Source organism: Anomalospiza imberbis, chromosome 5, assembly GCF_031753505.1.
Source record: "Anomalospiza imberbis isolate Cuckoo-Finch-1a 21T00152 chromosome 5, ASM3175350v1, whole genome shotgun sequence".
In the NCBI taxonomy this organism is placed as follows: domain Eukaryota; kingdom Metazoa; phylum Chordata; class Aves; order Passeriformes; family Viduidae; genus Anomalospiza; species Anomalospiza imberbis.
The window spans coordinates 60,697,694-60,809,639 of record NC_089685.1 but is presented as its reverse complement, the minus strand read 5'-3'; the positions used below and the strand labels follow the sequence as shown (position 1 = coordinate 60,809,639).

The window sequence follows — 111,946 nt, the reverse complement described above, 5'->3', positions numbered from 1 at the left end:
GGCACTCGGTGCCGGGGTCTGGCTGACATGGTGGTGTTCGCTCACAGGCTGGACCACCATCTCAGAGGTCTTCTCTAACCTGATTGATTCGGTGATTCTGTGAAATTGCTTGGCACAATCACGATCAGCAGTGACCCGAGGAAGGAGGCCAGCAGATGTGGAAGCCAGTCAGCAGGCTCTGTGCAAACCCCCTGCACCGCCATGCATGCAGAACCGCCAGGCTTCATGCGTTCTTCTCCTCTGCGATAGGTGTGGGGGCAGTGGTTGGCTGTTCAAATGGCTTTCCTGCCTCCGTCATGACAGCACCAACACTGGGAGAATGCTTTGATTTCCCAAAGAAATGTGGTTGCCTTGTTGCATTATGTATCATCTTTTCCAGTTGCTCCTGGCTTCTGAGAAATTACCAGGCTTCCAAACCCGACTTATTGACGCAGATCGAAAAAAACCCCCAACCCCAACATTGTACTCTTTGAACTGAAAACTCCTCCGTGACTAGGAACAAGGGCTGTCCATGGCGATGACCTCTCCTGCTGGCTGAGAGGGTGGTTAGTGTTTGCAGTATGCAGCCCCCTGAGCCTCTTGTCTGCATACATCAAAACACTGACTGAAGCCACCCACAGTGCTGGACTACAAGGGGCAAGAGTGTGTTGTTAATAATCATTTTATAGTCCTGGGCCTAAGATGTGATTTATTTATGAGGGGAAGCTGAATGAGAAATGCAGTCCTTCAGGTGGGAGCTCTCTGAAGAAAAGAGACTGACATCCTGACCCTGGCCACTGACAGGAGCTTTACATCAGTGAAGCTCCAGAATTGATGAGCCAGACCCTGATCTCTGCACGAAGAGCTTGCTGGGGCTCAGCAGTGCAACAGCACTTGACTGTGGCTGCAGGTGATACAGAGAAGATGGACCCAGACTCTTCTAAGGGTTTTTGCACAGCTAAAGACAACAGGAAGGGGTTGCAAGTTGCAGGATGGAATTACAGTGTAAGAAAAGGAATAAAAATCACTATGAGGGTGGGTAAGCACCGCTACATCAGCCCAGAGAGGTGGTGGAACATTCATCCTTAGAGTCAGTGACAATTAGCAGGACAGATTCTGAGATGCCGCGGTCCTGAGAGAGACCCTGCAACACAAGCAAAGAGGTCACCCCGCAGAACCCTCCCCAAAGCTGACATCTAAAACCGAGAGCTGGTTCAGCAAATGCCACACAGGCAGCACTCGAGCCCGCTATCCGTCCCACGCCCCGGCGGGACTGCTCCGTGCGGCGGGGGCCGTGTGTCCCGCGCTGTGGGGCGCTGGGGCCGTGTGTCCCCCGGCCGGGGGGCTTGCCCGCCCGGCCGGGCTCCATTTCTAGGGCTGGAGCGCCACCGAGTGGTCAGTGCCTGGAACTGCTGCTGCAGGAGGGGGCCTGGATTCGGGGTGTGCGACGGTGGGGTATTTCTCCTATTTTACTGCAAATGGGGAAAAAGAGGTTTTCCACACACATAGGAGAACACCTGCATAACGTGAATCATTTCCTTGCGCCCAAGGGGATTGCTCAGAGCCTTGTGCATTGGCTGGGCATCAGACTGGTTAAAAGAAGCTGCAGGACCTCTTTTCTCCTGCTGTCCACTTCTGCTACTAGAGCTGCAAGGGAGATAAACAAGCAGCGAATGTTTCCTTTGCTGGCATCTCCTGCCATTCAAAAGAAAGACAATAAGCAGAACTCGCCCGAGGTGAAAAACTAGACCTGCTGACACTGACAAGGCCAAAACCTGTAGGTCTGATGAGCCTTGTTTTGTGCTGCTCCAGTGAAGTGTGCGCGTTGTGCATGTCCTTCAGTACATCCCCGAAGCCTCAGCCTTTGTACACGTGTGCTGGCTGACCCTGCCTTTTGTGCACAGCTGCCCCAAAGTGTCCAAGATCAATTGGATTCTCTCTGTGTGAGATGGAGAATGAATCTGCATACGCCCTAAAGCCATGTCTGTCTCAATAGTAGAAATCCATCGCCTGATCGCCTCCTCCCAAGGGGAGAAGTAATGAATTGCTGATGAAAATGGTTACCTAAAATCCAAAAAAGTAAGGTTAGCTAGCATTTTAAAAAATCCCAGGAAGCTGTTCATTTTCAAGAATAGGTCTAATTAATCGTATCAAAAATTTGAACTGCAGCTTTCTCTTGAAAACTGGGCACACTGCCTGCAGTCTACCAATATGGCTTTAATCAAGAGGGCTTAGTTTGCATATTAGATTTTTCTATCACCAAGTACACAATCCATTAAAAGTTTGACTCCGAGAGTCAAAGCTCCCTTCTGCTTGTCTTTCATCACATGTAATAAAAGAGTCTGCTAGCAGATCACACGTTGCATGACTGGTTAGCTTCTTGGCACTCAGATGTATTTCTGTGTACTGAAGCTGTGCTGAATCTCATGTTTCTGGCTGCTTTTCTGCTACTGTTTTCAGTGTCAACATGACTAACTCTGGACTAACATCCTCCTTGATTGCTGTCCCTTGAGCCATGTTGTCTGTTTTTGGGGGAACTTTCTGTAAGTGTGGGGATTGTATTCCCTGCCCATCACTGCACAGCCTGCCTGCCCTATCCCTACCCCACTCCTGCTGGGTGCTGCCAACACTTGCAGCAGCCGCTATAGGGGGCAGGTGGGACATGGCCTTGTTGGGGTGGAATAGGGGACTGCTTTCACTGGGTGTTTTCATTGTCCTTCCTCTGAAATTTCCTGCATTTAGGATTCCCCAAGGTTTATCCAGAGGGAAGTTGGGGGAAATGGACAATGCTCTGTGGCAGATGCATTGTATTTCCACATGCACCAAACATGTTTCAGTGCCCCTGGACTTCTTCTTCACAGATTTCTTCTCCCAGACAAGGAGATAGGTCTCAAGGGCATCTGGTGCAGCTGTTACTTCTATGAAAGCATTACTCCCAAAATCAGTACTTGCAACCTGAAAAACCTTAAAGCCTAATGGGTTTTCTGAGACCCTGCAGGTGGAAAGCGTGAGCTCTGGCTTGGCTGATAATTTTTTTTTTTTTTTTGGTAAGGCAACTTTAAGCCTTTCCAATCCAGAGGCATGACTACACTCTATTGCACAGTCCAGGGGTACTACCAGTCTGGCAAGATGCTATCAAAGCTTGTGGTCCTTGGGATGAGCCCTTGGGATGTTGAGCTCCACAGCGGAATAGCGACCACATCTCGTGAGCAGTAACAAAGTGAGGGGTGGGAAACAGGCAGAGACTTGCCCTCATTATGCATGGGTCTAACATGCCCAATTACCCCATCCTCTCCTCACCTCTGAAATGTAAAAGACTGTTGTTGAGAGTGGTCATAACTCATGGTGAACACCCTGCCTCCCCCTTACTCCTTTCACACCCACTGCTCTCCATTTTCCTTACAGAAAAAAAAATGTGTCTTTGATGAAATGAAATGGGTCAGTCAAAGAACCCCTCAAATGCTTGGGGACCCCTGCAGTTGGCCACCCTTGCCCACTTCCCAGCTCTATTTCTGGCCGAGTTTGGAGTTTAAGTGGGATGACCTTGTGCCCTGACTGCCCTGGGGGTCAGTGATGAAAGCGGATGGAGGCTTCACAGTCAGGTCTCTTGTGTGTGACTCTTTTGTTCCCAGGACAAGGGTGTGCAGTGCCTGGGACAGTGCTTAATTGTTTGGGGGCACTGCTTTACCCGTCATGCCCTTCCCCGGGTGGCCCCAGCCCTTCTTGCTCATGCGTGGGAGGGAGGCAGCTTCCCCACTCAGGGTAAGGAGGAGGAAGCAGAGTCTGGATTGCTCGGGATCATTTCTGGCTATTTATCAATCTGTGTCATAAATTTTGCAGAGTGCCAGAAAACAGAAAGAGAAATAAAGTAAAAAAAAGGACTTCCTGGCATTTTGTGACTCCTGTCTGTCACTGGGTGTATCTTCCATTGTCCTTCTGTGCACACAAGAGCGACATCATCTTGTCCCAGCCAGCTCCTGTGTCCATCCACTGTGCTCCATAGGATTCACCCCATCACTAAGACCTCCCTCTGCCCTTCTACAGGTGTTTAATGAGGAAAGTCCTGTGTCAGGCCTGAGGCATTTGGCTTAGTCCAAGTGGAGGCAATGGGTTCACACCAGGGAGGGCAGAAACTTTGTGTTGATCTTGTGGATGTGCAAGCCCAGGGCTGAATATATTGAGCCCTATGGAAAGTTTGGTTGGTTGGTTGGTTGGGGTTTGTTTTTTTTTTTTTTTTTTTTGTTTTTTTTTTTTTGCTAGATCTGAGCTGGGCACCACAGCTGGCACTGCCCTGAAGACATGCAGAGGAGTGGTAGGTTTTCTGTAGGTGTGCTTGTCAGGGGAAGGATGCTGGACAACCTGTGGGTGTGATGATAAAGAATTGAAGGTTTACAAAGCCTTGACAGGTGGAGGTGGGTCAGCAGAGCTCAGCACAATCATGAAGGAAGCCTTGTACCACTCAATACCTCTTTGGCTGCCTCCTCAGCATCTTTCTTTTGACAACGGGTCCTTCCTCTGTGCTTCACATCTTCATTAGAGCTGGAGACTGGGGCAGGAGCCTCCACAGCAGGCCCTCCCCTCTGCCATTTTGGGGAGTGACTGTGCAGAGGAAATGGATAAAAGGAGCCCAGGGTCAGGGTTTAATTACCCCATTGCGTGCAGAGACGAGTGATGGACAGAGACTGTCAGTGGGTCACTGATTAGCTGCCACAGAGCAGACAGAGGAGGGGGGAAACGTGACAAGCCCTTGGGACAGGCCAGTGCTGGGGAGAGCTGTGAGACATGGAGATGGCAGCTTGTTGTGAAAGACACTTTTTCTTTTAGTTGTTTCCCCAGTCTTTCATCCCACTATTTGTATCAGCTCCATCCGAAGTCCTGTGGGCTAAAAAGTCTCCTGCTGTGCCATGGCTGCTTCACTGGTTAGGGGCAAGTTGCTGGGGTGGCAGGTCCCCTGGGGGGATGGAGAAGAAGGGATGTCTCCTGCGAACTGTGGAGATCTCCCGTCTCCCTGTGGCAAGGTGGTGAGGAAGGATGGAGGGAGGGGAGAGGGGAAAGAGTAATGAAAGCACATGAGGGAAGGAAATGAAGAAGGCTGGATGAAATGGCTGCTGGCAGGTGAGGTGTAATACACAGATAGTGCTCCTCTGTGCAGGAGTGAAGTTCTCCTTCAGCGAGATCAGCCCAGCGAGAGTGCAAACCAGGCTGCCTGTTTTCAGCCCCACTGCTTAGCCACTGCCTCCTTTGGACATGGCTGAATGCCTCAGGTAATAAATCTGTCTGGCATCTGTTGGGTCTGGACTCAGAGAGACCAGTTTTATTCTCTTGGCAGATTTGGTGACCTGGTTCTTTGTAGCAATATGCAGAAGAAGCAAGTTTCAGCAAGTCTTAATTCTTCTGTTCCCAATTCCATAGATAATTCTGCCTCCTTTCCTTCTCATCCTCATATCAAGCCCTTGTTCCTCATCCCGCCATGCTGTCTCTGAGGCCAGCCTCCCTCTTCCCACATTTAGACAACTCAAGTCAACTCATATCCTTGACCCTGCCCTCAAGTCCTGCCATACAGTGCCACACCTCACACACAATCTTCTTCCATCAGTCCTGTTAACCTTGGTCTCAAGACTCCTCTTTCTTTTCCTTTTCTCTACAATCCCTATTACACATCCTCTTTTGGAGTCTGACCTTCAGTTTCTACCTCCACGCACAGTTGTTCCCCAAGGTCCTGCTTCCCATGTTCACTCTCCCTACCACTCCTACCCTTTCCTCTCCCATTCCTGCTTTTCTTCACTCATCCTTTATCCCTCTTTCCTGTCCCCTTCACCCCTGATCTCCCAGTGCTGTTTGTGTGAATCGTTTCTGGAATCATGAGATCACTGTTTTTTTCTGTCGCTGTCAGTGGGAACATCACATTAAGGAGCATGGATAAGTGACCGGGGGCCATTGGGGTGACTCTGGCACCCCCTCTCCCCACCATCCCTACCCACCCTCTTCTTCTGTATCAAAGGAAGCTTTGTTGTCCAAAAGCAGAAAGAGAAAAGCAGATAAAAAGGCGGAACATGTGATCTCATTTGCCTTATTTAGACATCCAGCTATCCCTCCTCTCTTTTGATTCATCCAAAATTATCTAAGTAAGAATCGATAATCCATCCTTGGGTTTCTCATTTGTGAAAGAGATGGTGATAGATTCTTTTTTCCAAAAGGACTCCAACATCTGATCTCTTGGTCTCCACAAGGTGCAAAGATGACCCCGATGGGGCTCTCTGGACAGTGTAATGCCTTTGATTAGAGTCTTTGCATCAGGAGTGTGGCATCCCTCCATGTGAAGGAGAATTGAAGCAAAGCCTTTTCCTTAAAGTTTCACCATTGTTTAGTGGAGAATGCCAAGAGCATCCAGCAATACATTGCTTCATCAGGGGCACTGCTTGGTGGGGAGGTTTAAATTTGCAGAGTTAGATGACCAACATTTGAATTAACAAGTTTCTGGACCTTTCAGGGACTTGTTTTTTTTGACAAGGGCAAAATTCTTCATCTCAGGGTCCTTTGGTTGTCTTTAGTGATGGAGATGATCAGTGTCCTGGCAAGCACCCTCTATGACAGAGCTCCTGTGGGAGTGGTGGAGCACAGCTGAGGCTGCAGGAGGAATCTCTGTGTCTTTGTTGGGATTCATTTAGATGTTATCAAGCCAGGAGGCAGGGAAAAGGGTTATTATATATTCCTTTGTTGTTAAATATTAGAGAAGTTTGAGGCTTTCCAGTGAAAACTGCCCTGCACGCTGTTTTGAAACAGTATGGTTGACTAAGCAAAAATCCTTATTGTGGGCAGAGCTGTACGAATATAAAGAGTTGGTCAGTGCATCGTTTTCATGATGTTTTAACCAGCTTGGTTAAAATCCACCAGACAAGAAGTCCTTCTAATATGGGAATATAATAGCCCTTTTATCTGTAGTCCATTCCCCTTCTCTACAGGAGTAAAAATTCTCTGCATAACGCCTTACATCCACAGCTTTGTATGTGTGTGTGCAGGATGTGGCCAAGGCTGAAATTTAATGATTGTTTCAAGGACCTTCCAAAATAGTTAAGGCACTAAGTGGGAGAAGAGTGCAGAAAGCTTGGCAGATGGATGCAGGCAGCATAAGCCATGTTCACCTAACCCATGACATGGACAGAGATCGACTCAGGACAAAGGGTCAGAGGAGTGAAGAGGAACAGAGGAGTGAAGAGGAACAGTAGAGAAGAAGGTGAGCAGAAAGGCATAAAGATTTGCATCAGGTGAGAATGAAGAATTTTATTTTGTTGCAGAACACAGCATCAGTGAAGTATATACCAAATGCTATGAAGGAAGGGAGGTGGGAATTTGGCTAAGGAATTGTTTCTGTTGCAGAAAGGTCACTGTAGAAGTTGCAGTGACTTTGGCATCATGTGATCTTTTACATATCTGTGTACGTGTAGGGTGACTCAGTGAAGCAGCATGTGCAAGGAGACTATAGCTGGAAGGATGCCTGTGGGAATGCCTGAAGTATAATTTCAATGGGTTGTGGGAAGACGTGATGTTCATGGGGATTTGCCACAACTTTTCTGTGGTGGGAGATCATGCACAGAGAATGTTTACAGCAACAGTGCAGGGAAAGTATGTGACACTACATACAACCCATCCAAAAGAGAGTGTCAGCTCCAGCTTACAACCAACTGAATCAGTAAATATGGAGTCAAGAGACTTTTTTTGTGCCTCCCATGTGTTTTTTTATAAAAGCCGAGTTCCCATAAAAATTAGACCCATTGTAGCTGCACTCGACTCCTGCCAGTTCAGAGTCCCTATCATTTGATTTTCCTGAAACAGGCACCATGAGTCAATTTCCAAGACCTTTCCATTAGCATGTTAGTCTGATTCAACTTATATCCTGCCCCATTGTATCTGACTCATTCTCCCCATCTCTAAGAGAAGTCCAGTGGAAGCAGAGGGGCCTTCACACAGATGCTCAAGGTCTCTATCAGATAGTAGGTGAAGAAATATTGCATGACCAAGCTATGGTCATTTTTTGCCATTCCTTAGTCACTTGGCAGCCAATGGAGGGAAGAGGCGAGAGCAGGGTGGGGGAGAGTAAATGAGACAGAGAGACGAGAACAAAGATTCTTTTGTGGTACAGAGAGAGAGAAAAGGGAAAGCATCACCAAATGCCCAGAAGCCATGTTTGTAACAAGAGACCTATTCTCTCAGCTACTTGGAAAACAACTTGGAGTAAAAGGCCTGTTGAATTAACCCTTCATGGAGGCGATTTACTGAGTGTGAAGGAAAGAGGCATGGCCCCGGGAGACTTAATCTGTGTGGCGAGGTAGCAGTCTTGGCTCTTGGGCAATTTAAAACAACAATTGGTTGTCCGGGAACAGAGCTAGGGATGATGTTCAGTGTTTGACCATAATGAAGTTTTAAATGTCAGATATCCTTTCTCATTGGAGCTTTGGTTTTGGAAGAGATCACCAGAGGGGTTTTTGCAGCATATGAGGCGATAAACTTTCGATTGATGTTTTTCCTAGGGATGCTATGGAGCAAGGAAAACACCACCCCTAAAATATATGGCTTACTGCAGCATAATCTTGTCCCATCACAGCCTCTGTGAATGCAGGTTCTATTGCTGGCCTTCAAAACTCTCTCCTCACACATTGTATCTCTCTTGCTCATGTGTTGGTCCTCTCTTTGACTGAGAAGAACAATTTTACTGGAGTTAGGGGTTCTCTGTACAAACTAATTGAAAGTATGCCAATAATCTATTTCCAAATAAACAACTGTCTTTAATTCACTGTCATAATTTTCTCCCTTAGTCTCCTCCACATTATTTATAAGGAATTTTCCTCTTTAATTGAGTGGATCTTTGGGTGAAAGGAGACTCTAGGCTGATGGTACCAGAAAAAGCTCCACTCAAGGAAGAGAATCTGCACCTATTTGAAGATAAACATGGAATATCAGCAGTCAGTTTGACTGTGAGCTTGCTTCTGGGTGCTCTAAAGGAGCGAGATAGATCTCAAAGAAAGCTTCTTCCCCTCATAACAGTGCAGGAGGGACAGCATCCTGCCTCTGGAGCCTCCTAACACAGTGCCAGGCAAAGGAGTGCAAAGAGCAGTGGAAAGACATTTCTCCTCTCTGCTTCATCATTTCACCAGCTCAGCAGCAGTGTCCTCCCATCATGGGTCACCCATCCCCCTGGCCTGATGGCGCAGAGGAGGAGGATGCAGAGGGTGCCCCTGGAGCCCGTGGTCAGGTGGGCTGCCAAGCGGATATGAGATGCAAACAGCCTTACAACTGTGCTTTCGTAATAGGCCATCACATGGGACTCGTGCATGTCTGTTGAGCAGCAGTTTGGAAACCAGGAAAATCATGTGGCAACAGAAGTCTGCAGGCTCCCAGCCCTCCCCCACTCCCTAACCTTCTTGCTCCCTTTCATTCTCTCTCTCTCTGTTTTACTGAGATAGTAACCTCAAAAGCTGAGTTAGATTTTGCTCCCACTAACCTCACCCAGGGCTTTGGGTATATATGTTGGCACTTGGTGCTGGAGTTCAACCTATCTGTGCTACTCAGACCACCTGTGCTGTGTGATGTCCCTGCAAGCCCACCAGGGGAATTTGCAAATTCAGTCTCCTAAAGGATTGAAGGACATTTACCCCAGAGGGATGTTAAATATGATTAAAGCCATTGCTCAATGGATTTCCACTATTGCAGGAGAGTCTGGCAGAAATTGTCTTTTTCTTGGCAGTACAGTTTTAATACTGGTGGGCACTTACTTGAGTTACTTATAGGTCAGAAGAGAGAGTTCTGGAGTTTTTAAAGTAAAAAACTTGAAGTTCTCCACTGCTGCCTCATACAACTAACTCATTTACAATGGCACAGCAAAGCAGAAGTTTCAGAACATTGAGACCTCAGCTGAGCTAAGAGCAGTAGTGTTCTGTGAACAAAAAATGCTACTACATTGTCATTAATGCAGGTCTTTGAGCCTTGGCTCCACTCACGGCTTCCTGTTGTAACTGAGGTCTTAGGTGCATATGCCAACCAACCTTGCGGAGTGCAAAGAACTCAGAGCCAGGAAGGAACTGAGGGGTTTATTAGGCTGTGCCAGGTAAGGCTCAGCCTGTCCCATTGTCCCAGCACTTGGGTGCTGTTGTTGATTACACTTTCTTCTACCATTACGTTACTCTAGCTGTCATTTCCTCTAAGCTTTTCCTAGCTTAGAAACTCAGGATCTGAGTCCACAGTTCATAAGACCTTTACCTTTTCTTGTATTATGCATTCCTCCCTGTGCACCTCTGCTGGCTACACTCTTCTCTTCTCTTCTCTTCTCTTCTCTTCTCTTCTCTTCTCTTCTCTTCTCTTCTCTTCTCTTCTCTTCTCTTCTCTTCTCTTCTCTTCTCTTCTCTTCTCTTCTCTTCTCTTCTCTTCTCTTCTCTTCTCTTCTCTTCTCTTCTCTTCTCTTCTCTTCTCTTCTCTTCTCTCTCTCCTCTCCTCTCCTCTCCTCTCCTCTCCTCTCCTCTCCTCTCCTCTCCTCTCCTCTCCTCTCCTCTCCTCTCCTCTCCTCTCCTCTCCTCTCCTCTCCTCTCCTCTCCCCTCTCCTTTCCTCTTCTCTCTTCTCTCTTCTCTCTTCTCTCTTCTCTCTCCCTGTTAGCTGCCTTAGGCTGTGTTGAATTTGGATCTGCAAATGGGACTGGTTTGGACTGAGTTAATATTTACAGCAGATGGGAGTGGGCTTGATGGAAAGAGTTTGCCTTGATACAGTGCTGCTGAACTGGTGTGAGTAATTTCACTATGGCTGGTTTAAAAGTCCTGTTTCTCTTATACCAGAACCTTATTACCACTTGGCAAGCTGTTTGCTGGACCAGCTTTCCATGGACAGGAAAAAGATTCAGCAAGTGCTGAAATGGGATTCCCAAAAAGCTGACAAAAAATCTTTAGTTCCTCAGTGTCCAGCTGCTCCAGGCTATCTCCTTTTCCACAACCTGTGAGTGAATCATAACAGAACACCTGCATCTTCTTTCTAATTTGATCCACCAGGCCAAATCTGTTCATCACTCAGCATCCTAGCCCTAAAAAGGAAAATCATCCTGTCTGAGAAATTCCCTAGCCAGGAATCATAGAATCATGGACTCATAGAATGGTGTGGTCAGGAAGAGCCATTAAATATCATTTAATTCCACCTCCCCTGCCATGGGCAGGGATGCCACCCACTAGACCATGTTGCTCAAAGTCCACTTAACCTGAGCATAAACAGTTCCAGTGATGGGCAGGGATGGCAACCAGTGTTTGAAGTGAGAAAACAGGACCTGAAAACCTCTCAGAGGATTTATATTTTGACTAAGTTTCTTTGATAGAACAAAATTTCATCCAGTCTAATATAGTGTGTGTAAGACATTGCCACAGTGTTACTTATCAAGGGAGTAAAATATTTTGACATAGAATTAAACCCCAAATAAAGGAAAATTAAGACTGTTTGCAAATAAATGATGTCTCAACATTAAAGATTCTACCTGGAGGATCTGGCAAGTCAGTCTAGGTCACAGTGCTGCCAAATCCTTTCCCTCTGCACTTGTTCTGTCTCTGCTTAAAAAAAAAAAAAAAAAAAAAAAAAAAAAAAAAAAAAAAAACCACAAACAAAAAAAAAAACCCAAACCAAAACCAAAAAAAACAACCCAACAACAAAGCAGAAAGAAATGTGTAGTGATGGGTAGGAGATGTTGCGGTCCCGGGGAGAAGCAGAGCCCCATCTCCTTACACAGCTAGGAGGGAATGGAGCAGAAGAGAGGAGGGTAGCACAGTGCTGTACAGCTGCAGGGCTGCTCACAACAGGGCAGAGCTCACAGAGAATGTGCTCTTTGTTCCCTGCCTTTAAAGGGTAAGAGAAACACTTATGCATGGCAAATTAGCCCAAAAATGTATTTCTCTAAAACACCCGATTGTCTGGCCAGCTCTGCAGCTGCAGGGAAGTTCCAGGGAGAGAAGGGGGAGGCGGCGGGGAAGGAGGAGGGAGGCAGGGAAGGAGGATATTGATGGCTGGGGGCGGGGGGGGGGTTGCAAGGCAAGATGATTGTGCGAATGAGGGAGAAATTCTCATGCCACCATTCAAACGGAGCTGACCAGTAAGCCAGGGGACTCCTGACAGAGGGGCCACGTTGGTGGTCAGGGGACCACGATGTCTCCTGGGGGGCAGGGAGAAGAGGGGACACAGACAGCTGTGCTGTGGACAGCGTGGGAGCAGGCACTGGTGCAGCCGGCGGTGCCGGGGAGTCCTGCCACCCCTGCCACCCGGCAGGTTCAGCTGTGCCATCTGGGCCGGGATGCTCCGCGAGCAGTGCCATGCTCCTCTAGTCACCGTGTCACGCGTGCCGGGGGGCTGTGACTCCTCTCCTGCTCCTGAGCAAAGTGCACTGGGTTCGACTGTCTTTGAGGAGCAGAGCCTGTGCTCTTCCCAAGAGGTGGCACTTAGGTTTAAAACATCCCAAATGTACCTCTTGATTAGGAAATTGATCTGGGCTTGTTAAGAATTTCTAGCTTAATGCTGATACCTATTTAAAAACTCCCAGACCATTGCTGGCAGAAAAGTGATTCCTTGAATTTCCCTGGAGTTTGGGAAGCAAAACCTAGTGATAAGATTCTTGACAATGGCTTGGACTGTGAAGTTCATGGTGAGTGCCACAGTCTTGTCCCTGCCCCAAGGGATGCCACTGATAGTAGTCAGGCCTACCCTGAGCACAGCTGAGACCTCAGAGTCCAGGGCGTGTCTCCCACATGGTCTGGGATGAGATATCCTTTTCACATGCATGCATTTATTTTATTTTCCATTACCTGCTGATGTGGAAAGAGAGGTGGTCCCTGCTGCAAACTACGGCACTTTGCAGGTACAGCCTTGAGGTAACCTGACTTGTCCTCACCACTGCTGACTGAATGCTCCTGGGGATATCTGCAGAGTGATTGAGATGCTGCCTGCAGAGGAAGCAGCTCAGGTAGGCTTTGCCTTTGGGGACACTCGGGTGCACTTGCCTACATAAATCCAGGTCCCAGTGCTCTGTCCTTTCTGCCACGTGTCATGGCCTCTTTTGGGCAGACACTAACTTCTCCAAAGTCATCAGTGCCACCTGCTGTGAGGGTTGGTGAGACTGGGAGGTAGCCTTAGGTTAAGCCAAGCTTAGACTGCCCATGAGAAAAGAGAGAGACATGAGAATGTCAGATGGGATTTGGTTTCAATACGTTCCCACAACTGTCCAGCTCAAGTGTAGGATTGATGTTGCCACCATCTCAAGTTGGTCCAGGAAAACTATCTCCAGTTTGCTGGAGATCACTCATCATGTGACCAAATGTTTTCAAGGAAAACTCTGTAACTCTTTGGGTTTGTAATCCAGAAGTCCTATAAAGTCCCCTCTCACTGGACTGGAGGACGAGAAGGACAAGTGGACCTGGATGATTTATGTGAACAAGAAGTGATATCGGCTGCTGCTGAGAATTATTCACAGAATCACAGAAGGGGTCAGGTTGGAAGGGAGCACAGTGGGTCATCTGCACCAGCCTCCCTGCTCACACAGGGTCATCCCAGAGCACATGGCACAGGATTGTGTCCAGACAGGTCTGGAATGTGAGGGAAACTCCACAACCTCCCTTGGCAGCCAGTCCCATTGCACAGTCACCTGCACAGTAAAGAAATTCTTCTTCATATTCAGGTGGAACTTACTGTGCATCAGTTTCTGTCCATTCCCTCTGGTCCAGTTGCTTGGACAATTGCCTATTCATGCTTTGAATCTTGCCTATTAATTTTTTCTTTTCAGAGGTTTCATGAAGATGCTTCAGTTAACACTGGAAGTAACTGCTGGATACAGAGCAGGATCTGATGAGGGAAGACAGAATCCAGTTTGAGAATTTCCTATAGTGGAGAAGCTCATCAAACTTTTCTTGAAGAGGTGCAATGAGCAGAGGAGGGGGTGGGGAGCCGAACCACTCTTTAAATGAAGGATTGGGAAGCTACTGGCAACGAGTATAATCCTGTCATCACTACCTGGCACATTTCTTTATGGCCAATTCACTCTCTCATTTTATGTTTACATGGGAGAAGGGAGGATGAACAATGTTAACTTTAATCGAGTCAGCAATCCTTCTTGGCTTTGACACACTTCATTTTCCACTCAGGTGAAGGAGGTTCTTCTGCATGCACTGACATATATCCCTGTGATGAGGGGGATCTGTCCTGTTCCATCCTCTCAGATTTTCACATCCCTGCCACTCCTCATATGTCCCTCTAGAAACACCCTGAGCTGTCACCACACAATCTTCTGTGACCACGTTCCATGAACTTAACCTCAATTTTTAGGGCCACAAAGCTACAGCAGTGCCACTGCTGGGCTTCATTCCTGACCTTCATGGAGTGGGTGACACAGCCTGATGGCAGGCCTGCCATGTTCTGAGATCACTTGTGCCAAGGTGGGACTCAGGGAAACCAGGAATCCAAGCATGCTCCACCACTTTGTGGAGACCCTGAGACCTCCCAATTATGGCAAGGATGTGGCATCATTGGGTGAGAATGGCTGGTACCAGGGAAGCATTTATTGGTAAATAATTTGCTAAGAAATGGGAGTTCAAAGGAATGAAGTTGCAAATTCAGACATAATTCAACAAGCACTTTTGAGTGGAAAGTGAGTGTGGGAAACAGATTTTTAAAATATCAAAACATTTCATTTCAAGGCAATCTTCCTGAATTATTCTTTTCTAAATGCCAAAATGCTGTGAATGGACATTTTCAAAGTGAATTTCTGACATTTTGTTTCAAGCCAGCATTTTGCATATAAAACTCGACCCAGGCTGAAAGATGAGAGGTCAGTCACAAGAACCTAAAACAATGAAATAAAACTTGCTATTTAAAGTCCAGAATAATGTTTCAATCTCTGAGTTATGCCATTTGAAATAAAAATTTAAAATTACCACAGAGCTCCTATGCACGTTCAGATCAACATGGCCCTACCTGACACCTCTGAAGTGGTGGAGTCACTGGAGAAGAAACAGACAGTGTGGTTGAGATAAAACCAGCCAGTAGTGGCTTGAAATGAACTAAAAAATACCCTTATGCATCCCAGGCAGAATTTCACTCTTCTGTCAATAAATTTCACTTTGATCTCGATGAGGCTCTTTATGGAGGGATGTGCTCCTCTTAGGGATGCTTGCATCCCTTCAGCTCCATTGGTGGCAACAGGCAGAGCAATGACAAGCAAAGCCCCTGTGCCTGTGGCAGTTTTACTCTGCTGGCAATGACCTTTAAGCAAAGTGGCAACCAAAGTGTTACCATTTTCCATCAATCTCTGGGAGCAATGTCCCACTGATCTCCATGAAAACCAGTGGAGCTCTTCATGGGCATGTGCCCATAGGCACCTCCAGGGAAAAAATTCAAGCATAAGCAAAGTCTGGGTGCAAGAAAATCCCTGCTAATTTGGGAGGGGGCCCTACTACTTCTTAAAATGGGTGGATATGTTGGGGGACAACAACCAGGCAGGGTGAAGGACACTGACAGTGTTTTGAGAAGATGCTGTGCCCCCCAGCTGCCTCCTCTGTACAAAGACAGGTTCAGTCTTGAGGGACGTGAGGATTAGCCTTCCTCCCCCTTCCTCAATAGCCCCAACTCCTCACTCCCGCTGCCCCGTCCTCCCTGCCATGCGCACGTGGGCCCGGCTGGCCATGAATAGAGTTGGCACGGGTAGGTCCAGCCTGAGCCACTGGGGCTCACGACTCCCGACCTGAATAAGCAGCATAAAGGCACAGAGCAGCCCCGTCGCGGCTCTGTCCCGACCCATCCTCCCCAGCTGCAACAGCATCCGCTGTGGGCCCAGACCGGCCATTCTTACCGAGTCCTTCTGTGCAGTTTGTCTTTCTCTCCCTCTCTCGTCTCCCCCCACCCCCGCCTTTTTTTTTTTTTTAATCCCCTTTTTCGAACATATCATTACAGGAGCAACAAAAAAGATGGGACAATACAGCCATTGATGAACTGCTCTCGTCCTCCAGTCCCGATCCCCCCCACTCCCTCCCTCCCCTTCTCTGGTGCGTGCCAACACTCTTTCCACCCGCCCAGGGCTGGAGCCAGCGCCAAACAACCTCTGCTAATAAACAAGAGGAACCAGATAAACCAGGAACACAATAGAAGGATTTGTTGCACTTTAGTGATGGTGGGAACAATGTCAACTCCGTGGTGCAGCTGCGTGGACCCCCTCCCATCCTCTCCCCCAAACGCCTCGTGCCCCCCGTGTACTTGCAGCCCAACACTGTGATTTATGAAAGGCCAAAGGTCACTGTGCATTAAAGGGCTTCTTTCTTGCATCATTTATTAACCCCTCTATGACAAGGCGCGTTCATTGTGGCAGTAGTGGTGGCACAGGGAGCAGGGCACAGGCAGAATCCATCCCAGTGGCACCATGCATCTCCCAGAGGATGCTGAGATGCAGGCTGGTGCTTAAGCCTGGTTTTACACTGACCTGGTGCTGGGGGGAGGAGGGGAGGCTTTGGTGAGATATGTTTTGGCCAGCAAAAGCAACTCATGACTCCAGCACAGCTCTGTTCACACTGCACACAGGTCACCGTCTGCCCCACCTACACTTGCTGCCAGGCTGCTGAGCTCAGGTTGCTGTCCCTGCTGTGGCCATGCACACACTGAGAGCCAACCTGAAGGTTCTGTATTTCACATGGTAGAGTTCACCACGATGCATCAACAGAGCCTTAAGTCACCCTGTGCTACCAGGTGTTGTAACATGGGCTGCCCATGATGCAGCTGGGCAGAGAGGAGGCAGGGGGGTCATGGAAGAGGATGGATCACTCCAAGGTCTCCTTCTCAGGAAAGTAGAGATGTGCCCAAAATCTCTCCTTAGCTCACCAGAGCTGGTTGCCATTATAGGCAAAGCTGCAGTGCCACCATGCAATATTTTCAAGCCTTCCTGTGTAGCCATGAAGCAGCACCGTGAAACAGCAGCATAACAAATCCTTAGACTGATCTTTTTCTCCTGAAATTGCAGTGACCAGGTGAGTTTGAGTGAGCCATTGCAGTGACAAAGGCTTCAGCACTGAACTTTGAACCCTGAGGTACAGCCTCATATCCCTGTCTGTGCTTGAGGGTTCCCTGGAGACCCTCTCCATGGGCAAGCTTCCTTGGGAAGGACAACAACATTGCCATCACAGGCTGGGGGTGGTGAGACAGCCCTGGAAAGGGGATGCCTGCTGGACTTCACGTCCACTGTGAGAGCAGTGAGTCTGTGCTGGCCTCTGGTTGCCTGGTCCATCCCTCCAGGCTCAGCAGAGGGCAGGCTGTGTTGCTGGGCTGAGATATCTCACCCCTCCCTGGGATGAAGGGATGGGTAACAAGGGACAAGCTTGGGAGCCCTTTGAATATGGGTGTCAGGGTGAGCCCCTGCATAGGGCAGAGGGGACATGGAGGCTGGGGTAAAAGAGGAAGACGGTCCCACTGCCCAAATGCTGGCTGGTAACTCTGGTTACCAGCCAAACTGCTCCTGCCCTAGCTCTGGTGCCTTGAGGCCGTGCTCCCTCACTCATTCTCCCTCACATTCCTCTGGGAGCTGATCAGGGCTTGAATGACACCCCAGATGACTCTTTGCTATTAATTCCTGTGAACAGAAAGGGCTCCTTGTTCTCCCAGTCCTACTCTCTGGAGGAATTACAGGGGCCAAGGCAGCAGGCTGAAGCCTTCACAACTTAACCCTTCCCCCGGCTCCCCAGGAGCCTCCCTGCATGCAGGGGACTAGCAGAGGTGAAGATCACCCTGGAGCCACCTTGACCACCACAGAATGAGCCCACTGGGGTCACTCAGCACTGCTACAGACACAGGTCCCATTGGGAGGATCCCCTTTTCTGGTTGTTCTGACCAATCTTGTACAATTCCCTTCTTTTCCCCTTTAGGCATCTCTCATCTGGTGTGCAGACTGAGAGCATCCAGCTCCCTCCATTACATTACACTGGATATGCCAGGCTCCATCCAAGAACAGGCAACCTGGTCTTTCTCCTCCAGCTCTACCCCTTCAGTGCATGCTTTTTGGGGTTAGCCTTTTGGAAGTACTCCTGTCCTCTTCAGCAGGAGATGAAGGGGTTAACAGCCAGGCAGGCTCTGTGCCATCTAGCAAAGCAGGTAGCAGACAGACATGCTTGCCCCACTCCTCTTTGATCTTCCCAGACCTGAGTAATGCAGGAAAATTGTCCCGTTTAGCCATCACAGGTCCTTGCCATGCCCATGAAACATTAGACTGGTCAAGATGACAGGCCAGGAGCTGCCTGGGGTCTTTGCAATGTTCAGAAATTATTCTCCTCCCTACTTTCCACAAGGTTTTCCCTTCACCTCCTCTCTGGAGCAGCTGGCACTGTAATCCACTGCTTTAGGACAAAAAATGCAGCTGAACAAAGTCTGCTTGGCCACATCAAGGCCATACACCAGTAGCAACAACATTGTGGTATCCTGCACCTGTGCCATCCCGCACCATCCCTTGGAGAGAGAACAGGTTTTACTCCTGCTCTGGAGCCAGGAGGGACTCTGCAACCACATCCAGACCCAGTTCCCAGAGAACTTCCTGAGGACTCCCAACCCCTCCTGAGGTGATGGGAGTGCAGAGTTATGCACCGACCAGCACCATCCAGGCTTTGTTGCCCATGCAGAATGATAATCCTGGAGAAGGACAGATACTGTGACATTTCTTTAGCTGCCTGCACAGGACGCTGGGTTGTCAAACAGCCCAGTCCACCAGTAAACAACTCCAGGCACTGACTGCCTTGTGTTTCCCCTGAAATTCCACGGCAAATCTTCCTGCACGGTCCCTGCAGCTGCCCTGTAAGCACATGGATGCTGTATGGTGCTGCCAAAACACAGGTAGGCCTGCAGGCAGCACTTTGCATTTCCTGACTGACCCATACCACTTCCTTTCTCCTCAGGCTGCATCGCAAACAACCAGTTCATCAACACCCACGACTGGAAGCTCAGAGGCACCTGGAAAGGGCCTAGGACAAACAGTGGAAGCTTCAGCCAAAAACAGTGAGGGGTGATGAAGATCAGAGCCCAGCAGTGGTTTCTGTGCCTAGCTCTCAGTTGGAAGGCTGCCTATGGCACAAGGCAAATCAAAGGGCTCTTTGGAGAGTGTGGCTGACACAGAATTGAGGAGGGTGACACAAACATGGCCTTCAGGGACCCTCTGCTTCCTCTTGTTCACGGACAAGCCTTGAAAATGACCCGCACTCTGGGAGCCTGGGAGAGCAGTCATGACATTGGATGGGAGAGGAATTTGGAGAGAAGGGCATGAGGAAGTGGTGGAGACAGGGCTGGGCTTGGGTGCTCCAGCAAAGGGTACGACCTGGTCCTGATCTCTCTCAGGCTGTCATCAGTCATGTCCCATGATGTCTCACGAGTCAGACCATCTGCAGACTCACAGGTTTTCCAGACATTATAGTGGTCTTTCCCTTTGCTCCTCCCTGCTTTTTTCTTAGAGCATCACACTTATGCAATCATCAAATAAAAAGAGTAATGCTTTGAAACCTTTCTAGTTTTTCCAATTTTCTCGTGACTTCCTCTGTGGGGAGTCAAATGGCCACCTGGCCACTAGCTTCTACTCACCCCCAGGACTGAGTAATGAGCTTCCCAGCTATCCCATGGCCATGATAATGAGGTGTGATAAGGCCCAGTGGCATCTTCACACCAAAGGGGACATGCACTGTGGATGTTTGGTATACTATTTCTGACTAGGATAGCGGGACTTCCAATGTGGGTCAGCTGTCCCTGACATCTTCAACCTTCCCATGACCGTCTGGGTTGCCTGGTCCTCTGCCTCCCTCTTTCTCCCTCATGGGCAGGGAGACAGACCCCTTTTCCAGTAGGAGGGCTGTCCCCATCCTCTTCCTCACCAAGTCATGCCACCAGCCATGTCAGGCAGCAGCAGCAAGCTTCATGCCATCAAAGATGCAAATCCCACTTTGGAGATAGGGCAGGACGAGGGTTTGGCTTTGGTGTAAGATATCTAGTTTCCCTCCCTAACATGATGTTGGTATAGCCATTTCCTGCCCTTCCCACAGCATCACAGGGGATATACAACCACAGCAAATCCACACAAACCTGCCTGGCACAGGCAAGAAGGCAACAGGGGCAAGACCCCCTCCCACCCCCAAATCCCAGACCATTCCCCCACCCCCCCAACCTCCTGCCCCTCATTGTCTCACGTGCCCACTTCCACATGAAGGGGATTTTGCTAAGAGGAGGTGGTGCCCGCTCATCCATCCTAGTGGCTGTCCCCATCCTGGCCACTGCCGCCGCCTCAGCTCCTCCTAGCCCCGGCTTCCTCTCCAGTCTTTGGGTTTGGAGCAAGCTGGACGCTCTTAAAAAGCTTTTTATGTGCGTGCGTGTGTGTGTGTGAGTGTGTGTTAATCACATGATTGTCATTCACCTGTATCCTGAACAAAGACTGTGCACTGTGTAAGGTCCAAACAAGAAAGCCAGAAAGGGAAGGAGGGGGGGTTGTTGGGAAAACTGAAGGGGCCGTTGAGAGAGCAGGCGCGCGCGGGAGAAAATCCTTATCAAACTCCCAATTCATGGGTCTCCCTTTCCCTCAGCACACTGTGGGTATTGTTTGGCTGGGGGGTGTGTATGTGTATTTTTTCAAATGTCTGTATCGTCCCCTCCTTGCTCCCCAGCTGTGACGCTGTTTTACTGTATGGAAAGATTTCACAGGGAACCCCTCCCATTTTCCCAGGCAGTCCTGGGACAATACCAGTGCTGTGCCCCTGAGTTGGGCAGGGGACAAAAGCTGGCTCTCGTGCTGGGGATCCTGCTGCTCCTCTGCTGTGGACAGGCTCTCCCCTCTGACTCCTCCCTCACGACAGGTGCAGGGGATAGGTGTCATCTAGCAAAACCCCTCCCCTGAAACCGCCATGGTCCCACCCTGGTGGAGGAGGTGTCCCACCAATGTGGTCCTCTTGCTGAAACCCTACCAAGCAGGTGCTGCTGCGATGATGCTCCTTGCTCACTGAGCAGCCAGCCTGGAGCAGGGTGTCTCTCATATAATCCTTGGGAGAGGTGTGAACACAGGACGTGGACAGAAGAGACTTGGACAAGGATATACAAACACTCAGTGTTCTGAGAGGGGGCTAAAAAAGGGGGTAAACAGACTTCAAAATAAAGGAGAATTCAAAAAGTGGAGGCAGGACCAAAGGAGACAAAATACAAGAACTGGAGAAAAGCAGAATGGAGGGAAAAAGCCCCTAACTCAACATTTAAATACAAGGAGACAACTGAGGTTGCAGAGACTGTGTGGCTGGTACACAATCCTTTGAGGACATCCCTCTCTGTAGCTGAGCCACCCATGGCTCTGCAATGAGGCACAAATTGGCTCCTGGCTGGCTAGTGGCAGCAGGCTCTGACAGGAATGGTAAGCAGTGGGGAAAACACTGGTCCAGTGCCCTGGAGGTTACTGAAATCTCTTCTGGATCTGATTCCTTTCTTGCCCAGTTGGGAGTTTTTCTCCCTGCAGTTTACCTGTTGCACTCGGGATGTGAGCTGAGCAGGCTGTGCTCAGTGCCTTGTGGGGCTCTTTTGTTTGTCTCCTGACTGGGGATCTTCTCCAGCAAAGCACTAGAGGACCCATGGCCTCTTGTTCCCTACCATGTGAAGCCCTGCACTCTGTATCCCCACTCAAGAGGAAAACAAGAAACCTCTACCACACTGCCTCTTTCCCATGGAATCCACAGGAACTAGCCACCTGAAGGGAGAGCAAATAAACACCATTTTCTGGCTATTTTCTGTGTCATTCTCCCTCCCTACTCCAGGTTGGAGGTTGGCTGCAGCCAGGGAAACAAGCAGGGCAGTATTTCTCAGCAGAGGCTCCCTTCTTGAGGGGCTGGATACCAAACTTCCAGTTCCAGTTCTCCTGCACTTCTATGCAGGGCCCCTGTAGATTGAGGATGACCATTACTGGTTGGGGGAAGGTGCCATGAGCTCTGCAGTATCACTGACTCTGGATCCAGTGGGCCACCGACAACTGTGTAGAAACTGACCTTGTCTCAGTTGTTTTTGCTGGTCATCTGCATGCCAGACAGAGGGTGAGTTGCCAAACTTCCCATCTGTGCTTTGAGTCCTCTTCTTGTGCCAACTACAACTGGAGTGTCTGTTGGTGAGAGAACTCATCCCAAATGGCAAGACTTGAGGTTGATCAGCTGCTGCTTTGGCCAAGAAAGCAGGGCCTCGATGCTGCTGTGCGAGGTTCTCCATTGGGTTTTCTTGTCATCAAAAAGACACTCACATTCCTCTCTTCCAAAGGGAAAAAGGCATCATGTGAAGAAAAGTATTTGAACCCATCTTTTTTTTGCAGAGTAGGTGATACTGAAGAGAAGAAAGGTAGGAGATGATCCCTTGACAGTTATTTTTTTCTGCCGGGTGCAAGCAGCCCATTTAGACAGAGCTGCCTGCTTGATCCCAATGGTATGTAGCCATTTCCCCCTCCCAGCTCTGTTCAGTAAAGGCTTCTCACTGGGATTTAGTCAGGTTTTCCCTGCAGCCACCCTATGGTTTCAGAGCTTTATTTACTCCAGACAACACCAGGCATGCAGGGAAACAGCCCTAAGCTGTCAACCAGTTTACAGGGCCAGCAACCAGCCCCACAGGTTTGCTCTGAGGGCTTTAGCTCAGGTGCTCAGCACCATCCCTGGGACTGGTTCCCTCACAGTCCATGTGGTGCCAGCCAGTGGTTTTCTGGGTCTTTCTAACACAAAGCTTGTGGAGAGTGAATATCTGTTATAGGAGTTGAAAATGTTCTTGAAATCCCTCCAAGCTGTTTGCCTGGGTCATATGCATTAATCTCTTTGTATTTTCTGACTTAGCACTGAAATGTCTTTAGGTTGAGTCTCCAGCAGGGAGCTGGGGCAGGAGCTCGGTTTATCTCATTGCTACCATAGGAGATCAGAATTTTTGTGGGTGACTTCTCATGGTTACAGAGTTGGTGTTGATCTATAAGCCCTGGAAACAAAGGAATTTGAAGAAACAACTACCAGAGGCATGTGGGTAGGAAAATGAGCTGGAAAACAGAAGATGTGAGGGACAAAATTCTAAACCATTGAAAGCTGAGATCTATTATGTGTCCCAGTGCACAAGCAGCAAGAATGACGGTGAGTGTTGAGTCCTTCTCATTAGGAAACCCCACTTCCCTTGTAAGACCACATTTGCCTGTAGGAGCAGCTCAGCATGCTGGAGGAAGCAGAGCCTGCATGTCTTGGCAAAATCCCACAGAGCCCATCCCTAGAGTGCAAAAATCTTAACTGGCTCAAACGGGTATTCACTGTCCAGCAGCATGGCATTTCCCTGGACCTGATGTACTCCACCCTCAGAACACCTCTGATCCCCTGCATCCCCCTCCCTACCTTGCAGATGCAGGTCTGAATGATGCCCTTTTCACAGTGCCTTGACCCCAGAGTCCTGGGACAACTTGTTTCAACATAGAGGAATCCTCATGCGACTCTGTGATGAGGACTAGGAACTCATTTAGTACATGGGGAGGGCTAGATGTTTCAGGAGTAACCATGATATCAAGGAGAAGGAAGGGGACCCCCATCCTGAGGATGCACACCCTTCTCCCCAAACCACCCACATCCCTTCCAGCATCCCACCACCCCAACCTGCCAGGGTTGAATCCTCCAGCACCATCTCTGGGGTGGCCATGCCACTGAGAGCAGCAATGCCAGCAATTCTCTTGAAGAAGCTGGCACCATGGAAAACAAGGAATGTACTGGTGCCTGAGGTGGGGTGGGGGGCTGCCTGCGTCCCCTCCCCGCCGTCCCTGGCTGACCGTATTCTGGCTCTGAGGAGTGCTTGGCTCCACCTTCCGCCCTTCCCTCCCCCGGTGCTAAGCAGCAAAGCCAGCTAGAGACATCCAGCCGGGGTATTAGTAAAAACCAAGCCTCCCTCCAGGAATGGCACTCGCTTGAGAGCCTCCCCGTGCTGCGTGCCCCAACACTGCTGGGGCTGGGAGAGAGAACAGGGGGGCTATTGGGATACAAATCACAGCCCTCGCAGGATTTGCCCGGTACACCGGCCAGCAATGTAAGTTTTCCTACCTGAGCTCGCTTGCACACGCGCACACTTTCATTCACGCTTTTTTCCCCCTCTACTTTATCTTACTTTTTTCCTTTTTTCATTTTCCCAAACAAGAGTCTGCCCTCCGAAACTAGAGGAACAGCAGCTCTTGCTATGCACTGGCTTTTTTTCCAGTTAAGCCAGAGGCATGCTTTTCCATCACTTTTTTTTTTTTCTTCTTCCACTTTTTTTTTTTTTTTTAATTTCTAGATGGGGAGTATAGAGAGGCCTTTATTTTTAGAGTGCTTCTTTCTCTTAGTGGGGAACTGCTACACAGCAGCAGAGACTTTTAGAGGTGACTGCAGACAGAAGGAGAAAGGTGGAGCGTGTGGGACAGGCAACCCAAAGCTATGGCTTGTCTCAAAGTTAAACTTGGTTGTGTTTTTGTCTGTATATATATAAAACTATAGATACAGATACAGATATAGATACATGAATGTGAGTATGCATATGCATACACACATATTCTGGAGTGTGTATGTGGATGAAGTATAGATGTATTTTATGCCTTTGGTTTATCAGCTGTGAGAGCGTGGGATGAGATGTCCCCACAGAAGCACTTTCTCACAGCTGGAATCAGGGTCTCTGGGTGTGGATCCCAGGCCTGGGCTGGTTCTCTGCATGGTGGTGCCACCCGCTCAGGTTCCCTAGCAGCTGGGGTATCAGTCCCTTCTGGCTTACAGATACGGTGCCAGTGCTTCCCCTCTCATGCTTCCCCCCAGACATTTCACTGCACGTCTTTGAAATAAAGGGGCACTTCCCCACACAAGTTTGCTGGCTCTCCTCCACATTTCACTCTTCTGTGGGGTGCTGTGCCCAGGCAGAATAGTGCATATCTCTCTCCTTTCAGGCCCCCAACATTCATCATCCCTCTTGCTGCAGCCCCTTCCCCACATGTCAGCTCCACATGATTACAGAGATAGGGAGCAATATCCCAATTAATCAGGGGCCCCGATCCATCCCCACCCCCACTGATCACGGGTTCTGCGGTGTGCACAGCAATTGCGTTGCTTGCGCTTTAATTGAGCAGCCCCTGTCTCGTGGTCAGTTCTTCAGAGACCTTGGAGTCCCTTTCAGATTTGGTGGTTGCTTCTCATTTTCTCTCTTTTCCTCCTTTTTTCCTTTCTTTCCTTTGTTTTTGTCTTCCTCCCTTCCCTCCCCAGTGAGAAGGACAGCAAGAAGGAAGAGGGAAGGCTTGAGAGCAGCGATGGCTGATGACCAAGACCTTTCAGAGGTGGAGATGAGCCCAGTGGGCTCTGAAGACCACCACTGCCTCTCCCCAGGACCCTCCATGGCATCAGACAACTCCCCACACCTCACTGGCTCTGGGAATGGGGAGATGGGGAAGGTGAAGAAGGAACAGCAAGACTCAGAGGCGGATGATGACAAGTTCCCGGTGTGCATCCGCGAGGCAGTCAGCCAGGTGCTGAGCGGCTATGACTGGACCCTGGTTCCCATGCCCGTCCGGGTCAATGGAAGTAACAAGAGCAAACCCCATGTCAAGCGGCCCATGAATGCCTTCATGGTCTGGGCACAGGCTGCCCGGAGGAAACTGGCTGACCAATACCCGCACCTGCACAACGCCGAGCTCAGTAAGACCTTGGGGAAGCTCTGGAGGTAAGAGAGACTGGTGGAATGTGGGCTGTGAGGGCTGAGGTCTGGAGGTGTCCTCTAGAGGACTGTGTAGTCATGTGGAAGGATGGAGACTCAGCAGGATGGAAGGGGTGTCCCTTGAGGGGACTTCTGTACGGTGAGCCCCCTCACAGGAGGCGCAGTTGTTGGCTGGAGCTAGAGTGGTGGCTGGATGTAGGGAGCTCTTCCTCAGCAGAGCTCACCTCTGTCCTGGGCAGCAGCCCTTTCCATGTGTTTCCTACTAAGTTTCCCTATTGTTCCTGAGGAGGACACTCTCATTCTGGTCCTCCCTGCCTGACTGCCTGGGGAGATCTTGTTTTCTTGGCTCACCCTCCCTGTAGGGCTCAGTTGTGCACTAGCAGTAAACTGGCTGAGCTCAAGACTTAAGAGCTAAGTCACAGGTGGCTGCCTCAAGCCTGTCTGAACTCAGATCCCAGCACTAACAGAGTTTATTTTATGGGCAGTGCCACAAAGCAAGAGGGAAACCAATTTACACCTCAGGAGGAAGGTCAGGGGAAAGGAGACAGACAGAGCCCGACACCCGTCCTTTCCTGTATGGTTCCACTTTTGGCAGGCCATGCAAGTGCAGTGAGATGAACAAGGAGAGAAACAGGTAGAAACAGGGACTGAGGCTTAGCAGAGAGGAAGAGACCTGCAAGAGTCCCAGCTTTAGCAGGCTCTCTTGGAATATGTTGGCTCAAACAAACCCCATCTTCCTTTGCACCCAGAGGGATGCCCTCCCTTCTCACTAGCACACATATACTGGTCCTTTAGCACCACCAGTTTGTGCACCTATTTTCACTTTGTGCAGATCCTGGGTCCTTCAAGTAGCCTCCCCTCCTTCCTCCAGCAGATCCATAGGCTGCTCTCATCTAGTGCAGCCAGCCCACGAGTGTGCAGAGAGCCATTGTGCTGAAGCCAAATGTGTCAGGCTGGCTGTGCTGCATCCTTCCCGTCAGACGCTCTCCACTGATAGCCCCATCAACCTGTTACTTTCTGCCACAAGTCCCCAGCATAGCCCCCTGCCTCATGCCAATCAACACAAACCAAGGCTCATGCAAACAGCCCTCTCATTCTCACACTCTGACATCATTTCAGAGAGGAAGCCCTCAGTTTTGGGTGAGCCAAGACACATTTTTTGAAGCAGAAGCTTCAAAACACACTCTCTATAGCAGCTATTCATTCCTGGCTTCAAACTGCCTAGCTCACAAGGAACCAACCCGTTGGGCATTAGATTCTCCCTCTGCTATGTCAGCCTATTTACCATGACTCCTGAGTGTCTAATGTAACCCCAGCAAAGGGATTTCTTTGGGAAGTCAAAGGCAGAGCATTGATTGTGAATGTCTCATCTGATCTTCTTTCCTGCTTGGATCTCCTCTGCCTTCTCTTTACCACAGCACTTGCTTTAACCTGGGGCTCTGCTGCCAGCTTCTGGATTGTGAAGCTGTGTTGAAAAGAGGGGGTGCGGCACCCTTTTTGTTCCTGAACTGTTGATTTCAAGATATCATTCCTTTACTGCAAAATTTTGCCAGATTTTAGAGCAATGGTGTCTCCCTCCCTCCCTTTTCCTAGAAATTATAGCAGAGCAGTGAAACCTCCACAGGTATTGCAGTCAGAGCACAGGGAGACAGAGCCCCCAGCCCACGGCCACAGTCATGCACCCAAATGCCTCCGTGCTCCCAGGACATGGCTCCCACTGCTGGCCATATGGGAGTCGGAGCAGTGGGACACTGCCGCCAGACATTGGTCAAGGTCTCCATGTGTTTCTTAGGACACAATACATCCAGGTAGCATTGCTCAGATGAGAAGCTTGTGGGATCAAGCCTGGGGTTGTTGTAAGCTCCTGAGTTTGCCACCTGGGTGCTTCTCTTGAACATCTCCTCTCCTAGTGCATGCTGAGGCTCTCCGAGCTGTGCCAGCCCCTATGGAGATCACATAACACAGCAAGCTGGGTACGGTCAGTATCTGGCCCTACGTGTGTGTATTTCTGTGAGGCTGGGGGGAAATATCAACCACAAAACTCCAGAGGAGGTGACCCAAAGGTTACCAGGATAGTAGCCCAGAGCCTTGCCTTCCAGTCATGGTATGGCTGGGCTTCCTCTGCTGAGGTTCCCACTGCCTTATCTACCTGTCCCCCAGGTATAGCTTCTACACATGGGTACAGCTGCGAGCAGACAGGATTTTCTCTGGATAGCTTAGCCTCAAACTTTTGATGAATGTCCTTGCAAAGGTGGCCACCGAAACCCTACTGCCATGGCTTGTCGCTTTGGAAAATGTTGGCTGTTCTGAGCTTATACAGATAAAGGGTGGGTTAGAGGCAAAGGCTGGTGACCACAGGGACTCCCTGCAGACCACCATTAAACCAAGCACGTCCCCAGCAATCGGCACCGGGTGGGGATGGAAAAGGATGAAAATCTTGAGAGGCACCTGAGAAATAGGATGCAACAGCCCAGGATTTTTTTTTTAAGCCCAGAATTTGCACCGCCGTGTCCTCCACAGGCACCAGCCCTCATTGGAAGGGGCTGCAGGATATGCCCTGATGGCCACGTTACCTGCCTGACTCCAAACATGGTGCCAGGGCACTTATGGCCCCATCCACCTTCCCCAATATGTACCCGTTAGGGTGTGTGATGGGTGCAGACAACAAATGGGACATACTAAAAAAGAAGGGAGAGTTTTTGTTCTTGATGGTCACGAAATCTGTCCTTGAATGGTTTCCTTTCCCAGGGTGGGATAGGGAACAGTTCTCAAATGGAGGCTGGCTGCTGAAAATGTCAGCATGACTCCCAGCCAAAATGCCAGCCAGCACCACCTCCAGGGCTGAAAACAAGGGAGGCATGGGAAGAAGGGGAGGAAGGCTTGGTAGGGAGGAGCAAGGGGCCCCGATGGAGGGATCTTTGCATGAGGGTGGCCAACACCCAGGGAATTGGTTCATGCCCATAAAATCTAGGGCCATGGATGTGTAGGAGGGCTGCTTTCTGCTCCCAGCCAGCCCTTGCCTTGCATCAGCTCCAGTGGCCAAGCCCATCACCGCACTGACTCATTGGCAGCTGACCCCCAGCCAGGGTCAGGCCGCTGGCTGCTGAGCCAGGCACCTGGCACACAGAGCAGTGCCATACCAGGCAGCAGAAGGGGAGGCTCTGAGAGGCAAGCAGAAATGTTTTAGCCCTTCTTTCTCCTCCCAGAGCGTGGCGCTGGATGCTTGCCCCTCTCCCCTCGGCTCAGAGGTGAGCATTTGGTGTCAGGCTTGGATAAGCCCCATGAAGGGCTTTGCTCTGTGATCCGTAACTTCTCTGCCCGTGCGAGATTCCTTTGCATTATAGCCTAGAGAGCATGGGGGGCAGGAGGGGGAGGGCAGGAAGCAAGTGAAATCCAAATCTCCCCAAATCTCCTGGCCTTTGCCTGCTCGCACCAGTTTCACTTTGCTAAAGCTGATTTGAATTCTGATCCCAGTGGGAGGGAGGAGGGAGCAGGCAGCCTTAGAGAGAAGGCAAAGATGTGGGGAGTGGACTTGCCTCTGTCCTGTTGGTGGCACTACCCATGGGCTGCTGTCAAGGAGAGAGGAGGTGAGGCACCTGTGTAGCCTGCGATGGCTCTGTTTCACACCATCCACAAGACAGATCTCAGAGGCTGAGCTTTGCATGTTTTGTCTCTATTCTCCATATCCCACGTTCCGTATGGATGAAGGTTTTGCCAAGGCAAGGTTACTCCCAGTCCACAAGGCCTATGAGGGTTGACCCTTGGAGGGCTGTCTGGAGCAGCACAGGCTGAGGGATTAGAACCCTCTGAGACTTGTGAGCATGGTATACAGTGGCAGGAGGGAGACAGGAAAGCTGGTGCTGGATTCATGGTGGCTCAGTTGCTTTAATCTCCAGGATTAAGGCTGTGGAGGAATGTGGTGTGTGGCCACAACCCGCTCAGGCTGACTGGAGTGAACCCAGGTCAGCACTATGCCACACACCTTCTGTCTATCAGCCGAGGCAATGCACAAGGTGTAGGGGGGAAAAGGGTGTTTAGGGACCAACCCATTACTTGCTGGTAATCTGACTGCCCACTAAATTTACCTGTGTATTCCTTGAGCCATACCTCCCCTTCATCTTCAGTTTGTCAGGTCAATTCAGGCCTTTATATCTTCCCCAGAGCCTACAGCTGAACAGAATTGGTCACATTTTAGTGCTAAGGGCTTCGGCGGTGCCAAGGTGCTGGCACAGTCCCAATCCCATGTAGGTCTTTTGCTGGGGAGAAAAAGGTGGGGACATAACATAAATGGATTTTTTTTTTTTTGCTGTTTGTGAGCCCTGCCATTTTTAGTGGCTGTTTTGAGTTCCCAGTCATGAGAAGACCAGTCCCTTCTGAGAGCACTGGTTTTTGGTTGGAGGCAGGATTACCTTGAGTCACAAGAATATGAGGAGGAAAATCATAATATGAAATTGAAGTGCTTCCAGCTGAAATGCTGCAAAAGGCTTGAGTAATGAGCTTGATCTTATCTTCAAGTGCTCTGAGGCATCCTGCCTGTGCATTTCACCATTTCCTCAGAGAGCCTTAACTAGAGCAGCCCATGATCTGGCAGGAATACAGACAAGAAGCTTACATTTCTGCAGTGCCTTTCATCCAGAGACCAAGGCTCACCTACTTCTACAAAGCCAGCGAAATAGCAGCTAAATTTTTTACAACTGCTTGGCCAAGTTCAAGAAACGCTGGTCCTTTGTGCTTCAGCCTTTTGCATTATCCATGTCTGAGGTGAGCAAGAGCTCCAGGAATAGTAGAATACACAGTTTCTAGTCCTTCCAAATTTTCTTTCTGATAGGGTTTCTAGTCCTTTCCAAACTTCCAAATTCCCTTTTAGAATATTGCAAGATGACTAAGGGTTGCTTTACATGGCTCCCGTGTAGCCAATATCAATTGCTGCTATTGATGCTCCAATACAGTCTCAAACTAGGAGCAGAGCCTATAGAAGCTTGGAGGTTAACCTGGAACAAATACAGTCTGGGGAAGAGCAAGAGACATGGGGCAGGCAGCACTATAGGGAGTACACTACCTTTGTCCAAAGGACAATTGCAACTGCCCTTAATTTGCCTGAAGTTTTTAAAAGCAGCTCGTCCAACCTTATTTAACACAGCTACAAAAGGCTGTGCTTCGCCCTTTGGCAATGGAAGAGAGGGTAAGTTGAACTTACTGAGGTGAGAAGCATCACACAGGTGGGGAAGGGGCATCCAGCACTGGCACCAACCAGTGGCAGGGCTTAATGACTAAGGAGAAGAAGGAAAGCATTGCTGTCTCCATGGAAACACTCCAAGTTCTTCCTATTCTTTTGGGAAGTACCCTCCATGGGGCAACATCCTGGCACTTGGATTTACACACCCTGTCCCACAATACTGAGCATAGGTGTTTTTTGATGGACCTGCCCCACTCCTTTCCCTCTTCTCTTCTTTACCACCTCGGTCTCTGCAGGTTATTGAACGAAAGCGACAAGCGGCCCTTTATCGAAGAGGCGGAGCGGCTTAGGATGCAGCACAAGAAGGACCATCCTGATTACAAGTACCAGCCCCGCCGGCGGAAAAATGGCAAGGCCACACAGGGCGAGGGTGAAGGCCAGGTAGAAGGGGAGACTGGTGGGGCTGCTGCCATCCAGGCCCACTACAAGAATGCCCACCTGGATCACAGGCATCCCGGCGAAGGGTCGCCCATATCTGACGGTCATCCGGAACACTCCTCAGGTGAGTCTGGGGTCTCAGTGAATCTCTTGAGAGACTACAGCCAAGTCAGAAGCTCAAAAACGGCAAGTCATCATGGTGAAAGCCTTAGTGATGGGGCTCACACCTTACTCATGACCCAGCAGACGGCTGGTGCCAGCAGTACAGGGACATGCCTGAGTTTCAGAGGCACTTGCATTCCTCTAGTCAGGCAAGGTATCATTGCATCCTCCCTTTTTTCCATAAGATGATATAAAGAGATTTGGTTTTGTCTATTTCTTTCTCCAGCTAGACAGCTGCTGGCATACTGGGAAGAACAGAGATGGGTTGTCTATAGAGCAAGTCATAAAGCTGTAACTCACCTCTTCTCTCTTTTTCCTTTTCAAAATATTCTTCACATTGCAGGTCAGAGCCATGGGCCCCCAACACCTCCTACCACCCCTAAGACCGAGATGCAGGCAGGCAAAGCTGATTCCAAACGAGAAGGGCGTTCCCTGGGGGAAGGGGGAAAGCCACACATTGACTTTGGAAATGTGGACATTGGGGAGATCAGCCATGAGGTGATGTCCAACATGGAGACCTTTGATGTCAATGAATTTGATCAATACCTGCCGCCCAACGGACATGCTGGCCACCCAGGCCATGTCGGGGGCTATGCGGCAGCGGCTGCTGCTGGCTACGGCCTCGGGAGCGCCCTGGCTGCGGCCAGCGGACACTCTGCCTGGATCTCCAAGCAGCATGGAGTCTCCTTGTCCACTGCCACCTCATCGGTGGTGGACTCAAAGGCCCAGGTGAAAACGGAGGGGTCCACCCCTGGAGGCCATTACACTGACCAGCCCTCCACTTCCCAGATTGCTTACACATCCCTGAGTCTGCCCCACTACGGCTCAGCCTTCCCCTCCATCTCCAGGCCACAGTTTGACTACCCGGACCACCAGCCCTCGGGACCCTACTACAGCCATTCCACCCAAGCCTCTGGCCTCTATTCTGCCTTCTCCTATATGGGACCTTCCCAACGTCCCCTTTACACTGCCATCTCTGACCCTGCACCCTCCGTGCCACAGTCCCATAGCCCCACACATTGGGAACAGCCCGTGTACACAACTCTCTCCAGACCATAGGGAATGGGGAACAGTGACCGAAGCAGCGACGGAAAGGCTCCGAAGAATCAGCACAGGCAGAGAGCCTCCGAACTCCAAGGTCACTCAGTGCCATCCAGCCACCAGAACCCACCAAGCATACAGAAGTGCCTTTCTTGATCCCAGCTCTCGCTGGCACACCCACCTAGAGGAAGGTTTATCATCCTTTTGCCCTTTACCAATTTCACACAGGCCACATGGCTGGCTTGCAATGCCTTACTGGCCTTCTAGATGAGGAGGATTCTAGACATGGAGTGACTGGTCTATGGTGGGTTTTGTTGTGCGCACCCTGGATGGTACAATGAGAGAGACTGTCCTTTCCTTCCCCTCCCACACTGCTCCAGGGAGTTTGCAAGTGTTTCCAACAGGCCACAATGGCCAACACTTTGTCACCTGCTGCAGGTGTTGGGTAGCCGCTCAGCCTCGGGATGTGTCACGGGAGGAGCAGTAGGGAGGATGGCATGGCCGGCTTCCTTGCAATCAGCGTCGTGCAGCAGTCCTGCCTAAGATTCACATGTGCATGAATCTTGAACCCCTTGGAAGACCACGCTTGTTTCCCTGCTGATTTCCTCAGCTGCACCCTAGCTTTTCTTCCCACCACCCTGTCTCTGTTTAATCCCACACTCTTCCCAGAATGGAGATTTGAAGGCTTGCCTGAACAGTACATGGGATTTGGGAACAGCAGGGTCAGTCTTAGCATTACTCATATCACAGCCTGTGTGCACACGCATGTTCATATATGAAGGCAGAGAAGAGGTGGGGAAGGACCAATGAACCATTACGGTGCTATGGGTGAATCCTCCTTTTTTAATATTACTCTGTATCATTCATGTTTGGCATTTCTGGCCTCCCAGTCTCTTCTAATCTCTTCAGAACCCCAACCAACCTATGAGCAAACCTGGCCCTTGCTATTCCATGTCTGACAGTGCCTGCATGAAATGAAGAGCCACCAAGAAAGCTACGATGCACTTGCCAACACCCCAAGTTGATTCCAGTACTCTTTGAGCTCCCACTCCAAACCCAGGCTGAACTCATTTGTCCATCATGTCTCCCAGTCAGCCAACACCTCCCTCACATCTATGCTGAGAATGGAAAGATACTCCTGTGGCTTTAAGCAAGGTAGATACAGACCCAATCTTGGATGATGAAAGAAGCCTATTTAGGTGTAAAGTAATCTTCTTTGCCTTTGGGTTTCAAACTGGAAGTAACCATCTCTTAGAGATCAACCTCTTTTTTCAGCCCAACATCTGAAGACAGTCTGATTGCTCCTCCTTTGGCACCTCCAGGACTGGGGTGGTTTGTCATGCCAGGGAGTGAACTGGCACAAAAATTGCCACAGGAAAAGATGATTCCTGGTAGCTGATTGCAGAGACATGCTGTGGGACTTTTCAATGCATATTCCAGTCTAGAAAGAGACTTTAACTAAATGTGGACTGTGATGGGTGCTGCTGTATTCCTCTGTTGATATGACCGTCAGATGCCCTTCCTGCCTCCCTTAGCTACAGATGACTTATCCGTGTGGTGTCTGAAAAGATCATGTAGAATGTTTGCTCCCTGTACGCATGTAACCTCTTCCAGCCCTGTCCCCTTATTTATGCAAGTAGCACCTTCCTCCCCTACCTCCCTTTCCTCAGTCTCTGTGCCATCCTAGCACCATTAACTCTGCATTAAGCATATGGAATAATAAACTTATAAGTTTCATTTTCACATGTCTGGGTTTCTTTGACCTCTTCCTTGCAGGTCTCTTGTTTTTTCCCCCAGTATATGTATGATGGGTCACACACATCACCACACAGACCCTGTGCACAGCTCCTCTGCCTCTCAGGAAGAGGACAAAGGTACAATTCTGACTGGCTGTCCAGACTCCTTCATGGATATGAGACTCACCTTCTGTTTACACCTCACCTCCAGTCATTTTTTCCATGAGAAAAGCACTAACACTGATTTCTGTTCTTCATATGAGATACAGCACACACAATCAAGAGTACTATTTTGCATGTGCTTCACCCAAAAATTTCTTGGTGTGATTGCTAATGCTCTCTAGAAGTGTGGGGTTTCTCATCTTGGTTACTTATGACCAGGTAGCAGGTGACATACCTTCAAAAAAACTTCCCCACATACACAAATTTGTCTATTTTGGAAGCAGCCATTAATTTCTCTGTAAAAACTCAACTCCTCACCCTCTTGCCTTCCACAAGCAAGAACCTAAACACAAACACTCATACACACAGAGTATATTCCAGAATACATGTATACACTTCCTCATTTGTTGAAGAAGATATTCTGTATATAGTCAGGTCCTGGGAGGGTATCTGAACTTGTCTGGAAAGAAAAAAGTGTAAGCAGGTATCACTCTAGAACATTTCTCAAGGCAGAACGGTAGGAGCCCCATTTATCACAGACACTCCCAACAATTACAAGCTGATTCCAAAATGCTTCAATGCTGGTGCACGTGAGCAGATGCAGTAGTGAGTTTCTGTTCACTAAACACTTTATAGGTGAGTAGAGTAAGCAGAACATCTAGGAACTGTGGAATGTTCAAAGCTTTTTAAAAAGCACAGCACTATTTGGATGAAGTTCTGTATAGGGCCAAGAACATCCACAGCAGGATGGCTTAATTAATCTAATAATAGTGATGCCAGCTAAAGAGTTCCATGCAAAATAGGACTGAGAGGAGGAGAAACCTATACCCCAAAATCACAGACTGTGGGAATAGCCCAGAAGGGCACTGCTGAGCAATCAGGAGCACAGGCAGGGGGGAAGGGAAGCCATGGTGGAATTAGAGGTATGAAAGCTGATCACAGGGGTGGGAGAGAGAAGTGACACAGCATGGATGAACAGAAGAGTGGGAAAAGAAAGTTCTTAATATCACATAAATACTCCAGCTCTTCAAGAAGCAAATTAGGAAAGTGAGTGGGCTCTGCCTCAACCATTCGCCAGTGGAAGGGGAAGCCTCTCATAGAGGGGGGTTGTTGCAAGTAAGAGAGTACTGAGAATACCACTGGTAACAGAGGGGTTAAACACTCCTCCAGCAGCCTAGCAGGAGCTGGCCAGGCATCCTTCCCTATCCCTTTAATCGTATCTGATACAGATGCAAGGCTGGGGAGGGGAGTCCGGTAGGGAACAAAGAAGCCATTTAAAAAAAATAAAAAAAAGGACAAGAAAACGACCCTGCGCTCCATGGCAGACGCCAAAACGATTGCACAAAGGCACCATTTCAGGGCTGAAATTTCACCGCACCAACGTGATTAAAGGATTCCATGGAGGGTGGGGGGAGAAGGCTGAAGGCCACAGTGCTGCAAATTAACCTTTTCTTGGTATGGGTGGCCTGGACCAGGAAGCATTTGCGTTCTTCACAGTCAACCCCCTCCATGCACCTGCAAACATCTCCACATCCCCTTTGACCTGTCATTTCACCCAGGGACCCATTCAGCTCTTGCATTATTGCCTCCAAAACCAGCCCTTCCTGTGCACACCAAGAAAGGAAGGATAGACTGGTGCTTTTACAGGGAGCAGTAAGAGAATGACATTCATGGCTGGTTACATGAGCCAAGTTCCCAGGCAGGTGGGTATAAACTCCCTTTGGGACACGGATGCTCACGTGCAGGCACCGACCACACATACAGCATGGAGAATGATCACTATATATATAAGAACAAGCTTTAATAAGAACTAGTCAGAAATATTATTTCTGGACCAGAGCACAAAAAAATATAAGGCAGAAACCATAGCTAAGGTGCGCTTTCCTCCTTCTTCTCTTTAAAAATAAAAACCAAAACCTCTGAGAGCTCTTTTTAGTAAGATAATTGAGAAAATTTGGTGTGTTCTGCTCAAGCAGATCAAGTGATCTTCCGCATGCAGAGAAAGAACCTTGAAGTACACAGATCAAGAAATGAAAACTAGGTGAAGTGATGAAAATCTGCAGCTGGCTGGAAGCCTTTGCAGATTGTAAGGCATCCACCCAACTTTTGACTCAAGCACATTACCTCCCAGCACATCAGAGGTGAGAGTGCAGGTACCTGAAGGGGACAGATGACTGATCTTTCACCACAATACAGATCAAAGGAACTCTAGGATTTAGCTGCAGTTGTGCCACCGTAAGAATCATCAGGGTATGTTCAACTGAGATGGCCTGTCCATCCCCAGGACCTCGGTTCCACCGTGTGTCAGAGAACAGCTGCACCAGGAGCAAGTGCAACAACAACCCACACCTGCCGAGCTGGTGGGACAGCGAGGGGCGGCCACGCTTCCGGCTGGGGCAGTGCCACTGAAAGGGGATCCCCACTTCTGATAAGCAGCAAGGGAGCAGGGAAACAATAGGTGGCTTGATGAGAGCTGCTCTACGATACTCCTGAGAAGCCCCACAGTCAGCACTGGCCAAAGAGGAAATTGGGGGTTTCCACAGCAACCTGTTCAGGGCACAAAGGCCCAACTGTCTAGGGGGAAGCAATGGAGGTGTCTCAGCACTCCTATTTTAAGAAGGGACAGTGGTGGAAGGCTGGAGTCTTTCTGAAGCCAAAGTACCTGCCAGAGCATTTATGTACAGCAGGAGCTTAATTGGGTATCAGTCCTGTAACCAGGGAGAAGCAGTGCTAGAGGAGGGAGTTACTGCAGACTTTGGCATAACTAAAAGATGAGGCCTTCAACAGCATAAGAAAGGTGGAAAAACAGCATTGCACTTGGCTCCCTAATCTTATTAATATAGTATATGGCATACAGGAAAAAAAAAATACCCAGACTGGTGGAGACAGCTAAGAAAGTAATCTCTCAGACATATAGGACTGAAAGAGAAAATCAGAGGGCAAAAAACCCCAAATACATTTAATTTAAAATAGGGAGATCTAGAATTTATTTACACAAACACTACCCAAAATTAGAAACAACCCTGGAAATGCAAAACCAAAAACAATGGCTGGAATCTGATCAGTCTGTGATAATTAACTCATCCACACCCCAGTCTTCATAGCTCCCATCTGGAAGGTAACGACGGATGATTATGGGGATCTTGCGTGCTCTGAAGGGAAGAGAGAGATGAACAGAAATGTCAGAATCTCCACTGTATCACTTCAGTAGGTGATGGAAGTGAGGTGCTTGGTGACTTCAATAAGCTCATCAGATTTAACTGAGAGCTGTGCAGCGCCAGTGTTTGATATTATATAGCGAAGTCCCAACAACATTCTGTCATTTGTAGATGCAAAGCACTCAGCACCCTCAGACTATGAACACCCAAGACCTCTCAGATCTCTGATGCTCCTGCAAGAATTGAGCCTTGCGGTCTGAACCCACTAAGAGACAACACCAAGCATCTAACCTCGATACAGGGGGAAAAATATAAATCAAGGGACTTGAAGAACAAATCCACTCTTTGTTTGACAGAAGGTTTTTCCCCACACAACACTAAAAAGGTGGCAGAATTCTGAGAACTTCCAGGACAAACTGGTATTTACAGAGAAATTTGCATCCTGAGAGCATCAGATACATTTTAAGAAGGATACATGAAACAGTGACTATTCAGGTACCAAAACCTGTTACAGCTGGGGTGGAGCACAGCACCTGCTCACAGTGCTTCCGACTAGAGAGCAAGAAAATGCTGAATACAATTTAACTTCATGAAAGCAGATTTAAGTCAGCAAAGCATAATCAGACAGTCTGGAATCTAGCCAGGTCATCAGGTTTTAACTGTATCAGACTTGAAAAGTAACACAACTTCTTTACATTCAGGGAGGTTGTTTTTCCAGTAGTAAAGTAACTCCCCAGTGCCAAGAATTACAACTGTATTTTGGCACAGAATAGGACGCACCACCCTGACTTACTTTCCAGAACTCACACACAGGCAGTGACCAGAAGCAACTCAGTCTGAGCCTGGAGATCTGACAGGAATATGACCTAAAGTGCTTTCAGCAATGGCAAAGGGAGCTGTCATAGATAAAAAATCTGCAAGAGCAGCTTCCATGCACTGAGAAATTGGGGAAGCACGGGGACAATTTTGTTCAAGGCCAGGGATCTAATCAGTAACAGAGTCCAGCTGCTTGCATGTGACCTGGACTGTGCAGGAAAACTGTGGGACAGCAGGGAGCTCTGCTGTGGAAAAGTGGGCCTGCAAGTGGTCATCCAAAAGCTGCCTCTGATGCAGTCACAAAGGATTTATTCACTTTTCTGTAAGCAGGGGGAAAGGACAAGAAGCCAAGCATGCAAGGGTGCAGGAAACAAACATTCTCATCAGCCTGACCCTTACTTTAATTTTTGCTAGCACTTCATTTGAACACAGGTCTGTTCAGATGGCTGCTTTGAAACAATTCCATTTGGGAAATTAAATCAATTCCCGAAAGATGAGGACCTTGGGATCCCATCACAGAAATAAGAATACTGGGAATGTGAAGTAGAAGAGTTCCAGAGCACTTCTAATCATCAGTATTTTTTGCAGGAGCAACTAGTTTGGGAGAGAGCAGCTGTGGAGAAACTCCAAGGTGAAAAAAGGAAAAGGCAACTATAGTGCTCACTGTTATTGATGGAAGACAAGGCTGTCTTAGAACAAACTGCTAAATGTTGGGATGAGGAGAGGACTGCTGGCTTTACAGAAATCAGTACAAAATCTGTGACTTACTTGAGTTCTTTCATGGCAATGAGCAAGGGGTCTGTCTCTCCTTCCAGCTCCACCATCACAGGGGCACACATCCTAGGAAAAACATCAACAGCCACTTGAGCAAAAACACAGAGAGGGAAGAGCTAAACACCTGCCTACCTGCGTCATCTCTACAACAGCCAACAAAGTAGGGGGGTGGGACACCATCCTGGCAAAACTGATTTGCTCTGTTGTACACTTGAAGAAGAAAATTCTCCCAGATGGTTACAGACCAAACTTTTACTTCAGTGTTCTTCCTGTCCCATCCCTAGGGCTCTGCTAACCAGCCCGTGCTCAAGGACTGGTCAAATCCACACTCTCCTAGTCGCCCTCTGCTGTACTTAAACATGTAGAAAAGAACGCTTCTAAATGAATCTAATGAAAAAGCTGGAATTGTTGTCAAATGAGTTCTACAACCCCAACACATCTCTTATATTCTGACTTGCTCACAGCTTCCAGGCTTTGAGCAGGGGAAGAGAAGGGCTGGATTTAAAGGGCATTTTACCTCTCGGAAGAAAAAACTCAGCATTTTGCAAAGGATTTGTGACTACACCCATCCCCTGGACAGTGATGGCAGAGAAAGCTCACGTTATGTGTGGGTAAGGCCATGGGAGCTGCTGCTGGTCTGGGATCAGCACTGGAAGTAGAAGATGCAGGTGAAGCAGAACCAGGTGCCAGAGTGTTTTGGATTAAAGGCCTGGCACGGGCCTATCTTATCTCCCCCCATTTTTCTTGCCTCTCACCAACTGAAAGAACATGCATAAAACAGCTTCACAGGCTGTGCAAAGAACAGCTTGCCTGCCTGTGAGCTTCTAAACGATGCACAAGAGAAGTCTCATTATGAAGGTGGATATAACCAAGATGAAATTCAAACCCTTGCCACTGTCTAACAATCTCTCTCAGAAGGTAGATTTTCAAAAAGTACAACATTTTTTAATATTTATTATGAAAACAAATCTAAAAAGGCAATTGGATTAAGAGCAGCCAGCCTTGACAGCACTTAAAGTAAGTTCAAAATGTTATTGTCTATTATAAATAAGGCCTTTTTATTGCAAATACTTCAAAAACCTTACAGCTACCCACAATGCAACTGCATTTAGAACAAATTTCAGGTTGGTTTCTTCACTCCCAATTCCTACAGCCCTGTGGTATCAACTGAAGCAGTTTTGAAGCATCTCTCTCTCCAACATTACCTTTCACAAACCAGTTATGAACTTTCAAGTCCATGCTGACTCTCTGGAGGAAAGACAGAAACCAGAACTGTCTTGTCCCATTCCCTAGTAATTTTGTCTGTGATCTAGGAAAACTCTTTGTGGCTACTAAATGCTCCCTCTTTATGCACAAGTAGCACAGTTTGAGGCAAGGAGAGACACACAGACTTCAGGTGCAATAAAGAGTCAGCTTCAGGTTGACCAGAGGGTGACATGCAAGCTCAGCAGTCATGCAGAGGATTCAGAAGATCTGGGAATTTTTACGGGAAGAGGAAAGCACTAATCAGTGTAAGGGAGGCACAGCTGCAGCAATGCTGGGGACACAGTGGGCAATACTCACGCTATCTGCAGGGCACGAGTGCCCAGGACTCTAGCTCGCTCGTACTTGGTCATGTAGGGGGTCGTGATCCGTTTCTGGTTCGCCTGCTGCCGCTCTCCCGAGGGCAGAATCTCCACGTTCTCCTGTCCCTCCTGGTGGAAACAGACCCGCGCCGCTGCTCAGCCGCACCCGCTGAGGCCCTGAGGTGTGGGGGGAGCCACTGAGGCCTCCCCAGCCACAGCAACCGCCCAGCCAGGCTGCGACGCGGCCCTGCGGGCGGCGCACGGGGCACCCACCTCCTCCGCGTTCTCCAGGTCCTCCAGGCCCTCATCCTCCTCCACATCGTCGAAGTCATCCCCGTCAAAGCTGCGGGATAGACACAGGCGTCGTACTTGTGGCCGGGCCACCCCCACCCGACCCGCCCGCCGCCTTCCCTCCCTCCCTCCCCTCGGCCGCCCGCTCTCACTTGTCCTCGTTGTCGGACATGTTGCCCGCCGGGCGCCTCCTGACCCGCGCTTCCGGGAGCGCCTTCCGGCCGTTGCCGCGACGCTACCGGAAGTTCTCCCGAGCCGTTTCCATGGCGACCGCCGCCTCTTCCCCGTTCCCGCGCCCCTCGTCCCGCCCGGTGGCCGCCCGTCGCGATGGAGGCGGCAGGGACCCCGGGCCGCGGCGAGGTCTCGGCGGCGGGCAGGCCGGCCCGGTACAGCACAGGCACGCGGGAGTTAGTGAGAGGTAACGGCGGAGCGGGCCGGGGCCGGGCTCAGCTGCTCGGGGCGCCGGGGTCCCGCCCACCGTGCCTCGCCCCGAGGCAGAGCGTCCCACCGCGGTCCGGCAACCGGCGGGCCCGTCGCTGGTGTCGCCGCCCCGGCTGGAGTCCCCCAAACCCGCATCTTCCCTTTCGGGTTGGGGTTGTGAGGGGACGGGACCCTAGGGCGGGTTCCCCAGCCCGGCTCTGTGCCTCTTCATCGACACGTTGTGTTTGTCAGGGATGATGGAGGAGTTGCAGATGACGCATTCCCAGAAGCGATACCTGATGGACTATGTGAAACGTGAGTGAGGCTCCCTGGCTCTCCTACCCGCTGCTGTGCTGTGGTGAGGAGCTTTTGCATCTCGGCATTCGCCCAGAGCCTGCTCGGACGGGCAAGTGCTTTAAACCAGCAGCACAGCGGCTGCTGATACATGGGGACAAACGGGAGAGCTGTCCCCACGGGTCACCCAGGAAACAAGGCGTAATGGTGTGACTTGAACCGCAGTCTGTCGTGCCCAGTGACCAGGGTGAGACATCTGGGGCACTGGGGTCTTCGTTTGTGATGCTGCTATAGATCAACAGGTAGATCTGCTGGCCATGGCCCAGAGCCATGCGTTCAGAGTCCCCCCTGCCTGATTTGCTGTTATTTTTGGTTCTCCCCAGGCGGAGATGCCCTGCCCCTTCAGAGATACCCCCCATCCAGCAAACAGCCAGTGCCTGTTTCCTACCCAGCAGCCTGTCAGCCACACAGGCTTCCAGCTAGACCGCTTCTCCGACCTGCCAGGGTCTGCCAGGCAGGGGATGCCTGCACACGGGAGAAATTCAAGCCACAGCCCACACGTAAGTCAACAAACATTTCTAATAAATACATGGTGATGCCTGGAGCCTCTCTTCCCCTTCTGTCCCTCCCCTGCCTCAATCTCAGCAGTGGCAGTGTATCTGAATTGCTCCACGTCCTCATGCTCTCAGTCTGCAAAGATGCTTCAGAAATGCATCTCTGAGGGAACATCTGCTGTAAGTGTTCACTGACTTCTGCCTGCCAGCTGGGGGGTGACAGGTGATAGGGACCTGGAGAGTCCCTGAGTAAGGACGGGGCACTACATGATTTTTTAGCACATAAATGTGAACCACACCTCTGATGTTGGTTTTGGTGGGCTCTGTACACCCGTGTGGTGCTTGCACAAGTCCAGGGATGGACTGATGTTAATGAAACACTTCCTCTGGCAGTTAGCAGGGAAGCAGTGTGGTCAGGCTCCCCCATGAGGAGACGTGCTGATAATAATGGTTTTTCCTTTGGCATTTACAGGAGATTTGGAAAAGGAGAAGAGAAGACTTCAGAACATTTTAGCATCAGGGAAGGATGAGGTGGAGGACAAGGTGGAGCAGGTGTTCGTTCGGAAGAAGGAAGAGGAGATAGCTGAGCCTGACCGGTTTGAAGAATGTACGTCTTCATGTCCCCAGGAGGGAGGCAGACAGGAAACCTGGGAAGCCAGCTCCCTCCTAGAGCTGGAGTGGCAGGCTGTGTTGCCAGTAACCTGAAGCCCATTACAGGAGGAGCCACAAAGGCCAGTCTCCAAGAGAAAGGACTCACTGCTGTGACACTCTGATCCAGCCATCCTCACAGAGCTTATACTGACGAGGTTTGCTGGCAGATGGGCTGCCCACACCAAATGCACCCTGCTGGCAGGGGAATAGCCTAGGGATTTGCAGGGATACCTGGGAAGCAAGCTCAGGTACTGCTGGTCCTTTTCCCAGCAAGCATGACTCAATGTAGACCAGGTCACTTGATAGCCTGACCACAGTTTGGGCTGTTCCACTCCAGGATCACAGCAGTTTTACTAGCAAAGCTTGAATATCAAGCAGAATTTGAAGCAGTGAAAGACTTGGCCTGCAGTGTATACTGGGATGCCAAAACCCTGCCTAATACCTCTCTGTGCTTCAATCTTCAGTGTGTGTGTGTACAGCCCTGCCAGCCCTTTGCCAGCCAGGGCAGCACAAAGATGGGCATTGCTAGAATAATACGTACAGAAGGGATACTCCCTGCTGCAGGGAGCCAGTGCAGCTGATTTTACACATGCTTGGTAGCCTCCAGCACTTGTCCTTGACACATCTGTGTCAGGATTTGGATCAGCTGGCTACAGGTCTGTGCTGCAAAGCAGCAGCTGGTGATCCATGCCTGGTCTTGGATGGTTGCAGTCACTGGGTGACACATGTCAACTAATGAACCTCAACAGCAGGTTCTGTCTCCATCCACAGACTGGTTAAATTGCCCACAAGCAAAAGAGAATTGTCTACATAAAGAAAACTAGAAAACTGCTGTTCCTGGGAGTCAGGGAGTGGTAAGAAGTTGGGCAGAGGGGACCTATCCATTGTGTAAGGGACTACTGAGGTAGTTGTGATGACATGTTGGGTAAGGTCAGTGTTACAGCAGATATCACCCTGCCTTGATGGGACTGCTGTTCAAGCATAACTTTAGGAAATTGGGGGTTCAGATCTAGACAGAAATGTGTTTTCTTGCCTTTTGGCTGCATGCTGTTTCCACAGTTCTTTCTCTTATCCACCAGTGATGAATGAAATTCAAGAGAGGAGGGAATTCCTGGAAGAGATGGAAGCTCTAGGACAGGGCAAGAAGTATCAAGGCATCGTCCTCACTGAAATCTCACAGGTATGCAAGGGCCTTGGCTGAACAGTGCATGAAGGGAATCCCGTGTGTCAGAGATCATAAAGCAGAGTCTTCTCTGATATCTGAGCAGGGAAGGGGGCAAAGAGCTGCTTCCCTTCATGGCACAGCTGAGGCGTGAATTTGGGGAATGGTGGATAGCGGTTTTCCAGCTTTCTTTACATCTCTGCTTGTAACTTAATCAGGGAAACAGAGTTTTTATTCTTGAGATTGGCAAGAGAAGGAAAAAAAAAGCTGCTGGCTTTGTCCCTGCTCAGCTCTCCCCCTTTCTACTTTGCAGAAATTGCATGAGATGGAGATCATTGACAAGAAGAGAAGTGAGGAAATGAGAAATATCATGACAAAAGCCTTCCCTGTTGGGAACAAATCCAATCTCCAAGACTAGGCCAAGGGCAAAACACAGGTGCAATTTGTTCCCACCTATTCTTCCCAGACTCTGGGCATCGGAGGTTGGTCTGTGTCTGTTTCCAAAGAGGGGGCAGCGCAATCTGTTGCCTGAAACTAGAAGGCGGGACCAATTTGTACATACACAGCGACAGAAGTTGTAAAATCCTTCCCACACACTGGATCCCTTCTTGCTCAATAATACTAAAGACATGAAAACACATAGCAACAGCTCTCAAAATATGACAAAGCAGAACCTTCTTTTTCCTCTGCAGTGCCTCAGCAATCCATCCACAGAAATGTCATTCCTTCCCATCTACCCAGAGGTGGAGGTTTCTCATGACAGCATGATGGTAACACACACTGCCACCACACCTGTAACCTGCTCGCTCCTGGCCCTGTGATGCCAGGAATGCCTCTGGAGGAAATGCAGCTGCACAGCCTTGTGCAATCACAAGCCCTTGGCATTGCTGCAGGTCACTGTGACTGTGACCTGCAGCATCAGCAAACCTCTGGTGGCAGCCCACTGGGCAGGGGCTCAGGAACACAGCTGTGCTAAGCAGGGACAGGGAATTTCACCCCAGTGGCTGCTGCTCTTTGCTGTGGACTTGCTGTGATTTTTTGGTTCCTGAAAGCATGGTATGCAGAATAGCCAGTCTGTTCCCATAGAGACTGGAAATGGCTGTTTGCTCACCCATAAATACCCGCACCTCTGTCCTCCAGCAGGCTGAAGCATGATGTCCCCCTTTTCCTGTGGAAATCCCAGCATAACATCCAGTTTCCAATTTCCTTAACATCTCATCCTCTGCTTCTTAGCAATACTCAGCCACTTTCCAAAGCCAGGCAGCATGCCCTGGCCCTGGGACAGCACAAGTGCACAAAGGAATCAGAAACCTAATCCACAATCATTTTTTAAATCCAATGTATCTTTTATTTCTGTTCAGGTGAATGGAAGTCGTGGTGTTAGTACAGTATAATTTACAAATCAAATTTCTGACTGGGCACAGGGCCAAGGGGTGTCAGGCTGCAGTAATCCCAATGGCCTTTGGCAACAGTGATGTGACAGCAGGCTCTAAAGCAGATTTGTTTCTCCTTGGAGAAGAGTTGTGCTTTGGGATCTCCCCTCCTCCTCCCACTGTTCCTCATCAGCCTGCTGGGTATGGCAAGGGTGAGATGGCATTACCAGCACAGGGCTGAGCTGGCCAGCTCCCAGCCATAGGGGCCATCCTGGGATTGAGGAGGGGCTCAGGTCCCTCTGGTTTTGGGAAATGAGGATCCCTCTCCAGAATGCTACACCAGTCACCTTGCAAGGCACTGCTCCGAAAGTATTTTGGCTAAAGCCTGATGGGTTTTTAGGAGAGACTGCAGCAGATGGCTCAGGGCTGGTTATGTCTAATTTGCTAATGAGAAGGCATGATGAGCAGCTGACCAACCAAACACCCATGAAACTCTAATTCAGAGTGATCCAATAATTCAATAAATAACTCATCATCTTGGAAGTGAAGGCAGGAAACAAAAATGGAAGGAAGAAGGGATGGTTGGAAGAACACATTCCCTCCTCTGATGTACACACACGCACACACATGACAAATAAAATACGGGGTTTAAAGTTTTAGGATAGGTTTGAATTCATCTAGTAAAGGAGGTGTAAAAAATAATCAGCCACATCTGCACACTTTTAAAGAATACACAGATGAAGCTGGGTAAAGGTCAGTTGTGACCGCGCCTCTCTCCCCTGCCGCTCAAGGGTGGCTGGCACTGGTGAGCAGGGACACAAGCTTAGTGCCCCTCACCAGCACTCACTCAATCTTGAGCTTTTCTGCCCTTGCCTGGAAAAGGAACAGGTCCTCCCTCCCCAGGAAGGCAGCAGAGTCAGCAGTGTTTAGCAGCAGTGGGGTTCCTGAGTAGGGCACGTGAGCTACATCCTAGCAGCTGTATGCCATCCCCTTGGGTCCTCTCAGCCTTGGGATGGAGCCCACCCACCCCTGGCACTCGAGGGAGGGGACGGCTCAAAATAAATAGGGCACCAGTTGCTTTATTGGCCATGGCTCTAGAGCCTTGTGATGCAGGAGTATTTTCTTAACCTTTTAGTCTAGGCCAGTAAAACCCAAAGGATCCTGATTCTAATGTCAGTTTTCTCCTGAAGTTAAAAATGGGACAGAAAAGGGACAAGAGTGGGCAGGCAGGGAGGGACAGGGAGGCCCAGTCCCCTCCTGGCAGAAGTCAGAGGCACATGGAACTGTCACAGTTAGGGGTGGGAGAAGGGACGGGGTGCAGTTAGTGCAAGTTTTCCACAAACACGAAACTCCTTTGTTGTTCTCAGTTAATGATAAGAGCACACAATTGGGGAACGTATCTGAAAAGCAAATCCGTCTTCTCCTCGCTTTGTTAACAAGGCTTCACGAAGGGTATGGTCATGCTCCCCCACAGCCTCGGGAAGGGGAGGGCTTTGGTCATTCTCACCCGCTCTGGGCTGAGGGCTGCCATCTCCCTGGGGTGGCAGCTCGGGTGCCTGGGGAGGGAGCAGGGGGAGAGGCGAGCCAGGGCCAGGGAGAGGTGAGTCGGGGTTCCCTCCCACTGCTGGTGTTCCCCTGCTCTAGCTTTTCTCCTTGGGTGACTTGCTCTTGGAGTCGTGCTTGTTGCCCAGCAGCTTAAGCACCTTCATGGGCTTGAATTTGCCTTTCTTCTTGCTCTCTGTCTCCGTCTCCTTATGAAATTCTGGGGTTGCAAAGGGAGATTGTTACTGTGGGATGTCAATAGTTGTACAGACATTTACGAGACAATGGGCAAAGCTGACAACCGCTAATCAAAGCCCTCCACTGCATGCACACTTTCTCTGATAAATGGGGGTGTGCAGCACAACTGTGCCTGTAACTTTATTGGCCCTACAGGAAAGTCTCTCCAGTCTACACGGAGTAGATTCAATCTCTTCTACACACAATTTCACAAATGGCTCGTGCTGCCCCTTACTGGGGTCAGCAGTGAAAACATCACTCCAAAAAGCTTCCCATTTGTTTCTTACCTTTCCTTTTAATCATGGCTTCCAACATTTTATCCTCCTCCTCTTCTCTGAAAGAAAGAATGGGAAAGAGGTCAGGAATTCAGCCCTGAAAACAGCTTCTGTATTGTTTAAGGCTAGAAAGCCTCCTACTTAGAAGCCATAGAGGGGCAGATCCATCACTGTCTTGTGAGCATTTGCAACCAGCAGGATAATTCCCACAGGCTGCATGTGCTGTCCTGTCTTTCCCACACAAAGCATTCAAAGAGACAAGGATTGGGAAGCCTGGGAAAGACATCAGCAACGTGGACATCTTGGGACACCCCCACAAGGCACTCATGTGGCACTGAGTCAGACAGGCTGTGCTTTTCCCTTCTCCCCCAGCTCACCCCATTCCTCACTCACCTCTGCCGGTCCTCGTCCAGGCAGTTCACAATGGCGTTCCTCTGCTCAATGATGGTCACCAGCTCCTGCATCAGCACCTTCTCCCTCCCTCGATCCTCATCGGTCCAGTCCTTCTCTACCCAGCCAAACCCCAGGGAAGGACAGGCAGTTACATGGCTGAAGGAGCACTGACATTCAGGGCTTTGGGGCAGAGATCTCCAGCACAATCCCCTCTACCCTGCCATGTTACAGGGCCAGTTGGGCTAGCAGTGCTATGGGGATAGAGCCCTGCATGAGGCAGTCCCTGGGGACAAAAAGAGCACATCCCTGAACAAGACTGGGACATACATTGAGATGGGATACAGCCTCTAGAGCCAGCTGATTGCATTAGCATCCCTACAGATCTGCCTCTCTTCACCTGAGATCCACCTAGAGAGAAGGGAGATGATTCCCAGAGGAAAAATGATCCCTGTGGGTCCCTTCCAACTCAATATATTCTATGATTCTATGAAAAAAGGGGTAAGCACACCCAGAGTGGTGCTTTACCTGGCTTGTTGAGGAGGCACCGCAGTTCATACTCCACGTCCGACTGCCGCTGCTCCAGGTTCTGCTGCTTGAAGCTGCAAAGGAAGGGGGAAATGCTGGGAAGCACTGCAAGGTTCCAGAGAGGTGGAACATTATCCCAAAGTACAGGGTGAGCTTGGAAAGAACCATCAAGATGCTGATCTTGTTCTGTATAGCCAGGGAGCCAAGGACCAGTAAGGACTAGCCCTGACTGCTCAAGGCCTTCCTGGAGTAGATGCTGCAGAGGCTCTGGTGACACACCGTGGGTCAGTTCTCAGTGCATCTGGACAGATTTGCTTGCCCTTACTTCCTCCCTTTTTAGGCAAGGAGACCCTGTCTGGATCTCCCCTGGAAGCACCATTTCAGGAGGGCTGAGAAAGGTTCCCCAAGAGTGTCAGTGCCTCTCCACACACCTGCACACTTACATGTAGATGAGCTCTGACTCGTGGCGCACCAGCATGTGCTTCTCATGGATGAGTTTGAACCAGTCCACAAGCAGGCTGTCCTCAGGGTTGTCTGCCAAGCAAAGGGACAGTTCAGAGCCATTCCCAGCCCTGGTGGATCCCATCACCATGCAACAGGCTGGGCTCTGCCTAGCCAGGGGAGAGGCACTGGGCTACAGCCAACCCAACCTCAGCCTCTTTCTGAGGCCCAAAGAGATCCTATATCTTCTCCCACCTGTTTCCATTCTAGGGACATCTCCATGTTCAGGGTAAGGTTGTGACCAATCTTGGAGGCCAGCACAGCCTCTTGTGCTCTTCCAACCCCAGCATCAGCAGGGAAGAAGTCACTGTTGCTATTTCCTTGGCTGGAGAGAGGATAGCCCTAGGGTCTGTCCTGCCCCACACCCACAGACAGCCCAACCCACACACCATTCTCAGCACTGCGCAGTTTTTCCTCCAAGGCCACCCCACGGTGCTCCAGCTCATCCAGCTGATGCTCAATGGCATCCATCTCCCCATAGATGTCTTCCTCAGGGATGTACTGATCTGTCTGCACCTGCCAAACCATAAATCAGACACTTTCATTACCACCACACTCCAGTTTCCAGGGGTAATCCACAGCTTGGTCAACACTAGCAAAGGCAGGGGGTCAACAGAATATTCCATTGAAGTGTGGATCTGAAATCCTCATCCCACTCCACTTGGAGTAAAGGAAGATGATGGTGCTTTCATGAACAAGGTGTAGCCTATACACCCTCCTCTCCAGCCACAGCCACCTGCTGTAATCCCTGCCCACACATGCCTCAGCAGGGTGCCTGCAGACTGCTACAGCCCTGGGGGATAGCACAGAGCTGGCTTTTCCCTCCTTGCTCCCCAGGGCCCTTTTACCTTGCGTTTGATCAGTGGGAAGCCGTGGCCTGGCGCAGGAGGACGCACAGGCTTGGTGCCCTTGGGAGGTTTCTTTGCCGAGGGAGAGGCAGCAGGTGATGGCTTCCGATTGAAAGGGTTCTCTTTGCAGGAAGACTGGAGAGGGTGGACAAAAGCAGATACATGAGCATCCAGGGAAGGGTAGGGATCCCAACAGGTGGACAGGTGGGAATGAGCAGACAGGGCAGTACTAGGGTTTGTCCCGCCCCAGAGCCTCCTAAAGGAGGAACACAGCACTCATTTCCACAAGCACCTAGTCAAAAAAATAACTGTGCTCCTGTTTGACATCAGTTTCCCAGCCTCTCTCTCACAAGCATGCTGAAACATTTTCCTTCATGGTTCCCTTCCTATTTGCTCAGACTACATGACATCCTGCCTCTTCTCTAGCACATGGTACAAGCAGAGTACAAGCAGAGCCAGCATTTAACACAGGCCTGAAGCTTGCTTGCAGGGGGACACACATCAAGCCTACCAAAGGGGCAAGCCTGGACCTACAGATCCCCTGTAACCAAGTGATGGATGGGGAAGAAAAGCCCTGTGATCTGGATGGGGAGAAGGTCATCATCTCACCTTCAGCTGTGGTTTGGGTGAGGAAGATGTCTTGGGGCTCCCAGCACCCCCATCTGAAGCCAAGAGGATGGGTGTAGGGCTAGCCCCAGCTGGAGGCTTGGGGGGCAGCCGGCTGGGGCTGGTCTTTAGGCTGCCACTCCTGCTGGTGTGCAGGGTGTTGGGCTGTGTCTCCCCACTGAGGCTGGCCAGCTCGCTGGAGGAGGAGAAGGAGGATTTGGTGGAGAGGCTGGCTGGGACAGCAGGGATTTCACTGCAGGAGACGCTGGCCAGCGGTGCATCAGTGCTGGAAGTCTTGGCAGCTGTTGGCATGTGCACAGTGGGCTCGGAGGAGCTTTTGGGCACTGAGGCCTCATCGGTGTCTCCCAGCACCTTGGCTGAACTCTCAGAGTTGATGCTCTCGAGGCTGAGGGCTGGAGAGGGGGTGGAGGATGATGGCTCAGAGTGTGACAGCCTGGAGATGGGGTGGTGGGCTGCAAAGTAAAGGGAGAACTCAGGGAGGAATGAAGGGACAGCCAGGACAGAAGGGGAGGGTGGCATACACTGGACACAAGGGTCAGCATAAAATCTTGCCTGTAGATGCTGTGCTCCAGTGGGTAGAGAGGACATGGTTAACGCAAACTAATGCAACCATCACTGGCCTGCCAGGGTGATGCAGAGGCACTTGGGAAAGGATAACCTCTAGGGGGATGCACAGGGGCTGCAGAGGAGGGATAAGGGAGCGGGAGGAAGCTCACCTAGCGGGGAAGCATTGGGGGCTCGTGGAGCTGGCCGCTTCTTTGCCTTTGGACTGCTGGTAGGAGTGATGCCATACCAGGGGTGAAGAGGTTTGGCAGCAGTCTCGCTCTGCTCCTGCTCAGGTGTGCTCTTTTGGGTGTCAGCACTTTCCACTTCCTCCTCATCCTCTTCCTCAAAGGGATTGTACGGTTTGGGCTCTGTGGTATCAGACCTGCTCTCCTCACTCCTGGCTTTCCCCACCTCCTCTCCATCCTCCTCCTCTGAAGTCCTACTTGGAGTCTCATGGCTGTTGCCTGGGGGAGGAGGGGGAGCTGGCTTCTTCTTGGGCTCTGCTTGCACTAAGGCCATCCATGGTGGGTCCTTGGCTCTTGCAGCCGCTCCTCCACTGGTAGAAGAGAAAGAGAAATCGAGATGGCAGAGTCAAGATGGGGTGGCAAGGCACTGGAGAGGGACTTTGCCCTTGGGGGAAAGGAAAGATGGAGCAGGATGTCTCCTGTGCAGAAGCAGCTTTTTCATCCAAGGATGGCCCTAGGCTTCCCCAGACACAGTGTCACACTCTCTGTGGGCAAACCTACAGGCCTTAGGGAAACACAGCCTGCCTGACTTGCCTGCTGGGCCCAGTGTTTTGGTGTCAGAATATGACAGCCTCCGTCTGCTAAGCAGTGGTAAAGGCTGAGCTTTATGGGCATAGTTGGTCTTCCCACCTTTCTCAGGACAAACCCTCCACAAGGCAGACAAATGTCCCCTTCTCAGCACCCACAAGCAGGGCCATTTCAGAAGGCATTTGGCAATCTGCCAGTGTCACAGAAACACCTTTCTGAAGCTCTCAAACTCTTTACAATAAGAGAAAAATGCCCTGGGAGGTACGGATGAACACTGTCAGCCTGACCATGCTGGGCTGGCATCTACTGGAAAATAGGTCAAAGCCTACATCCTCCTAAGAGCAGGAGCTGATGGAGGTGGGAGAGAAGACTACAGCTGTGCTGTCCCCATAGCCCCACATCGCTATGGAGTTCTATCAGAGGGACGTACCGATCAGAGGAGCAGGGTCTCCCTCGAGGTTTTGGGATAGGGGGGCTTGTTTCAGGTACCCGACCTAGAAAGACATAGAGTCAGACTGTCACAGCACCAAAAAGACATGAAGAAAGAGGTTAAACCATCATGAGGCACCTTAGATACCTTCCCACAGGAAGATGGCTATTCCCACTCACTGAAGACCCCATGGTATTTCTCCCACAGTTGATGCAGCCAGCTAACTCCAAACATCCCCTTTGCCTTTTTCTCCCCACTTTGCCCTGGGAGCTGCACCTGGACAACTGACATGCCCCTCTGTTCCTGCACCTGCAAACTCCTCCAGCTCTACCAACTTCCCTCCACACTGGCTTGCTGTGTGAGAGAGCTCTGGAGAAGTACAAGGGAGCAGACAGGCAGGAAAAATAGTACTGCTCTCCTTGCTATGGGGATGGCTGGCAATTGCTGACAATCAAAGACCTGGTGTCTGAGCCCAAGATTTATTCAGAGGCAGAAGAGTGTCAGGCTGCAGAGAAGGAAGGGAACTCAGCCATCCTGCAGTCAAGCACCTCAGCCACTGAGGATGTGGAGGGTAACTCCTGCCACCACCCCGCCCTCTTACCGTTCACCATGCCAGGCCCACACTCGCTGCCCTCGCCTGGCAGAGTGGACCTGGGCCGGGGGACAGGGTGGGAAGTTGAAGGGGAGAGGGCAGACGCATCGGTGGCCTTCCTTGGGGCTGGGGTGGGACGTGAGTCTCTGTGCCGTCCATCCAGCGAGCTGGCTTTGTCCTGGGTGAGCCCTGCAGGCTTGCTGGGGATTGGAGGCCTGGGAGGAGTTTGGGAGACAGATGCCCCACAGCCAGCATGAGCAGGTGTGGGTGTCTCTGCTTTGCTGGCTGTGCTGTCCTTCTCTGCTGGGCCAGCAAGGCCCTCTGCAGGCGTAGAGGTCTCTGCCACACTCTCCTGGGAGTCACCATCATCCTTCCCCACCTCTGCTCCTGCCTGGAGGGCATTTTCTCCCATGCTGTCAGCCCCAGTCTCAGTTCTTAGCTCTGGTGACTGTCGGTCTAGGCTGGGTCTCCTCTCTGCCTTCCCGCTCACGGCCAATTTACCACGATGCTGCGTGCAGACAAACGTCCCTGCCTCTGACCCAGGCTTGTATGACCCCGGGAGCAGCGTGCTGGAGCATTCCTTACACCTGCCAGTGAGAAGAGAGAGCACCATGAGATGGGGGATGCTACCCTGCCCCTCACAGAAGGCAACACACCTGGAAGACCCTTGTAGGGACAGAGTTAGTTCTTACCCTTGCTATTAAATCCTAGAGTGCCCTTGGGGAAGTCATTTGGAAAAGAAGAAAAGTAGAGAAATGTAACCAGGCCACTGTAGGACCCCATGGCAAGCTCACAACTCAAATACTGCATGCATTTGGGTTCTTCCTTCATCTCAGAAAGGATTGAATAGGTGTGGAAGGGTGACAGTTGGTATTTGGACATGGTGTGGTTTCCACACTTGGAATGGGGAGAGGGATCAACCATTCACAGATATGAAACAGTGAATATCAACTGGAATTAGGGAGCAGCTGGTTCAGAACTGGCACAGGGAGGCTACGAGCTGCCTTGCAGGGGCCAAGGGTCCTGGCATGTGAAAGAGCTGTCAGACACATTTGTTTGTAAAACAACCGCTCCCCAGTGCTGATTATTAAATAAAATTACATCAATTTCTACTCAGGAAATTACTCTGTTGGAGGCTTCCAGAGTATTCAGAAGGAACACACAAGCCTGGCCTGGTCTCATGCTCAGCCTCAGTAATGCTGACCATGGCATCCCGCTGGGCCACAGCATTTGGCTGGAAGGACAAGGGCCTTAGGCAGCAGCGCCACTCTTACACACTGCCTTTTACACACTGCCTTGCCTGTTGAAATTGGGCTAATAGCTTCCCTGTCCTTTGCTGTCTGCCACATCTCCTTGGATCATCCACTCTTCCCCTACTGAGCCTCTGAATGCTTCCTAATGAAGCCCTCCAGGCGCAAGCATGATACAAAGCACTGGCAACCAAGTCAGTCCTTCTCCACCTGGGAAGGGAGGTGGATAGCATACATGAAAGACAGCCAAAGGCAAGGGGCTGATCAAGCACTCCCATGAAAACCAAGCTTGTTCCTTCTTGTCTGAATACCTGGTGCTTGCAGCAGCTGGCTGCCCTACACTGCCAGCAGATAATTTTGGCAAGGAATTCTGCTCTGGGCATCCGGTTGACTGGGATTTCCTTTGGAATGGAGAGCACAAGTGTGAGGACATAGGGACTCTAGAGAGAAGGGGTAGGATGAAATGAGGAGGTGGAAAGGGGAGAAAGCAGTTTGCTTTGGGTTTATCTCCATCAGCCCATGGGAACCACTGCCACAGGACATTTCTGACCAAATACTGTCCATGAATCAGCACAGGAAAAAAAAAAAAAAACAGAACAGAAAATAGACAAGAAAATAATCAGGAGGCAAAACATTTGGGATTAAATTACAGGGGTCTCCCTGCTCAGTCTGAAGGGCAATGAGCTGTGCCATGGCACACATGGCACCTCCCCTATTCCTGGCCCATGAGGGAATGTTGCACCTGCACCCCAAAATTCCTGCTTTTGTCCCAGCTGCAGATGGGAAGCCTGATGGGCCCCAGCTCAGCTGCCCTCCTGTGACACTGTTTCTACAGCATATTGCCAACTGGCTTAGGCAGGTGAATGAGGCCTCCCACATCTTCCCAGTGGCTTGATGTTTCTGACCAGATGCCAACCCTTGTCCTGTGGCCCATGGGAGAGATCTCATTTCTTCATCATCACAGCAGGGAAAGCAAAGTGAGATGATTTCACAGGTGCTGCAGGTAAGGACCTGCATCAGGGAGTAACCAGAGAGCTGCTCATTCCTCAGTTTGTTAACAGTCTGCAGCTCTCCACATGCTCCCTGGGAGCTCAGCACCACCCAGGCAGCATGGAAGCCTGTATATCCAGTTGAGGATGTGGAGTGTAGGTGGAAAGAGGTCTGTAGGATGATGTCATGGCTCAGACCTTAGTGGAAGGGGAAGGGGGGGTGGTCCTGGGTAGGCAGGTGGTAAAGAGGCAGAGCATCCTTTTTTATGGAGGTGGGAGAAGCTCAAGAGGCTGGGATTCCAAGTAAGTGAAGGGGGAAAGTACAAGTCTGCAAGGGAGGCAGGGAGCAGGATAGGAATGGAGCACAGGGACACAAGGGGCTAGTCAGTCCTCTGGGACAGGGGGCTGGCAGGCAAATGGAACATCTTCACTTTTATTTCAAGCGCTGTTGCTCCTGTTCCATTTTGCCCAGGGATGCAGACACTTGAAGATGGGGTGCAGCAGGCCACAGACCCCCAGTGTGCTGAGGGGAGAGGCTGCCCAGCAGGCCTGGCCACGACATACCTGAAGCACTGGCGGTGGTAGAGCTTGCCCTCGGCCAGGTAGCGCTGCACCAGGTGGACGTGCTGCTGGCAGGCTGCGCAGGTGCTGCTGAGCGTGCTGCGCTGGGACCGCTCCGAGGGGGCATCATCCTGGGACACAATGTGCAGGCAGCTCAGCATGGGGGCCACGAGCTGCTCCCCAGACCACGGATTCTCCAGAGCAGCTGCTCCCTGTGCAAGGCCCATCACTGAGGACTCGTGGCACAGCTCAGGGGATGACCTCAGGGGCTGACAATGCACAGAACAGCTGCCCTCAAGCCCAGACACAGGCAGGCTGCCTCTTCCCAAATTAGAAGGGTCCACTTCAAAAGGTGCCTTGGCCCTATCTACAGCTGTGGAAGGGACTAATCTATACCCTGTACACTAGAGTCCTGCAAAGCATTGAAAAAGGTCCCATCCCAGACAACTGCTAAAACTTGAAATAAAAGGCATCTTTTCTACCATTCTAGTCCCACATTCCTGCTCTTTCCTCATCTACAGGGTTATCCCCACATAAGGAAAGACACCCAGCACCAATCTGCCCAACCTCCTGCCTGCCATGGAAAAATTACAGTCCACAGACTTATAGAGAAAAATCAGTCTCAGCTGCATCCCACAAGGAAACAAAATCCCAAACACCCCTCACCCTCGAAATACACAGGCAGACTCCTACAGAGATCCATGGCTCTGTGACAGGCTTTTTCCCCTCTCCTCACCCTCAGCACAGGGGGTACCACTGCCTCAGGCTGTCTTGGAAACTTTACCAAGAAATTAGGTACCTGTGGTGCTGAAGGATTCTCAACTGAAGCCACGGGCGTCTTGTGGGACAGCAGAGGAGGAGAGGAGGCAGCAGCTGGTCGCTTCATAGGCGGAGGGACGCTGGCTGGAGGCAAGAGGGAAGGAGGATCAGGCGTGGAGAGCAGTGGTGACTCACACCACCCGTGTGCGGGAAGGGGAGGGGGAAAAAAATAAAATCATCCAGCCTTGTGACATAGGATGAGACCTGCCGCTCCCAAAACTTCAGTGCTTAGTTTAGGTGGAAGAGACAAACACAATCTAATAATGGGTCAGCTGTGAGGCTGCCAGAGAGCCTGGCCTGCTGTGGATCCCCTTCTGTGGCCCAGGGATACCAGCCTCTCACTGTGATTTTATTTACTCATCACGTGCTACTTGGCTTCCTCATAATTGACTCCCTAAGCGACGCTCAAAGCCCAGAGCAGCTGGGGTAGCTGCTGATGTATTGCTGTGACCCACTGGGCCCCAGGGCTTCCAGGCTGTCAGCAGGTCTGTGAAGCATCTCTTGCTGTCGGGGCTGGAGCTCACACACCAGTCTCCAGCAGGATTCCTTGTCTGGGAGACCAGCATCCGTGGAGAAGCATATACAAGTGGAAGAGATTTATCTGATGTTGTGGCTACAGTCTGAAGCAGAGGAGACCTGGAGCTCTCATCTCCACCCAGCCAAAGGATGCCTGGGAAGAGCTGTCTCAAAGCACTCAGCTCAGGCTGCAGTTGTAGGGACAGATGAGCTGATTTGAAACATTCCAGCCTGGCTCCACTCCCTCTGTCCTCCAGTCACTTTACATGTACCTATGTCATAAAAATTAGCTGTGGGAGATGGGCTCCTATTTAGCTTTCTCCTGTTTTAGTGGGTTAGAGCAGATCACAAAGGATTTTGGTGAGCACCAGGGGTGGTGGCCCAACCCAAGTTGGCAGGAATGCAGTGCAGAGGGAGGAGAAAGGCGTTTCTTTTTCCACAGCCTGAGCTATTACATCACCCACACCTCACCCCAATGCACTCTCTCTTTCAAGCCCTCCTCAGGGGCACCAGCAAGATGTAGGAGAGGCAGGTACTACCTACTCCTCTCCCATTCACCCCACAAACACAGCTCCCAGTTTCCACAGGAAGGAGGAAGCAGAAGGTGATGCTGGGTTTCCTGTACTCAAACAGGGGCAAACTGGAAGCCTGAGGGGTTGGGAGGACACTCACCTTGGCTGGGGTTGTTGAAATGGTTGTAGAACTGAGACACATAAGTCATGATGCTGAGGCAGTCAGGGACTTTCATGGAGACCATATCATTGGGATCTAGCAGGGCTGGGATGCCCAGCTCCCGCTCTGCCAACTCAAAGGCCTGCAGGAACAGCACAGAGGCATTAAGGAAAGAAAACTGATGTTTCATGAAAAATAACAGAAATATCAAATTGGAAGGACCCCAGAGAAGGTTAGTGAACCTATGGCATCCCTTATGGACAGAGGCTTCCAGACATGCTGCTTGACTAAAAAAAGTAGCAACAGAAGCAAGGTTCCCTTCAAGTTTTCACTGAAAAAAAACACAGTGTTTTTTCAGCTCAACCAGCAGTGCCCTCACACAAGAGCCTGGCAGAGTCTTGTCTGGCGCCACAAAGGGCCGAGGGCTGGCAGGTACTTCCAGTGACACTGAGCTCTATGGAGCAGCGTCCCCAGCCACCCCAAATACTCACCCCACAGAAACACTGACTGCCCATCCTTTCAAGCTCTGAGGTGCCACACCTTCCCCTGCCACAATCAACAGAGCCATCCTGGCTCAACATCCAGCACCCCGCCATGCACAAGCCAGTACTTTCAGTACTTTTCTGTGTCTCAGCAAGCACCCATCTTGTGATAAGAAGCATCCACTGTGATAAGAAACACCCATCTCCTCCAACTGCATAGACAGCTACCCAAAAGGAAGGAGTGGAAGAGATAAAAAGCTGTTGGAGAGTTTCCCATTTGTCAGTGTGTGTGGATTACTGTCTCTACGTTGGCCATCCCTCTGCTGAGCCAAGGGCAGCGAACCCACATTGATCTCCCAGGGACAGGGGTCTGACAGGGACAGGTGCAAGACTATGACAGGGACTGAAGAGAAGTAAGTTTGGAAGAGATGAGAGTGGTTTGGGCACTGAATGGTGAGGTACGAGGTGCACAGGTAAAGGTACTGGGTGTAGGTAAAGACTGAAGGTGCCTAGTCTCTGGGGCAGGAGGTGCTGTGTAGGGTGTGAGATATAAAGGAAAGGAATGGAGAAACAAAAGAAAATAGATATTTGCAATAACTAGGGGTATAAAAGTGCCCCCCATGGACATCCTGCTCTGTTCAGCCTGGCTTTAAGCCAGTTGTCCGGACTGAGTCTTACTGAACACAAGGCTGCAAGGAGTGAAGAGAGATCCCACCTGAGAGGTCTCTAATAGGACAAGATACCCATTGTGTGGGTCTTGAATGGAAAAAGCTGCTAATGACTGAAAGGGGCCAATTGGTGTAGGAAAGGACATGCCAGGACACAGCTGGACAGCCCTAATCCCGTAAATCCCAAATGACAGAATTACAGAATGGCTGGGGTTGAAAGAGACCTCAGACATCACCTAGTCCAAACCTCTGCTAAAGCACGTTCACCTAAAGCAGGTGACACAAAATCACATCCAGCTGGGGTTCAAATATCCCCAGAGCAAGAGACTCCACTTCCTCTCTGGACAACCTAGTCCAGTGCTCTGTCACCCTCACAGTAAAAAATGTTTTTCCTCATATTCAGCTGAGGAATTCCTGTAATTCAGTTTGTACCCATTGCCCCTTCTCCTCTTGCCGGGCACCACTGAAGAGTCTGGCCTCATCCTCAACATCCACCCTTAAGATATTTGTATGTAGCACAACTCACCTTGGGAAGGTGATGGGCTGTGCCTTTCCACAGACTATCAGATGGAGCCTGCAGCAAGTAGGTCTTTTTGTCATTTAAAACAAACAGGGCTATTGCTGCTCTGTCCTACCACTAGCCCCTGGGGCTGGGCACCTCCCCATTCCACACTGCCTGCTTCTGCTACTGGCTCCAATCGTCCCAAGCAGGAAGGGAACATTGCAGACCAGGGTCTACATGACCTTCTCCTCTGCTGATGCCTGAAGTAAAACTAGCTTCCTGCTTCCATTGCCTGCAAATCTGGAACAACTGAAGTCAAGATGTTGCACCATTTAAATCTTCACCTGAGATGTTGTCTTGGCAACTATTAGGATAACCAGGCTGGAAGCTGATGTTTCAGATTCCCTTGTTTCCAGAGAAGCTCCTGGCTGTTACTTACAAACACAGATTTTTCTTATACCCTCAGCACTGTCACAAATTCCTCCCACACTACATTACCTCCGTCAAGTCTAATCACATAATCACATAATTTCTTCCTTCTGTGCACTGCAGAATGGGAACTTACCAAGCGATTATTCTCATAGACGTCATCCTTGGAGAGAGAATCAAAGTCTCTGAAATGAGAAAGCACAAAATAGCCACATGAAGTGCAGAGGAAAAGTGCCCCTATGCCATCACACATAGATTCCCAGGACAGTCAACCTTACAACAACTCAACACATAAGATCCTAGATAAACAAAACCTTGGCAAAGCAGATTTCAGGTTTAACGGGACAAGGAAACCAAAGGGAAATTGCAATTAAAAAAAGAAAACTACTCCCAAATGGGTGGTGACCAGGAAATTATAATGTCATTTTTGTCTCTTGTTACCCGCTTCTGTCCATGAGATTAAAGGCTTCAGAAACACCAGGGCCATGTTTCAAATAGCACCATACACTGCTGCACCAAAGATTGCATGACATGACCCCAAAGTTGCTTTTCAAGGCCACCGGCACAACAGTGGTGGGTGGGGATACAGATCCCTCACCTCAAGAGAAAGAAGGGACAGATATAGGTGGCGCTATGAGGGTCCTTGGACAAACCTCCCTGCACCACCTCAAGGAGTCTGGGGTGACACAGAAGATCTTCAACTGCACTTCTGCCCTTGCTTTCCCCCAAACATTCACAGTGCACAACAAATCATCCTCAGCTGCAGCCCTTGGAGCTGAATGCAAGGTGCTCAGGTCACACAGAGGATTCCCAGCAGTCTCCAACCCAGGGGATCCATTTGTTGCAACCCATTTTACTTGTTCCCCTGGAGCCCTTCGGGAGTTCAACCTGGGCACAAGGACTGATTAGCTGCCTTCACCAGGGAAGCAGAGGGCAGAAAGTTAAAGCAGTCTGCAGGCTTTCAAAAGAGGGGGAGAAATACAGGAAGGAGTTAGTTATGCCTTTTGCATGTGCATGTGGGTATAACGTGTGAAAACAGCATCATGCTGCACTGCTTACAGCTCCTTCCTGCTGAGGAGCTCAGCTTTGTTACAAAAAAAACTTCTCATGCAGCAGCCTGGTGTGCCTGCTAGCTGGATTCACGGGAGGACGCAGTCCAGAGAGGTCTAGGGTCAGGCAAAGCCACCCCAATGGACGGCAGAGACATGGCAAAGCTTGGGAGATCAACAGAGAAGGACAATTCAGACTAGAGGAGGGAATGCATTCCCCACCCTGAAGGTGGTGTGCAGGATCCAGGTGAGGTGGATCATGCACCTGCAGAGAGGGGCTACATGAACCTCCTTCCTTCATCCCCCTCTGGATTTTATTGCCTTTTCCTGGAACACCGACACAACCTGTCGCAGCGCCGCATGGCAGGGCAGCCCCTCACGCAGCTTTCCCAAAGCTGCAGAGGAAGTCCGTGATGAGCTCAGGAAGGTTTTCCCGGCTGCCTACACCACTATAAAATTACACTTCCTCCCTTCAAAAGCAAGAGGCTGCTGGTGCTGTTTCCTCACAGACGAACAAAGCTGCAGCAGCTCACTGCTGCAGAAGCAAATGCAGCAGACACACAGAAAGGTGGGCTGGATGTTCAGCTCTGTTACCTTCCTGAAAGCTCATGTGAATGCATGTACAGAGCTCAGACTGCTCAAAATAACACAACTTTTCCTTCTCTACATGCTGGTGAGCAAAGGCTTCAGCTACAGCCTATGCTTTAATGTCAAAACCATTGCCATTTTTGTAGTTATAACTAGTCTCCACTGGGAGATGTTTTTTCCCTAGGTTTTTGTTTTGTTTTTGCCAAATCCCTTAACCTTGCAGTATTTTTTTTCCTTTTAAAGAAAATGCCAACTTGGAACACAGGAGAAGCAATGACGGCAAAGTTATATATCACCTCTCCTCTAAACATTCATGACCTTCATTTTGAATGCCTTCACTTTCAGGATATGGGAGTGGTGTGGCTGAAAGCTTGAAGACTCCTTGGTGGGCTGGGAGAGTATTTTCTGACAGACAAAATATCATGTCCATTCCACTCTGCTTCAGCAAACCAAAGCTGTTTTAGTATACCAAGGCAACTCCATTAGGAAAAGCAGAAGCCAGCAGAAAGAATGTGAAGTTCAAGAGGTATCAAGGGGTTACCAAGCAGCAAGGGAACAGGAGATTCTTTTCCACTAACGCAGGATTGCAGGCTCAGCTTTATCCAAGATGTTGAAGTCCATCAGTACATGGCCCCAGGGATCAGTTTATTCAGTTCCTCTCCACTGCATTTTCCAGCTCCCTCTCTGATAAGCCAAGCAGGACCACACTGACCTGTGCTGCTCCTGACATGAGCACTCCCATGTACCATTTGGTCACATGGCATCCCTGTGGCTCCAGGCAAGCTCCCAGTACCAATGTGCAAGGAGCACGGCCTCTCAGGCACGGGGAAAATTCACTCCAGACACACCCCTTTCCCCTCTATAAACTGTCTCTGCAGAGAGCCCAGAACTTGCCATCTCGCAGTTCTGTGACATGCAGCTGCGTGTCACATTATTTCTTTGCCCTGATGTCAGCAGTCTTTCATCCAGCCCTGCTCAGGCTCCTCTCCTGCCAACAAGGGATTGAATGTAAGAACAGGCAAGACTCTGGTCATCCCAGCTGAACAACTGTCTTGACTCAGCAAACCTCAGTGTTGTACCATATCCTGGACTAATATTTCTATGCAAATAACATCCCAAGCACTTACCTAATTAGATACATGCAGAGCCATTAAGCACTACAGGGTTTAGGGCAGCTGCCAGGGAGCACAGCAGATCCAGGGAAGGGGGAAGGGTGTGCCGTACAGCTAAAACCAGAGCAAATTCCTGGATTCCTCAAATATAAATCATGAGCACTTTAAGGCAGTGCCACATAATAAGCCATTCAGCTTTCCAGGTCTTGTCAGGGAAATGCAGGCAGTACATGGGAAGGAACAAACAAGATTTGTGATCCTGCCTGTAACCAAACCCATGGCTCCAGGGACACAAAACAGCGTTTCTTAAACAGCTCTCATCTCCTGTTTTCCTCAGGCTTCCATCTCTCCCAACACTCCAAAGACATGTGCCATAACCCTTTATTCTTCTCACCCCTAAATGCCAAGATCCTTCCCTGCATGCCAGGGAGGCTGTATAGCTCGAGATGCTGAAAGATGCTCTTTGCTTCATTAATCTGTAGCAAATGCCTTGTAAACACTAATTTCATGCTTCAGATTTCTAGAGCACTGAGCAAACAAACTCATTAATCCCCACAGTCCACTGTCAAGTTGGTCTGGATGTTGACAGCTTAACTGAAAAGGGAAGAGAAGAGATTAAATGCCTCATCTCCAGATCACACAGCCAGCAGCACAGTCAGAGGCTAAATCCAAGTTTCCCATTTCCCTGACTGGGACAGCGAGGTAACGAAGCCAAGTGAAGTGCCTAACAACAATGGAGTCAGGGATTTTCATCTGCATGGTTCAGCACACAGGTCCTAGAGATGTGCACCTCGTTCTTGGTGGTCACTTCGAGACACCTTTAGCTGAATTCAGTAGGCACTGAGGAATTCCAGTCTACTTCTTTCAAAAAGCCCAAATCTACAGTGTTTCCAAGAGCTCTGTAGGAGCTGCTCCAAAGCTCTCCAGGGCAGCACATCACTCTGATGCCAATTTGCCTTATTCCACGGTGATTGTGTTCAAATCAGGAGTCATGCAGAAAACTGTTCTCAGTCTCTCATACCATATGGTCTTTCATGATAGCCTCCTCCTCAGTGTGTTCCCTCCCAGCACAGCAGCACAACAGGGGTGCATCCAGGCAAGGTCAGAAAACCGGGATAGGCTGACAGCCACCACAGCAGCATTGCCCAGGGGATCAGGGTGGCAGAGGAGCAGTGTCACACAGGTAGAGAAGAGCTTCAGCTCAGCTCTCCTATGGATGTGCCCATTCCTCCTCTCTGCAATCCCAGGGGAAGCCAGCAGGAAGCAGGGAAGCAGAGGAACTCGAAGTTCTGTGGAGCTCAGAGGAACTCCAGCCTTCGGGGACAGCGCAGCCCCGCACAAAGTAAGACCACACAAGGTCAGAAAGGCACTTGCAGATCCCTGCCAAGTCCCATTACTGAGCTGACTGAAAGCACTTTAGAAGAAAAGAAGGGCAACCACTTTTCCTCGGCCGTCAGGAGATTTACTGCCTCTGATCCAATCTTCCCACTTCCAAATCGGGACAGGCTGTAGAAGCTGGAATCAGATGAAATGATGCTGCTCTCCTGACGGCGGTCTGAAAATCTTTCTACGACATGCCATGTCCTTGTAAGGCCCTGGGCTTTGTCTCTACAATGCAGCTCGTGCAGACGTGAAGCATGTAGTTAGGACATCTGCCAGGAGCAGATTTAAGCCCACTGACAACTTAAGAGCAGCAGCCTCTGCATTAATGGGATGGCAAATATGGTTAATGGGAAACCATCAGGTAGTTTTAGTGGTGTTTATCACAAGCTTTTACTGAACCTCTGCTTTTCAGTTCCCAGCTGCTGTGCTATTTACAAAAAAATTAATAATTGCAAGTGTTCCTGTCCTTAATTTGCCTCTTCCCACCCAACAGCCTTGCAACTGGGAGCATTTTCAGAGGCTCCATTCTAGCTACTCAGAGTGAGCCATACCATCCAAGAGCTGCAGGACACAAGACCGCACCGCTCCTTCAAGACCCAGAGATGTGATGCAAAGACACCGTATGTCTTGGCTCTCAGTAATTCCAGAACACCATGCTGAGGGTTTTGGGGCAACCACCTGAACCGCAGCAGACAGCAGTTCAGTTTCCAGCCTACCCTCTCAGCTTTAGCTTGTAAAGACACCCACCTGTTCCACCTTCTCTTGGACACCACAGCTCCACAGTGGAGTCGCAGTCAACCCTCTGCCTGACAGAGGTTGCTGTCACGGCAAAAGGCCTTCCTGAGGCCAGCTCAGGAAAGAGAACTTGGTCAGTATGGGCAGCCTCAGAGGAAGAACCACCAATCCCAGAGCAGAACATGACAGGACACATCACCCTTACTGGCTTTAGAGGCAGGCCAAAGAGCGCGTGCATGCCGGAGGCACAGCGCAATGCCTACCTGCCCTGCAAGGGCTACCAGGGATTAGAGCAGATGGGTGCCGGATTCCCAGCACCGCCGGGGCACACAGGGTTACAGCGGCAGGTCGGGGCAGATTCCTTCCAGTGGCTCAGCCAGTTTCTCCAGCCTAACACAGTGCCCCCAAGCAATCCCAAACTCACTGTCTGCCGCCTGAAACTCACGTTCCCCCCCAGAGACACCCAAGCTGGGGGAGGCTAGAGAGGCTCAATACCCCTATTGGCATTTGCTACCTCCTGCTTTCACTGTGGAATCCAGAGAAAACAAGCTAGAAGCAAACGCAAGCAGCAACCTGGTCCAGGCCTCTACACAGTTCAGAGTGGCTGCCTCTGGCAGCTGGGAATGTCCCTGTGCAGGACAGGCCTCTGGCCCTCCTGAAGTGTGAAAGCTCACCTCTCACTGAGGCAAAACACCCCCACACCCAGATACCAACACCATGTCTCTTCTCTGGTAGGCACCGCTCCCATTAGGGTGTATGGACCTAGTACACCTCCATGATCTCACCAGCCTTATATCACACAACTTCTACTAACCCTGACAGGTCTGCAGGAGGTCGTTTGCTGAAACACAGAGTGACAGAATGGTCTGGCTTGGAAGGGACCTGAAAGATCATCTGATTCCAACCCTGCTGTCATGGGCAGGGAAACCTTCCACTGGACCAAGATGCTCAGAGCTCCACACAATCTGGCTTTGAGCACTGCCTGGGAATATGGAATCCTTCATTCCCAGTACCCAACTATTTCTCGACAGCATCTTCTTCAGTGTATCCCCTACCAGTACATCAGCGCAACAGAGACCCATCCGCTCTCTGAGCCCCTTATGTCCATGCTCAGGGAGCTTCCCTGCCGGCCAGCCTGGAGCTGTTTCCCACGGCTCCTCCATCCCCCCCAACCCCTGTGACCCCCGTGATCGCTGTTGGGCACAGGCGGCCCAACCCCTCCAGAAAGGGGGGTCCCGGGGTCCCGCGCCCCAAACCTCCGCGCCCGCCGCTCCTTCTGCCAGCAGCGCCCGCGGGCGGCAGCCGGGGCCCCGCGGCGCCCCGTCCCGTCCGAGCGGCGGGCACGGCGCGGCCTGCACTCACAGGAGGTCGGGCCGGTGGCGGTGCAGGATGGCGCAGAAGGCCAGTCCGTCGCGGAACGAGGTGCTGAGGTCGCGGATCTCCACGCCGCGGTAGCCCTCGCACTGCCGGCGGCACCAGGCTTGCAGGGCGCCCCGCGGACCCGACATCGGGGCGGCCGCTCCCACCGCCGCCGCCGCCGCCAGCCCGGGGCCGGGCGGGGCCTGCCGGGGCGGGGCTCCGGGGGCGGGGCCCGGACACGCCGCGGAAGCTCCCGGGCCCGCGGGCTCAGCGCTTCCCGGGGAGCAGGGCGGCGGGCTGGGGACAGCACCCTCTCCCACCTCGGGGGAAGAGTTGGGCCTGAATACAACTTAAATTGAACTAGATTAAAAACCACTCGCAACCTGATTTCTGAAACCCTCTCGGGCTTAGACACAGGCTGCTCCAGGCAGAAGCAGTTCTCAGCAGTCCTAGGGGCATAAGCCGTGGCACTGGAGTGTATCTGGGACGTAGGTGGCTCCCAGGGTAGGCTTAGGGCCAAGGAGAGCTTTGAAGATCAAGACACTTGGAGTCACAAGGCAGCGCTTCACAGGAAGCCGTGGAAGAAGCAGAGGAAGAGTGCGATACAATCTCAGGAACCCTGAGCAACATCGAGGCAATGGATTGTCACGGGAGCTGGTGTGCACGCTCAGGGTGATGGTTTGACAAGGGGGGAAGCACACTATTAAAGGCTACTTTATTTGGCTTAGCTTCCTTTTCACCTCCAACAGCTACCTCTGTGGAAGACCAAACCATCACACTGATGTTGAGCTGCCAGCTCCAAATCTTTAAGAGTCCATTCTCTGCAGTTATTTTGTATGGGCTCTACACTCCTTTCTTCACTGAGATTTCATCAGTTGTACCCTGTTTCTTCTACTCCTCTGTTCATTCTATATCATTCTATGGTCCCAGAACTGTAACAAGTGAAAAATGAATTCTCTGACTGGTTTGCACAGTCTCCCTACTCAGTGCCCTAGATAAACTTTGGCGGACATCACAAGAAAAACTACTCTGTAGCAAAAAAGGAAACAAAACATTGTGTCGGTTTTGTAATGACCGAGCTGGCTACTCAACATCTTCCTGATCTGCCTGACAGCGTCTTCCTGATGTAACCTAAGGGACAGCAGGAGAAGGGAGGTTTTCTTGAATTTTCCAGGTTCCATAATTACACTCATCCTTTCACAACTGTAGGTCAGAGACAGATACACACAGTACATGATCCTGTACTGTGGTTCCCTCTGACAAAACCATTTTGTCCAGAACCACTTCCACTCACCAAACCCTGCTGCAGCAGGCGAGGCTCGAGCTCTAGCCACCCCCACCTCCCTCCAGAGCGCCTTCCCAGCACCAGCGGGGCTCTGTTGATGCTGCTGAACACCCTGCATTCCTCCAGCTTCAAGCAGTGCCAGGCACCGCAGCTCGCTGAGCCCATCTTTCCACCCAGTGAGAGCTGCAAGCTCCTCCTGGCTTCGTTCCACCAAGTGCCAGTTCTGCTCAGTTAACCTTCGGCAGTCCCTCAGAGAAGGCGCGGAGCCTGGGAGATCAGCGGATGGCCTCTGTGCATCCTTTGGAAGCTGCTCTGGCAGATGGAAACAAAGCAGCAGCATATTCACAGACCTGAGAACAGTCTGTAACCACTGGAGTGTTTCAGATGATACAGATATGCATTAAAAATCTGTAACTCCAACATGCCAACAAGATATTAAAATCCCAGCAACATGCTAAATTCCTTTTCTGTGCTATGAACTAGAACTGATCAGGGTTCTCATGTTGAGTGCTCATCCACCTGAGCACTTCCTGGAAAAGATTTAGGCTTTGGTTAGTAAGAAAGTAGGGCAGTTGCTGTTGACAAGTATGCTCACTGTGATGCTGTTGGCAAATACACAGAAGGAAAAGTACCAGCCCCAAAATCAAAAAGGAGCAGATTCTGCTTGATATGAACACAGCTCCACATGGGCTGCTGCAATGCAGGGACATCTCAGTCCTTTAATTTCTTAATTTCTTAATGATATGGCTGCCTCAAACCCTCCAGAAGTGGAGATAGTGAGCTCCTAGAATCCATAACACCAACACCAGCAGCTAGAAGGCCAACAGGAATTGCCCTTTTAATCTCACTGTGCTGCCTGTTCCCTGCCAGCCTGAGTTACTTTGTGATGGGAAACAGTTTACTTTTGAGCAGTATCTAGGACACTGGAAACCTGACCCTCATTCAAACCCAGAATATAATCCAACAAAGGCTAATTATTCCCTTTGTTTAAACAGAATCACACACAGAGCCAAACTGGACAGCTAGGACACCTCTCTCAGTGGAAAGGAATGAGAGGGAGAGGTACGAAGAGGCAGATGGTGCATCTGAAACACCCTTTGTGTAGCTTTCTATTACACATGCAGGTTTTCCTCTTGCACCTGTTTCTACCACTCAAACACCAAACTATTTAAAGATGGCAAAAGGGAGAGAGGGTGTGGAGAGATGCGATTCATTCTTTGCATTCTCTTCCCCAATACTTGCAGATCCTTGACTCCCTTTTACGTGACTAGATTTCAACCTTTTTTTCCCCTTCTTTCAAGGCACTACAAATTTGTGGCTGGCGAGGAGGGAAAATTTGCATTTAAAGGGTTTTAATAAATTAAAGACCCTCGGGGGGTTTTCCAGAGAAACTGAACTCAATTAAATTAAGGGCCAGGTCTCGGGCATCACTTCTTCTGAAATAAAACACAGCCTCCAGCAAGGACATATCATCAGATGACTAGTTAATATTGGTTCAATGATTACAAAAATTCTCCCCTCTCCTTTAAAAACATGACAATCCCCTTTGGAGCATTTCTACTCCATAGCAACTAAAATAAAATAGAGGGGAGGAAAGGCAAAAATGCAACCTTCTAAGAACATAACTACAACTCAGGTCTATTCACTGCATGGGGTAAAAGCTAAAGGAATAGCATTAGCTTACATCTCTTTCCATAATCCTGTGAAGACACTGTAGAATAGCTAATTTTGTTCCTGTCAATCAGTTCTGCAGCTTCCCCATTTGCTGAGCACCTAAACAGATCTGCTCCCTATTGTTACCTGCAACATGGACCAACAAGGGCACAAACCAACAGCAGCTGCCCATGTCTCCAGATGCAGTTATATTCTTCCACAGAGGAAAAAGAAATGAGTACAAATGCTCATCAGGAAAATTCCACTAATTTATTAGATGTCTTGTCCTTCGTAGGATAGTTTGAGCCAAACAAGTCTGCATATTTAAATACAAAATACCTTCTGAATTACAGGAGATTCCAGAAATGCCAGAACTCTGAGCTCTCCTCTCTCAACACAGAGAATAATCTCTCCCACCCACTTCTCTGCCCAGGCCTGCACTGCATCCACATTAGGGTCTCTGGCCCATCTTCTTCAATGTTCGGTTCAGCTGGAATTAGAGAAAGCAAAGGTCAAAAAATACACAGTGATTGATACACACTGCTGCTCCCCTCAGCAGACCTTATCCAATGCCTCTTGACTCTTTCCTCTCCAAATCTCTGACAAGATAGCTCTTGAGCCAATACAGCATGTCAAGCAGAAGGGGAATAAGTAGAACTCTCCTCTCCAACACAGCAGAGGAAGATGTGGGGAGAAGAGAGGATGCAAACTTGTAGCAGCAGTATCACAACCCCGTATTAAGTACCCAAATCTCAGAATTTTGCCCTCTGAGATTCCAGTGCAGAACAACCTCCCTTGGGAGAGAGTGAAGCAGTGACAGAATGTTACCTCCTGGCCAAACTCAATGCTGAAGCCATCTATGCTCCAGAAATCTGAGGCCATTTTCTAGAGCCATAGTTATGAAGATAGAGATATGATTTTGGTTGTGTTACTGACAGGGACACCACATTTATCTAGAGACAATGCAATCAGCATCCCTGGACAGTAAAACTCTCCTCCTTTTCCACTGTGTCTCAACTGAGCACTTCTCACAAAAACATACCATTTCTCAAAGGCCAGCAGCTGCTGCTTAGAACACCTGCCTTTGCCCAGTGCCTTGCAGAGCCAGGCCTAAGTCCAGCATGGAATTACACAGCTGTCTCTCACACAAGTGCGGACCTTCGAGGGCCTGCACAGCCCAATGACTACCCCACGTTTCCTACAGAGCTACACAGCTCTCCTGCCTAGTCCTCACCTCCTCAAACTTGTGGATCTGGCGGATGAAGAAGTCCCCGTAGCGTCGAGCAACCTTCGTGTCTGCAATATGGATCATGTCCTGGGAAGAGAACAGATGAGATTAGGAAAAGGACTGTGCTACTAGCTACTAGCAAACATAAAGATCAACCTAAGGAGCTTCACCCCAGCCATGGTTCAGTACCACGAATATCTGACCTGTGCTAATTCCACAGCACCCATCCATTCTCTTTGGGCTGCCTTCCCTCATACCTTTGTCTGGGATGGGTCCCCCGTTCACATTGTATTCGCTTCCCACATCCTTATACACTCTGGTTTTGTCCTCCTTGCAGCAGTTTGACAGTTCCAACCCCAGTTCATGCTTCTCTCTTTTCAGTCATGCTATATGCCATGACAGCTGGGCTGAGACATGGCACGAGACCTTGCAAGAAGAGGTCTGGAGGTCTGCTATAAGGACCAAGAACACAAGGAAACCTGGTCTCCTTCCTAGCAAGAAACCTAATGGTTACTGCTATCTTCTTTGACTACAGTCCTACAAGACTCTTTGCTACGCTTCCTGCTCCTGGAACTCCAAGGCAGATGGTGACAGCTCCACACTTTGTGTTTAGATTCCTCCTAGAGTAGTCACAACTAAATGCTGTCCCAGCACAAAGCAGACCTGTAACATGACCAAGCAACATCTCTGCTTTGTCAAACAAAGGAGAGATGTGGGGGACACCTACAAGGACAATCCCATCTGACACATAAACAGCAGCACTATCTGTCACTCAATTATCACCTCCCAGAAAACTGACAAGCAGCTCCCTCTGTCCTGGGAAAGTGTTTGTTTTCTAGGTATGTTGACTGACAAAGCTGCCTGTGATATACCATCACTCTTCTTTCACTGACACTCTTTTTATGCAGGGCTATAACGTCATCGTTGGCAGGCAAGCCCTATAAATGGCAAAGGAAGAAGGAACGTCTCCCCACAGAACAAAACTAGGTGCTGCCAATTCCAGAATTTCCTGGGTGAAAGAATTTCCCAGCCAGTAAGTGGCAGATACCAACCTTGTCAATATAGAAGTCAACCTCAGAGGCAGATTGGAACTCTCCATCCAGGGCAGATATGCCACTGGTCCATACCAGGTTCTTCATCTTGTGCTTGAAGACGAGCAGCTGGATACGGAACTCCTGCTCTGTGAGGTCTAAGAAGCCGGCCAGCTTCGCCACAGGCATGGTGGTGTAGAGCTTGAGGAAGCTACGGATGGTTGAGAGCTGGGCCTGCTGCTGAACTTCATCAGCGAAGACCTTGAGCTGCTGCAGGAAGGGCTCCTTGTGGTAGTTGGGGTGCACATTGTCATAATTGGGCACCACAGGGGAGAGGAACTTGGGGCAAGCGTAACTGAAGAGCTCCTCATAGACCTGCGCGTCGCCCTTCTGCATGCGCAGCATCTTGTCCCCGTACTTCTCGCGCAGCTGCAGGTGGATGCTCTCGTCTATGCGCATGGGGTACATGGTGAGGGCGATGGCCAGCAGCGCGTGCATCTGCTCGTTCTGCTTGTTGATCTGAGACAGAGAGGAGACCCTGTCAGCACCACGCTGTGCTCAGGCTTTAGGGTGCCCAAGGGAGCTGGCAGCTGCACTTTGCAGAGGAAGATCCTTTACACAAAGCACTGATGGTCCTAATGCTCAAAGGGGACAGCACAAAGAAACAGTGCCTCTAGGCAAAGCAAATGGACGAACCAGACATCGATGCTCTTAGAAATAAGAGAGAGGGTGGGCAAGAGGAAGGTACAGAGTAACTGCATCCAGAGCAGCACAGAACCCAGAGGGCCAGAAGCGTGTCTGACTGTTTTGGTACAAGAACATGCAGAGAAGGGAAGGCAGATAGTTTAACAACCAACTCCTGGCAAGGGACAGTTGTCAAGAAGGTCAGTGAAGAGAAGACTCAGAAAGAAGATTTATATGAATGTGGGATGAAATGGACAGCTGTGTGGCTGAAACAGACACAACCAACTTTTTGAAGTGTTGTGGAATTAAGACTGGCAGGATTTGGCTAAACAAAGAGTTAGGAATTAATCGGAAGGATAAAAAGGAGACAGCAGGTAAAACAGGCACCAAAATCAGGAGGTAAGACAGCTTTGGTAGAAAGAGAAAGGAGCTTTGTTACAGCCATGTCTGTGAATAATTATCAGATAATGGAAATACATCTGACAATGGCAGCAACCTGAAGTGCAGCACTGGACCAGAAACACAGTTAAGTCTGAAGGAGCATGGACAAGAGTATCATCAGCAGCTGATACTCATTAACAACCCTGCCTAGAGCCAGAGTGCACATGGACATGGGGCAACAGTATGGGGAACACCCAAAGTAACCAGTAACATAGCTAAGAGCAAATATTGCCATCCATGGCAAAGGAGTTCAGAGGATCCCCCAGTCACCATCACCAGCAAAGCCCAGGATAATAGCTGGACTATTAGACATAAGCTACCAGGTGATAGAGGAGGGACGGGAAAGAAGACAGTGGCTTTTTCTTTGTGGAAGTCTAGTCTATTCTAACCCTTACCATCTCATACTTGTAGGTTGTCCTCTGAAACATGCTCTTGGTTCTCTGGATGTAGAGGAGGATGTTGGCAAAGACACGGATGGCATCCTGGTAACGCCGCATCATAAGGTAAGCGAAGCCCACATAGTAATAGGTGGTCACCTGGCACTCAGGCACCCGGGAGTACATGCTCTGAGAAGGAAGGAGTAGCAAGCTATGTTAGGGGAAACAATCCACACCCCTTGTTACACAATTCAGTCACCTCTGCTTTCACTCCCATCCCAAATACAGAAAGGAGAGGGTTAATTCAGGATACCTCACCTCCCACCCATTCCTGCAGCAGCTTCCTCACTGTTTTATTAGATCATCCCATTTCCTATGTTTTCCAGTTTCAGCTTCCTGCAAGGAGAGGACTCTTGCTCTGTGCCTAACATTGCTCTGCTCAGTTCCCTTTCCCCCTGTTTCACTCCACATCCTGTGCCAGACAGCACGTATGTAGATCTGTGCCAAACCTTGGCCCAAACCCATTGCAGCTGAACTTTTATTAGCCACAAGCAGCACTCAATTCTAAAGCAAATACAGCCTAGGTGGGAGCCGGCACAGTGAGAACAGAAGTCAAAAATACAAGAGCCACTGGCAAAGGTAAGAACGGTGTGTTCACTGCACTAACACTTGTAGTTCCAGCAGTATTCTCTGTAACAACACTGTGTTGCACAACTCGGCAAACCTCCTAAAAAACTGGCCAATTGTGCTGCAACAGCATCAGGCATTATCATATGGCTTGATTTAATGCCAAAGCTCCAGCTGTGCTCAGCCACAAACTCCTGACAATTACAGCAGATACAAACAGTTCCTCAGCTGGAAGATTCAGTACAGCAATTTTTCACCAGTGTGCTTCAACAGAGGCATTTGGAAGACTGCAAAAGAAGGGTTAAAACACGATGTATTACCTTCTTGTTGAGCTCAATGTTCTCCAGCACCTTGATGGCTTGGTAGTAATCTCCCAGCAGAGAGTGCAGACGCAGCAGCCCAACCAGGCTGAAATAGCCCAGCATCTTGTACAGGGAGTGGCGCCCATACTCACCAGCCACACTTTCAGGGTCACCTAGGGAAAAAAGGAACCACAATGCCATCCTCCAAAGAAGCAAGCTTCCCTTACAATACTTTTCTGTTTAAAACAAAGGGAGAAAGGCCTGAAATGTAATCACTGCTACTTCTCACCTAAGGCCAACAGAACCAGTTCCCAGCCAATCCATCCACTGATTATGGGTTTGATCCAGCTCCCAAACAAAGTTAAGCAACTTGGGTCAAATCAAAGCAAGGCAGCACAGACACCAGTGCTGCTTGGTACCTCCCAAAGCTCACCTCCACTTGTATAAACCTCCAGCTGTCGGTTGATGTTGGATTTGTCAACCAGAGAGTGCAGCACATTAAGGACACTGTGGACATTCCAGATCTTGGGGTTGGAACGAAGGAAATCAATTTCCTCTTCAGACTTTTTGGCTGTTTTACAGCGGTACTGGCTGAAAGACTGGAACTACAGGAAAAAGAGATTCAGCGATGAGCAGCTTGTCTAGAGATGCTCAAGCAAGTGGACTAAGCTTACAACTTGCTCACACAAATGCATTACAATAAACTAGAAGTTGCATGGAAAAAAAAGTTTAATGTGAGATCAGGTGGAAATTAAAATGGCAGATTATACCACCTTTAAAGCACCTAAAAGAATTATACAGTATAAAGGGAAAAGGCCAGGAAACAGATTGAAGCAGAAAAAGATCTCTGAAACAACTAGGAAAGGCAACTAAACACAAATTGCTGTCTGAACAGGTAGAAAAGAGAATGACCAAATTATAAGATGTGTTTGCATACACGCATCTTTTTCCCTTATATGTACACGTCCTTTTTGTTCTCAAGATTGACAAGACAACACTTCCAGGCAGCTCTATAATAAAAAGTTACAGAGAAGGGAATACATTCTCTGAAGAGAAAAACCAATAGCATTTGAGATCTGTACTGTTGCACTCAGAACAGTAAGTGGAAAAACATTTCTTAATGTCAAGATCTCAGACCACAGCTTATTTCAGATCAGGTCATCAATCTCTCAGTGCACACATGAGGGCCCTACTGACTAAGAAAGACAGAAATTTTGTTCTGAAAGAGAAATAGGCACAAAAGCTTAGAACTCCCCAAAGAGCACCCTGTAACTTAAAAATCTCTACAACTACTTCATCCACCTGGCAACACAAGAGTAACAGCAATCACCAAAGATTTTCAACTTGCAATGGTACCCTCGCTATGGAAATCACAGCAAGGGAAGAAATGGAAAATTTATATAACTATTAAAGGAAAATACACCCCAAAATGGCCCAGTTTTATAATCACATACCTGGTATATGAATTCATCAATGATATCCCAGAGCCACTGGTTGGGCAGTTCCAGAGGAGCGGGGCCATCAGCATCTGCAGGAGAGCAGATGAGAGGGTTAACACCTTCAGCAAGAACACTGTCAGAACTGGAGGAATAGACAAATTAAACAACACAAGAATTTCCCTGAAATGGGAGATGGGGCAGCAGATGAACGAAGCTTTCAGTAGGGCTGAGATGCAGCTTTGACTACCTCAACCGCCTTCACTTTCAAAGACTATGAACATGCACAGGGTTAATCTCTAGAGTGTGACTACTCAGCAGCATCAGCTCTCAGAAGCTGCACACAGACTGCAGGGGTTTATCCTAACTGATCCATTCTCCATATGAGGCTTGGCAGGGAGTCACAAACACTACCATTTGCTCCAAGGGGAGTTAATAACAGTAAACAGTTATGAAACACTGCAAGTTTTCTTTAGCTCACTGCTCCATTTTACTTTTTAATACAGATAGGTGATGCAGCTGTCAGCAAGACAGAAAGCTAAGCAAGTTTTATTCTTTACAGTATTTCAAAAAGCACTGGAAACTATTTCTGCTTTTTGTGGTTTTAAATTCATGGATGTAAATTGCTCTTCATTTAATTCAAACTTGCAAAGAGCTTATACCTTTCCCTCTATTATTAATAAACAAACATGCTGCTGTTCTTCTGACCCTTTCTTCAGCTCTGCCCTCTCCATCCGATCTTTCTCTCCAAAACTCACAAGCCAGAAATTAATTGCAGCAACTCACTGAGAATGTAGTTGAAGAGATTGCAGTAATTGTAATAGGACTCAAATCTCTGCTCCAGCGTGGGCCCCCCCTGCAAAGAGAAGTCAGCAGAGTCCACTTCAAATCAAGTAGGGCAGGAGGGAGTTCATGGGCAACAGCATAAGAAGGACAGTCACAACAGTAGAGGGTCTAGTTCAGGAGTGCTGGAGTCAGTATTCAACCAGGACACCCACCAGCATCGCCCAGAAAACCTGAAATTGTAGCACCGCTGTCCCACAAAACAGGGATGGCTTTTCCTGTACAGGCAGCTTCTCCCAGGATATCGAGCAGTAAAACTTCCTGTGAATATTCTACATTAACCTTCCCTGTTCCCCTCTGCTGCTCAGATTCAAGAACTTCCTATTACCTTCACCAGCTTTCCTTCCTCTTCTGCTCATGAAAAGCCTTAATACATCAACAATTCTGTTTCTGGACATCATTTCTAAACATTTGACCTACTGGTTCTTGTTTCAGCTGGAGGCACTGAGTCTGAAAACCACTAACAGCACAGCTTGAGAAACCAGTTTCTCCTGTTGAAGCCTGGTTTGGGCACACAGCAGCCTTTTAAAAGTGCCCATTTCTCCACCCTCTGGTCCACAATAAAACTGCAGTTATTACTTATTTACACATAAGTCATGTATCTGTTGAGACTTTTTCCTTTAAGAACCAAGTACTATGACTTTCTCACTGATTAAAGAGGCTTAAAACAGGCTTAAAAAAGGCAAAGTTTGCTTTGTTTCACAGAGCATTATTCCTTTCATTTCCTTCTTCTTCATCCTTCATGGTATCCATGTTTCCCTTTTCACAAGGTACTGTTCCCATGTGAGGTTTTTCATGACAAATAATGCACCTTTCTCTTGTGACACCCCTTCTCACTGCCAGCTCATTTGAAGAGGAGCCACAAAGAAACACACATAAGCAGTAAAAAGGAAAATTCAGTTACCTTCCAACACCCCCTTCTTCCCTAACTCACTAACCATTATGTTTGCTGTTAGAAACAAAGAGCCTCCTGAACACTCAGATCCAGCCTCCTGATTCATCTGAGCTACCAGAGAAACCTGCACACTCATCACCACCAAGCCTGAAGAGACAGCTAATGAGCCTCAAACAATCAAGTCTTTCTTGCTTTTCAGCAATCAGTGAATCCTTACTAAACTAACAAAAAGCAAGACTTTTAAGCTTCCCTAAAATCAGTGTGACTTACAGCTCATGAACCCATCCAATCCTGCCTTGCAAAGATTAGGGGAGCACTGATACTGTAGCGGCAGCAAGACTTGTCAAGTTTACTGGCACAGAGAAGACAGCATGCAGCCCACAAGAAGACACAGGGTCAACACTCACGCTGACTTTGGCGTAGATGTGCCTGTAGTACAGCTCCTTGTACAGGATCAGGAAAACTGCATCTGGAAAAGATGACAGAAGAGGACGTTAGCAAGCCACAAGGCCCGTGAGCCTCCTGCCACAAGAATAAAAGGACAAAAAGACACTTTGCTCAAGCCTGACTTCTTGTCAGGCATCTGCTGAAGGAGCTGCCAGAGTGAACAAAGGCAACTGACTCAGGCAGCAACAGCGCTGTGCACCTGCTACCTCAGTGTCAGGAGGGATTCAGCTCCTTCTCTCTCTGACAACCCAAGGGAAAGTGGAAAGACTCACCATTTCCAACCTGAGGAGCAATGGCCTCAGCCTCTGGCCATGGAGTGTTCTTAAAAAACCTTTCTGTCAGTTTTGTCCAGCTGAAAAACAGACACATATGAGGTATGAAAATCCACGTCTCACTCAGCATGACAGTGCTGGAGTCAGAGATGACAACAGAGAAAGGCCTTGGACTTAGTGAAAGCTGAGCAGCACCACCAACCCCTGTTAGTAAGTCCAATGTTGAAGCAATTTATGAGAATCACAAACTAAGCAGTGAGACTTCAATTTATCCCCCAGGCAGGAAACAGACGTGTATGTCACTTCCACACTCCCTTCATGTCAAGCTGCCCCAGCTACAAGCAGGAGTGGAAGTAGCTGTTGGGAAGAGACACAAAAGCTACACCTCATAGATTTTTGCAAACTGCCAGACTAACACCACTGAGAGCCCTCTCTTCAGCCTCTCTTCCTGTTAGGCCAGGGCTGACACTTCCCTTCGGACAGATCACAACTTGTGTATACTCACATTAGCCTAATAGGCTGGAAATACCTAGGAATTTTTTTCCACAGTAACCAAACCAAACCTGTTTCAGAGAAAGCCCAAGTTTGGAACAGCGCAGGTAGAAGTCAGCCTTGCCTTTTAACAGCATCGCAGTTAAACAGCGATTTCCATCTGTTGGAAGCAGAGTATTGTACCTGTTCTCATAAATGTCCTGGATCTCGTACACCTTCTGGTCAATAACATCACTGGAAACACGGCTGGCCTGGAGCTCGTACACCTTCTGGTCAATGAGATCTGACACCGTCTTGTGAAAATACTGAATGAAGTTTTTGATCACTTCGGGGATCACCTGGTAGGTCTGCTGTTCGTACTGGCGCTCGTAGGCGAGGTCTTGCTTGGGGTCTCCTGCGGAGAAGGAGGAGCAGTGAGGCAGCCGCCGCACGGCCCCCGGGCCCACAGAGCCAGCCGGGCGCAGGCAGGCCCGGGGCGCGCGTGGGGCGCTCACACTCACCCGTGTGCATATCATAGTCGTTGGAGTACGCGTAGGGGTCGTAGGCAGCCTGTGGGGAGAGGGCGGCAGTGAGTCCCCGTGAACAACCCGGACCCGACCCCCGCGTCCCCCAGGCCCGCCGCCCGCACCTCGTTGTCGTAGTCCTCCCCCGGGTAGGCCATGGCGGCGCGGCGCGGCGCGGAAAGGGCTCCGGGCGGAAACGCGGGACTGGCGCGGCGCGGGCACAGGGGCGGGGCGAGCAGGGGAGCAGCTGAGCCCTGCTATTGGCTAAAGCAACTGCCTGTCTTCATCCTGCTGGGCCGGCCGCGGCGCCCTTCTCTATCTGATTGGGGGAGACAGCTGCCCGTCAGGCTCTCCTGGGGCCACGGCCTGCACTTCCCGCCCCGCCCCTCTCCCACCTGCTCCCTCCCCATTGGCTGCATGCACGGGTTGTGTCGCCTTTCATTGGTCGAGATCATGCGGCCCGCCCCGTTGCTATGGCGATGCCCCGCCCCTCTCCCCGGCCCGGGCCGTGACGGGATGGAGGGCGGCGGTGGGGCTGACGGGGCGCCCGGCGCGGGGCCGGAACCGGAACCGGGACCGGGACCGGGACCGGGACCGGGACCGGAGTCAGAGCCGGGGCCAGGGCCGGAGTCGGAGCCACAGCCACAGCCGCGCATCGCGCTGCCGCCGCTAGGACCGGGCGCACCTCTCGGTTACCTGCACGTCCTGTGGCAGCGGGAGGAGCCCGCGGGCAAGATCCCGGCCCGCCGCCTGCGCAGGGCCGCCCGCCTCCACCGCCGGCTGGGGCCGACGGGCAAGGAGGCGCACGGTGAGCGGCGGCGCGGGGAGCCGCTGTTCCGCTGCGGAACAGCCCCTCCTTCGGCCGGCTCCGCACGGCTTCGGGGCGGGGGTCGGCTCTGTCGGGTGGGCGGCTGGGGAAGGCGCCCCGGTCCTGCCAGGGGAGGGTGCCCGTCAGGAGCGGGCGGGCCCGCGGCCGGTCCGGGAGGAGAACCATTCTTACCTGGTGCCTTGATCTGCTTCCCGTTCTCTGGAGCCAGTAGCAGCGTGATTTGGCCCCGCACTTGTGCTCGAGCACCGGGATGGAATGTTTTAGTAAGGAAACGTGCCTTTTTCCTCTGTGCTTTCCAGTAATTGCTTGCTTTCCTCCATAGCTCTGAAAAGGCTGCGTGAAGCTGCCAATAGCAACGATTTGGACACAGGTAACGCTTCTGTCAGTCCCACTTGGGACCTCTTCTTGGAAGGGCAGTATCTCAAGGGCTCTTACTTCAGGAGAGGAGGAAGTGGGTGCAGATAGTTTGTGGGCAGGATGCTTTAGATGCCTCAGATCTAGAAAATGCTTTTTAAAAACCCAGGTTTGTTCTCCAAGCAGAGCAGGGCTGGTTGTTGTTTTCACTTTTTCACTGCACCTGGTTCATAGTTTTAGTTTTCCATCTGCCTGGAGCTAAATCAGCACTGCACTGTCCCAGCTGTTTTGGTATGTTCTTTTGCCCAATTGTTAGCAGCAAGAGAATAATGTTTTGATTTAGGTGGAAAAGTTACAATTATCTAAGCCATATGATGAGGCAGTGTGACCCAGTAGATTAGAACCAGGGCCAGAGCTGGACTCTTCTAGTTTCTGCAAAATTCCCTTGTGGTCCATAAATTCTGCTTTCCAGATGTCCAACCTCAACAGTACATCTTTCTCTCTCAAGCTTTGTTAATTGAAGCATATCAGAGTTAGTTTATCAAAACTTAAAGTTTTAGTAGTTTTTGCAATCTGTGCTCCTACAAAAAGAACTTAATGACAACTTTGTTAGATGCTGGCTAAGATTAATAAAAGAATAACACACTATTTATAATGAATAAATATTTCTTGATTATGACTAAACAATCTACTTAAAAGGTAATTAAAACCATTAACTAAAATTGCTAAAAAGTTCTGACATTTCCAACAATTCCCCCCTTTGGAAGTGATCTTAATTTTCCTTTATGATTACTTCCACTTAAATCATTGAGTATCTAGCAAAACTTAAGGCATTAAAATGCAAACATTTTGCTTGTGTCTTGTTATAAGATATCATAGATCATTCATTCCAAATGAAATTCCAAATCAGGGTATTATCTCTTTTAACAATATCTTGGTAACTTCTCTTGCTTTGTTGGTGTAAGCGGCTATCCAAAGAATGTCAGCTAAAACCAATAGGTATCAGTATCCCTCTTGTCAAGGTAACTCAGAAAAATCTGTTTGCCTGTAAACTCCAGGGCAGTTTCCTCTTTTTGTAGTCCCTAAAGGAGGTCTTTTGTAGGGCTGTGGATTGTGTTGCAAACATATTTTACACTTACTGACTACACTTTTGATTCCTGATATTTTTACACTAATTTACTTCTGCTCCCCAATGTGTTTCTCTGTGTTTTTCTTTGTCACTTCTCTTGTCACTGCTTGAGGTACTATATGTGGTATGTCATTCCATTTCTCTTTCTTTTGGCAATATAACATCAACTCTAAAATACCATTTTGGTGTAAAATACCATGAACTGGCCATTTTTCTTGATTATCTAATAGATAATCTAGCCACCAGAGAATACAATATACTGTTAGCCGTGTCCAAGTTAAAGAATTGCTTTAAAATTCTTTCCAGTGCTGCAAAGTACAACCTAAAGGTGAACACTTGTGTATTCCCCCTCTTCCTGGGCTCGAGAAGAAGAAGGGAAGCCCACAGTAAATAGAAATTCCAGCAGTGACTTAAACCGACACGAGAGAGCGCTCTGTGCACACCAACACAATCCCAGTCACTGCAGCAGTAGCAGCCGCTGTGCTAACGCCGGGAGAGAGCTCTGAGCAAACGATCCTCGCTTTAACAATTCACATTACCCGAAACTAAACACTTAGTACACACCAAATACCCTAAAATTCTCAGGCAACGTACAATGGCTTCAACACCCTTACAGCCAGTGAATTTTCATACAAACTCAATTTATACTTACGACACACTCACATTACCACACCCTCGCATTTTCCAACGCTAACAGATACCATAGGCTTTAATAAGCAGAAATATCTGGGAAAAGCCCTTCCACAACGTGGCTCTTTGTGCAAGCAGCACTATGTGTCTTTGTGGGCAAAGCAGAGGGTGAAGACTCAAACAACACCTTTTGATAGTCACTTATATAGTTTTACAATTAGAGTTTTCCAACTAGGCACTGGGACTCAAACACAATTCCATTAATATTCACTTAGAGAGTTTTACACTAACTTTTAATAGAAAATAGCCAATTATGTATCATCACTTTCTTAACTCTTATTATATTAGAGAGTGCAAGCTTATGATTAGGTGTACCTTTTTAAACCTTCGGTAATGTCTTAATAATCTCCCAGGGGTTTTTGCCTTGAACTCACCTGGATCAGAGGATTGAACATTTTCCCTGAAAAAAGTCTTTCAGTGTGCACCAAAGTCCTTGTTCCTGTAAGTCTGTGGAACATCAAATGTGTTGTCTCACCTGGGTCACCAGTAAATTGTTATTAAATCCTTCTAAATTGTTGGGGTAAATAAACACCTCTAACACTTTCTTTTTAGTGTTAGTGCGCAAGATATTACTTTGTTGTTGGCCAGGAGAGATTTGTGTGGCTCACAAAATTCTGGCCTCCACTCAGTTATAAATTTTTTTTGAAACAGGAAGATTGAAAAATATAAAACATAATATAAAATAAGACAAAAGACCTCAATGATAAAATGTATAAAACTTATCAAAACTGACAACAATTCAAGAAGGTTCAAAAGAAAGAGATTCTAATAACATATATAAAATTGAACAAAGCACAATCATTAGAAACATTGTGCCAGCACTTCAGAGTCTGCAAACACCTGAAACATTTGTTTCCAGTGAAAATCCTTGGCATCCTTTCCTGGGCAAGGCTGACAAGTTTCACCTCAAAGCTGCGTCAGCTGTTACATCTGTAGGATCGAATCCTTGGATTTGATAGGTTCCCATGTTTACAGTCCTCTTGTATTTTGTTTACTCTGCAACTCGAGGAAGTGTGCTATGATTAATTTATTTTTCATCAACAAGTAAACATCTTTGCTGTTTCCTGTGGTGGCACTGGCTGGAGAGGTTATGTCATTCCTACTTGGTTCAGGGGAAGAGTAGCTAAAGTGTTCCTATTAATGGTTTTCACTGGGGCACTGTCAGTCTCCCATTCTTCCTTCTGAAGTATCAAACATTCCAAGTTAATGCCACTTCCATCTTTTTTGGTGTTCTTTTAAGTTCTGTACCACACTTGAAGTAGGATGTGTACAGGAAGAAATTCAAAGGTGGCTGTAATTCACTTTCTGGAAGCTGAGATGAATGGTGACTTTCAGTGACCTGAAACAGTCTTGACTGTTGTAGAAAATGCTCTTTACAGATCTCAAAATATAGTGAACCTGTCAGCATTTTTAACAGCTATGGAATGAGCTCTATTTTACATACCAGATAGTATATCAGGATGATCTCAAAACAACAGAAGTAACAGCCCTTACAGATACCCCTAACACATGTTGCTGTAGGTGCTATTTTTATGCCCCTAGTCTTTCCACCCTTTACTGATCTCTTTTCTTGGCTCTTGGCAGGTCAGTGCATTCCCCTGCCTGCTTCCCAAACTGTGGCCACCATTGATTAGGAAGGGGCATAATCAAAACAGGTGTGAAGAAGTGGCTTTTCTCACTACCTGTGGTTACACTGTGAAACTTCTCACCACGAGTCCCTGTAAATATCAAAAGTTTACACAGGTGCAGAAAATGACCATGTAAATCCACAGGGAAAGCCCATGGAGGGGTAGTGAGCACAGGATGCTAATTCTAGCTTGGGAGGTGCCTGCGATGCAGCTGACTAAAACCAAGAGTTTTTACCACATCCTTCCTATGCTTTTGTATTCTTCTCTAGGTATTTGCTGCTGATCGTCCCTGGAACTTGAAAATTTGAGTAGGTGGATCTTTAGCCGTTAGAGCTGTTGGCTTATCTTTTATGGCAACATGTGGAAGGTGGTGAAGGCTGAATCAGAGGGTGGAGGTTATGCTGCTTAGGCTGGTTCTGCTGAGCTAGGATAGTGGTAGTAACTGGTTCAAGTCCAGTTGACTTAGCAGCTGACAGCACGTGTACCTACCCCCAAAAGAGCAGATAGCATTACCTCTCTGATCAGGTGCCCCTTCAGCTTACCTGCTTTCTTCTCCTTGGGTCTGTCAGTGCAGCAACTCTTGGAGGATGGAACTGACCCCTGCGCTGCGGACGACAAAGGCCGGACAGCCCTGCACTTTGCCTCCTGCAATGGCAACGATCACATTGGTGAGTAGGGAGGGGGGAGTTCTCCAACCTCTCTGTGGCAGGGATTTTAAAGGATACTTTTTATTTTGCTTCAACACCTGTCAGAGGTTGCTCTTTTCTGTTCTTTTTGTGTCAAAGTTGCCAACTCTGGCCCCAGGGTTTGCCATGTCTGCCTGCTGGAAGGGGAGCAGGACCTCCCAGCTCTAGGACTGTACTGGTGCAGAGGGAAGGGTGTCCTTCCTCCCAGTTCTTTGCATCAGGAAGCCCAGGAGCAGTGGCACTACATGGCTTTGTGCTGGGTCCTTCTACATCGCTGTGCAAACCCCTGCCTTGTCTCAGTAAGGAAGCTGATGAGCTGAACAGAAGCACCTCTAGGGCAGCCTGGTGGCTGCCACGTGGTCCATGTGGGCCTGACCTGTGGGGCAGAGGGAAGGGACTGATGTGTCTCTGTTTCCTTGTTTCTAGTCCAATTGCTTCTGGACCATGGGGCTGACCCAAACCAGAGAGATGGGCTGGGCAATACTCCCTTACACTTGGGTAAGTGCCACACAGATGAGCTTTGCATGCAGAGAAGTGAGGTGAGAACCTCCTTACTGTTCCTTTCCTCTCCACCTTCCTCTTGCCTGTGCCTCACAGAATGCATCTCCAAATTTAAGCACCTAAGAGGGACTCTGCACTTCATTAGATTCACTCCTCACAAAGATTTAAAGTCAAACAAAAGGTTTGAAAAATTTGATTTCCTTCCCTCTGCCAGCCCCAAGGAGTGCAACCTCTGTTCCAGATAGAGTACTCAGGCTTGAATGGGTGGGTACCTTAGCATTTGGGCCGTTCCTCTTTCCTCTGGTAGAGAAGCCCTCAGGGAAGCAGCAAGCTCTGTGCTTGAGCAGAAACTCATTTTTGTTTGTACCTCTGAGTTGTGTGTCCTGTGTTTTCCCTCCCCAGCTGCCTGCACAAACCACGTTCCTGTCATCACCACGCTGCTGCGCGGAGGTAACATTTTCTCTGTAACAGTTACAGCCTGTTCCCTTCCTGCCCTGTTGAAACTCCCCAGGGACACCAAATCCTGATGACAGACCTCACTGTCCCTGCTCGTGCATCTTGCAGGGGCCAGAGTTGATGCCTTGGATCGAGCTGGCAGAACCCCACTGCACCTCGCTAAATCAAAGCTGAATATCCTGCAGGAAGGATTCTCCCACAGCCTGGAGGCTGTGCGCCTTGAAGTGAAACAGGTAAAAAAACAGCTCGATATTCTCATAAGGGGGTGCAGCCCCTGGTAGCCTCCTGCACCCTTTACTTAAATGTATGTCTGTAGTCTCTTAACTGCTGTGGGAAGAGTTTGACTTCCATTTTCAGAGACCTTCCTTTTACCCAGCCTCTACTTTAATTTTTTCCAGGGCCTCCCTTGGCTCTGGTAAGCTAAGGATGCATTGAGTGAATTCTTGGGCTGTATGGAGCATACTCTTTTCTTCAACCACGATGTAAGAGATGCCTTGTGGCAGGAGCACAGCACAAGGCTATAGCTGTGCCATACACATGCTCTGTATTCCTAGCACACTCTATCCTGCTGCAGTATGTGGAGGCATAGCACATAGCATTTGCAGGAAAGCACTCCTGGGCCTGCAAATGCATGGGGCATGGGCCTCCCTTCAGGAGCCACATAGACACAAGGATTTTTATCCTCTGTGCATGAGCAGATCCTGCTGGAATTAGAAGTCCCTGCTCCTCACAGTGAGGGAAGCTAACTAGCCATAAAGAAAAGTTTGGTGCTTTTGGGGCTAGACCTTGTGCTGCTTCATCTGGGCTTATCTCTCTTCCCTGTTCTTAACCAGACACAAGGATCACAACTAGTCCATCTGTGACTGGTGAACGCTTCTGGTGACTCATTGGAGTCTGATGCTGCCATTAGCGCCATGTAATTGCTTTGCCTGGTTTCGTCTCTAGGGGTCATGTACTCTGCCATGTGCTGCAGCTTCAAGGCTGTGTGCTTGGCAATTTAATTTTTCCTGTAGAAACACTCCAGCCTGGTGCAGCTCTCTGATGTTTGCCTCTTATGCCTATTTGTTTCAGATTATCCAGATGTTGCGGGAATATCTGGACCGTCTGGGGAGGCATGAGCAAAAGGAACAGCTGGATGACCTCTGCTCCAGGCTACAGATGACTAGCACAAAGGAGCAGGTAGGCAGCATTGAGCTACTCTGACTCACCTCCTCCCTTTGGGACTCCTGCATTTAGGAGAATGCAACTGCATGAGCAATGGGGCATTGAAGACATGGTTATTGCTCACATTGGGTCAAGTGGGCAAGTTACATGATGATTCATGGTACTCCTTTTGGTGAAAATTCAAAATGCAGAAAGCATCACAGTGCCAAGCAGCAGGGAAGCTGAGGATCAGATGGGCTGAGGACACAGTCAGTGTAATGCCAGGATCAGCACAACCACACGGGGTTGCAGGGCCTGGGTTTTTTTTTCCTACAAAAGACTGCCCCCTAGAAACAGGCTTAGAGGAAATAGCCCTGATACCATATTTGAGTTTTGGGCAATGTAGCAACATGCTTGTATTTTAAGGACTGGCTAAATCACATAGAGTGGATGGAGGTCAAACATCACCTCCTGAAGAATGGAGAGAAGCTCCCATTGCCTTAGATTAGGGCTTGTTTGATGATGAGGATAGTAGCCCTTCTGCACGATTGCTTGCACCAAAAGAATCCCGTCCTAGTATAAGTTCAGCATGGGCATTACTGGCAATTCTAGTGCAAGGATGGTACCTGCTGCATGGGGGCTTCTTCTGTGTGGCTGGATGGCTGCACAGCTGCATTCCCCTCCCTGATGGCCATCTGTATTCTTCTCTCAGGTGGATGAGGTTACAGACCTCCTGGCCAGCTTCACGTCACTCAGCCTGCAGATGCAGAAGATGGACAACAGGTAATGGGCTGCCAAATCATCTTCCTGAAGTAGAAGGACAAGCCTTAGAGAGAAAAGGAAGCTGAAGTTTGCTTCTCAGATCACTGACTAAACATTGCTGCCAGCAGCCATTCCTGCCCAGACTGACTCTCCAGTGGTGCTCAGACTGTTCCTGTTGGTGCTGCCACAGCTGCCCCATGGGTAGGCAGCAGGCTTTGCACAACAAAGTCAACAGACAAGAATGCTCCAGCTGTGACTTTGGGGCAAAAGAGCTGCTCTACTTTTTACCAGATGGGCTGGCGATGAATAGGGTACCCTTTCCAGAGGGTATTTTGCCTTCTCCGAAGTACGTCAGCTCTGACTAGTGCACTCAGCAGCTGGCCAGCATCACAGAAATGCTTGGAACATTCCTGCTTGGAACAGGCACCTTTTGCCTCCTCCATACTGCTCAGTTGCATGAGGGAGAAAGTGAATGCCTTGAACAGCAGAAGGCTTTGTGCTATGAGAAGAACACACATTTAATTCTGCATGCTAGAAGCTGAGCAAACATTCTGCCTTAAACATGCGCTGAGGCTTAATCCTCAAGGTCCGCAGAGCCTGCTGTCAGAGGGCAGAGAATGTGTCTGGTTACAAATGGGATACAAAGTTTTTCACAGCTAGACTAACACCTTTCACTGCACTCTTTTTTTAAGTCTGCCGCAAGTTAGTGCTTCAACATTACAGTGTAACACTTCCAAAAAACACCCAGGTACGCAACTAGCAGGTCAGATCTGCCCTGTTGCAAGAATAAGGATTGGAGGGTGACAGTCTTAACGCAGTTCTAGTCAGACATCTACATTTTGCAAAAAGCCCCACCATAACTAACATTTGTGTTTCCTGTTACTGGCAGTCTCAGGCAAGAGGTCCAGTTGTGACAGGAGGTATTGTGGACTCAGCTGTAGGGCTGAGGAGGTGGATTTACCTCTGCCTCAGCAGCACCAAACCTATTGATCAGCCATTCTGTATCTCTTGCTTGTCATGGAGAACCTCAAGTGCAGTGTGAGAAACGAATTATGGCTTATGCTGGGAGCCTGAAGTGATGCAGCTATGAAAGATGCAGGGAAATGTTCTTGCTGCTCTCTGGCTTCTGCCCACTGTGGTTAGCAATGAAGATTTAGGTTGCTTTGTTGTGGAGCAGGGATCCAGGAAATCTCATTGATAGGGCACCAACAGCAACAGGGTGGCAGGAACATGTCAATAGTGATCTGAGTTCCCACCTGTGTTCCACACCATGGTGTGCTGATAGCCACACCTATCTCACAGCTTGGGAGTCGCTGGTTTGAAGTAGTTTATTATTAAGATTCAGCTTAAATATGCAGCAGCTACAGTTTGGAGCATTCTTCAGAGATATTTAGGTCAGCATGCCTCTTGTCCAGGAAGAGGCTAAGTGGACCTCTGTTCAAAATTGAGATACCAGAAATAGGCATGGCTTTTAGATGGGTTCGTCTGTGGTTCGTCTGTGCTGGAGGATACAGCTGGGAGCAGCAGTCTCATGGCTGGGCTAGAGCTGTCACTGAGCATACTGATACTTCATTATGATGTGCTGGATGGGAAGGATGCTGAGAGGGTGGAAGACAATCTGACCTTTTTGTATTTTTAACTTCAATAAAATCCTGTCAGCCTTTCACGACTCCTCAGCCAAGTTGTCTTTTTTTAGAGCGGCCCCTTCCTCTTTCTTTATGTCTGTTCCAGGCCCCAGACACAGCACTGGAATTGGTAACTGCTACTCTCATACCTGGTCCTCAAATCAGAAGTGACAACACAAAGTTGTTTGAGTTCAATCACCACTCTATTATGGCCTGGGGTTCCCGGGGTCTATCCGACGCCGGCTGCCTTAGGTGTTCCGGATAGCGCTGGGCTGATAGGCACAACCTGTCCAGGTCCCTCAGGCAAGCTCCCAGCTGCAGGCAATCTTAGCGAGCAGCTCAGCTCTTAAGTGAGATCAGCTCTTTGGTGAATTCAGCTCTTTAGTGATTTCAGCTCTTTAGTGATTTCAGCTCTTTGCTTGCTAAGTGCCTCAGCAGACGCATAGGGACAGACAGGAGAAGGCTGTATGAGGTTCCACAGCGGTGTCTTTATTGGCAGCTCCTGCAAAGGGTTTCAGTGACAGCTCTTCTGCCAAACTGGGCAGAAATGGGGGTTTAGATAGAGTACAGAGGTTTTGGAAATGGTCCAATAGTAAGGGTCAAGGCAAATATGACTTGTAGTCTTACAAAGCGATAACGAGGGTCCAAAGGTGGAAGAGGGGCTTCTTTGGTCCAGTCATTGTGACTAGGCATTTCTTTTCTTAGGCGAGTGACCGCCAGGGAGGCCTTGCAGGGCCTCTGGCCGCTACACCACTCTGTTTGCAGATCAAAGTACAGGATTGCTGGCTGACCTTTTCTGATCCTGACATCCACAGCCAAGAAATCCAAATTTAAAATCTAGGTAGTTGCTGTGAAACTGTACAGAGGAAAGAGACTCCCAGCAGGAGTGCTTCAAGCTGGAAGATGAGATATTTTGCAGAGAGGAAAAGCAGCCTTGCCCAGTGGCAGAAGTCGTGTCTTGCCCCATGCCAAATAAAATGGCTGTGCTGTGAAGAGACAGCAAGAGGATGAGGGGCTGGGGAGGGACATCTGGGCAAGGCAGAGAACTTCCAGCATGGCCCCTATATGAGGAGCAGGTGACCTTCATGGCCAGTCTTTACTGAACTTGTTTCTTCCCGTCTTTACAGCCCAGTCTTGATGTCCACATACACTCAGCTGCCAGCGCTTCTGCCCTCAGCAGCCTTGTTGCTGAGGAGACCATTAAGGTGCCTGAAGAGCACGTGGCTAAAACACTCTTTATCCCTGCAGTTACTTTAGTTGCTGATGTTGTCTCTAAGTAGACACCTCTTACAAGCTTGCCTCAAACCCAGGAACACATCTAGCTGAGACTCAGAGTGAAGCTTTTAGTCTCGGCACACGTGATGTTCGCAGCTCTTCAGGCTTTTTTCTTGCCTGGTGCTGGGTTTTTTCTTAACAGCTCCTGACAGAGGGGAAAGGTGGGGGTGCTGCAGCCTGCCATGAGCAATTGTCTTGCTTCTTTTGCCACACTGCTCCTACCATGGCAGGAGAGGTAATAAAAAAACAAATGGCTATAGGAAGTCTTGCCACTGCTTTAGCGGTAACACCAGGTAAGAAAGAGAAAAGCACATCTGGTTTTCAGTGGAGAAAAAAAATGTATAATGTAGGAATTGTATTCTATGAATCACCACAGTCAGTTCTGCTTTCCTGCCTCAGAGCTTGACGCAGTGGGTTGCCCTGAGCCACATCATGTGTTTGGCACGGGATGGAGAAAAGTTTTAGGTTTCTTTGCATCAGCCAGTCATACCTAGAGCCTTAACTACCCTGTCATGCTCAGCAGCTGTATCCAGAATGAGAATTAGGTGCTGGGCAGGAAAGAAGCTGTTCCAGGGAAGGAGAAAACATGGCTTCTCATTGTGCTGAAAGCTGTAGACTGGCACTGCCTGGTTTTCTTTCTGCTTCTGGCATAAAGGCTTCAGCTTCTCCCAGCAGCTTTTCTCTGTCCTTGCACCCTGTGCCACAGATTTCCCTGCACAACCCATGAGGCCAGAGGCAGTTTTCTGCATCTCCCAGAGGTGTCTGCTGCAGTAATGGAGAATGGAAACAACAGCACAGGTTTCCCTCTGCTATTTATTTTGCCATTAGAATCAGTCCAAACTCCTCATTTTCTTTGTACTACACCATCAAATGCAACCCCCAGATCCCTTCCTGGGCAATGATTAGTCCTTGTTCTCATGGCCATGGTATCAACTGAGACTTTAGGCTTTGGTTCCCTCTCACCATTACCTGACCTCCAAATACACTCTATTTCCCCTCCTAATTCAGAGCATGTGATCTGCAGAATTCCCAGCTATTGAACCCAGCAGCAACCTCCCAGGCTCTGAGGCTGCTGCTGTACTGTAAGATGCAACCAAAACCAGCCAGACTGAGGATCTGCCCTGAGAGCTTGCTTGAGTCTCACAGAGGAGCCATAGCAGAAGCAACAGCTCTGACAAGGCCTCCCAGCAAAGCTGCATGGATGTTACTAAGCAAATGACCTTTCCCTGGAGCAGCTACTTCACCCACACAATTGAGTGCAAAGCACACGCTGCAATGTGTATGAACATCAAGAATTTGTTCAGCTCTTCAGCAGCTGAAATAATTAATCTCCAACAGCTAAACTCATTTGCTTCCTCCACCTTTGCCTTTCCAGCAGACTTCAAATCCAGCACAGCAATTATCTGTGCTGCTAAGGAAGCCCCATGAAGTGTCTTTGGCAAACTTCTCACCCTTTCATCCACTTCCTTTGCTCACAGAGTGAGCAAAGGTCTCTTCCATCACAGAAAGATACTCTTAAAAAAAGATTCCTTCTTCATGCATTGTGCCTGGCCAGCCTTGGGGAGCAGCTCTGGGCAGGCCAGGGCCCATGGGGTGACTACATGGAGGAATCAACAAGTTTGGATTAGGAAGATAATAAAGGAGGTATGGAAAACAGTGTTACTCTGGGGTTTTTTATGAAATCTCTGAGAGGGGAAGAGAGCACATGGAAGAATTAAAATAATCAGCTGCCAACCTGCTAAGGCTGATCAGCAGCTAAACCCAAAAGCAAAAAACAGAATTCTCTTCCCAGGGCTGCCAGATTTGCACACAGGGTCATAAGCAGGATGAGATTCTTGACACCTGGGTCTGGCACCTCCCAGTTTGTCAGGCTCATGTCACACATGCCAGGGAGATGCCAGACACCAGAATCAGCACACAGTTGGCAGGACTAAGTTACTCCACAGAGAAGAGCTGATGTTTACCCCTAGACGCAAAGCCCGGACCTGCTCACACCTCTCCCATTTCATCTACCCTGTTCCAGATCTTGGAACAGCTGCATTCTACTGATGTGGCAAACCAGCCCCTGCAGGGTTAAAAATGAGCTTGTCAGCCTGAGTGATAAAAAGTAGGATAGAAAATAAGAGAAAAGAGTGAGTAATTAAGACAAGAAGCTGGGAGCAGAGACTGCAGAATGCCAATCAGTCTGGAGGGAAGGCTCTGTGGAAAGCAGTAATGAAACTCCTTCAGTTTTAATTAAACCTGTCTCTCTATCAAGGATGTAACATCTTTGCTTCACCTCTGCTTTTGAGCTGAGAAACCAGTTGAAGCATGTAAACTGGTACTGAATAGACAGGAATTCCCTTCTGGCTCCAGAGCCTTCCCAACCCAGGCTCAGCACCTGCCCTTCCTGCTCATGTGCTCCCCAAAATTGAGGCTTAGCACCAGGCAGAATGTAGTGAAGGGGTCCAGGGCTTGCAGCCACTTGTCATGCTAAATGCACCTTCTCCCCAAGATCTTCCCTGTACTCTCTGTCCTGTTTCATTTAGGCTTACCCCACTGTGCAGCAGTCAGCCCTGATCTGATCTGTTCCATTTGCAATCTGGGACCAGGAGGAACAGGATCAGGGGTGAGCAACAGCCTAGCTGCTTCTAGGCAAGAACAGGTAGTGTCCAGCCATTGTTCCTGACTGCTGTTCCCTTCTCCCTCCAACCCTCTGGGCTGTGGAGTGAGTCTTCACCTGAGGAAATTATGAGACCATGTGAGCTGGCCACCAGCCATGGCATCATGTGCAGAGGGTGGCTGCAGAACTCGCTGTTCCCAGGAAGGCACACTGGACACGTTTCTGAAAGAGATCTGCTGTAGAGGAGTGGCAGCCACCACGAAAGGAGAGAGGTGGAAAAATCAGAAACAGGGAGAGAGGCAAGGGAGGCTCAAAGTGCAGAAAGCAACATCAAGCACTTGAATGGAAAAAGAAAACTAATTCCCAGCAGTGTTGGCTTTCCTCTTCAGTTACCCTCCGCACAGAAAAAGGGATGTCCTTGGAGCTGAGCTCTAGCAAGCTGAACAACAGCTTCAGTGAGCATTAGAAATACCATGTCACCTGGGAATTAAGAGTGGGCAGGACAAAGCAAAAAGGAAAGATTTACGCAAACAGAAGTAGGGAACAGAAAAAGAAGAAAAATAAGGGGGAGATCATGGCTCTGCTCATGCACATCACAGCTCTGCAAGCTGCCTGATGTCACCCAGTCTCACTGTACAATGCCTACAGCACTGGCTGCAGCCAAAACTCCTTCACTTTTGACACAACTTCCAGCACCATGCATGGGGACAAGTGAGGACACCAGAGGATTTTGTAGCCCATGCAGGGCTTAGGACACCTACAAGTGCCATGACAACCTGTAATTGTTTCCCAGCTTCAGTGTGGAAGTCTGGGTGTCCCACAATGTCATGGCTTTCCCTATACACTTTTTCCTAAGCTTCCCAATTTTTACCTTCTTTTAAGAAAGTACGGGTGCAGAGCTGCCTCACATTAAGGGTTACATATTTGGGATCCACACAGCACTAATAAAACACCATACATAATTAAAGAAAAGGATGGCTGTTGCAGTCGCTTAAAGTTTACTGTGAATATTGAGCTGGGATGATGGCAGGTCTCAGACATGACTACAGGATCATGGAGGAGGTGTTTGAGGAGTTCTGGGGGACTTGAACTCAGTTTAATGGGTCTGAATGAGTGAGCTTATCTCTCACTGCCAACATAAAACCATCTCAGTGGGTGTAAGGCATGGGCATGATGATCCTGGAGGAAAGCAAAACCACTGTGATGTGGTCAGAAAATGTGATGCAAATATAGACTTCTTTCTTGCCTCTCTAGCCTTTTTCTAGGGCTTCTTCTTGGTCTTGTCCAACTGTTCCTCTTAGAGGGGTCACATCTAGGGAATGGCCAGCTGTTGCCAAAATTTCCTCCTCCAATAGCTCCTTCTGAACAGAGACCATAGGTCCTTGTACCTGTTGAGTCCATGCTCTGGCATGACTGGCATCTTCATGGTCCCTCTTCCTGGTGTTCTCTTCTGGGGCTTGGGTCACCTCGCTGTTGCCTCCATAGAAATCTGTCCTGTTGGGAAAACCTCTTTCCACATTGACCATATGGACTTTCCTTCCAACCCTCTTCTTCTTCTTTTTCCTAATCTTGTTCTGGAAGAAGAGGCAGGTGAAGGCCTGCTTGAAACGCTTGCGGAAATGCTTGGAGATGAGGGCGTAGACAATAGGGTTGAGGCAGGAGTTGGTGTAGGAAAGGCAGTGGGAAGCCAGGCGGAAAGCGTAAGTGGCCCGGTTGAAGGGAAAGTGGCCAAACCAGAAGCAGAGGATGACCAGGTGGTGGGGCAGCCAGCAGAGGCAGAACAGGATGGCCACTGTGACAATCATCTTGGTGACCTTACGCTTGGCTTTCCGAGACTCTGAGATTCTTTCTATGGGGTCTACAGAAGTCCACAAGAACTTGATGGTCCTAGAGTATGCCAGGCTCACCACGGTCACAGGCAACAGGTACCCAAATACAAACGTGAAGATGTCCAGAACCTTTCGGCGCTGATCCTCCCAGATGGGGACACAGATGGGCACACCATGGTAATGGATTATCTGGTAGTAACTGAGGTAAGGCCCTGCAAAGAGCAGCGACAGTGACCAGATTACCACAATGGCCACTCCTGCATTTCGGGACGTGCGGAGATCCCGGGACTTCAGTGGATAGCGAATGGCCAAGTACCTGGCAAGGAGGGGAAGGAGAAGGAGAGTCAAAACACAGCATGGGTGAGATGAGGTATTTCTCCTGCCCTGTGGAGCTGCCATCTGTGTACCCCTTCCCATGCAGCCACCCATCTCTTCCCTCCCAAATCTTTTGGGAGTGAGGGTTACAGTGAATTCAGAAAAATATCAGGGACATTCCAACAGTGGGCCTGGGATCTCTATCATCCACTCTGCTGTGCTAGTTCAGGAAGGGCAAGCAATGTATCTTTTGAATCAGGTAAGAGAAGGATAGGAGCAGGACTTTCCTGTTTCTTCTGCGTAGTGTTGCTGCCCTGGGGGTTTTGCTGTTCTTGCTTATGCATGGTGGACTCCCCTCCTTTCCAAGTGAGCGCTGGGTAATTAGGCTGAGAGCTTGGCTTGGTAGAGGGGGAGGGCATGGTTCTGCTGGCCTTACCTCTGGGGAGACCTGACCTGCTTCTTACAGGACACCCAACTGGGTAAGTAGTGGCCTTCCTCCCAGCCTTAGCTCAAGAGTGGCAAACACAGTGTCCCTGAGCTGCAGAACTCAAAGAGAAGAGGACACTTACCTGTCAACAGAGACGGCAGCCAGGGTAAAGCTGCTGGCATACATGGTGAGGTAGATCAGGAAATGCACAGCCTTGCAGGCAAAGGCCCCAAAGAGCCAACCATCCAGGGTGTAAATGGTGGCCTGGAAAGGGACACAGCAGATGATGAAGCACAGGTCAGCCACAGCCAGGTTGAGGATGAAGAGGTTGGTGGTGGAGTACTTGGCTTGGCCATTCCACAGCAGCACAGCCAGCACCAGCCCATTTCCCACAGTACCCACAAGGAAGATGAGGGAGAAGATGATGGGCACAATAATCCCTGCTGCTCGTAGCTCCGGGCTGTCAGAAGAGATGTTCAATCCCCCTGGCATCTTCCTGTCACGCTGCAGGGACCTGCATTGGGAGAAAGGAATAATAGGCCCCAAGGTGCCTGACCCCAGCCTTTGACACTCACGTTTCTCCCAGAGATGTCAATCCCAAACAGCTGGTTAGATGATGCCACCAAGATTCTCGTGACATCACTGGCAAGAAGGCTGTTGTGGTCAGTCAGCCCACATCTGCCTGGCTTGAGCAGAGCTGAAGCCTCTTTCTCCTGCCCGGATTCACATTGCCACCAGAACACCTCCTGTGCTCCCAGCACTCCGAAGGATCCCTCCTGCCCTGCCACCTGGCCTCACCCACATTCCTCCTACATTCCCAAATCTGCTAAACCCCTTGGCATTGCTTGCTTTGGTAAGTTTAAACCCTGGCTAGTGTTCAACAGGGTTTGGCCACAGGGCCTGGGGTAGGAGGCTCCCATGGGCTGCAAGTGGTCCCAGCACACTCAGCCCAGGGCTGTACCACCCCCCACAGCAGGGACCCGATGCCTGGATCACACCCCACAGGAGCAGCACCCCAACACATTCCCACCCCAAGGGAACTCCTTAAGCTGGGACCCCCTCCACCCAGGAGCTGGCTGCTCCTTGCTCCCTGTGCAGTAGTTACGGTCCACAGAGGAAAGGCAACTAAATGCACCTTTTCCTGATGCTGAGAGGTGATCAAGGGCTGGATGGTGGCAGGTAGGTGAGGATGGGGAGGAGACCCTGGAGCCACCTGAAATACAACATGATGATCACTGTGAAGAAGCCTGTTATTATCACAGCTCAAGGTATTGCGATTTGCTGCAAAACTTCCTCCAGCCCTGAGTAACACAGTGCTCAGGCAAGGAACACCAACAGCCTATCTCTGAATAAACCTTCTCCTTGTTAGGCTATCATTGGAACAAATTGTCCTTCTCTGAGCAAAAACAGAGAAGGAAAGACACTGTTATCTAGCTACTGTTGACAAGCAATTAACTTGGTTTTGGGTCATGCAAGCTCCTTCACTCCATGCTCCCCCGTCCCTCAGCTCATGCCACTTCTGCTTCTCAGCTTCTTTGTGTATCACACCAAGAGACTGTCCCTGCCTCTCTGTGTCTCTGGTCCCCTCTGTCCTACTGATAGCTACCCTCCAGCTTACCCTTCTGGCCCCATGGGATCTCCTCAGTGAAGCAGAGGAGCCCGGTCTCCTTCTGGGCATGCAAAATGCACCAGAGTGTCTCTGCTCAGGGAGCCTGAGGCCACCTTTCAGCTTTGGAAGCTGTACTTACCTTTTTGAGGAAGGGCCTGCAGCTTTGCCACTTGCTTAGAGAGAGACCTCTGGTCCAGCCCACGCAGCGGTAGTGGGAGGATGCAGACCACAGAAGAGTTTATCTGGACAGCTCCGTCATCCCAGTCACTCCTGCCTGGTGCTCCGCTGCCTCCCCCTGCTCACCACCAGCTCTGCTCTCTCTTCTTCTGGAGCTCCTCTCCTCTCTCTCTGACTCCCCCTTTTCCCTCCCTCTGCTCTTGCTGCTGATCCATAGTTCTCTGTTGTTTTTTTTTTTCCCCTCTCCCTGAGGTTGGGTTTAGAGTTAACTCCTCTCTGCCCAGCTTTCCTGCAGGCTCTGCTGCTCCCTGCTCCTCCTGCTGAGAAGGGGGGAAAGAAAGCTCACTACTCTGTGGTGGAAAAGGGAGGATGGAGGGGGAAAGGGTCCCTTGGACGTCAGCAGCCACCTCTCGATTCTGGGTGTTCAGGATATGTTGTCCAACACCTCTGGGGAATGTAAATATCCCACAACTGTGGACCTTATCCCTGCCCTGTCCCTCAAATATAGGGTCCTAAACCCTCTGGAGGAAGAGCAGTTACTTGCTGTTACTAGATGTTATTAGTTAATTGTTAGTAGCACTGAGCAGATTGAGCCTCTCCCACAATGTCTGACCTAGGGAAGAAGGAGAAAGCAGGTTTTGGATTCCATCCAGTCCAGGTCTGCACTCCACCAGTACTACAGTAGGGGAGGGAGGACGGACGAGACCTCCAGGACGTCCACCTCCAGAGGTCCAGCTCCATCACGGCTGCCTAGAGACACATGGGAGCTGGCTGATGTGCCAGGAAAGGACAGTGACGCCGCAGCCCTTACCACCCTGCCGCTCTGTCCTGGTGACAGGACCCGTGCCCTGAGGACTTCCAGCTGATCCTTTCTCAGCAAGACTCAAAGGCCACCAGCTTCCCTTCATTGGGAAGGTTGTGGGTACCTCCTCTAATGATGGCGCAGGATATGGAGGAGGCGCTGGCCCCTTCCCCTCCACAGCAGCCCAAATTATCCCCATTGGCTCAGTGACAGGAGGGACCATAAGGCTTCTCCCCCCCCCCCACCACCTGCTCCTCTGGTGGGAAGGAGCGAGGTGTCCCCGCCAGCTCCCTATCAGCCGCTGTAACCAGGGAAAAGGGGAAGGCCATGCCTCGGGACGCGGTGATAACCCAGGGGATGCGGCAGACTACAAGCCTGCAGCCGGGCACAGCCTGTCACAGCGCTGCTCGCCATGGAGGGACCACACCGCAGCTGCCTCCTCCTCCTCCTCTGCCTGCTTCCACCACCGGGCATCCCAGACCCACCGCCGCGTCTGGAGGAACCTCGGAAGCCGCTGCTGCCACCGTCCAGCACCGCTGACCCCACCGCCCACCTGCTGCGCGGCCACCCCTCGGCCCCGGTGCGGCCCTACAGCCTGTCGCTGTCCCCCGAGGATTATCGCTACGCCCCCAAGCCCCGGCACCTGCGCCCCGGGCGGCTGCGCCGGCTCCTGGGCTCGGCCTTCGACCCCTTCTGGATGGCGACCGAGGAGCCCCGCAGTCGCAACGGGAGCATCCTCGAGGAGAACCTGGACTCCATGAGCAGGGACCTGGCCGAGGGTGCCGGGCGATATCACCGCAAGCTGTGGCGAGAGGCGGAGGGGCTGGAGCTGCCCACCGCCCCAGAGCTGCCCCCAGAGCTAGCGGGGGCCCTGGCCCGCCGCCTGCGGCAGTGGCTGGTGGAACGGGCCACCTGCCGCCTCACCTCCGCCTGGGTCGACCTAGGACCCGTCTTCTGGCCCCGCTGGGTGCGCCACACCACTTGCGAGACCGACGCCCCCGGCTGCTCCTGGCCCCCCGGCATGAGCTGCCAGCCCGCACAGCTCACCCGCATCAAGCTGCTGGCCTGGCACTGCTGGACCCCGCAGCAGCCCGGGCCCCCAAGCTGCACCTGGCGGCAGATCCCCTACCCCGTCGTGGCCGCCTGCAAGTGCTCCTGCCGCTGAGGGGGCTACGGAGGTACCCCCCGGCGCCTGTTCTTGCAGCCAAAAGGCCTGAAAAGGCAGACGGCTGCCTGGACTCACCCTCGGAGCTGGGGGAAAATCCCCCGAACAGAAATAAACCTCCAGGAAGGAAGCGGGGATGGCTGTGGTCGTTGCTCTGTCTCACCAAAACCCTTGGGTGGGGGGTGCCGCTGCTTCCCCCCTCACCCACCAGTGCCGAGAGGCATTAGCACCAGCAGAGATCCTTGTGCAGCATTTATCTCCAGCAAAGGATGAGGGATGGAAAAATTATGGCACAGAACAGCAGGTTCAGACCCCGTTTGCAACAGCCCCAGCTGGCTCAGTCCAAGCTGGGGCATCCCTGCCTGCCTGGGTGGGGCTGCAGGCAGAGAGCCAGGGCAAGGGAATTCCAGCAAAAGGTAGAGGTGGGTCACTGCTTGGGGTGGAAACAGCAATGTGGAGAGGGGCTGGAGTGAATCAGGGGGAAGTGAGGTATTTTGGGACTGCAACAAGGCAGCCTAGTGAGAGTAGAACTGGGAGGTGGGCCACGACCCAGGGCTGGAAGCATTTCTGGGGCTAGGTGTGTATGAAAATGGGATGAGATAGGATAGTCCCCTACTTTGAGGTAAAATGGGTGAAATACATGGATCCTCCACCCATCCCACAGTGCAGAGGGTGACAGCTCCAGACTCAGGACTGCCTGAGCAGCATATGGGGCATGGGGCAGGTCAGGGAGCCTGTCCTCTACATTCCACTCAGCAAAACAGCCTCTTTTCTGGGCTTAAAGCTGCCTACAGCTGTAGATCAGGACGTAGGCTGGAAGGCCTTGAAGCAATAAAGCGCAGGAGGATGTGCCTCAATTCAATATTAACATGATGCCTCCAAGTCAACGAGTATGGCATTATTCATTACCAGTGTGCCATCACCTGACCCTCCTGCCTTCCTGGGATTCCAGCACTACACAGTCTGTTCCCCAGACAGCTCCACAGCCTGCTGCTGAGCTTGGCCTTGAAGCAGGCAGAGCGCAGGGAGTTGGCTGCTGAGGCACCCGAGAGATACGGAGGTGAGAGGGAGGTCAGCGTGTCTGGTGAGAAGAGGAGCAGAAGGGCAAGCCCACAAGTGCATGCAAAAACAATTGTGAGCATCAGAGGAGGGAGGCTGCTCTTGCTGCTCTGGCCTGCAGCTGAGCAGAGAGATATCTGTAAGGCTGCTCTGCCAATGAGGAGGACTTGAAAGCTGGAGCAGGGTTAAACTGCTGGGGTTGTCTGCCCTGAGTGGAGTGGAGGCATCAGCAGGGATGCCTGCAAAGGCCAGGGGAGACGGGGAGACCAGGGCTGGGAACCAGCAGGAGAGAAATGTGAGGGAGGGCGGTTCAGGTGTGCAACGGAGGTGTGCAGGTAGGGGGAGCAAAGGGTGCACATGCATTGGGCTCAAACCAGCAGTGATTCAGTTTAGGGTCTCAAACCTCCCTATGCCTGAGCCCATCTGGCTGAATTTTCATCTCTTCCAGGTCTCACAAGGGGCCTGAGAGCAATCTCCCTGCCTTCCCCATGCCAAAATACTGCCTGTTGAGAAGGGTTTGCAGCACTGCGAGGGCCTGGTGCCACAGAAAGGAATCTCCATATCATAGTTTATCAAGCAGGCTGAGCTCAAGGCCTGTGGGGATGGAAAATTAAACAAAATCAGCACACAGTTACACTACCAGCTGTTCTAAAAGGGTTTGGTTGCAGTCCTATTGAACCTACAAGACACATTTCTTCCCTGTCCTTTGCATCCTTATAAAGCCCTACGATCCTGGAGTAACACCTGTATTCTTCTGCAGTTGCTCTGGCTCAGGTCAGACATTATTACCCTGTGGTTTGCTCCCTGACAGCCTAGTGACACATAAGGATTTCAGAGCAGGTCTCTGCTGATACGAGCCAGTGCTCAGGCACAGTACACTCCATTTCAGCTAGAATCTGTCCCTGGCTGCAGCTACTCATTCAGCACACACAGGCAGCTGGCAGGACACACAATTTCGGATCTGGAACAAAACTGATGCAAACAAAGCAATCCTAAGAGACGCCCAGGTCCCACTTGTGCCTTTTTGAATGCTGAAACACTATAGCACAGCTTGGGGGAACAAATCCAGAGATTCCTGCCATATGGAAGAAAGTTAAAGGTTTCTGTCACCTGCTCTGCCCCTGGCCTTGGCCTCAGTCAGATGCAGATCCTCTCACCATGCTGCTGGCCTCTGCCACCTCAGCTTGCCCACTGCCTGATGGCCTCTCTGGGGCAAGGTGCCTTTCCCAGGGCAGGTTTAGGACCACTGAAGCAATTGGCAAAGCCAAATGGGGACCAAGCAAGCCTCATGTCTAACACCTGAAAGTGAGAAGGAGACAAAGGAGCACCAGAGCTTTGGGGGGCCCATATCCTCTTTTCCCTAACCAGCTGCCAGTGGCACAGGTTGCAAAAGGTGTAGGAAACACTCCTGCCTCAGTGGGGAGTTGCAGCAGTCGGATCTGCCAGGGTGATGCTGCTGGATGCACAGGACAGCATAGAAGAAGCAGGCAACATCAGCAACGCTGTTATTTCCATCAGCAGGAGACAGCAGGAACTGCAGCGCCTCACCATCTGGACTGAGGCTTCAGGGAAGGCATAGCAGAGTGTCTGGTCACAGCATGAGAGGATGGGGATGGGGTGCAGCTCCTGGATGAGGAAATAGGAGGCAGACAAATATCCGCTGCGCTGCAGGACACCTTTAATGACACTTTTAAGTGCTGTTTACCAGTGCTACTGCCAGCACGCTGCAACAGCCAGCTGGCTCACTCATGTGACACAGGCTGTGAGGCCTTGAGGAACAGTCCTGCTTTTGGCAGTGTGCTGTTCAAGCCTTTTTCCCCCATCAGAGGCACTTGGTTGTGGACAGGGATGGTGCTGAAGAGGTGTTTTCTGGCCCCTCAAGACAGCGCTCCGTGCTTCCGTCCCACCTCGGTGAAGGCTTCCACGCAGCGGTCGATGTCCTCGTCGCTGTGCACGGCTGAGATCTGGACCCGAATGCGCGCCTTCCCCTTGGGGACCACGGGGTAGCTGAAGCCAATGACGTAAATGCCTGGGGAGGAAATGCAGACAGAGTCAGAGCTGGCTGGGATGGAGACAGGCTGAAGTGTACTGGGTGATAGAAAAGCTCCCCTTCCAGTAACCACTTCCAGCCTTCAGGGTTTTTAAGTGCCATCTGCTCCCAAGCACGGAAATAAGGTTAAGGGCCAGCAATGGGGATGGAGTCCAGCCTAGCAGGACACGAGCATTAATGTAAATCCCCTCCCTAAATGAGAAAGAAGGTGCAGCCAGCAACATCTGGGGGAAACCATGAGGATATTTGCAGCTGGAGGGGGGATGAGTACTGGATTTTGTGCAGGAACATCCTCTGAAGGAGGGCTTGTGGTAGCACCACCGCCAACTGTCCCTTCCCTCAGGGAATGTGTCTGCATACTGAGCTCCCTCCCCAGATCACCTCTGTTGAGCATGTCCTCTGCCATCACTGATGCCAGCCGAGCATCCCCCAGCATGACTGGACAGATGGGGTGGTCTTTCCCCGAGATGGTGAAGCCAGCCGCCGTCATCTTACTTCTGAACCTGGTGGAGGGAACGACAGGATGAGTAAAAACCTCAACAACCACTGCCTTTCTTTCCCCTGGGAGCCCTGCCCACTGAGAACTGGGTAAGGTTTGCTCCACTGTTCATCATCTGTGCAGGGAAGAGATCTCTCCTCTTAGAGTGATCTCCTACTGTGTCCTGCCAAGCATAATGGGACTGCAGATCCTTGAGTGGACAATGTGCCCCAGCTCACAGAACATCCAGATGCGACACATCTGCCTGACACAGACAGGCACATCCTGCAGCCTCCCCTGAGCCCTGACTTGCAAACTGTCTTCACAGTTATCACTGGGAAAGGAGGGCTGAATAAATCACAGACAACTCACTCCTAACAAAGCTGCCCCTGCTCCCACCCCAACATGGCCCCCTCACCGTTGCGTTTTGGCAGCCATAGACTGTGCAATGGCATTGCTCTCCATTAGCAGGTCCAGGGCCTTGGATGCACAGCCCACCACGGCAGGGGGCAGGCTGTTGGAGAAGAGGTATGGGCGGGAACGCTGGCGGAGCAAATCGATGAGGGGTTTGGGGCCTGTTGTGTACCCGCCTGCAGTCGGAGGAGAGAGAATTGGACAAGGCACCCCAGGGTGACCTGTTTAGAGTGAGGCTTCTTGATAAAGCCAACCTGGCACCTGTAGCAGGAATTTAGGTACAAACCAGGTCTAAAAATTATAGCTGATGCTTTTGACCAAGAGTTTCCACCCTGACCCCAAAGGCAAACGCATGAGAAAGATGACAACGTAACAGGCACATGGCAGGATCTCCCTTAATCCTGCAGCAACATCACAAACCAAGCCTTTTGCCAACAGTGGAAAAGGCTAACATGCATTTGTTACTCTATCATTAGGCAGAGGAAGGAAATGTAAGACCAATGCTGTAGAGCTCTTTAGGGCATACAGGACGCTGGACAGGAAAATGCCTTCACCTGCAGCTCCTCCAAGAGCTTTTCCCAGAGTAGAATTGATGATGGTGACTTTGTCCATCACTCCCAGGAGCTCATCAGTACCCCTGTAGAAAAAGGAATGTTACATTATCAGCTGTGCCAGCACACAGCAGGGAATCTGCTGGATACCTCATGGAAAACAAAGCACTGTCAGCCAGGTCTCTGGCATCCCTCCTTCTAGACAAGGAGGAATAGCCCTTGAGATAGTTCAACCCAAGTGTTGACCTTCCTCTCCTGCAGAAAGACTAGGCTGGGACCTCACCAAGTAAGAACATGGGTTCTTCATCCCTTAGAGATGGGAAAGTGCTCAAACTTCCCACACAGAAGTTTAATAGTCCAAACAAAGCACCTGCCAGGAGAGGTGGTGCCCAGATGAGATAGTCATGCCATCTGTTACACACTGAGAAGGAGCTGTCACTTGGGGATGGATCACTGCTGAAGTATCTCCTTTCAATCCAAAGAAGAGGTACAAAGCCTTCAAGGAGTCCCCACACAAAAACACGCTGGCCATCAGCAGCTTAGTCCTTGCTTCAGAATTAGTCAGGGTAGGAGGAAGAAACAGCGCTGAGGCAGTCACTTACCGCCCATTGGGTCCCAGGAATCCTGTGGCATGGCATTCATCAATGAAGACCAGGGCATCATACTTCTGGGCCAGCTGGCAAATTTCCCTCAGGGGCGCGATGTCACCGTCCATGGAGAAGGCACCGTCAGTGGCCACCAGCCGCAGTCGATGCTTCTGTTGGAGGGAAAAAGGCATCCCCAGGGGTGAAGATGTCACCCTGAGGAGAGGGGCTGGCAAAAGCACACACTCAAACCCCTGTATGGAGAGGATGTACCTAACTGAGATGGAGGGGATTTGCATCACAACCAGCTGCTTTGCCACCTTTCCTATCCATGCCTGTCAGCAAAAACAATGCCTATTGCATGGGAAAGGGCAGAGCTCATGCTCCAGGACTGGTTACTGCACAGGCAGCACAGCTAAGCTACTGCAACGCCAGCACCCTGGTGTTGGGGTGGGAGCAGACCTCCATACCTGCGCTTCCTTCAGCTTGGCCTCCAGGTCCTGCATGTCCATGTGCTTGTAGCGGTACTTGTTGGCCTTGCACAGGCGGATGCCATCGATGATGGAAGCATGGTTCAGCTCATCTGACAGCACTGCATCCTCTGGGGTCAGCAGGGCCTGGCGTGACAAACAGAGAGGATCATCCTTTGCTCTGGATGCCACCGAGATCTCCCAGCCTCCCTCAGTACAGAGAACAAGGCTGTGATTGATTCCAGCTGCCACATCTCTCCTGGCACTGCTAAACTTTTTATTTCCTTCCTAGTCACCTTATCCCCTGATTTCTTTATGCCAGGCTCTTGCTTGTGGTTTCTGAGCTCAAAATCTCTCTCCCCCTTTCCCAACATGTGATATCACCCCTGTCCTGCACCTACACTTTAAGGGTGCAGAAATGGGAGCCCTCCCCAAGAGCTAGAGCTGGCTGGAGACAGCAAAGGTGAGGGTGGTTAAATGCCTCTGCATGGCTTCCCTGGTGCAAGGGCCCTAAGTCAGGGCTCTTCACCACCAGCCAATGCTATCTTTTCTGGTGCATAGAGCTCATAGCAGAGCCTCTGGAAGGCATGGGGAGCCACATTGCTGTCACCTCCCTCCTCCATGCACAACACAAAGGAAGCCTTATGAACCTCAAAGATACCAGCGTTGGCATCAAAGCAACTGGCATAGAGAATGGCATCTTCCCGCTGGTGGAAACGTGCGATCTTCTCCTCCAGGTCCTTGTGTATGCTCTAAAGAGAAGAGAGGAGCAGGAGTCAACAGTGGGGCAGCACAAGTTCTTGCTTGCCCGCTGCTCTTAAATGCTGACTTGAAAGGGCTGGAGACAGACAGGTTTTATCCAGAAAAGGTGTATGTGCGTGGGAGAAGTTACTCATGTTCAGCAAATGCAGCCCTAAAGTATGATTATGGGTTTGGATGCCAAAGCTCAGCAGGGAGACTCCAAGCACCCCATGCACAAGGGAGAAGCTCTGCTTGTTCTTTCCACTTAATCAGGCAGGACTCAAAAAAGGCTCCAGCAGGGATAAACTGGGCTGGGTCTGATGGAGCCACTTCAAGTCAGGTTCACTGTAATTTTGACCCGAAAGAGAGAGAAAAAGACATTTATTTTCTGAACTCAGAGGCGTGTTCAGTTTCTTTGCTCTCAGGTGTTGTAATGGTTTAAATTGGCGTATTTCCAGATGCTTGGCTAACGGGGGTCTGGCAGGCTCCTTTTCTCACCGGGCCACGTGTAAGTTAGCACCCTGCACGCATGCCGAGTGGGAGTGTCGAGAGGGGAGTCTACATGGACACCCTGCGAAAGACCCTCGGGGAAGGGGATGCTGCCCAGTACCTGGGTACCGCAGATAAAGCGGACAGAGCTGAGCCCAGCGCCGAACTTCTCCAGGGCCTCCACAGCGGCACGGATCACCTCGGGGTGGCTGGAGAGCCCCAGGTAGTTATTGGCGCAGAAGTTGATGATCCCTGCGTGAACAGAGAAAGAGAGAGAAGCAGGGGCATGGCACCGAGAGCCCTCCCCTTCCTCCCCGCCGCACGCACCGGCGCCGCCGCCCGCCAAGCGGAGGTGGGGACCCTGTCGGGAGACGATGACACGCTCGCTCTTCCAGGTGCCGGCGCCACGGATGTCCTCCAGCTCGCTCTCCAGCCGCCGCCGGAGCTGCGCCGCCGCCGCCGCTCCCGACGCGGCCCGGGGGGAACCGGCCCCGGCCCCGGCCCCGGCCCCGGCCCCGGCCCCGCGCAGCGCCCGCACCGCCGCCGCCCGCCACATCCCGGCGCTGCGCCCCGCACGCCCAGGGGCAGGGCCCGGCGCCCAATCGCCGCTAATTAACCACGGGTTCATTACTGACCAATGCCCATTGGCCGCCGGGGCACCGCCCCCGTCGGGCGGGGCGAGTTCGCCGCAGATCCAGCGGCTTGAAGTGCTTGGGCACGTTCTCTAGGAGGCGTTCGGCGTCTTCTTTGGAGGAGAGGATCTGTCCCAAGGGGTTTAGGCACCCCAGAGCCAGATATGTGATGCCCGGAGTCTGAAGAATTTTGAGGGAACGCCATCCATGAGATTTAGGAACTGCAATGGGGTCATGTACTAGGGTCTGAGGGATTTCATAGCAACAGGGCATCACGGACCTCAAGGATCAACAAGCCCAGGACATTAGGTGCCTCTGCCTAGAGATTTGGGGTCCTCAGCACAGGTGACTTGGATCCTTGCAGATAGGTGGTTTATGGGTGCCCACCACTAGGGATAATAAGCCACGGGTCTGTAGCATGTGGGTGTATACAGTTGGGGTGACCAACAATCCATTGGACAGAGAGGTTTAGGACTTACCATGTGAAAATTAGAATACCCAGACCCAAGGGATTTGAGCACCTTTGGCCAAATGTGTTTGTAAACTATAGGCTCAGTGGCTTTAGACACAATGGGTCATAGAATGATAGAATGGTTTGGGTCCAAAGGCACCTTAAAAATTATCTAATTGCAAGCTCGTGCCATGGGCTGGGACACCTTCCACTAGACCAAGTTGCTCAGAGCCCCATCAAAACTCAGCCAGAGTATTTTTAGGGATACAGCATCCACAACTTCTCTGGGCAGCCTGTTCTGTCTGGATTAGGTATCTCCTTCCTCTACTACAGCTGACTGGGGAATTCTGTGGCCAGAGTGGTTTAGACCACTCATTCCAGAGGAATTAGGTACCAGGCTCTTCAAAGGTGTTTGGGGTCTTCAGTCTAGGTGTTCTGGTAGCCTTTGATCCAAGGGTCTTAGGAACAAGAGCCCACAGGGTGCATCCAGGCCAAGGATTTCAGTGTTCTGAAGCACTGAATTTGGAATCCTTAATGGCTAAAGGACTCAGGCATCATTTGCCCAAGCGGTTTAGGAAGGCTGAAGGATTTGGGAGCCATCAGGAGACCCTGGTGAAGACCCTGGGCTTATGAGAGTTAGACACAGCAAGTCCAAGGGCCTTGAGCACTCAGAGCCCCTGGGATTTTGGAACTCCTGGCCCAGGTGGTTGGGGATCCTGATTATTAAGAAATTTATCTGTCTCTAGCCAAGAGGGATTAGGCAGCCACTGCCTGAAGCTCAGACCCTACTGAGCAGTGAGGCCAGCCCACAGGCTCCCTGCCAGTCCTGCCTGTCAGGATCACCCATCCCAGCCCAGGGAGGGCCTCTGACAGGGGACAGGCAGGCCCTGGAATCGTGCCGGCCCCACTGGGCACAAAGCCAGAGCCCTCCTGTTTGCAGCAGGGCTGAGCCCAGCAGTTCTGCCTCACCCTGCCCTGGCTGCCCACCACATCCCCACATCCCACCTGCAGAGCTGTCCACTGCCTCAGGATGTTCCTCCCTGGGGAGCAAAGATGCTTATGACTGTGTTTGTCCTTTCTCCCCACAGTGATCCCTCTTCCCACACCATGGGCACCTTCAACTCCTTGAAAGCCAATGTGGACAGACTCTGGCCCCACTCCATCTCCTCTGTCCCATCCCTACCCCAAAAGTCCCTGTCACCATCCAGCTGTGCTGAGGCAGCTCCCCAGGCAGGTGGGCAGCCCTGATTATCTCCAGCACCAGCTCGACCTCACACCCAGCAGCCCAACATTCCTCGCCTCATCCCCACACTGGATCTGCAGCACTGGATGAGGGAACAGGGACCCCTTTTCCTCCTCCCTGGAAGGCCAGGGCTTTCACAGCCATACGTTCCGGCTTCCCCACCAATGTCTTTGCCTGGCCCCAGCAAACACATAAACCCCCCAGAAGCTGGGGCAGGACCAGGAACTGAAATCCTGCATGACTCCAACAGGCACACAGAGTCACCATCACTCCCAATACACAACAAGCAGTCCAGCATTAATAAAACCAACAGACACACATGCAAGAAATTTCTGAGATACCAGAATAAAAACCCAGACCAGTAACACTTTAAAATTGTTTTTTTCATTCATCAACTGCCTTGTTTCAGCTATTTCAATTCATGAATAGAGCAATTCTTTATAAAATGCAGTAGAAAGGAGTAAAAACAAAGGCAACAGCTATTTACAGAACCAACGTGGAGAGTGCCGAAACGCCTCCAGACTTCTCACTTCTTCTTGGGCGACTTCCGGGCACTGGACTTGGCTCTGGATTTCGACCGCCTTGCCTTCTTGGGTTTGGATGCCTTCAGGGACTTGGCCTTAACAGTCTTTGGCTTCTTGGCTTTCTTCGGGCTCCTCGACTTCTTCCTGGCCTTCCTGGCGGCAGATTTGGGCTTCTTGGCCGGGGATCTGGCTTTCCTGGACCTAGCCGGCTTCCGAGGCGAAGTGGATCTCCTGGCTGCCTTCTTCCTCTTCCTAGAAGGAGACCTCTTCGCCTTGCTGGCCTTGGCTAGGCGGAAAGAGCCGGAGGCACCAACTCCTTTGGTCTGCTTGAGGACTCCAGTGGCCAGCAGGCGCCGGATGGCCAGCCTGATCTGGACGTCGGCATTCTGGCCCACCTTGTAGTTGCTCTTCACGTACTTCTGGATGGACTGCCGGGATGCGCCACCACGGCTCTTGTCGGCCCGGATGGCTGCCGTGATCATGTCCGAGTACGCAGGGTGGGCTGCCGGCCGCCGCGCTGACCGGGCCCGCTTGGGCTTGGTGGCCGAAGCCGGTGGCAGTGGGATCGGGCTGTCGCTCATGGCGAGTGCTTCGTCCCGCGATGCCCTGCTACGCCCTCACGGCTGGAAGCGTGGCCCGCCCGGCCTGGGACCCCCGCCCCTGGGCGGGGAGAGGCTGGGAAGGGAGCGGTGGGTGGGTGAAGCCGCAGCAGAGCCAGCGCCGCTCTGCCGCCGGTGCCCCCGCTGGTGCCTCTGCGGCCGCGCCCGCCGCGGGCTCCCTTTAAAGCCGCGGTGCGGACCGCGGGGAGGACTGCCCCGCGCGCGCCACCCGCCGCCCGTGTCCCCGCGTGTCCCCTGCCACGCCCTGACCCGACCCACCGGGAGCGACAGGCAGGGACAGTGCGGGAGACACTGTGGAATAAATAAGAGTATTTGGGGGAATACATGGTGGGGACAAGCAGGGACACTGGTGGGATCAGCGGGGGACAGTGAAGAGCGAGGACTTGTAAGGGACATTTAGTGGGGCAGCTTAGGTACAAGGTACATTTGGAAGGATATTGTGTAGGGACAAAGAAGGACACTGGGGGACACTGGGGACGCTGGTAAGACTGGGATATTCAGAGCAACATCATGAGATGCAGAGGTACACTTAGGGAGGACACAGGGTTGGGAGGGACATTTAGGGGCAACACAAGGAGACATGCTGGAGAAATATCAGGGGACAAGGAAAGACACTGTGGAAGATATTAAGGGGGCAGGAAGGGACACTAGAGAAGACACTGGGCACGGCACCAAGGAGAAAATGGGGAGCGCTGGGCACAACTCAGCTCAGCAGCAATATCCCATGGCCAAGTGCCACTACTCCCTCTTCTGCCCCTTTGCTCTCCACCAGGTGCTTTAGGAACACCAGCTCAGCCCTTGCACATGGAAGGTGAGGGGTCACAAATAACAGGCTATCCCCTTGTTTCGGGAGACACACACAACTCTTAGTGTGGGGACAGAGTAGGGACATAGTGGCAATCAGCCATCCTTTCCCTGCTGGGTGAGCGGTCGGCTGTTCCTGGGAGATTAAATATAGCCACTATCATCATCTTGCCTGTAGGATTTAGACGATGTTTTCCCCTTATTTTTAAAAACACACGGGTGCAGCCACCTGGTGCCCACCAACATGCCATGTGGGGCTCAGAGGTGAACCAAACCTCCCAGTGCTTCAGTTTAGCATTAAAATACACAGTGAAGCACCTCTCAATAACCTCTGAGTTCCCTGGGTGTCCAGGACCATGAAAACCACCAGCCAAGGACACACAGAAGTATGCATAAATAAAACATCAATATAGATACAAAAATACAAATATAAACAAAGAAATTGAAATAATAGAAATAGTAAAAATTGAGATAATAGAAATAGAATCATAGAATCATATAGGGATGTTTGGGCTGGAAGGGACCTTAAAGATCATCCAGTTCCAATTTCCCTGCTATGGGCAAGGACAACTTCCAGTAGACCAACTTGCTCAGACCCCCATTAAGCCCGTCCTTAAACACTTTTAGGCATCCACAACTTCTCTGGGCAACCTGTTTCAGTGCCTCATCACACTCACAATAAAGAACTTCTTCCTAATATCTAATCTAAACTTGCCCTCTTTCAGTTTAGAGCCATCCCCCCTTGTCCCATCACAACATTTAAATAGAAATAGGAATCTTTGATGTGAAGACCTGGCCTGGAAGAAGACACTCAGGCCCCTGATGCTTTCCCACAGATGGAAGGACCAAGTGCATCTCTTTGAGCCTTCCTCCCTGATGGAGTTTCTTCACATGCTCTATCCCATTTGGGGAGTGGGAAAGGCTCTCAGCACCTGCAAACCTTTTGATTTAATTAGGAGCAAACTGCCCCTAATTGTGGAGATGAATAACCACCCTTCTACCTCCCTTGGGGTTTGCTTTTGTTTAAGACCTCAAAAATAAATGGCTTTCCATCCCATATGGAGTTCACGGAGCTCTGGTGGCCTCTGTGCAACGCTTTGACCGGCTGGGGGACCTCTCATTTTTCCTATCTGGGAATAAACTGCTGGCGCTGGCTGCTGGCACGTAGGCAAACCCAGGCAGGCAGATAAGGCACCATCTGTTTTTATTTGCATCCAAGTTTGCAACCGTCGCGCGTGGCTCGCCCATGCGCCAGGCTCTGAGGGGAGACAAGGAGGTTGAGGAGGGTTTTAGGAATTGGCCCCCGGGGCTGGCACAGCACCACGGGCTGCCTGTGGAGCCTCCAGCCCTGAAACCCAGGCAGCGATTATCAATCCAGCACAGTGATGGGGAGGCAAAGGCGGTGGGGGAAAGGTGGCAGGGAGGGACACGGCAGATGCTTTACCTAACTTTGGCCACCTTAGGAGTCTAATCTCACTCGTTCACCTGGGCAGCTCCTGCTGCTGATCCGGGCTGCTCATCCTCCTCCGGCGGGTGCCGCTGCTGGCAAACAAACATGCTCTCCCCTGTGTGTGGAGGTTCTGGCCCCTTCATACAGACTAGATCCCTAATTTTTAGTCAGTCAAACGAAGGGGAAGATCCCGTGCCCCCAAGCAACTCACTGGAGGGAAGGCGCACAGGTGGTCACAGCTCATCAAGCTGCTGCTGGCTTTGCACACGGGGGGTAACCTGGTCACGGCAAACCCCCAGGCACCCCAGTTGATACTGGAATGCACCCCTTGAAACTTGCACTGTTTTGACAATGTATCTTTAACATGAACTGGTCAGGACTGAGAGGATGAGAGGGTTTTCCAGCCCCTGGCAGGATGTCAGGCCTGGAGGTAGAAGGCAGATGCTGCCAAGCAACGCAAGCCCTGATGCCTCTGGGAAGCGGGTCCAGCGCTTTTGGCACTTCGCTGCAGGCAGCACGGGGGACTCATCCAGAAGGAAGTTTTTCCCATAGGCACATGTGCCGCCATGGCCATCTTGGGTTTATGCCTGTATTTTTGGCCACAGGAACCTGCCACCACGCCCAGGATGGGGTGGGTTACCCCCTGCACCCACTTTTCTCCTCAGGAATTGCTATCCAACCACTCCAAGCCTCCCAAGCCTTCCCTTTCTGGCATTATTCTGCAGAGATTGGGAAATCCCACATCTCCAACAAACCCCAGAGGACAGAGTCTGGCAGAAGAATCCTCTCTGTAATCCTGTTTACCTTCTCCTCCCTGCCTGCTCTGAGTTCAACCAGACCCCATGGGGATTTACACATTTCCAGCTGCAGATTTTGTCTTAAATGGTCAAACCGTATCCACTGCGGATGTGCTACAGATCCATCGGGTAATAGCCCCTGCCTTGTAGGGGCAGGAGAGCTGTTCATAGACCTTTGAAAGCACCAGGGCACTTCT

The 111,946-nt window shown here is 50.3% G+C and overlaps 10 protein-coding genes and 1 long non-coding RNA gene across 13 annotated transcripts; 5 read left to right on the top strand and 6 right to left on the bottom strand.

Annotated features, from left to right (window-relative positions):
* Positions 1–1,343: 1,343 nt before the first annotated feature.
* LOC137474564 (uncharacterized) lies at positions 1,344–5,163 on the top strand. The gene is made up of 2 exons (XR_010999408.1): positions 1,344–4,023; positions 4,240–5,163. It is a non-coding gene; the product is annotated as an uncharacterized lncRNA (long non-coding RNA).
* Positions 5,164–25,290: 20,127 nt separating this feature from the next.
* SOX10 (SRY-box transcription factor 10) lies at positions 25,291–32,945 on the top strand. Its single transcript, XM_068191227.1, has 3 exons — positions 25,291–25,702; positions 31,169–31,434; positions 31,816–32,945. Exons 1-3 carry the CDS (start codon positions 25,293–25,295, stop codon positions 32,529–32,531), a joined length of 1,392 nt encoding a protein of 463 aa, XP_068047328.1. The 5' UTR covers positions 25,291–25,292; the 3' UTR covers positions 32,532–32,945.
* A 4,424-nt stretch (positions 32,946–37,369) lies between these two features.
* Positions 37,370–41,249, bottom strand: POLR2F (RNA polymerase II, I and III subunit F). The gene is made up of 5 exons (XM_068191226.1): positions 41,168–41,249; positions 40,998–41,067; positions 40,723–40,853; positions 39,154–39,225; positions 37,370–37,563 (listed from the first exon to the last, which is right to left on the bottom strand). The coding sequence occupies exons 1-5, from the start codon at positions 41,185–41,187 to the stop codon at positions 37,473–37,475; spliced, it is 384 nt and encodes a 127-aa protein (XP_068047327.1). The 5' UTR covers positions 41,188–41,249; the 3' UTR covers positions 37,370–37,472.
* A 51-nt stretch (positions 41,250–41,300) lies between these two features.
* Positions 41,301–44,736, top strand: C5H22orf23 (chromosome 5 C22orf23 homolog). Its single transcript, XM_068191225.1, has 6 exons — positions 41,301–41,433; positions 41,688–41,750; positions 42,113–42,289; positions 42,756–42,890; positions 44,014–44,114; positions 44,410–44,736. Exons 1-6 carry the CDS (start codon positions 41,343–41,345, stop codon positions 44,512–44,514), a joined length of 672 nt encoding a protein of 223 aa, XP_068047326.1. The 5' UTR covers positions 41,301–41,342; the 3' UTR covers positions 44,515–44,736.
* A 682-nt stretch (positions 44,737–45,418) lies between these two features.
* Positions 45,419–66,083, bottom strand: MICALL1 (MICAL like 1). Of its 2 annotated transcripts, XM_068191222.1 has the most exons (16): positions 65,876–66,083; positions 59,783–59,831; positions 57,566–57,707; positions 56,358–56,461; positions 55,562–55,689; positions 52,768–53,345; positions 52,167–52,230; positions 51,134–51,519; positions 50,400–50,869; positions 49,791–49,925; positions 49,332–49,458; positions 48,885–48,975; positions 48,442–48,515; positions 47,917–48,031; positions 47,536–47,582; positions 45,419–47,231 (listed from the first exon to the last, which is right to left on the bottom strand). In XM_068191222.1, exons 1-16 carry the CDS (start codon positions 66,019–66,021, stop codon positions 47,110–47,112), a joined length of 2,778 nt encoding a protein of 925 aa, XP_068047323.1. In that variant the 5' UTR covers positions 66,022–66,083; the 3' UTR covers positions 45,419–47,109. The 2 variants fall into 2 exon arrangements, with proteins under 2 accessions (XP_068047323.1, XP_068047324.1); XM_068191223.1 differs by lacking the exons at positions 55,562–55,689; positions 56,358–56,461; positions 57,566–57,707; positions 59,783–59,831; positions 65,876–66,083 and adding an exon at positions 54,320–54,493.
* Positions 66,084–69,061: 2,978 nt separating this feature from the next.
* EIF3L (eukaryotic translation initiation factor 3 subunit L) lies at positions 69,062–78,624 on the bottom strand. Its single transcript, XM_068191224.1, has 13 exons — positions 78,514–78,624; positions 78,386–78,434; positions 78,069–78,279; positions 77,394–77,473; positions 77,082–77,143; positions 75,723–75,792; positions 74,955–75,028; positions 73,934–74,105; positions 73,519–73,673; positions 72,590–72,760; positions 71,091–71,588; positions 70,045–70,125; positions 69,062–69,300 (listed from the first exon to the last, which is right to left on the bottom strand). Exons 1-13 carry the CDS (start codon positions 78,544–78,546, stop codon positions 69,262–69,264), a joined length of 1,695 nt encoding a protein of 564 aa, XP_068047325.1. The 5' UTR covers positions 78,547–78,624; the 3' UTR covers positions 69,062–69,261.
* A 202-nt stretch (positions 78,625–78,826) lies between these two features.
* ANKRD54 (ankyrin repeat domain 54) lies at positions 78,827–88,230 on the top strand. The gene is made up of 8 exons (XM_068191219.1): positions 78,827–79,196; positions 79,540–79,587; positions 83,588–83,686; positions 84,131–84,202; positions 84,608–84,655; positions 84,770–84,894; positions 85,733–85,840; positions 86,517–88,230. The coding sequence occupies exons 1-8, from the start codon at positions 78,842–78,844 to the stop codon at positions 86,589–86,591; spliced, it is 930 nt and encodes a 309-aa protein (XP_068047320.1). The 5' UTR covers positions 78,827–78,841; the 3' UTR covers positions 86,592–88,230.
* Positions 88,231–93,049: 4,819 nt separating this feature from the next.
* GALR3 (galanin receptor 3) lies at positions 93,050–96,792 on the bottom strand. 2 transcript variants are annotated; one of them, XM_068191216.1, is made up of 4 exons: positions 96,388–96,790; positions 95,775–95,852; positions 94,782–95,153; positions 93,050–94,213 (listed from the first exon to the last, which is right to left on the bottom strand). In XM_068191216.1, the coding sequence occupies exons 3-4, from the start codon at positions 95,129–95,131 to the stop codon at positions 93,319–93,321; spliced, it is 1,245 nt and encodes a 414-aa protein (XP_068047317.1). In that variant the 5' UTR covers positions 95,132–95,153; positions 95,775–95,852; positions 96,388–96,790; the 3' UTR covers positions 93,050–93,318. The 2 variants fall into 2 exon arrangements, with proteins under 2 accessions (XP_068047317.1, XP_068047318.1); XM_068191217.1 differs by lacking the exon at positions 95,775–95,852 and having other exon boundaries at positions 96,388–96,792.
* A 654-nt stretch (positions 96,793–97,446) lies between these two features.
* LOC137474556 (noggin-like) lies at positions 97,447–99,692 on the top strand. The gene has a single exon (XM_068191220.1). It carries the CDS (start codon positions 97,640–97,642, stop codon positions 98,390–98,392), a length of 753 nt encoding a protein of 250 aa, XP_068047321.1. The 5' UTR covers positions 97,447–97,639; the 3' UTR covers positions 98,393–99,692.
* A 1,415-nt stretch (positions 99,693–101,107) lies between these two features.
* GCAT (glycine C-acetyltransferase) lies at positions 101,108–105,799 on the bottom strand. Its single transcript, XM_068191215.1, has 9 exons — positions 105,556–105,799; positions 105,350–105,480; positions 104,649–104,750; positions 103,999–104,145; positions 103,547–103,701; positions 102,948–103,030; positions 102,398–102,569; positions 101,883–102,004; positions 101,108–101,480 (listed from the first exon to the last, which is right to left on the bottom strand). The coding sequence occupies exons 1-9, from the start codon at positions 105,782–105,784 to the stop codon at positions 101,329–101,331; spliced, it is 1,293 nt and encodes a 430-aa protein (XP_068047316.1). The 5' UTR covers positions 105,785–105,799; the 3' UTR covers positions 101,108–101,328.
* Positions 105,800–107,929: 2,130 nt separating this feature from the next.
* Positions 107,930–108,851, bottom strand: H1-0 (H1.0 linker histone). The gene has a single exon (XM_068191221.1). It carries the CDS (start codon positions 108,657–108,659, stop codon positions 108,081–108,083), a length of 579 nt encoding a protein of 192 aa, XP_068047322.1. The 5' UTR covers positions 108,660–108,851; the 3' UTR covers positions 107,930–108,080.
* Between the last annotated feature and the right edge of the window lie 3,095 nt (positions 108,852–111,946).

Excerpts from the sequence above, each read along its gene's own strand:
- SOX10 (XM_068191227.1), top strand. The coding sequence starts at position 25,293 with ATGGCTGATGACCAAGACCTTTCAGAGGTGGAGATGAGCCCAGTGGGC. Across the intron at positions 25,703-31,168 it reads ACCTTGGGGAAGCTCTGGAG|GTTATTGAACGAAAGCGACA; the intron begins GTAAGAGAGACT and ends CGGTCTCTGCAG. Across the intron at positions 31,435-31,815 it reads TCATCCGGAACACTCCTCAG|GTCAGAGCCATGGGCCCCCA; the intron begins GTGAGTCTGGGG and ends TTCACATTGCAG.
- POLR2F (XM_068191226.1), bottom strand. The coding sequence starts at position 41,187 with ATGTCCGACAACGAGGACAA. Across the intron at positions 41,068-41,167 it reads ATGTCCGACAACGAGGACAA|CTTTGACGGGGATGACTTCG; the intron begins GTGAGAGCGGGC and ends TCTATCCCGCAG. Across the intron at positions 37,564-39,153 it reads ATTGCCATGAAAGAACTCAA|AGCACGCAAGATCCCCATAA; the intron begins GTAAGTCACAGA and ends TCTTCCCTTCAG.
- C5H22orf23 (XM_068191225.1), top strand. The coding sequence starts at position 41,343 with ATGGAGGCGGCAGGGACCCCGGGCCGCGGCGAGGTCTCGGCGGCGGGC. Across the intron at positions 41,434-41,687 it reads CACGCGGGAGTTAGTGAGAG|GGATGATGGAGGAGTTGCAG; the intron begins GTAACGGCGGAG and ends TGTGTTTGTCAG. Across the intron at positions 42,290-42,755 it reads ATTCAAGCCACAGCCCACAC|GAGATTTGGAAAAGGAGAAG; the intron begins GTAAGTCAACAA and ends TGGCATTTACAG.
- MICALL1 (XM_068191222.1), bottom strand. The coding sequence starts at position 66,021 with ATGTCGGGTCCGCGGGGCGCCCTGCAAGCCTGGTGCCGCCGGCAGTGC. Across the intron at positions 57,708-59,782 it reads TCTATGAGAATAATCGCTTG|GCCTTTGAGTTGGCAGAGCG; the intron begins GTAAGTTCCCAT and ends CTGTTCCTGCAG. Across the intron at positions 56,462-57,565 it reads TTTCAACAACCCCAGCCAAG|CCAGCGTCCCTCCGCCTATG; the intron begins GTGAGTGTCCTC and ends TCTTGCCTCCAG.
- EIF3L (XM_068191224.1), bottom strand. The coding sequence starts at position 78,546 with ATGGCCTACCCGGGGGAGGACTACGACAACGAG. Across the intron at positions 77,474-78,068 it reads CAGGACATTTATGAGAACAG|CTGGACAAAACTGACAGAAA; the intron begins GTACAATACTCT and ends TCTGTTTTTCAG. Across the intron at positions 73,674-73,933 it reads GGAGGTTTATACAAGTGGAG|GTGACCCTGAAAGTGTGGCT; the intron begins GTGAGCTTTGGG and ends TTTTTTCCCTAG.
- ANKRD54 (XM_068191219.1), top strand. The coding sequence starts at position 78,842 with ATGCGGCCCGCCCCGTTGCTATGGCGATGCCCCGCCCCTCTCCCCGGC. Across the intron at positions 79,588-83,587 it reads TAGCAACGATTTGGACACAG|TGCAGCAACTCTTGGAGGAT; the intron begins GTAACGCTTCTG and ends TGGGTCTGTCAG. Across the intron at positions 83,687-84,130 it reads CAATGGCAACGATCACATTG|TCCAATTGCTTCTGGACCAT; the intron begins GTGAGTAGGGAG and ends CCTTGTTTCTAG.
- GALR3 (XM_068191217.1), bottom strand. The coding sequence starts at position 95,131 with ATGCCAGGGGGATTGAACATCTCTTCTGACAGCCCGGAGCTACGAGCA. Across the intron at positions 94,214-94,781 it reads GCTGCCGTCTCTGTTGACAG|GTACTTGGCCATTCGCTATC; the intron begins GTAAGTGTCCTC and ends CCTCCTTGCCAG.
- LOC137474556 (XM_068191220.1), top strand. The coding sequence starts at position 97,640 with ATGGAGGGACCACACCGCAGCTGCCTCCTCCTCCTCCTCTGCCTGCTT.
- GCAT (XM_068191215.1), bottom strand. The coding sequence starts at position 105,784 with ATGTGGCGGGCGGCGGCGGTGCGGGCGCTGCGCGGGGCCGGGGCCGGG. Across the intron at positions 105,481-105,555 it reads CTTGGCGGGCGGCGGCGCCG|GGATCATCAACTTCTGCGCC; the intron begins GTGCGTGCGGCG and ends CTGTTCACGCAG. Across the intron at positions 101,481-101,882 it reads AGAGGACATGCTCAACAGAG|GCATTTACGTCATTGGCTTC; the intron begins GTGATCTGGGGA and ends TTTCCTCCCCAG.
- H1-0 (XM_068191221.1), bottom strand. The coding sequence starts at position 108,659 with ATGAGCGACAGCCCGATCCCACTGCCACCGGCTTCGGCCACCAAGCCC.